This window comes from Sminthopsis crassicaudata, chromosome 5, assembly GCF_048593235.1.
Source record: "Sminthopsis crassicaudata isolate SCR6 chromosome 5, ASM4859323v1, whole genome shotgun sequence".
NCBI classification, from domain to species: domain Eukaryota; kingdom Metazoa; phylum Chordata; class Mammalia; order Dasyuromorphia; family Dasyuridae; genus Sminthopsis; species Sminthopsis crassicaudata.
Window position 1 is genome coordinate 265,780,847 of NC_133621.1, and position 129,262 is coordinate 265,910,108.

A 129,262-nucleotide genomic window follows, 5' to 3' on the forward strand; every position below is an offset into this window, starting at 1 on the left:
ATTGTATAATCTTGTTGCTGTGAATAAGGATTCAGTTCACTCTCCAGACCTCTCTAAAATCATTCTACTTGTTGTTTCTTACAGAACAATAATATTCCATAACATTCCTATACCATAATTTATTCAGCCATTTTCCAATTGATGGCCATCCACTCAGTTTCCAGTTTCTTGCCATTACAAAAAAGAGCTGCCAGGGGGCAGAGCCAAGATGGTGGAGAAGGCACACGTGACTTTCTAAGTTCCTCTTATCTCCTCATGAACAATTATTAAATTCAGCCTCAAAAATAGTGCTTGACTGGTAAAATCCACGAAGATTAGAAGTACAACAACATACTATTCGAAGATAATCTGGAAGACCGCCAGGACAGGTTTGTCTTGAGTGGCCAGAGCAGATCAGCACTATCAAGGAAATAGGAGAGACTAGCATCTGGAATGTACCAGGGGTGGGGGTGACCTCTGTGGCTAGAAGAGTTATAGAAATGACTGCCACAGGCTGACTGCTCTGCCTTGATTACAAAGCAGTAGACCGGCAGAAAAATTAAAGCCAAAGGTAGAGGATAATGTAAAAATGCCAGAACCCAACAAGATCTGGCTATACCCAACCAAAACCATAAGTGACTCTGCACAGATCACAGCACAGCTGTGTAGCGACAATCTGCTCTAGTGGACAGTCACTAATGTGCATGGGGGAAGGGGGGGGTGCAGCCCGCAGACTCTAATATGCACAGTGGGGGGCTTGGTCTGGGGCAATAGAATATCTGCAGTGCAGCTGTGCTTCCCTGGGCAGAGACACTTCTGGTGCTATGCAGGAATTTGTTGGGCAACTGCTTATACACACAGCCAGTGTTGGCTTGGGGTAGTGACACTTTCACTACCTAGTCTCTAGCCCCAGGGCAGTCACTAAACCGCACCACAGGGTTCTTTGCAGGGCACTTCTGCAGCTCAGCCATGCAGACCCGAGTCACTTCCGGTGGGGAACTCTTTCCCAGAGAACTCCCCTACCTCACCACTCTTTGTAACAGCCATTTGGCAGGACAGCTACCATCCATACACTTATCCCTGTTCTGCAGAGAAAGCTGGTAACCTCCTGGCCCTGAAGGCAGACCCTACAGGCTTTTAAAAAATAAGTAAAAAAATCAAAAGATTTATCCATAGCTTCTGTACAGAAAGAGAGCAGGTTTTCAATCCCGAGGAGACTGATAGCAGACAGTTTCCAGACAATTGTTGGTCCCCAACACAAAGGCTCTCCTAGAAGAGACTATTAAAAATCTTAAAAGAGAGCTAGAAGAAAAATGGGTAAGTAAAGAGAAGTTATGCAAAAGAGTAACTTCCTGAAAGGCAAATTGGAAAAGATAAAAAACTCCCAGGAAGTGCAGAATGTCAAATGAGTTTACTTACAGGGCAAATAAAATACAATTTAGTTTATACAATAAAAAAAATTAGATTGACATCTTAGACAAATACATACAGTGTCTCATGTAAAACCATATATTGTCAGCAAAAAGTTATTTGGTTGCTTTACATTTACATTTGCATTGTGGATGAAAAAAAAAAACATAATAAATATCACAAAAGGATGATTACTCTCATCTTAGTCTTAAGGTTATCTTTGGAAGTTTGTTTTGTCTTGCTCCAGAAATACATTTCAGATGGGTAAAAATCAAAATGTTTCAGGGTTCACTGGAATTGTAAACGGTGCTCTATTTACTTTTTTAATATTAGGGAAAAAATAGAATTTACTGAGTGTTTTCTCTCGCATGAACAATTTTTTCCTTGTCTGATTTATATATCTGTGCAATATCTGGTACTAAGGAATCATCCGGATTTGGATCACAAAGTAGTGAACATATGGACCACAAAAGTTTTGATAGAGCTGGTATCTACTATGACCTCAGGATTTCAAGACAAATACTTCTATTGCTATTTATATTGGTGGCTTCAAAGAATAGTCTGTTGGGAAAATGTGCAGTGAGAAAGAAGACTCCACCTTGATATGCGCTGTCAGGAGGTCCCATAGTAGTTGCTTGCCAATAGAACAGGTCATCTCCTGCAGGTCCTGCTGAGCACTGGGCAGGAGGCGCACGTTGTAGATCATCTAATTGCTTCTGTATCCGCTTTTCCGCCAAAGGTCGGGGTGGGGGGTGGGTGGACTTGGTTCTCCTCCTGCCTCAGGCCGCCACTGGCGAGGGCAGCGGCAGAGGGCAGCGTGCGGTTGCAATCACCCCAAACACGTGAGGAGCGCACGCACTCTCCCCACCCCCACATGTCTAGCAATGGTTCTTCTGGGGATGTACTGGGACTTCCCCGCGGCTCCTGATAAGGAATCTTCTTAACGTCTTTTTTTACCCTCAAGATGTAACTGCCCCATGGGACAACATTTGGAAAGAGGCAACAGATGGGAGTACAAAAAAAGGTTCACTTTAGGAAGAATCCTGTAAATTGTTGCCCCGAGCTTCAGTTTTTCCATCTGTAAAATCGGTGTACTAATAACTCCTACTCGACAAGGTTGTTTCATGTATTTAGAGATTATGAGTATTTATAACGACGGCATCTATTAAAAACTTTTATGAATAAGTATTTTATTTGGGATATTGTAGGCAACAGTTTGATCTGTGATGAGATTCATATTCCAGTGTTTATATTGGTGGAGGTCTCTAGGACGTTTGGAAGTCCGTAGAATTGGGATGTTTTGTTGTCTGTTAATCCATGAAAGATGTGGATTTCTAATCTAATTCTAGCTGGCCATGTGTTGTTAGGTATTCTGTGGGTGTTAAATTTTTACTGCAAATAATGTGTCTAGCTATTTGCACCATTTTCTTGCTTGTTGCTGCTATACTTTGTCATTTAGAATTTTTTCCTTAACAATTCACCTTTTTGCCAGTAATTGTCATTGCTCATAGTTTTTCCTTTTGGAATTTGAGAGTATAAATCTAATTGGCCTCTTTGTTCAAATCACTGTGATAGTAAGCACACATCTACAATAGAAAGAGATTCAGAGTTAAAAAAGATTTTGTCACTCAGTCCAACTTCCTCATTCCACAACTGAGAAATTAAGTCCCAAATAGGTTAAATTACTTAGCCAGGGTAGAACAGGTGGCAAATGGCAAAGCCAAGATTTGAAGCCAGGTCCTCTGACTTGAAATACAGCATTCTTTCCACTGTGTCCAACTGCTTCTAATTCTATCAGATCTCTTAATTTTATTTTAGTAAATTTTAGTCATTTTGCTGTTTTTGTTTTTGTTTTTTGTTTTTTGTTTTTTTGTTTGTGTTAAGGTTACCAGCATATCATAGAACTTCATCCCTTCAGATATGACTCTTAGGAAATCGTGTATTTACTGTGGATATGATGACATATGTATGTTGTTTTAGGTCCCTAGAGAACAGTGAAAGAAGTAAAAATGCCTTTGGATTGGAAAACATTATGGAGAGTTAACCCAGATGACTTGATTTGTCAAGAAGAATTAGCAGAAGATTTACTGGTGTCTCTCTCTAAGGTATTTTAAAAAATATATTAAAATATTCAAGGTTAAAGTAAAATACTCTAAAAAGTCTTGGACTTTTGAATTGTTAGAAATGGAAAGATCTTTTTAGTATTATATTTGGTTGACTTAAGTTTTGTACAGAAAATAATTCCCATTAACTGATAATAAAACATACCTTCTTCCTCAGGGAAGAAGTGAGGGAGTACTAGCACCAGAATATTATGTGCTCAATCAAAAACTACTATTTTATTGTGTATTTTTGCTTTAAAAGTTTCAATTAATTTGTTTAAAAAAAAAAAGGAATAATGAATAATGGTGGCTACTTTGTTTACATAGGTTGAAGTAAAAGACCTAAAAGATGAAAATCAAAAAAATGTGGTCCATCTTTTCCGAATCACTCAATCTTTAATGAAGGTTTGTATCAAGCAGAATTTCCATCTCATAGCTTATATTTAGGGCCCATCCCATAGGGTTGTTGAGAAGATCAAATAAGATCATATATGTAAAGCATATTGTAATAATTCAAATGGTTTATAAATGTCAGTTATTATTGTGGCATAATTACCTTAATTTACAAGATTACTTTAATTAGGAAGTCATTATCATGTAATGCCTTATGTTGTCTTTCAGAGCTTTGCTGAAGGAAGATTAATTTGACAGTTGTGAAGTGGCTATAATACAGTAACAAGAGACTAATATGATGAACACTTCTGTGGAGAAGGGGGTTTAGTTTTATTTTGACTCCTCTCTAAAGTGTACATTTGGATCTTTTGTATTTGGTTTATACAGTCTTCAAGTGGATTGGATTTCTCTCTCTCTCAATCTCTCCATCTCTCTCTCACACGCCCACACCCACACACCCACCTACATCTTCACCCATGTGTACATACATACACACACACACTCACACAGCCCTTTTCAAAAGACTGAGGAATTTAATGAGAATTGCTTCTAGGATAATTTCCATTGCAATACAATTTGCTCACAAACTCATAACTTCTATGAATAGATAATTAATTTCTAATACAAATTCTAAATATACTTCTACAAAGGGGAAAGAATTACATTATAAATCCTTAACTCCCAGGAATCAAGTTTATACAGTGATGCATGATTTAACAACCCCAATCAACAAACAAGAAGAAAGGAGAAATATAAAAAATTTTCTAATTTGACTTTAAAATGCTTCCCAATCAAACTGCTGCTCTCTATGTCACCAGTTTTCTTATGCTATACTTTCCTCTATATGGTTAAGTCAGCACTACTGGAATTCTTGCTACTATTCCCATGTCCTTTCAGTGACTGTTCTCCATATCTGGAATATTCACCATCCCCCATTTCCTTCCCCTCCCCTCTACTTCTGCTTATTGGATACCTCTGGCTTCTTTTGAGACCCAGTTCAAACTTCTCTTCTACAAAAGGTCTTTCCTTTGCTCTGAGATTACCTTCCATTTATCATGTTCAAATAGACAAACAGATTGACAGATCAATTAATAGGTCTACCTACCTATAGTTGCTGTAAATTGTTGGCTTGGCTGTTTCTTGAAATGCCAGCTTCCTGAAAGCAGGGACTATTTTTGCTATTTTTTATATCTTTAACCTTTAATTCAGTGCATTTTAAATAGTAATTGATAAATAGGTGTTTGTGGATTTACTGAGAATATTGGAGTGTGCAGAAGAGGGAAGAGTTATACTTTACTGTAGAGACTTAGCTATAGTCTTCTGACCACCTGCCAAAGAGAAAGCTGATGAAATTTCTGCCCAGGCCCTTGGCCCCAGGCCTAGCAAAAAGAAAAAAGTATTCAAATATGGCCTATTGTGACATATATACATATATATATATATTTTTCTCTATAATCTCCTTTCATTTTAGTAAATAAGGTCTGTCAAAAATATTCAATGCTGTTGTAAGAGTGCATGTAAACTGTTTTTCAGCTCTCTCTAATATTTGGAGGCAAATTCATGCAAAATTTCAATAGAAATTTACTTCCTCTATGTCATCATATTTTGCCCTGATAAAAGCTTAGGAAAAGCCTGCATGGTTCTTCTCAACTTCAGCCTGCCTGAAAAATTTTCTTTTTGCTCAGATTCTTCTTTTGTTATGTAAGTTCCTCAGATGTCAGAAAGGCAGAAATAGCTGTGAAATATTAATATATCCTGATATATGTATCCAGATCAGGATGAGAGGACTCTGACAGGAATCAGATCATCTGTTCAAAGACTATTGCAATGACCTGGTTGGAAATGCTGAGGCTTGTAGAAGATGTAGTAGTTTGAGAAGGAAAAGGAGTATGATGAATCTGAGCAATATCACAAAGGAATTATCTCTGCAGCTTAGTAGTTACTTATCATTTATGGGGGTAGAGTAAAATGTCAAAGATGATCCTTCTAAGATGGATAACAAATCATGTTGCATCCCTTTGCATGTATAGATGAAAGCCCAAGAAGTGGAATTAACTTTAGAAGAAGTGGGAAAAGCTGGAGAAGAACAAGCCAAATTTGGTGAGTACCTGGGACAAAAGTTTAAAATGAATAAGGAGGCTTTGAATAATGAGGGAGGGATTTCCCAGATTCCACAAAGAAACAGCTCTAATTAAGCTGACCCTAATTAGGTCAGAAAATGTGCATATGCAATTTGACTGAGCTTTGTGGTTGAGTACCTACTATGTTGCTAACTCATATTAGCAACTTTTCCCATACTTTTCATCTGATTGAAAAAAAAAATCTGTATTTTTCTGATAACAGAGAAATAGACTTTAAAATTTATTTCTTAGATGATTCAAACCAGTTCCAGTTGTTCAGTGGTGAAGAGAGCCATCTACACCTAGAGAGAGGACTGTGGAAACTGAGTGTAGACCACAACATAGCATTTTTATTCTTTCTGATGTTGTTTGCTTTCTTTTTGTTTTCTTTCTCAGGTTTTTTTTTTCTTCTTGATCCGATTTTTCTTGTGCAGCAAGATAACTATAAATATATCTACAATATATTGGATTTAATATATATTTTAACATATTTAACATGTATTGAACTACCTGCCATCTAGGGGAGAGGATGGGGAAAGGAGGGGAAATTTGGAACAGAAAGTTTTGCAAGGATCAATGTTGAAAAATTACCCCTGCATATGTTTTGTAAATAAAAAGCTTTAATTTTAAAAAAATGTACTTCTTAGTAAATTCAGTGAAGTCAAATGAATGTTCTGGTTTCTTTCAACAGAAAATCAGTTAAAAACTAAAGTTATGAAACTGGAAAGTGAGCTTGAGGTATGTCTGCCATGCAATTATGTTAGTCACATCTTTATCAGTAATATGAAATCTGTTATTCTTGATTGGGAAATTTCATAAATCTCATTGTATTCATATTTAGCAAAATAAGTTTCTTTTGAGAGAGCAACCTTCATTGTCAGTCAAAATTGTGTTAGCACCTACAGACAGATGAGTAAGATTAAGCACAAATATAATACCTGTATTGATTGATTCTAGAATACTGAGAATCATTCTTTTTAGCCTGTAATTGGGTTTGACTTATCTTGATTTTTTAAATTTCTTTTTTGAAGCTGATACATATTGTAAAGCATACAAATTTGCCATTATTACTTCTTTATTCATGGAACTAATTTGATTTTTTCTTGCAGTTTGAAAAATAGTAGCCTTTAAGCAAAGTCTTTATTTAGAGCCTTTAGAAAAGTGCTAATTCCAATAGACTTGTGATGGAAAGTGCTATCCACATCCAGAGGGAGAACCATGGAGACTGAATATGGATCAACGCATAGAATTCTCCCCTTTTGTTGTTGTGACTGTTGTTTATTTGCTTGATTTTTTTTCTCTTGTTTTTTTTCTACTTTTGGTGTGATTTTTTTTTATGCAACATGACAAATACAGAAATAATGTTCAGAAGTATTGCATATGCTTAACATATATTGGATTGCTTACTGTTTGGGGGAGGAGGTAAGGGGAGAAAAGGGAGAACACTTTGGAACACAAGATTTTGCAAAAGTATATGTTGAAAACTATCTTTGCATGTATTTGGAAAAATAAAATACTACTAAAGAAAATTATTAAAAGTCTGCTAAATCAATATGAGTTTAAGTATAGTCACTAAAATAGGTTAAAATTTTAAATTACTCTTTTTCTTAATTTCTATCATTACAGGTTTTGAAATTCTTTGATTAATCAAATAAAATCTGATTTGCCATTATATTTGACTACTCATTCTCTGAAATTATATTTAGATAAATACATTTTTATTTTGTTTTAAGATGGCACAGCAATCTGCAGGAGGTCGGGATAAATGGTTTCTACGAGATGAAATTCATCAGCTAGAAAAACAACTGGAGCAAGAGCACAGAGAATTAGAGGATTTGGAAAAAGAGATGGAAAAAGAGAAAAAAGTCAATGAACAAGTAAGGAGCCTTCCATTCCTATTCTTTGTTTCTCTGAAGTTTGGCTTTCCTTGGCATTTAAGTATGATATTTTGATGATTCCCTTGAGAGACAAGGGTACGTGCAAAGAAAACTGATCGTTATTTTAAAAATAAGTATATTGGGTGGTCTTGGCATTGGGAAGACCTGAGTCTTCCTGCTTCAGAACCTGGCTATGTAATGCCACAGTCTCCTTGAACTGCCCTTCTTCAGTTATTCTGCCCCAAACCTCAGGCTATCATATCACCCTTCTTAATCATCAGAATAATTGATGAGGATAAAATATCTTATATTTAGAATATCAGATAATAGTCTATCTTGCCTCCGTTTCTCTGGCATTACATTTTGGCGGCTTCCCACCCAGATATTACAAAATAAAAGCAAGATAGAGATTAGAGAGTATTTAATAATTTATTTAAAAGGGAGAGATTTACTGCGACCAAATGGATCTATGATTTGGTCCCAGGGCTGAATGAGACTATTGTCTCCAAGAATTCAGCATCAAATGTGAGGTATATAGATTCTTTATAGAATGACAGAAATAATGATATAATGGGGAGCAGATGTGAATGACATAATGGGGAGGGACCAGAGATGAGAAAGTTATCTGATATTCTAATAGTTTGGGATAGGGAGCAGCATCTGAAATTCTAAAATATAAGACCTTTTATCAATTATTCTGATCATCAAGAAGGAAGGGTGGTATGATAACTGAGAATAACTGAGATAGGGCTGTTCAAGTAGACTGTGGCATTACAGCTAGCCATGGGACTCTCAAGCAAGTTTATTAACTCATTGCTTTATTATCTTCATTGGTAAGATGGAGAGCCTCATGTCCCCTGGGATTTTATAAGGATACAATGAGACCATATTTGTAAAGCACTTTATTTACTATGTAAGTGACTAAAGGGTATGTGGTTTTACTGATGACCATTAACCATGCAATTTACTATTGTAAAGGAGAACTCACTTGTAGTATTATATTTGCTTAAGGTGTTGTTGAGCTTTGTGCTTCCCTCTTATACTGTGATTTGTCTAGATCCTAGACCCGTCTGTGTTTTACCATTCTTTTGGAGAGTTGAAATCACATGATTGATTACAAAAATATTCCTCTTCCCTACCCTATAACATCTTGGTCATGACATATACACCACTAACCATAGTGACTCATGACTTTTGTCCTTTCCAGATGTTTTCACTTAGTAGCTAATTCATGGATTCCAGTTGGGCTAGCAGCACATTGGCATGAGTACCTGGGATCTGGTCTCTGGTCAGAGAGAAAGAAAAAAAGAAGTGTTGAGTAGGAATATTTTCTTATTCTCTAGAGTCTATAATGGAGGCTTCTAGAGAATGAGAAAATAAGATTCACTGTTGTTATAATCATAACAATTTTCTCATTTAGTTGATATAATACTGTAAGGGAAGACATGTCATTGAAAAAATAATATCCTTTTAAGTAATGCTATTTCCTTAATAATTATTCAGAGTAAAAGTATTTGAGATTTAGCAGATAACAGTAGTTCTTAAACTAAAAAAAAAAAAATTAAACTAAAAAAACTAACCATGTCAGTTATTTATTTTAATTTCCCTAGCAAAAAAAAAATAGATAGATAGATAGATTTCCCCCTGTCTTTCCAGTTCTTATGCTTGTTGATCTAATTCCTAAGTAGTTTCCAAAAGGTTCAGTTCAATATTCATATTTCAGATAGAATTTCATTATAGAATAAGTCACAATGTAAGAATTGACTTTTATAATGGAGGATTTTATTTCAGTTTAATAAGGCATTACTACTATAATTTTCATAATGAAATTGCTTCTATTAATTTTTGTTTTATAAGTGCTTTTCTTTTTAATTTTTCTAGTTGGCTCTTCGTAATGAAGAGGCAGAAAATGAAAACAGCAAATTAAGGAAAAAGGTTGGTAAAATAAATAAATGGAAAAGTGTTGTATATTTAGTTAGTGATCCTACAAAGCTAATAGTTAGGTGTACCTCAGTGAACTCATATTGTTTTCAAAACATGCATTCTAAGCACCTGTTCTTTTCAAACTTAATATGTTTTTTAATTTGAACTTTTGTCAAAGACTTAGAAATAAGGTGAGAAATGGAGATATTAAGTAACTATCAACACTCAGTAATAAATGAATAAGTCATGCTTACAGATTGACTATTATATGGTAATTTCTATGATAACAGGCTAAACATATGACCAAACTTATGTTGTTATTAACTCATTTTATCTACTCAGTTAAAAGTTACAGTTGCTTAAAGTCTCCCAAATTTTGGAAATATTTTAATCTTTGTTTAGTATTTGTTTAATCTGTCTTTAAGGTAGATGGTCACATTTTACTTTTTTTCTTTATTAACTAATAATATTTCATTTCTTGTTATTAGAGTAGCACATTTAATGTTTTATTTATCTTTTTTTCTTTTAGTTTAAACATTGATTTCTTTTTTCCATTAATTTTTTATCATACTCTTTTGGAGAATAAACATCTGAAAAAAAAAGTGAGGAGTTAAGGATTTAGAAAATATGGGAATTTAAAGAAAAGCAATTGGGACATTATTTAGATAATAATTTTATTGTAAGGAATTTTAATAAGTGTTGGGGAATTTTGGTTTATATATAGAATGAACAGCTTCGTCAAGATATCATTGACTATAGGAAACAAATAGATTCACAAAAGGAAACACTTATGTCCAGAAGAAGAGAAGATAGTGATTATCAATTACAATTGTCTAAAAAAAATTTTGAACTTGTGCAGTATCTGGATGAAATTCAGGTAAAAAAAAATGTTATTTGGCTTTTTTAAAAGTAAATTTCAAGGTATATTCCTGATTTTTTTTATAATGAATTTGATTTGGCCTTTATATTCTTGAACTTTCAGTAATTTGAGACCTGCAGGTAAGAATTGTTTATAATTTATTTTTTCTCCTACACAGTGGTATGGAGGAACCTGTCAGATTGGTTTTACACTCATTTTTAAAAAGCTCACTTTAAAAACAGGAATTAAGTCAATTCATAAATGTTATATTTCATTTACCCCCTTTGCCTGCCTTATTTAGGTTTACTTTAAGACTTGTACTATTAGGGCCACCCCAATGAATTTTAAATTTTTTCTTTTATTGTTAAATGTCCATCTACATTCAAACTATATGCCTGTATAGAGTTCTTTTCTCTAGTGATTATTCAAAAGGCCCAAAGTTTATTAATACAGTTCCACTATAAGATTTAAAATTCCTTTACTGTGTTCCCAAATTGGTATCCATTACTCGTTCTGTGATTTTTATCTTTAAAAGAATTTAACAGAAGTGAATAAGAAAATTGAAATTCAAAATCAAGAAATGAGAAAGAACCTGGAAGAATCAGTGCAGGAAATGGAGAAGATGACTGATAAATATAATAGAATGAAAATCATTGTTCAACAGACTGATGATCTAATGGATCAGTTAAATAAAGAAAGGCTTCGGGTAAGAATTATGTTTAACTGATATTTTCTTTCCACATAATGGTAGGAAAGAAGCTGTATAATTTTGACATTTAATGACAGTTGATATTTTCAATCCAACCATTCTGGAGAGCAATTTGGAACTATGCCCAAAAAGTTATCAAACTGTGCATACCCTTTGATCCAGCATTGCTGCTATTGGGCTTATATCCCAAAGAAATACTAAAGAGGGGAAAGAGACCTGTATGTGCCAAAATGTTTGTGGCAGCTCTTTTCGTAGTGGCCAGAAACTGGAAGATGAATGGATGTCCATCAATTGGAGAATGGTTGGATAAATTATGGTATATGAAGGTTATGGAATATTATTGCTCTGTAAGAAATGACCAGCAGGATGAATTCAGAAAGGTTTGGAGAGACTTACATGAACTGATGCTGAGTGAAATGAGCAGAACCAGAAGATCACTATACACTTCAACAACAATACTGTATGAGGATGTATTCTGATGGAAATGGATATCTTCAACATAAAGAAGATCCAACTCACTTCCAGTTGATCAATGATGGACAGAAACAACTACACCCAGAGAAGGAACATTGGGAAGTGAATGTAAATTGTTAGCACTGCTGTCTTTATCTACCCAGGTTACTTATACCTTCGGAATCTAATACTTATCGTGCAACAAGAAAATAGGATTTACACACATATATTGTATCTAGGTTATACTGTGGCACATGTAAAATGTATGGGATTGCCTGTCATCTAGGGGAGGGAGTAGAGGGAGGGAGGGGAAAATTTGGAAAAATGAATATAAGGGATAATGTTATAAAAAAATTACTCATGCATATATACTGTCAAAAATTATAATTATAAAATTTAAAAAATAATAATAAAAATAATTTACCATAAAAAAAAAAAGACTTTATGGTCTATGACCCTATATAGAGATGTGTTGATAAATGTTTAGCAATCAGAACTCAAGAAAACAATAAATATATGCATATATATCCATGATACACTTTTAAGTCTAATCTGCATTTTTACATGTTCCCCATCACTTTCATAAATCTATGTAACAAAACAATAATCTAATACCTAATTTGTAAAAAAAAAAAAAAAAAAAAAAAGTTGATTTTTCTGAAATTTGCTACATGAAACCAGATATTTTATCAATTTCCCTTAATTATAGACAGAAACAAATAGATGACCAGAGCACCATCAGAAAATATTCTTTGGTCAAACTATTGAGGAAATGGAATTAATTTTAAAAATAAATATATCATATATTCTTATAAACAGTGATGAGTATGTATAAATATATAGTTGTTTCAGAGGTATTATGAACAGGGTAAGGGTTGAGACCCTTGGTTATTTTTTTGGTATAGGAAAGTCCCAGATGAGAATTCTCTCACAAATGCAAATTGGCATCTTCTCTACTTAGAATTTTAAAAGAGTTACCAAGAACACTGAGAAGTTGTGACTCACTCAGACTGCTGTGCCAACATAAGAAAATAATAGTACATCTAAATCTATCACATCTACTTTATACATTTGGAATAAAATACTATTTCAAAATTTGTTTAAATGGTAATTTTCAGGTACAAGAACTTACAGAACTTCTAAAAGCAAAAGATAAAGAAGACGATCCCATTATGGCTGCTGTTGATGCAAAAGTTGAAGAGTGGAAGGTAGTTCTTCAAAATAGTTGTTCAGTTTCCTTATGTCTAATTATAGGTAGTGTTCCTCAAATTTTCCAGTTTTTATAAAAATACTTATATTATCTATTTAAATTGCATAAAAATATGTGAGTATACCTACATTCAATTATGCACGTATACATATAGTAGTGTATTAAAAGACAGGTCAATTCTCTGAGAGCCTCCACAGCTGTGAATCATAACATCTGAAGGAGTTGCAGAGCAACCTTTGCTGACACAGGTGTTTCAGACTGGGAATGAGATAAATTAGAGGCAGAGGGAAGAGGAGAGAGGTTAGACAATGCAACAGCCTAGCCTCTCAGAGAGATCAGAGAACAGCAACTGCCTCTCAGTTGCTGAAGAAGAGATCCATTCTGCAGGTCTGGGTTGGATCTCCAGCAGCCACTGTCAGGTGGCTCCTGTATATTCCAACAGCTCCTGTATATTCTAACAGTTGTGTGTGTGTGTGTGTGTGTGTGTGTGTGTGTGTGTGTACGTGTGTATTTGTGGGTTTTATCCTTCATGGAAGCTCTTTTTCAGTGCCACCTCATGGCATGACCTGATTCTGATACCTCCATTCCAGTAGTCCTCTGGTATGTGTTGACATCCTAGAAAGCCTTCAGGTTTAATAGACAATCTTCTATTGGAGATTCAAAAATCATGGAATGTAGTATCTTCATTTGAACATTGGGGCAGACCTCCCAGGTCATCTCACCTTCATTTTACAGATAAATAAGCTGAGAATTAGATTACACAGGTGATAATAAGTGGCAAAATTGGGATGTAACTAAGTGCTTCTGGTTCAGAGCTAGGGCTCTTTTCGCTATTTAAGCAAGGAAGAAGTCATGAAGAATTTTTTTCTTTGAGAAGACTTGGGAAGTGACGAGCTCTGAACATTACAAAAACAAAAACAAAATCCTTAAACTAACTGTACCTTAACAGACAGAAAACAACTGAACACAAATATCTGTCATTTCAGAATCAGCTATCTATGTACAGTTCATCGTTGACTGGTTGAACCAGGAGTTAAAATCAATTCCAGGTTACAAGAAAGGATAAATTGAAGAGGCTATTGTGTGTAATTATAACTGGTTTGATTGGCAGCTAGATGGTACACTGGATAGAATGTTGGGGTCACAAACTTTCTTCTTCCTGAGTGCAAATCTAACTTCAGATATTTTGGGCAAATCACTTAACCCTGTTTGCCTCAGTTTTCTGTCTATAAAATGAGAAAGAAATGGCTAACCAATCCTGTATTTTTGCTAAGAATACCCCAAATGGAGTCACAAAGGGTCAGACACATTAAAATAACGAAAAAAACAAATATGGAAATAAGTTTAGGGGTAGCTAGGTGGTACTGTGAATAGAGCACTTAGCCTGAACTTAGGAATACCCAACTTCCAGAGTTCAAATCTGTCCTCAGATATTTAATAGCTTCTGTGTGACAAGTCACTTAGCCACATTTGCCTTGATTAGTCATCCTTAAAATAATGGAAAAGGAAAAGGCAAACCATTCCAGTATCTTGCCAAAAAAATTCCAAATAGGGTTACAAAGATTTTTTTTTACCATGGATATAACTGAATAATAACAATAACAAACTAATTGAACTATAACCCAGTGGGAATTAGAATTTTTAAAAGAGGAATTATAATTATTATATCTTAGTGATGTAATATTGCTGCATGATAGAGAGTAAAATAAGCAAGGGTGTACTATTCCAGAGTTGAACAAATTCTGTATTCTTTTTGCAGAGAATTTTGGCTTCTAAAAATGATGAAATAATTGAATATCAACAAATAATGTGTAATTTGAGAGAAAAACTTAGGAATGTCCAACTTGATGCTGACAAAAATGTTATTGCTTTACAACAGGTAATCTCCAAAGTTCTATTTTCCCCTGATATTTTCAGAAACTTGATTTTGCCATGTTTTGATTTATTTTAATAGTTTGTCTTTTAACTATAATAAAAGTATAATATTTACGGATCTGGTGAAATTGCCAGGTTTCAAATTAGCAAAAACTTTTTATATATTTTAATCCCATGGCATTATGTTGTTAACATTTTAACTGTGGCTAATGTCTTTTCATGAGAGACTAACAGTTTGCACTCTAATAGATTAATTTAAAAAATGAATTTCCAAATAGAATTCAGTTGTTAGTTAAATTTTCATCATTTGTGTCATCTTGACATTGTATAAATGAAAGCAATAGCGATTAGAGTATAAGAGGATAATAAAGTATTACTACTTGAAAGAAATACCCCTTTTAGAAGAGGGATTAAAAAGGGAAAAATGAATTCTTCAGGACATCATAACAAAGAATTACAGAAAGTTAAAGAAGGATTTTGTGATCAAATTAGACCATGGAGTGACAAATTTGCTTTATTTTTTATTGATATAAAATAAAGTATCAGTGAGAAAGAGATAACCTTGATTTTGTTTTGAATAGATGAAAAAGATGAAGAGTTTAAAAGAAGCCAGAAAAAGTTAAGATACTGTATTCAAGATATTTTCAATCAATTAGCTCATTAATTATTCTATGACGATTCTTACCTTTGCCAGGCAATGTTGAGTAAACAAAGAAAAATAAGACTTCATTGCTGACTTCTAAGGAACTTATAATTTATTCTGGAAGCTGATTTATTCATGTTTAGTAATAAGAGAACAAAGCCATATATACAGATAGTACAGAATTATTGATTTTAAAATATTTCTTTCAGGGCATACAAGAAAGAGATGGTCAAATTAAAATGCTTACTGAACAAATAGAACGGTACACAAAAGAAATGAAAACAAATACACTGATTTTTGAAGACCTGAGAAATGAACTCAAGAGCAGAGGTAGCTAATCATTATTATAATTCTTGATGGACTATGTTACAAACATATGTCAGTACTTACTAAGCCTCAACAAATTTATGATTTGGGCCTTCTCTATTTGAAAAACATTTGAATTTTTTCTAATTATGAATTACTTAATGCAAAAATGTCATTAGTTAAACAAATGTATAGTTAACATTTTAAGATACCTTTTTTTTTTCAATCTATTCCTTCTCTTTTGGATCTTGTCTGTCATCCTTTGCACCAAATCAACAGCAATAAACCACCATTTAAATTAACAATTTTTTTGTGGTTGAATAGGGAAAAAACCTTAATTTTGGAAAGCATCCTTGCAATTAGTTTTCAAAGGCAGTTTGATTTGTCATTTTGAATAAGTCTTTACTGTACTATGCATATATAGATCCTCATAACTTCTCATTTGGTCAATAAGCATTAAGTGCTTACCATGTATCAGTGAGGATCAGTGAGGTGGTGCTGTGTATAAGAGCACTGGGGTAGAATCAGAAAGATTCCTCTTCATGTGTTCAAATCTGGTCTCAGAGATTTGAGTGGATGCCCTTGGGAAAATCATTCAACCCTATTTGCCTCAGTTTCTCATCTATAAAATGAGTTGGAGGAGGAAATAGTAAACAACTCCTGTGTCTTTGTTAAGAAAATCGTGAAATGAAGTCACAAAGAGTTGAATACAACTGAAACATCCCAACAATAAATAAGCCAGTGATTGTGTTAGGGATACAAAGAAGAGGCAAAATCATTCCCTGCCCTCAAGGAGCTTATATTCTAATAAGAAAGAAATCCACAGAAGGCATAAGAGGGAATATAACTAAACCACTCATATAGCATGCCAGTTAATATCATATATCCAACAAGACAAATCATTAACAAATTAAAGGTTGACTATTTGTATTTTTACCCATTAGATTCTTCAATTGCATCTCAGTTGAATCATTTTGTAGAAATGCAAACAAAACTTGAAAATTTAGAACAAAAAAATAAAGATGCTGAGAGGACAGCAGAGCTGGCGGAAGCTGATGCCAGAAAGAAGGACAAAGAGCTTATTGAGACTCTGGAGCATCTAAAAGAATATGAAATGGTATGAACTTTATGTTAGAGAAGAAAGGATGTAGACATAATCTTTTTAGTTGACTTTTTATCATCTTTTTATTGTCAACATGTTTTATTCAAATGATTTTTATTGGAAACTTACAGTATAACTTTTTAAGATTTTTTTAATTGCTTTTTTTCTTTGATATTGTGATTACAGTCTTCTGAAAACTCCCTAAGACATCACCATTTCTGACCCATTGAGTATATCTACATATTTTTGGAATATAACTATTTTAACTGCATATTTAATTTTTAGCTTTCAGCCATATTTAATCTAAAATCAGCATATGTAAAGCCAGTAATATTTACTTAAAGTCCTTGCCAATTTTACCAATATGTATTTTTACTGTAACTGGTATTATGCCTAAAGTCATGTTAAAAATGATTTTTGGAAATAATTTGTTATTTAGCACAGGACTTCTTACACTTTTTCCATTCTTGATCTCTTTTTGCTTCAGAAAATTTCATGTGACTTTGGATATGTAGTATATAAAATAAGCAAGAAATTAAACATGTACTGATAATGAATCATAATTTCATAACCTCTACATTCAGATATGAGATCCCATTTAAGTTTAAGAAGCTGGGATTTAGTGAATAAATATAGACTTTGTTATTGCTTTTTCTGTTTTGGAGTTTTAAGTATACTTTGGGGGCATCTCAATAGTGTCTGTAGCAATGGATTCTCCTGAAATATTTTCTGGCCCATTTCTTTTTTTTTTTTTCCTAACAAGTGTTTCATCAATATTATCTCTACATTGTTTTGCTTCTAGAATTCTCTTAACAAAGCCAAGGCTTTTAAATCTCTTTCTTTTTTTATCATCATTAGGAAACACATAAAAGCATAATACAAAATCAGGGAATTAATGCTACAAACTGCTGCTGTGCTTTTGCAGACATTTTAAACAAAAAATATATTATGTATTTTAAAATTAGGTCAGGAATTCCCATTTAAAACTAATTGTATTCTTCTTTTCATTCTAAAGAAACAGTATGGTCTAAAAGAGGCTGTGGCTGAAATAAAGACTTATAAGTCTCAAGTTAAAATAAGGGACCTAGATATTGAAGCATTAACTACAGAAATGAACAAACTTGAGTTAAAGATGAATGATTTCCTTGATGAAAATGAAGATCTTAGGGAACGCCTGGGTAAGAAAAATGTCTAAAACTTTCTATGGAGTTTAACTTTTTATGAAACATTTTGTAAAGTAAAATATTTTCATTATAAAGCATTTAGAACAGTGCCTGGATATGGGAAGCCCTACATAAATGGAATTAATAACAATACATTTTGGGGCAGCTAGGTAGTGCAGTGGATAGAGTACCAGCCTTGAATTCAGGAGGACCTGAGTTCAAATGTGGTCTCAAGACATTTAACACTTCCTAGCTGTGTGACCCTGGGCAAGTCACTTAACCCCAGCCTCAAGAAAAAAAAAAAAATAATACATTTCTACATGAGAAACTAAAAAGTAGATGTAAATTCATTTATTCACTAACTTACTATTGGAAGCCTTGGCAGTGTTTACACCACTCCATGGTTAAATTGGTTGGCAAAATACTATTGTGTGGTACGGAAATGGTGAGGGGTCACCATTTGATAAAAAAAAAAGCTGGAGAGATCTCTAGAATAAAGCAAAGTTTATTGTACGTTCTCCCCAGAATCCGGTGGGGGTCCCACTCTTGGAACAGACAATAGAAGAAAGGAAGCGCCTTCTGGGCAGGATTAACACCTTATAAACCCTAATACAAATACCACCTCCCACCACTGACCCTCATCCTCATTGGCTGAGAGTCTTACATTATAATCGAGAGATCTACCCCAGAAGTTGAACTTGACCAATAAGTACATAGTTGCCCATATTTGGCTGAAATAGGGAGAAAATGATGTTAAGGGAGGATAACAGGAAGGGAATATGCCCTTGATTCAATCTTCAGAGTCTTTCAGGCCTACTGAAACACTGGTAGATGAAGTCTTACTCGATTTTCACAACTGTCTTGAAAGATCTCATCTCATCTCATTCACTATTGACTCACATAGATTTATGACATTAACAAAATTTTAAAAAACTTTTTCAAAAAACATTCCTATTTACATATTTGGTTCATTACAAGAAATACAATTTTATTTATGTCATCTTAAATAAATGTCACAATTTTATCATATTTATCTGGCATCAATGAGGAATTAGGTGTTTAAATACTTTTCTAGAGAATTAGGAAGAAAATATTGCATTGTAAAAGGTCTTTACAAGATGCTGGAAGGAACTTAATAATCTTGTTGGGGATTTCCAGGGTTAGGGTGCGTGAGACAAGGCACGAGTGAAGTAAAAGAATTTACTCAATTTCTAAAATAAAAAGTAAAAGTTTATTTTAAATCACCGAGAGATCTCAGTGGACAAAAACTCCAAGATGGGATTAGAGTATTCTGCCAGTTTGGTACAGGTTGAGTACTTAGTTTTATGATCAGAGTTAGGACTTGAGGGCTTTTGAGACAATAGAGAAGTTTTGGGTTTGAATAGGCTTCAGTAAAGTTATGGAAAGTTTGGTGATAGTTCAAATCTATAGAAAGCTGAAGTGGTGGTACTTAACATTAATTCAGTTCTTTTGAAAGTTAAATAGGAGTACTTAGCTTTAGTTCAGCTCTATAGAAAACTTGGGTAGTATCAGCTGAACTCTATAGAAAGGTTAATTAGTGGTACTTAACAGAGGTGGGATTGACTTCTAGGTGGAGATAGGGTTAAGGTCAAGGTAACTGACTTCTGATTTCTCCATTCAATCTCACATAACTCCTGTCTGAACTGGAGACTCCTAATGTGCATGTCAACTTGATGGCACAGTACAAAGTTTATTGGATTTGTTGTGAGGAAGAATTTAGTTCAGATTTTACCTTAGACACTTACTAGGCTTGGGACAAGTCACTTAACCTGTGTAAGCCTGATTTTATTCTTCTGTAAAATGGTGATAATAGTCCCTTTTTAAAAGAGGGGTTATAAGCTTAAAATATGAAAAAAAAAGTAAAGTGCTTTGTAAACCTTAAAGTAATATTGTAAATGCTCATTTTAGTCATACATCCTGGACAAATGGCCATCCATTCTCTACTACAGACAACTGTAGCCCATTCCACTTTTGTGGACCACTCCAATTGTTAAGATTGTTTATCTCTGAAATTTGTCCCTCTGCATCTTATGCCCATCATTGTTAGTTTTATCCCCTAGGACCAGTTAAAGCAATTCTAATTTTATAATATCTATAAACATAAATATATGAAAATGGCTATAATGTGCTATTCTCCCTGAATTATTTTCTTCTTGCTAACATCTTCACTTTCTGTAATCAATCCTTTAAAAATAGCTAATAAATGTTTATTGAATTGATTGGTTTTGATCCTCCTGGACATATACCTCCTGTAGTTGCAGTGAAGCTTTATCAGCTTCCTAAATGTGACTGGCCCTGGACCTGAAGAAAGAAATCAAGAAATGGTCTAGAATACAGTAGAATTACTGTCACTAACCTTGATCTGGATATTTTGCTTCTGTTAAAACTACTAAAGCTACTAAAACTTCTATTTTAAAAATATGAAATGTCTAGCCATGTCCCCTCCCAATCCCATATTTTTACAATTCATTTTCTGGTATTCTATGTAATCTTTTAAGAAGTGGTTAACAGCTTAAATATCTTTTGGTATTGTGTTAGCAATCACTATCAACTTTCAGTTAACTTTAAATTTGCAGATTTCATAAGTACATCATATCAATCTTTATTCAAGTCTTTGATAAAGTTGTTGAAAGCACCCAGGCTAAAGATGAATCTCTGCAATATTCACTAAGTATAAACTCAATGTACTAAATATTATTATTTAGAGCTGCCTATTCAAAGAGCTCTGAATTTACCTGTTAGCCTTGTAAACGTTTTAGCTTAAGTACCCTCTTTCCTTGAGTTGCATAACTAGAAAGAATCTCATTTTTTTTTTGCTTTTTTATATCTCTTTCGCTCCCTCCCTCCCATATCCTTCCTTTTATTATATTACTTAATGTAATTGGAGAGCCCTAGATGTGTAATCTGAGGTCTTCGATTTAGGGTCCTTTACTATACACTATTTAGGTGACCTATCAGCATATTAATGAAAAAACTGAAGCCTTTCTTTGTTTTCATCTTTCAGTTAATGAAATTAAAAGAGGTAAAGAAGTAGTAGCTAAATGGAAAGAGAATACAAGTTTTCCTTAGAATTAGTAGATTTGGTTTCATATATCCAAAAGAAGATAAGAAACATAATTTTATGAAATACTTGACCAACTCAACTTAGTTGATACAGTTGACTACAATCCTCTGTGGAGATAACTCACTTATTTCTCAAAATTCCTTGTTTTAAAAAGCCAACAACAAAGAAATAGAGAAAATATTTAAAGAAGTTAGATGATTTGTTTCCCTGTTATCTCTTATCTTTTGACCTGACCATTTTCATTTTTAATTAGATGTTCCCTTAATGACACTCTTTACTTCAGTTCCTTGTAAAAGTTATTACTTTGTAGCCTATCCACTCGCAGCATGTGCCTCCATATTGTCTTCTGTGTGACACTTATTTTTAATTCTTTGGAGACTGTTTATGGCCACATAATAACAATAGTAGAATACTAATATTGAAAAAAAATTGTAGCTTGTTTATGAGAACAGTTTTGGGCCATTAATAAAGATTTACAATTTCTCAAAGATAATTCAGCCTATTCTTCTATTTAATTCTTCACTCAGCTTGTGCTACTTGGCCCAGATACGTGCGGAGGAATGACAAGTTAGACTGATAAAATAATGGGGATTCTTTTCCCATGAAGAGTATAGGATGTTGATATGAAGTAATCTCTTATTGAGAGGCAAATTAAACCCACCAGAACATAGCAATGAAGATAGAACTAATTTGAAAAATGTTGTGAAGTAGTATATGCACTTTCCTTGACAGGAAAGACTTCCAGATAGTTTTTATACTCTTAAATCTTAGCTGAGTTGGGATATTTATTTTCAGGGCATGAAATAGAATAAAAGTGGCCAATTAGAAAAGACATATGGAAATACTCTTAGAAGTGGCCAGACCTTCAGTATAAAAGTTAAGGAAAAGTCAGAAAAACTAAATAAATTCCACAGAAAGCTCAGCACATTGCAACAGTTTGCTGTTTGGGTGTTTGGCCACAGAGAACTTGCGATAATCTGGTATCTGTGCCAATAGATGAGTGTCCATGTTAATGAAATCACCCCGGTATTTAATAGGGTTGTAATATAGTTTACTGCAGCCGCTCAGGGTTGTTCACTGTGATAAACCTGAATTCTTACTCTGGAACATCTGTCCACTATAGTGGCCTCCTTTTGTTTATAGGCTGTTAGTGACTTCCATTTTGGGGGAAAGATCCAGATCTGCCATTCTACATTTCACTCTCATCTATATTCCTGATTTATTTACTGTAAATATGTTTTCAGCAGAAGATAAGTAAGCTGTCAACTCTATAAAAAATCGCAGCACCATAAAGCTCACAGATTTAGAGTTACAATGAACCTTAGGGGTTCATCCAGTCCAGAGCATTTTATAAATGAAACATTAAGTCCTAGAATGGCTTGCCCAATGTCACATGTAGGAATATTAGAGCCAAGATTGAAATGCAAAACATTTTTTTAAAAACTTTGGTTTTCTGATAACTTTTATTTTGGGGGTTAGGAATGGGAATGGTAAGGAATAATATTTGTTTAAAGATTTTTGTAATAGAAGCTTTGGAAATATAGATAATAAAGAAAACCAAAATTTTCTATAATAAGAGTTATGGTTAAATTTTATGTTTATGTAGTGGAATATTGTATAGTTAAAACTAACACATATAATGAATATAAAAAAATATGGAAAGAATTATTGAATACTCCAAAACCAAAAAAAAAATCTAATAAGAGAATGTTAGTTATGCTATGTAAGAGAATGAATAAATAGGAATTAACAGACATACAAAGAATGTTAATGCCTATTTAGAGGGAGTGACTGAAGAAGTTTTAGGGCACTTTACATGATAAAATTGATTTAATTTAGTGTGAATATTTGCAATGCAAAGTTTGTCTATTTATATTTAATATTAAATTTGATTGCTTTTTAAAACAGGAGGTTACACTACATAGAATTCCCAATCCCTCTAATTTTGTCCGCCTGCATTTTGGATTTCCTTCACAGGCTAATTGTAGACTATTTCAAAGTCCGATTCTTTTTGTACAGCAAAACAACTGTTTGGACATGTATACATATATTGTATTTAATAACTTAACACATATAATGAATATAAAGAAATATGGAAAGAATTGTTGAATACTGCAATATATTTAACATGTATTGGTCAACCTGCCATCTGGGGGGGCAAGGGAAGGAGGAGAAAAATTAGAACAAAAGGTTTGGCAATTGTCAATGTTGTAAAATTACCCATGCATATATCTGGTAAATAAAAACTATTAAAATAAAAATAAAATAAAATAAGAGGTTACATCTTGTTCAATTATGCACAATTTTATGTATTTTAGTAGGATTCCCACTTAATGTTCACAAAACTTTAAAAACTTGAGGCACTTAAGAGAATTTTTTTCAGCTTTTGCAAAATTTCATTTCCTTATGATTTTAGACATGAGACATTATTGTAACAGTTAATTTTCTTATTTCTATATCAATTCATAATTTTTATTCTTTATTTTAGGTCTTGATCCAAAGACAATGATTGATTTAACTGAGTTCAGAAAGAGCAAAAATCTAAAACAGCAACAGTATAAAGCTGAAAACCAAATTCTTTTAAAAGAGGCAAGTGTTATATTTAGAAAATTCTTTTCTTGGTTGATATAAAGTACAATATTAACAGTTTGTATTTTACAGATTGAAAGTCTGGAAGAAGAAAGATTTGAACTGAAACAGAAGATTCAAAAAATGGCTCAAGATAAAGAAAAGAAATCTGGAACTTTAGGTATAGTCATTCCATATTTTTTGAAGCAGGACAGTGCATTGATATGGGACTGAAAATTTCTTCATGTGAGAAAATATTTTTTTCCTTAATGGTTTGTTCAGAATCTATTAGAACCAATAAAAATATGGCATAATTATTCATCATTTATATTATTAGTGTAGCTATAGTTCTGAAATGGAATCACAATAATTTTCTGTTTCTTCATCTGTAAAATGGGAAGTTTGAACTCAGGGACTTCTACAATACATTTAAAGCTCTAAATTTTCAATCTTATTATCCTATTACTATCCTATTACCATCCCAGCCCATACCTATACCTAAGATCAAGTCTTTTAGATATTATCATTTCTCCCAGGGCTTCCCTGGTACCTTTAAGAAGATATCTAAGTTCTTTGCCAATATCTCTGTGTTGGGTTTCTATCAAATGATGGATTCTTTTCCCCCAAATGTAGGGATGAGTAATTTCTGCACGCCAGTTCCTCTTAAGCACTAACATTAACTTCCATGTAGAAATATTTACTTCAAATGATATAATTACAAACATATAGACTTACTCTTCCAACCCACAGGAGACATAATCTTCCTATCCCCATGAACCACCTCATTGTCTGGGGAGGAGAAAGATTCATAGCTTCTCTCAGTTCTTAGAGAAATTAAAGTATTGAAGTAAAATCTAATATCCTTTAGCTGTAGTTAAAAAAGGAGTAACAATAATGATTTCAAACAAAACAAAAGCAAAAATATATCTAGTTAAAAGAGATAATAAGGAACTATGTTTTGCTAAAAGGTACCACAGACAATAAAGTAATATCAAATAATTTTGTGGCAAATTTCTCTTGAGTAAGGCCTCATTTCTCAAATAAATAGAGAACTAAATCAAATCCATAAAAGTAAGAGCCAATCCCCAGTTGATAAATGGTCAAAGGATATGAATGGGAAGTTTTCAGAAGAATAAATCAAAACTATCTATATTCATATGAGAAAATGCTTTAAATCACTATTAATTAGAGAAGTCATGTAAAACAATTCTGAGAGAAAACTTCACACCTGTCAGAAATGACAAGTGCTGGCAGAGATGAGGGAAAATAGATACACTAATAAGCTGGTAGAGTTGTGAACTGGTTCAGCCATTCTGGAGAATAATTTGGAACTATGCCCAAAGAGCTATAAAACTGTGCATGCCCTTTGACCACTATTAGTACCACTATTAGCTCTATATCTCAAAGTGATCAAAGAAGAAGGGAAACAAACCTTCAGGAAAAAAGATGGGGTGGGTTTGTGATGCCAAAGAATTAGATGCTTATTAATTAGGGAATGACTGAACAAGTAGTGTAGTGTTATTGTACTATAAGAAATGGCATGGGGAGGTAGTTTCAGAAATGCATGGTAAGATATTTATGAGTTGATCCAAAGTGAAATGAGAAGAACTAGGAGAATAATAACAGCAATTTTGTAATGATAATCGGTGTAAAAGATTTGGCTAGTTTGGTCAATACAATAATCCAAGACAATTCCAAAGGACTCATAATGAAAAAAAAAAATGCTATCCACCTCCAAAGAGAACTGATGAGCTCTGAATGCAAATTGAAATGTAATCTTCTCACTTTAATTCTTAATTTTTGCTGTTTATGTTTTTGGTTTTTTGTAGTATAACTAATATGAACAGATGTTTTTTCATGATTTCAAATGTATCATTGATATATTCCTTGCTTTCTCAGTGAGTGGGGGAGAGAGGGAAAATTTAGAACTCAAAATTTAAAAAGAAAAGAATGTTAAAATTTTTTTAAAATAATGAATTTGTTAAAAACCCATCCTAATATGTGGACATGAAGTCACAGATCATTTGGTATTTGCACAGGAATGGAGCAGTATCTATACAATTTATGGTATGGAAACATAAAACCATTATGAGGAATTTTATAATTAAGATTTCTACTTTTTCTTTGCTTTAAATTTTTTAATGCATTTGGTATGAACAGCTGATGACCTACACCTGACTAACATCTTTAATCAGGAACTGAGAATGGAAGAAAGAAAATATGTGGACTCTGGAAACATTGATGAATTTAAGTTAAAGGTAAGTTCCTGGAAATGACAAGTAAAATTTGTAATAGATTCTGCAGAAGAAGAAAAGAAAAATAATGGCTGAGATTTTTCCCTTCCTTTGATTTGGTATTTTGAATATTTACCCTGTATTTTCTATAGTTGTTAATTTTTAGTGAAAAAGTACATACTTGGTGATCAAGACATGAATGAATCATTGTTTACTCTGAATCCAGATTAGAAGCCCAAATAAAATAGAATCAGTATATAAGAGAGCACCATGCAGTGTTTAGATCAGAAGATTCCTGAAAGAAGCATGATCTTAGGAAAATTATCAAGAAAAATTTCTTAGATGTTTCAAAGTGGAGTGTAAGCAGGCATCCTTTTTCCCATTTATTGAATGATTCTTCACCTACACAGGCTAAATATCCCAGTAAAATCAGATGGTTTTACAATTAGATATGCTGCCATCTACAAGAAATTTAGAATCTTTGAACTGGAATCAAGAGTCAGGAAAACCCAAATGACTATTTGCATTCCTTTTCTGATCACTAAAGCAAGCTTCCACAAATCATCAGGCCCTAGAGAAAAATAGTCACATTACAGTGTTAAGAAGTTACTTAAACTTAGTGAAGTTTAAGGATTCTCCTGCTAGACAGAGGCTAACATTTAGCCAGAAATCCTCAATTTCGTGGAAAAGGCACAAATAGTAAAACCAGAAGTTGAACAACTTCCTATTTCAAAAAAATTTTCTGTTAATAAAAGTGATTTGAAAGATGATGTTATCAAAAGAACGTTATCCCATTCCAAAAAAGATTCTGAAAAGTAATCTTACCACAAAGTCTTGGCATAGTATAGCCCCAGAAAAATTCACCTAGGTCCTATTGAAAACCTTATAGAACAGCTATAAAAGGAACTTGTATTTCTTAGGTCTAAGGTAAGTTTCCTTCCACCAAATGCTCCAAGGAGTGGTTTAGGAAGTTTTTTCACCCTCAGATTTAACCAAATTCTATCTGAATATATTTTTTAGAACATTAAGTACATAAAAATCTAAAAATAAGAAAATCCAGCAAATTTCTTTAGGACACATTGTTTTTAAAAAAGTATTATTAACAGATGTGTATTATAAAAAAGCAACATAAATTCAGTATAACTCAGTTACTTATCTGTTCATCAAATGTTCCCTTCGAATGACCTGATGTTCCAGAATTTGTTGATTTAAGGAAGCACAAAGTAGAGATGGCGAATTAGAACTTCAGAGATAAATGAGCCAGGCAGAGTAACTAGTGTCCAAATATGACAATTGAAAAGAGAAATTGATTGGACTTATTTACATAAATATTCCCCACTGTACTTCTTGGAGAATGGAGAGAGAGAGAGAGAGAGAGAGAGAGAGAGAGAGAGAGAGAGAGAGAGAGAGAGAGAGAGAGTGTGTGTGTGTGTGTGTGTGTGTGTGTGTGTGTGTGTGATGTGTGTCTGGGCAAGGGTAGACAAGAATAGAGAAATGAATACTTTTCTATTTTATTTTTTAAATAACTTGTTTATGGACCACAATGCTTAAACTGGTGAGCCTTGGTGAAATGACATATCAAATATTGTCAGTCTAAAAAATACAAATCACATTTTTGTTAATTCATTTCTTTCCCCACTAATAGAATGAATATCTTTCAAAGGAACTAAATGAAAAGGAGAAAGATTTGGAAAGGAATAGAATAGTAATAGCCAAGTTCCAAAACAAAGGTGAGTTATTTTTGAATAAGATATTTTACTTCTATTTTGTTTTAGAGCAGCTTTCTCATACTTGATTAGAATCATAAGAGAATAAATGAATAAATAAAAAAACAAAAATCATTAAGTAAAAGCTTATTTTCTGCTAGGCATTGTGAATGAGTTCCCACCTCAAATTGCTTTTCTTCTTTGGGGAATGTTGGTCAGGACAGGATGACTTGATCTGAAAAGTGATAGAATTGGTGCATGAACAATAAGATTATTTGTGAACATATCCTTCCTAGAGACTCTGATAATAGGAGTGATTTGATTGTTATTCTCTATGCAAGAAGTGGGAAATGGGAAGTCAGTGAATAATCTGGGTAAAGATGAGAAAGGAGAACTCAGTGGTTTCACTTCTCCCAGGCATGATATCTGGCAATTCCATTTGAAGAATGAGTCCAGATTAATCTGGATGCTGTAACACGTTCTGTTAGGGAGAGCATTGACTCTGAGGACAGAGACTGGGTTTAATTCCTGCTTCCTAGGTGAGCTTGGTTATTTCAGCTCTCTGGGCCTGTTCCCCTATCTATAAAATGAGAGCTTTGGGCTAATTATCTTCCTAAATTCCCCTCTATTTCTGGATCTCAGATTTAAGCTGTTTCCACCTTGTAACTGGACAGGTTAGAGTCCAACTTTAAGTATTTCATAAAGTCTCATTTTTTTAGTCATTCATTACCTTACCATCTCGCCTACAAGGTTTATGCTACTCAAATTCTTTCTGTTGCATCTAAAGCTGTTTGTTTTCAGTAAATGAGCATTAAGTACCTATCATGTGCCAAGTCCTGGAGTGCAGAGGCAAAGAGTGGCTCTTGCTTTTAAGAAAAACAGTTCCATGGGAGAGTCAGTGTGCAATCAGCTGTGTACAAACCAAGTATATATAAAGTGAACTGGAGATAATCAAGACAGAGATAACCCTGGAATTAAGGACTGTCAGGAAAATCTCCAAATTTAAACTTCATCTTCTAGCACTAAGAAGCCTTTCCTGATCCTTTTTAATTTAGGGCTTTTCCTCTATTCATTTTTTTCCTATTCATTCTATATTAGTGTTTTTATACCAACTTGTTTGTTATCTCTCCAATTAGATTGTGAACTCCTAGAGGGAAGAGCCTGTCTTCAACCACAGTTTTTGTTCTCAGCTCTCAACACAGTGCCTGGCACATAGTGGTTGCTCATAAATGTTTATGGATGAACTCCCTTAATTTTCTTTTTAAACTGTGAGATAGCTAAATAGATTCAGACGTAGAGTACTCTAGATAGGATCCCTATTTAATCAGAGTAAATGTTAATCTATTTTTTAAAATTTGTGTTTTATTATAATCTTTCCACTAAAATGGTAACCTTCTGTTAGCAGTTTGTATGTTTCTATATGAAATAGTCCTAATAAGTCCCCAGTTGGTAAGAACCTTAAAAGTAATCTGATTAAACCAGTGCTTGAAGTAGGAATACCTTTTATAGTTTGTCAGTCTTGTTAATTAATAAAGTTTGCTGAAGGTACAATAAATCTTTCTTTATTAAAATAGAACAATGTATATTTAATTTCAGTAAAAGATCTTGTAGAAGAAAAAGCACAGCTTGAAGAAGGTTTGAAAGAAATACTGCAGACAATCAAGGAAATGCAGATAGAGCCTGGTATTAAAGGAGAAACATCTCTGATCATGACTAGTGTTGAAAAATTAGTTGATGTAAGGTTTCTTCATAAGAATGGGTTTATTTTAGTTCCTTTAAGACTATTGCTGTTGGAAACATTTATCCTTTTGTATCTTATTGGTATTGGGAAAATAGACAGAAAATATGAAAACTATCAACAAGCATGTGACAATCTGGCATATATTTATTTCAGCATTTCAAGGGAGAGCAGCAATTCTCCGAATTAGTGATATATTTATCTGTGAAAGGGTTTGTCGGTATCCCAGTCATAAGATTTCTCAGTCCCTTCAGTTTCTCAGTCTCTATTTTGTTGTTACCCACGGATTAGTGATCAGGCCAATGACAGGAAAGAACTGCTTCGAGGTTGCAGGATTTGAAGGTCAGAGTTTAGAATTTCAGTTCCTGAGCCTCATCTCTGTCCATCTATCACTCACACTTAATCTCAATCTTTTCCCCTATTGTCACTCATAGATCTTTGGCCCCATTTCTCTTGCCCCTCTTGTTTTCTGGCTTCAGCTATTTCTGTAGTAAACTCTGGGCACATGGTCTCTTTTAGTGACTGCTATGGACTTCCTATGCCCTGATGTCCCCTTACTGTCAGCCTCCACAACCTTATCACTTGCTCACTTCACCCTTCCACTGCTTAAGATGGGTGATGACTTGCAGGAAATAGGCATGTAGTCAAAGTGATTTCACTTGCTGTAGTTTAGCTGTAGGCAGCCTTGTTTGCACCTCCTGGCTATGTCCTCATCCTCCTCCTTCCTCCTTGTCAATACTCGATCTCAGCCACTGTAGCTATTGTTCCATATCTTTTTTCCTCCCAACTCCAGCTACATTCTCCTTCTTCCAACCATGAAAAGAGACACTTTTGTTCCATGTGAGAGGATTCAGTCTCCACAAATAGGTTCTCTTGTCTGACTGTCCCCATTTCTTCTCTTCTTGACATCTCCACCATCTTTATCTTTGTTTGTTGTGTCAGTAGACAGTCCACAAGCATTTGTTAAGTACAGACTGTGTACCACATATTGTGCTAAGTGCTGAAGTCCAATACAAAGAATGGCAATCCCTGCTCTGAAGGAGCTTATGTTGTGGGGAGAAGGGAATCCATAAAAGAAGCTGAAATTAGGGGACAGAGATTTAGAAGAAAGAATGTCACCAGTTCCAAGTCATGATCGGGAGTCTTCAGCTTGGGGAGAAATGTCACATAACTGGTGTAGGAGGTAGTTGTATTCTATATTTCATACACCTTAGGTGGGCATGGGTATGTATATGTATGAGTGTGCACATGTTCATGTTATACAACTGTATGTGTGTTTTATAATTGAAGTCAGTATTCAGTGTTGGATTATTGAACAACATTCCCATAATTTCCTGTCATAGAACCTTGTTTTACTTTTAATATTGTTTCATATGAGATAATGTGTATGTGTATCTATGTGTACACATAATCTCACACACACACACACACACACACACACACACACACACACTACACTTTTACAACTCGGACATTTCAGTGTCAATGACAGTACAGAATTCTTATGTAATTGAATATGTCTAACCTAGTGAAGAGCATATTCCAGTAGAGTGAGTATAAGATATAGACAGACAGTTTAATTAATTATTCAATTATAACATGTTATATATATTAGAGTTCCAAAGGAAAATATTCTCTGTAATTCTAAGAAAAATATTATTATACCAAGATTCTATCAATATTTAATATGTATCTTCTCATTTAAAATGCTTTCTTACTGTATTAGGCTCTAGATTCAAAGAATGCTGTGGGAGTTTTTGATATAAATCTACATTTGAAAGCCCAAGTTGACCAACTTATAGGACGAAATAAAGAATTAAGAGATGAGCTTAAAAAAACTCGAAAAGAGGCTACAGATTACTCTCAACATTTGGCAAAAGCAAATTTAAAGGTATGTAATTTGTTAAATAAACAGTAAATAGGAAGGTATAAATAGTGTTAATAAAGTTTAATTAGCATGAAAAATATATGCTTTTAATTTTTAAAAACAGCCACAGTTGGGTACTTAGTGTGGTAATTTATTTTTTTAAAAAGTTGTTACTTCTTATTCTTACTAAGAAATCAGAAAGCATTTATATAAATTGAAATGTGTCTGTGAATATGAAAAAGAAAAAAAGTGAGTTCATGTCTTCCCCTAAGTAGAAACTAAAGTATGGTTTATATACTTTACATTCTCTATTTGCATTCTTTTTTTCTCTGATAGGCAAGAGAGTACAAAGTGAAGTGTAGCATTATAGATGTAAAGCCTGATTTTTATCTGGATAAAATATTTTTATTAATAAAATTCTCAAATTTTATCTGGTTTGTTTTTAGATGGAAAATCTTGAAAAAGAAATTTGTCTTTTACATAAAGCAAAAGGATCAAATGTTGTATTCAGAGGAATTGCTCTACCAGATGGAATGACACCATGTAGTGCAAATATAATTAATTCTCAAAATGAATACTTGATACATATCTTACAGGTAGTTGAGTTTTTTATGACTAAATGACATGATTTCTATTGTTTCTTATTTTAATCTTAGTGCATCATTTGGGAAATTTTTAACTTCTTTCCACAGGGATATTAGCAAATTTTAATATACTTTACCAAGAAGATGCAGTTCATCTGACTCAGGCATATTCAGTCTAACTTGACCTTTGAGTTAGCCTTAGGAGAGGGATGATAGATCGCAGGATAACAAATAATTGCTGCAAAGGCACAGTAGGAACCAGAAGAGAAAGAGCTTGGTGACCAGAGAATATCTCTGAATTCTCTTCTTGCCAGACTCAGCCACTAGGAAGAGTTTTTGAAATAAAAATTCTTGACTCTTCCCATCAAAAAGGTGAGATGAAATATCGTTGAACTTCAATTTCTCTGCAGCTTACTGTGATCATTTTGATGATACCATTCTTCCCTAAAATGGAATAAGATAAAATTGAGCAGCATGGGAAGAGAAGAGAGAGAAACTTTCCATTATTTTCTTTAAGGGGTCTATTTAAAAAGCCAAAGAAAAAATAATCTTCTCCACTTTCTGTTGCTGTTCCCTTTCACCAATTTATATTATGAAGAATTAGACTTTCTTCATTTATAATTAAGTATAACAACTTACAAAAACTGTTATATTAAGTATAGTAACTGTTATATACGTCTTCTTGTCATTTAATCAAAAAATAATTTATTTTATGAATTTCCAGTTTTTAGTGAGTGAAATGTGATTCTACATACATTTTTATTTGAGCCTTACAACAGTTTTGCAGAGCTATGCTTTCAGACATAAATGTAATCAGAATAAGGGAGAGAGAGAGAGAAATTCAGACCTTTCTTGGTTACTTAGGCTGATGATTATGTGTTATTCTGATTTTGCCATTCTTATTTCCAATACAATTTTTAGGAATTAGAAAATAAAGAACAAATGTTTAAAAAATTAGAAGATTCACTTGAAGAATATAATAGAAAATTCTCAGTCATTCGGCATCAGCAAGGCCTGTTATACAAAGAGTATCTAAGGTACAATTGGAGAACTTCATAGGAGAGAGAGGATCTGACAAAAATTGTTAAATTGGAATTAATAAAATGTCATGTTCACCATTTAAAATATGAACTTAGTGTTTATGTGTTACTGCATACGTTTTTTGTATATAAATTTTTTCACTTTTGTTTACTTCTAGCATGGGTAAAGTATTATTATTGTAATTAAAATGTGTTATTCATAGTGAAATTAAATAAAATTGATTCTTAAGGTAGATAACTAGCTTTGACATATTTCTATGATCTACAAAATTTTTTCTACAAAGATATGCACATGCACACACACATGTATATACATAAACCCATTCATATGCACATACATACACACATATAATAGTGACTGCCATAAGGAAATTAGTATCTTTTTTCATTTTGTAGGAAAATAGTCAGTTTTCTTCCTTGCTGTCTATGACAGCCATTTTAAAAAACTTTTTTTTTCCTTCCTAATTATTTTCTGGTCCTTGTGGGTATAGAATTTATTCAGTAGATAAATACATTAAGATGGATTCAAATTTTTGAAAGGCTTGTTATATAAGGTGAAGAGTATAAATCTAGCAATCTTTTCTCATCTTAGATAACATGTAATCTTTAAATATTTTCTTTTCTTTCTTTCTTTTTTTTTTTTGCTCAGGCAATTAGAGTCACACAGGGAGTAAGTGTTGAGTGTCTGAGGCCAAATTGGAACTCAGGTCCTGACTTCAGGACTGGTTCTCTATCAACTGCACCACCTAGCTACCTCTAAAACTTTTGAAGTATGATGATTCATTGGTCATACTAAAAGTAATTTAATAAAATAATTTTCCTGTATTGTATGTCATAGGACTAATAGTATACTAGATATAGCTTTTAATAAGAATCATATTGGAGTGATCATGTGCCTTACCACTTAGATACCTCTGTGTTCTTTTTCCAAAATTAAAAAAAAAACCATAAATATCATCTATATCCTCAAATATTGCTTCATCAAACTAAACAGTTTAATGGAATACATTAGATTTTAATCTGCTTTTTTTAGTGAAAAGAAAATCTGGCAAGCAGAATCTGAAAAACTGAGAGAAGAAAAGAAAAAACTTGAGGATCAAGTTGAACAAGATGCTATAAAAATAAAAGAATATAATGTAAGGATCACACCATGCAGTAATAACTGGAACAGTGCTAATCGAGGAGGTCTTTATGGATGGCTTAGGGCAATAAATAACTGAAATGTTCCCTCCTTTTTGTTTCTCAGAACTTACTTAGTGCTCTCCAGGTGGATGCTGATGAGAAAAAAAAACTTCTTTCTAAAAATAGTAGGAAAATCAGTGTCTTGCAAGTTAATGAGAAGTCCCTGATAAGGAAATATACAACTTTATTGGAAATGGAGCGGCATTTAAGAAAAGAAAACAATAAACAGAAAAATGAATTGATAGACATGGAAGCTGCAGTTGGAGACAGAATTGGCCATTTGCACAGATTCAAGGTAAGCTTGCTCTTAGATAACTTTTTCAAAATATTTAAGGTCTAGATTTTGGAATTTCTTGAATTTGTATTAGATTTACAAGAAAGAAACAAAAATAATAATGAAATTAAGGGAAAATTAAAGTTTTTAACATCTTCATTAAAAAGTGATTTGTGAAAATATCATATTTTTTTTTTTTTTTTTTTTTTTTGTGGAGGCTGGGGTTAAGTGACTTGCCCAGGGTCACACAGCTAGGAAGTGTTAAGTGTCTGAGGCCAGATTTGAACTCTGGTCCTCCTGAATTCAAGGCTGGTGCTCTATCCACTGTGTTACCTAGCTGCCCCCAAGAGTATCATTCTTAAACAAAGATTTTATTATGATCCTATTTGAGAAAAAGAATTTTTTTTTTATCCCATTTACTGTATTAAAGGGATTTGAGATTCAAGAGGGGTTATTGCTTTCCTTTTTTTTTTTTTTTTTTTTTTTTTTGTGCTTGACTGTTCAAAGTCTCATACATTATTCTTTTTATAATCTAGAAATTTGCAAGTATAACGTGATTTTGGCAAGGAGTAGGATGGTTATAAAAGCTTTCATGTTTTTTATGATTTTTATAGTACTGATTTAATTTTAGTTTATGATTATGATTTTAAGTATTTCAAAAGAATTGAAATTTTGCCTTTTCTCTCCAATCCGGATTAATCCAGAAGTATGGTTTTTGAGGGCATGTGAAAAAGAATGGAAGTATTTTTTAAAAAGAAGACAATAAAAAGTGAAATATTCTGGAGAGATTTGTACCACTTCAGAAATAGAGGAATGTAATTCAAAAATGGAAAAATAGAAAAAGAAGAACTAAAACTTTTTTGGTCATTCTGAATTCCTTCTTCCCTAACACTTTTAGACCTCTTTGACTGGTTATTGCCATAAATTTTTATTCTCACATAGATCATCACTTTAAAAAAACCTTTTCTCTGATATATTTCTTTTACCCTCGTTCAATGCTATTAGTCCTGCTTGCTGGTATTTGGAATAAAGGAGAATTAGTCATATTTTTGTCATATGCTGATCATTAAGAAACTAATAATGATGATTTATAATAAATAGACTTATTTTGGGTACGCAGTGAACTGAATCATTTTTAGATTATGACTTCTATATTGAACAACATGTATTGTAATACTAAAAAAGAATTTATTTTTGGTTTAAGAAGATACTTTGCCTGTGGTATAAAACTGGTCCATATTCAATTCTTAGTATAAACAGGGTGGAGAGTGGACTGCAGCTATGGATTCCCAGGATTGTACAGAGCTGTGTATGTAGCTTCTCTTGTGTGTGTGTTCAGCTATTATAAAACAACTTGACTTCTTTATTTCTGTAAAATGTCCCTGTGTAATTTTTCAGTATGCTTCTGACAAGGGCATTTGTTGATTTGGACTGATATCCTTTTTCTCAAAATAATGTAATCTAACAGTTTATTGCAATAAGAAAGATTTTTTAAAATACTAAAATGTAGGGGTAGGTGGGTGGCACAGTGGATATAGCACCAGCCTTGAAGTCAGAAGGACCTGACTTCAAAGCTGGTCTCAAACATTAACACTTCCTAGCTATATGATGCTGAGCAAGTTAAACTTAACCCCAATTGCCTCATGGATGGATAGATGGATGGATGGATAGATGGAAGGAAGGAAGGAAGGAAGGAAGGAAGGAAGGAAGGAAGGAAGGAAGGAAGGAAGGAAGGAAGGAAGGAAGGGAGGGAGGGAGGGAGGAAGGAAGGAAGGAAGGAAGGAAGGAAGAAAAGAAAGAAACACTAAAATTTGTTTTGCCAGAGAATTGTTTTTATAAAAGAAGTTCATTTAAATAAGAATTCTTATATATTTTGAAAATCATTCTAATCAACTTTGATTAATCACTGCATAATGTTATTCTTTTAGAAAGTGAAAATCATCACTGACACATTGTTGGTGGAATTGTGAATACATTCAGCCATTCTGGAGAGCAATTTGGAACTATGCTCAAAAAGTTATCAAACTGTGCATACCCTTTGATCCAGCAGTGTTACTACTGGGCTTGTATCCCAAAGAAATCCTAAAGAAGGGAAAGGGACCTATATATGCAAGAATGTTTGTGGTAGCCCTCTTTGTAGTGGCCAGAAACTGGAAACTGAGTGGATGCCCATCAATTGGAGAATGGCTGAATAAATTGTGGTATATGAATGTTATGGAATATTATTGTTCTGTAAGAAATGACCAGGAGGTGATTTCAGAAGAGCCTGGAGAGACTTACATGAACTGATGCTGAGTGAAATGAGCAAGACCCGAAGATCATTATAGGACTTCCAGCCAAGATGGTGGAGAGCAGGCACACAGCTGCTTAAGCTCCATGTTTTCTCTCAGAATTTATTTCATGATAAGCCTCAGAATTAATGCTTGACCAGAAAAAAACCCACAAATAATTACCAACAGAAGACATTCTTGAAATTCACAAAAAAAGATCTGTTTTTGCTTGGGGGTGGTAAGAACAGATGGGGCACAGGCTGAGGGCAAGCAGCAAGAGCAAGGCAGCTCATACTGAGAAGACCCAAGGGGGGAGGGGCACGATCTCTGCCATTTCTGCAGAATGACCTTTACCACAGTGTGGATATTCTGTCTTGGCAGCAAGCCAGGATCAGAAGAGAAGCTGTAAACACAGGAGGTAAAGAATAAAACCCGAAAAGCTAGTGACTTGGCCACCCCCACCACACCTGGAGTGACTCAGTGTGTTCTTAGAACTTCAGAGTCTCAGAGTGCAGACACAGCACAGCCATTGCTGTCCTGTAGTGCATTGCTGCTGTCTCCCACAGTCTGTAGGTAACACCATCCAGCTTCATTCCCTCCCCCCAAGAGCAGATCATTTATTTTCCTTATTAATTTGTTTTCTTTAGTTCTTCACTGACAAAATGAACAAAAAATTTAAAAGGGCTCTAATCATTGATAGCTTCTATATGGATAGAGAGCAGACTTTAAACCCTGAGGAGACTAAAAACAGACTGTCTCCAGAGGAATCCCCAAAGGGGGTTATGATCTGCTCCTCAATACACAGAAATGTCATAGAAGAAATCAAAAAGGCTCTCACAAGAGAGCTAGAAGAAAAATTGGAAAAGGAACGGGAAGTTTGGCAAGAGAGTCTAGATAAGTCATCCCACACATTTAAAGATAGAGTAGATAAAGAAATCAAATCTTTGAAAAACAAAATTAGTGAATTGGAAAAGGTAAACAACTCTAAGGAAAATAGAATTAGTGAGTTGGAAAAAGAAAATAGCTCTCTAAAAAAATAAAATTGGCGAAATGGAAAAAAATTACATAGAACAAAAAAAATCACTTAAACAATTGAACAATTACAAAAAGATATAAAAAAAGTGAGTGAAGAAAATACATCATTGAAAATCAGAATTGAACAAATAGAAGTGAATGACTCGAGGAGACACCAAGAATTAGTCAAGCAAAACCAGAAAAATGAAACAACAGAAAAGAATATCAAGTACCTGCTTGGGGAAGACCTGGAAAATAGATTCAGGAGAAACACTCTGAGAATAATTGGACTCCCTGAAAAATATGAGGAAAAAAAGAGCCTGGACACTATTTTCCAGGAAATTATCAAAGAGAACTGCCCAGACATTTTAGAAACAGAGGGTAAAATAGACATTGAAAAAAAATTTATCGATCACCTACTGAAAGGGACCCTAAAATCAAAACGCCAAGAAATATAGTGGCAAAGTTCAAGAACCATCAGATGAAGGAAAAAATATTGCAAGCTGTTAGAAAAAATCAAATCAGATATGGAGGAGCCACAATAAGGATTACCCAGGAGGTAGCAGCATCGAAGGGCCTGGAATATGATATTCCGAAAGGCTAAGGAACTTGGTATGCAGCCAACAATAACTTACCCAGCAAAATGAGCATCTTTTTCCAGGGAAGAAGATGGACATTTAATAAAATAAATGAATTCCATCTATTCTTGATGAAAAAACTGGATCTAAACAAAAAGTTTGATCTCCAAATACAGAACTCAAGAAATTTCTAAAAAGGTAAAAAGAAATCTTGAGAACTATATTTCTGCCATAAAGATATATTAAGAACACATGTATAATTTGTTCTAGAAACTAGAGATAGAAAGGAAATTATATCATAAAAAAGGGTAAAGTGGTAGAATGACATCTCACTAAGAGGCAAAGGTAACCTATTATATCTGAGAGAAAGAATGGAGGGGGATGAACATAGTGTGTATGATATTCTTATTAGAATTGGCTTAAAGAGAAAAATATAGACATATTCAATTTATGATGAAACTCCTTCCACTTCATTGAAAAGTGGGAGAGGAAAAGTGAAAAAGGAAGGAGTAAGCTAAGGGGAAGGGAATACAGAAATTGTGAGGAAAAGGGGTAAAATAGGGGGAGGAACTCTAATGTGGGGGAGGGATACTAAAAAGGGAGGACTATGAAAAGCAAGTGGTGCTGACAAGTTTAATACTGGAGAGGGGGTGAAGGGGGAAGGAAAGGAGAAAAGCATAAGCAGGGGTTAACAGGCTGGCAAGCAATATAGAATTAGTCATTCTAACCATAAATGTGAATGGGGTAAACTCCCCCATAAAGAGAAAGCAGTTAGCAGACTGGATTAAAAGCCAGAATCCTACAAAATGTTGTTTACAGGAAACACACCTGAAACAGAGTGATACATACAGAGTAAAGGTAAAAGGTTAGAGCAGAATCGACTATGCTTCAGGTAAAGCCAAAAAAGCAGGGATAGCCATCCTCATCTCAGATCAAACAAAAGCAAAAATTGATCTAATTAAAAGAGATAAGGAAGGGCATTATATCCTGCTAAAGGGTAGCATAGATAATGAAGCAATATCAATATTAAACATATATGCACCAAGTGGTGCAGCATCTAAATTCTTAAAAGAGAAATTAAGAGAGCTGCAAGAAGAAATAAACAGCAAAACTATAATAGTGGGAGATCTTAACCTTGCACTCTCAGAATAGATAAATCAAACCACAAAATAAGAAGTCAAAGAGGTAAATAGAAAACTAAAAAGTTAGATATGATAGATCTTTGGAGAAAACTAAATGGAGACAGAAAGGAGTACACTTTCTTCTCAGCAGTTCATGGAACCTATACAAAAATTGACCATGTATTAGGACATAAAAGCCTCAAAATCAAAGGCAGTAAGGCAGAAATAGTAAATGCATCCTTTTCAGACCACAATGCAATGAAAATTACATTCAATAAAAAGCCAGGGGAAAATAGACCAAAAAATAATTGGAAAGTAAATAATCTCATAATAAAGAATGAGAATGATTGGGTGAAACAGCAAATCATAGACATAATAACTTCACCCAAGAAAATGACAATAATAAGTCATCATATCAAAATGTGTGGGATACAGCCAAAGCAGGAGTAATAAGGGAAATTTTTATATCTCTAGAGGCTTACTTGCATAAAATAGAGAGAAAAAGAAGGTCAACGAATTGGGCTTATAACTAAAAATGCTAGAAAAGGAACAAATTAAAAACCCCCAGACAAACAAGAAACTTGAAATTCTAAAAATAAAAGAGATTAATAAAATTGAAAGCAAAAAAAAATCTATTGAATTAATTAATAAAACTAAGAGTTGGTTCTATGAAAAAACCAACAAAATAGACAGACCCTTAGTAAATCTTATTTAAAAAAGGAAAGAGGAAAAGCAAATTGTTAGTCTTAAAAAATGAAAAGGGAGAACTGGCCACTAATGAAGAGGAAATTAGAACAATAATTAGGAGTTACTTTGCCCAAACTTATTCCCATAAATTCAATATAGCTTGCCCAGATTAACAGAGGAAGAAGTAAATAGTCTAAATAGTCCCATTTCAGAAAAAGAAATAGAACAAGCTATTAACCAACTCCCTAAGAAAAAATCCCCAGGACCAGATGGATTTACATGTGAATTCTACCAAACATTTAAAGAACAACTAACTCCAATGCTATGTAAACTATTTGAAAAAATAGGGATTGAAGGAGTCCTACCAAATTCCTTTTATGACATAGACATGGTACTGATATCTAAACCACATAGATTGAAAACAGAGAAAGAAAATTATAGACCAATCTCCTAATGAATATTGATGCTAAAATCTTAAATAAAATATTACCAAAAAGACTATAGAAAAATCATCCCCAGGATAATACACTATGACCAAGTGGGATTTATACCAGGAATGTAGGGCTGGTTCAATATTAGGAAAACTATTAGCATAATCGACTATATCAATAACTAAATTAACAAAAATCATATGATCATCTCAATAGATGCAGAAAAAGCATTTGACAAAATCCATTCCTGCTAAAAACACTTGAGAGTATAGGAATAAATGGACTATTCCTCAAAATCAGGAGCATATATTTAAAACCGTCAGTAAACATTATGTATAATGGCGATAAGCTGGAACCTTTCCCAGTAAGATCAGGAGTGAAACAAGATTGCCCACTATCACCATTACTATTCAATATTGTATTAGAAACACTAGCTTCGGTAATGAGTCAAGAAAGAGATTAAAGGAATTAGAGTAGGTAATGAGGAAACCAAACTATCACTCTTTGAAGATGATATGATGGTACACTTAGAAAACTCCAAAGATTCTGCTAAAAAGATATTAGAAATAATTCATAATTTTAGCAAAGTTGCAGGATACAAAAATAAATCCACTTAAATCCTCAGCATTACCAACAAAATCCAGCAGCAAGAGATACAAAGAGAAATCCCATTCAAAATAACTGTTGAGAGTATAAAATATTTGGGAATCTCTCTATCAAAGGAAAGTCAGGAAATATATGAGCAAAATTACAAAATACTTGCCACAAAAATAAAGTCAGATTTAAATAATTGGAAAAATATTAAGTGTTTTTGTATAGGCCAAGCGAATATAATTGACAATACTCCCTAAACTATTTATTTATCTATTTATTTATTTAGTGATATACCAATCAGACTCCCAAGAAACTATTTTAATGACCTAGAAAAAATAACAAAAGGTTGAGAATTTCAAGGGAATTAATAAAAAAAAAAAATCATATAAAGGTGACCTAGTTGTACCTGATCTAAAACTATATTATAAAGTAGCAGTCACCAAAACCATTTGGTATTGGCTAAGTTAATCAGTGGAATAGGTTAGGTTCACAGAACAAGATAGTGAATAAATATAGCAATCTAGTGTTTGACAAACCCAAAGATCCCAACTTTTGGGATAAGAATTCATTATTTGACAAAAACTGCTGGGAAAACTGGAAATTAGTATGGCAGAAACTAGGCATTAACCCATACTTAACACAACATACTAAGATAAGATCAAAATGGGTCCACGATTTAGGCATAAAGAATGCTATCATAAATAAATTAGAGGAACATAGGATAGTTTACCTCTCAGACTTGTGGAGGAGGAAGGAATTTGTGACCAAAGGAGAACTAGAGATCATTATTGTTCACAAAATATAAAATTTTGATTATATCAAATTAAAAAGCTTTTGTACAAACAAAACTAATGCAAACAATATTAGAAGACTGGGAAAACACTTTTACAGTTAAAGGTTCTGATAAAGGTCTCATCTCCAAAATATACAGAGAATTGACTCTTAATTTATAAGAAATCAAGCCATTCTCCAATTGATAAATGGTATATAAAAGGATATGAACAATTTTCAGATGATGAAATTGAAACTATTTCCACTCATATGAAAGAGTGTTCTAAATCACTATTGACCAGAGAAATGCAGATTAAGACAACTCTGAGGTACCACTACACGCTTGTCAAATTGGCTAAGATGACAGGAAAAAATAATGATGAATGTTGGAGAGGATATGGGAAAACTGGGACACTGATGCATTGTTGGTGGAATTGTGAAAGAAAGAATCCAACCATTCTGGAGAGCAATCTGGAATTATGCCCAAAAAGTTATCAAACTGTGCATACCCTTTTATCCAGCAGTGCTACTACTGGGCTTGTATCTCAAAGAAATCCTAAAGAAGGGAAAGGGACCTATATATGCAAGAATGTTTGTGGTAGCCCTCTTTGTAGTGGCCAGAAACTGGAAACTGAGTGGATGCCCATCAATTGGAGAATGGTTGGATAAATTATGGTACATGAATGTTATGGAATATTATTGTTCTATAAGAAATGACCAACAGGAGGAATACAGAGAGGTTTAGAGAGACTTACATGAATGATGTGAGTGAAAAAAGCAGAACCAGGAGATCATTATGCACTTCAACAACAATACTGTATGAGGATGTATTCTGATGGAAGTGGATATCTTCAACAAAGAGAAGATCTAACTGAGATTCAATTGATCAGTGATAGACAGAATGAGCTACACCCAGAGAAGAAACACTGGGAACTGAATGTAAACTGTTAGCACTACTGTCTTTCTACGCAGGTTACTTATACCTTCTGAATCCAATTCTTCCTTTGTAACAACAAAAAAAATTTCGATTCTGCGAATCTGTGATTCTGCACACATATATTGTATCTAGGACATACTATAACATATTTAATATGTATTGGAATGCCTGCCATCTAGGGGAGGGGATGGAGGGAAGGAGGGAAAACTCGGAACAGAAGGGAGTGCAAGGGATAATGTAAAAAATTACCCATGCATATGTATTGTCAAAAAAAATTACAATTGTAAAATTATTTTAAAAATAAATATATAAAAAAGAAGAATATCATTGTATACTTCAACAACAATATTATATGATGATCAATTCTGAAGGACATGGCCTTCTTCAACAATGAGATGAACCCAGTCAGTTTTAAGAGAGTAGTAATGAACTGAACCAGCTACACCCAGGGAAAGAACTCTGGGAAACGACTATGAACCACTACATAGAATTCCCCCCCTCTATTTTTGTCTGCCTGCATTTTTTATTTCCTTCACAGGCTAATTGTACACTATTTCCAAGTCCAATTCTTTTTGTACAGCAAAATAACTGTTTGGGCATGTATACATATATTGTATTTAACTTATACTTTAACATATTTAACATGTATTGGAAGAGTTGGGGGGGAGGGGAAAAGTTGGAACAAAAGGTTTTGCAATTGTCAATGCTGAAAAGTTACTTATGCATATATCTTGTAAATAAAAACCTATAATAAAAAAATGAAAATCATATCTACCTTTAAAAGGAGCAGTTTTGAAATATAACATTGTTACTCTATTTACATAGGAAACAACCACTTTCAGAATTGCAGCTCTCCAAAAACTCCTAGACAATTGTGTTCCTCTCTCAGAACTTGAATTGGCCAATAAGCAATACAATGAACTGACTGCAAAGTATAGGGACATGCTTCAAAAAGATAATATGCTTGTCCAGCGAATGAGCAGTTTGCAGTTGTTGGAGGTGAGATGGATATAGTTCTTGATTCTTGAAAACTACAATCACTTTTTTCTATAAGTATTTTCTATTCTTGGAAATCTCTGAAATTTTATTTCCTGTTCTCAAGGGAATTTGTAAGGGAAATCAGCAAGTCCAAGCTCATCAGGTTCAGCAAGTAGAGGAGAAAGGCAAAATATACAAAGAACCACAACATGAAACATATGATCAGGGCCATAAGAGGGGCTCAGAGAAGTAGGTATAGGAATTTAAAGGGAATGAGCATGCCCTGCTGAGAAGGGAAAAGAAAGTTGTGTGAAGGAGAGGATACTTAAACTAATATTTGTAATAAATGACAATTATATTAAAACAATCATACTGAACTGTACTTTTAAGTATTCAAAGGTACTTCTCTTTTACTTAGTGTGAAAATAAATCCCTGAAAGAACAGATAGATGTCTTAAGTAAGGAACTGGAGATCACCAAGGAAAAATTTCATACTATGGAACAAGCATGGGAACAAGCCATAAAATTAGGTAAGTCTTTGCTCGTGGAATGAATGTGATACCATGCTTGCTATGTTGTTTAGTCATCTTTTGGAATGTCAATTTAAAACAAAGTATTCTTACACAAGTAAAATAGTAATTTGTATTGAAAGTCTAATTTCTTAGATTATGCAGGATGTAGTGGTGTCTTTTAAAGCAAATGGACTATATTAATCTTGATGGTAAGGAAGTCCTCAACAGGATGATTTATTTAAACTATATGCTGGAAAAATTTTATAATGAAATATTTGCCTGCCATTTTGTAGTTTTTTTTGGTATGTATTAACCTGACACAAGTTATTTGTTAGGATTGTGAAAGGGTCATAGTTACATACAAGTAACAAATATTAGGTGCCTATATTGGTCATGAACTTGCTGTTTACATTCTCTCCGAGTTTATTTTTCAAACTTCTTTCTGTCATTTTTAAAAATCTTTGGCAGTTACAATGTTATTGTTAGTAGCTAAAACCTAGCATCATGGTGTTTCTGTCAAGAGTACTGACCTAAGAATCTCCTTCCATCTGTGAGCCTTTCCTGGTTGCCTGAGTTGATGATGCCCTCTTTCTCCACAAATTACCTTGGGTAATTAATTATGTTAGCTCATATTTGTGTCCTTGGCCCACTAAGCCAGCTACAAGCTCTTTTATTATAGGTATGGTTTTGGTTCATCCTTCATGCAGCTTCATGGATCATTATTAGCAAATGAAACATTGGGGTCATTAACAAATATGGCATATCAAGGAGAACATTCATTTTCCCCACTCATATGCAGGGCCAAAGTGAGTGGATTATGGAACATTCAGCTTTATTCTTTTTCCTTTCCTTTACATCATTGTCATCATAATGGTGATGATTTTCCTGGTTCTCCTTACTTTCTTTTTTTTGAAGCATTTTTCTGGCTTCTCAGGCTTCTCTGATTCTACACGTTGATTGTCTCCATTTTTGGTCTAGATTTATGATTTCTTTTGTATCATGGGGAGCACCTATTGAGGAAAGTCCCTCTGCCTATCGCTACTGGCCCCCTTTCTGTCCCTCTCAGTCTTAAGGTCTTGTAAAGCATTGAGAGGCTTCCAGGTCACACAATTAGACTGTATCAGAGAGAGGACTGAATCTGATAATTGCTGACTTATTGACCAGCTGGTATCCACCATGCAGCATTGTTTCTTCTGTTGTGTCTTACAGAGTAGAAATATTCCATTACAATAATGTGCCACTGTTTGTTTGCTTCAGTCAATGGGCATGTGCTCTGGGAAAATACACACACAATTATCAGGGCAACATGGAGCAAGGGGCACCTTGTATAAGATTTACAATAGGATCTGGACAAGATTCATTCAGGATGAGAAGACATGATGGAACTACAAGCTATACCAGAAGAAAGAATTCCCATAAAATAGTCTGAAAATATAAGTCAGTTCTTGAGATCCTGTTCAGGCTAATACCAACACACTCCTGCTTATGAACATAGAAAACTGTGTCTCCTCATTTATAAAATTAGTTTCATAACTGAGAAATATTCACTTATGATGAAATATTATAGATTTTAGATTTTAATATAAAATATTTAACTGACTCTATGGCATTGGCAAAATATTTCATAGATTGGATCTTTAGTAATAAGGTCTTAAAATTAAAGAAATTCCTTGAGACCAATATGGACTTCATCATAAGTTCACCATATTTATCTTGTCTTACTTCTTTTAATCTTGTCTTACTTCTTTCATATTCAGATATTTCACATTTTGTCTTAATTTTAAAACAACCTTATTTAGTTTGATTAAATTATTTTTCACCACAGGAAGTGATTCGACCCTGGATGAAACTCAAAAAGGTATAACGAACAGTGAAATTGTTTCCATTTCTAAAAAGATTACAATGTTGGAAATGAAGGAACTGAATGAAAGGCAACGTGCAGAACACTCTCAAAAAATGTATGAGCACTTACAGGCTTCATTAAAGCAAGTAGAAGAACGTAATTTTGAATTGGAAACCAAGTTTTCTGAGGTTAGATTTTCTTATCCTTTAGAGTTGGAATTGTAAGCCTAGCTCTTTATGTAACTGACATTACTTGATTAATCCAGTCTTTAGATTGTCTCAGAAATACCAGTTTAAGATAATACTGTCATTTTTAGGTAATGAAAATGTTTGAAATTTAAAATTAATGAGTAATCCCAAAATAACATTGTAGTTATAGCATGTCTTTGTAGTTGTGTCACTATTCAAAGACCATGTGATTAAAGTAGATACACAGAAAGATAGTAATAGCACATTATTTTTAATCATGATGCTATGTGTTTAGAATTAGTGTTTTAAAAAATCTATGCTGATGGGACAGCTAGATGGTGTAGTAGTTATAGCAATAGTCCTGGTCAAGAGGACCTGAGTTCAAATCTGCCCTCAGAACACTTCTAGCTGTGTGAACTGAGGCAAGTCACTTTATCCTAACTGCCTCAGCAAAAAAAGAAGAAGAAAAAAATCTATGCTGATAAATGTCTGTTTTTTTTTTTCAAATTTTAACCATATTTCTGTAAGTGACCAATTTAAAAATAAATTATTTTCATAGCATGTCTATCTCACTTATCTATCATTTTTAATTTGTGAAACAACTATTAAGAATCGTACTCCTTCCTTTCAGCTATTGAAGTAAAGATTTAATGAGGGCAGTTTGGATCTAGTTTCATAAAGTGTGAGGTTGAGGTTGGTTAGTCCAGGCACTTAGCATAGAAAAAATTTATTTATAAATATGTACACAGCTTAATTATCATTATTATCATGCTGTTAGTATTGAGTTAAAATGCAGTGTCCCTCAAAAATATCCAACAATAATGAAATTTCTTTTATTGGAACTTTAATTTTTTCCCTAAGATTTGCTCTAAATTATATGTATTAATATTTACGTATTGAAATTGAATGACATTTAAATTAGTTTTGAAAATTACTTACTTTTAAAGTAATTTATTTTTTAGAAAGTATTCTCAGATTTTTATCTTAAATCAAGTTTTTTGGCCTAACTTGGAAATAGTTACATACAATTAGATAAGGCATGTGCATTTATTTATATCTCTCTATCAAACATACATACAAGACTCAGAAACACCACATACTCATGAACTTTTCCACATTTCATGCAATATTTTAAAAAAGAAAAGATTCTGACACACTATTGAAGAATAGTGTCAGTTATTGTTATTTTATTTTGCAGCATTATATTTCTGTTATTTTTTTTATTTTTATCCTTGTTTCTATTTCACTATTTTACCACTGTGAGTGCTGTTTTTTGTAGTTCTTTTTACTTTATTTTTATAATTCATATAAGTTTAGTTCTTTTATGCTTTTCTTTATTCATCACATTGTCATTACTTAGAGTGTAGTAATATTATTCCATTATCAGCATGCAGTAAAATTTCTTTAACAGACCTTCTGTTTATAGGAATTTTATTAAAATTCAAGTTCTTTTTTCATTGAAAAAAGTGGTGTTATAATATTTGAGGAACAAGCCTGGCACATTGAGTATAAAGACTGGTTTTGGAAACAGAATTTTATCAATTCCATCTGTGTGGTCACTACTTGAGAGACCTGAGCCACATCATTTCACTTTTCCTTTGCTTCAAGTTCTTTATCTGTAATCTCAGGAGATTGGGATTTATATGGCCTCTGAGGCTTTTTCCTATTCTGGCTCTAGGGCCCTGTGGTATATGGGGGGAAGGAGAGTATTTTTGTCATGGACTTCTTTTGATATTTATGCAAAAGAACTAGAAGCAAAATTGATGCCTTTAGGTAGTTTGTGTTTACTTAGAAAAAGAGAGAAACAAATCCAAAGAGACAGAGAGGCAGGTATAGAAACACACATACACACACACACACACACACACACACACACACACACACACACGAGAGAGAGACAGAGAGACAGAGAGAGAGAGAGAGAGAGAGAGAGAGAGAGAGAGAGAGAGAGAGAGAGAGAGAGAGAGAGAGAGAGAGAGAGAGAGAGAGAGAGAGAGAGAGAGAGAGAGAGAGAGAGAGAAATAAGAGAGTGAATGTTTGTATGTTTGAATTGTCAAAAGCCATTGTTTGCCCTAAAAGATATCCAGCAAAATGTAGTTAGATGTATGTTATAACTATATATACAATTAGAAAATGAACTTCACTTATTCCCTTCTGAATCTTTTGCTGGCACACCTAGAAGAACCATAAGAAAGAATTAAAGGAGAGGGTGTCCCATTCACGTTGACTATTTCACAAAAAAGAACTGGAAGGTAGTTGAGATGTGTGCTCTGTAAAGGTCACTGAAATTTTTCAAAAACATTTTAATACTGGACATCTAAATGTGATTAAATTTAATAAGGAGGAAAAAGGAGAAAGATGCATAAATATTCCAAGAGCAACATTTTAGCTGTCCTTTTTTTTTTTTTTAAGCTTACTAAAATCAACTTGGCTGCCCAACAACTGGAACAAACGTTAAGAGATGAACTAGCCGAGAGTGTGAGTAAGCAAGTGAGTGATGCTGATAGGAAGCGGATTCTAGAGTTAGAAAAGAGTGAAATGGAATTGAAGGTGGAGGTGTCCAAGTAAGTACTTTATAATCATCTACATGTTTTGGTTTTTATTTGTGAAAGTATGATAAATCTAATCCAATAATTTCTTTTAATGAAAAAAGCATTAAGTGATTTTGGAACATAAAAATCTACTATTGCTTAGGACTCATTTTGAAAGATCCAATTATTTTACATTTTTATAAATACTTGCACCTGTTAATCTTTGTTTTTTGTTTTTTTTTTACATTTAAGTATAAGAATATAATTAAAACTTTAAATATCCAGAAAGTCATATGGAAACCTTAATGCATCAGCTACATTTTTGCATATAGGGTAGAAAAGTTTCCTTAAACATTCTTAATAGAATGTTCAGTAATTAAATTTCTATAGGACATATGTTTAAAGAATTCAATCTTTCAGTTCCTAATGCAATTAATTTTTCACTGAGGATAATTTTAAAACTGAGCCTAATCTTTAGGGTTTCTACAAAGTAGTGGAATGAATGTAACTCCTTTACATCCCTCTCAACCCTAAAAATATACATTATACAGATACATTTTAACAGTCTTTTTAGAACTTATCAAAATTAAGTCTTTTCAAAATACATTAAAGAATTTAAAAAGAAAGGAGGCCCAATACTGAATCTTGTAGCTATTCTGTGAGATTATGGACAAAATGAAGTGTGGTAGAGACCGTCTTCTTTTACACAATAGTAAAAAACAAAACAAAACAAAACAAAAAAAAAACATAATTATTAGGAGATATCCTAGATAAATATATTATATCCAACAACCACAAATGCATATCTGAGCCTTTGGTTTCCTAATGAAAATGTAATCTCTTTAGAGCCTTTGTAATACTATTGTATAAGTGTCTTAATTTACTTCTATTTGTAATTGTATTGTTTTTTAATATGTCATTTTGTAGAAATGTTTTAAATTAGCATAGTGATAGATGATTTTCAAATTCTCTTTTTTATTTATTGCCCTTTGCGTTTTTAAACATTGCAATCATTTCTCAGATTTTCTCTTATTGAACCTTCAGAATTAAACAAAACAGTTAAGACAAACTAAATGATGAAGCCATCATTCTTCTAAAATGAGGGAATGTATGTTTCATTCTCTATTCTCTGAAACTAATATGATTGTTTGCAATTAATCAACTTTCAAGTGCCTTTTATTCATATTTTCATTTATATTATTGTAGATACTGGGAATATCCTTCTCTTGGTTCTTCTTCACTTTGTATCACTTAATTTCATTCTTCTTATTTTTCTCTGAATTGCTTACATTTATCCTGTCATTTGCTACAACAAATATTTGCTACACTATTTGTTTAGCTATAACTTAACTGATGGGCACTCTGTTTTTCTGGCTTTTAAAAAATTAATAATGAATGCATGCTGCTTTGAATATTTTTGATTCATATGGAGCTCTTCTGTCTTTCTTTGACACACCCTGGGGTGTGTGTGTGTGTGTGTGTCTGTGTGTGTGTCTGTGTGTGTGTATATGTCTGATTGCAAGGTGTCTTAGTTAAGTGTTAAAAGCTTAGTATAAATAAATTGCTGTGATATTTTTGATAAGGTGTTTCTTAAATATTTTTAGTCTCTATTCATTAATGATATTGGGTGTTCATTTATCCTTTCTTGCTTTAGGTATTAAGACTATATTTCTGTCATTAGAGAAGCACATTATAGTGTATCATATCTCAGTTTTTGAGAATAATATAACTATTGTGATTTTTATTGAAGTTTGATAGAATTCACCTATAATTCCATCTGGACCAGTGGTTTAGTTTAGTTTAGTTTTGTTTTTGCCATTGATAGTTCCTTAGATAGCTAGTTCAGTTTCCTTTTCAGACTGGATTATTTAAAATCTCTCTTCAGTAGTCTGCTAATTTGTATATTTTATATTTTTCACATAATTCTATATCTTTTGAAATCACAATTTTCTTGACATATAATGATATCTAATATAAGTTTTGATGATTCTTTCTTGAATTATCAAGTTTGTTCATTTGTCAAAGAACCACTTTTTTTTTTGGTGTTCTTTTTAATCAAGGGTTTTGTTTTTGTTTTTGTTTTTGTTTTAAGATTTCTTTCATGCTTATTTTGTGTTTATTTCTTTTCCTTTTAATGTTTTAAATTATATGTTTAGTTTATTAATCTAAGATGCTTTATGTGTTTCCAGAAAAATAATTTTTACTTTGAGAACTTATTTAGCTGGTTCTCAGAACTTTTACTTAGTTGTCTTGTGAACATTATAGTAATTTTTAGTATGATTTCTTCTTTAACTTGTTTTTTTTTTAGGATTTCATTATTGCATCTCTTTCTTTTGCTTGTGCTTTTTATATTATTACTATTTGTTTCTGTTATGTTCTTTATAGGGTGTATTTCTGCTTTCTTAAGAAAAAAAAAAAACAACACAGCATTTATTTACAGTTTTTTCTGTTCCCTAATAACAAATATATCTTTGCAAATGTACTATGTTGTATTAAGATATATGTGTGTGTGTGCATATGCATTATTAAGTGGTTCCATTCAGAAGATAATAAAAATCTTTTAATTCCGAATTACTCCACAATTTCTTCTGTTTTAAAAAAATGATTATTTCTCTCTTGTGTTAGATTTAAACTCTGAAAAAGGAATATTAAAGCTTCTTATTAGTGAATTACTATCTATTTGTTTTTAAAATTCAGTTAACTTTTTTCTTCATGAATTTAATTTGCCATTTAGCACTAACATCTTTAATCTTGATATTGTTTCATTGTGACTTTTATGTGTCATTAAATTTTTTCATTTGTTCATATTGTGAAGTTTTGTTTTTGCTTTGCTTGCTAGGATAGTCACAATTCCTGCTTTTATAGTATTAATTGGGCGCATAATAGCTTTTGTTCTAGCCTCTCCTTTTGATTCTAAATATTATTTTGCTTTATAGATGTGTTTATTATAAGGAATAATTTGTAGAATTTTGTTTTATTATCCATTTTTTCTTTTTGTTGAGTTATTTTAAATTAAAGTTATAGGAGTTAGGATAGTTTTCTTCTATTTATGTACTTAGTATTGTTTATTTAAAAAATTTGCTTCCTCTCTGACATCAATACTTTGTTTTTATAATTAATTTTGTTTAAGCTACTTTGATGTAGTGTTATTCCCACAGACTTCTCTCTTCCTCTTTTTCTGCTCTTATTCACCAGCATTTTTTCCTGGCTGGAGGTTTTTTCTTAAATATTGATTTATTTTTCTTTTCATTGTTACCTATTCCCCCCTCTTTGTTTTCCTTCCCCTCCCTTCATTTTCTTATCGTAATTCATTTAAAGTTAATGTCAAATGCTTTCTCTTCTTATCCTTAACTTCTTTAGTTTATTGTTTTGTTTTTTTTTCTATTTTTTTTTCTTTGTTTTGTCTGTTCATTGATTTTCTTCCCTTTCTGAACTGATATTTTATATACTGATTTGGGGTCTTTATTCTTATTTCTTCCTCTTTGATCTCTTTTTGTCCTCATAAAGTTAAATCTTCTGAAGTTCTAGGCTTGAATTCTTTCTAATCAGTTTTCTATTTTATCACTCCAAGAAATTTTGCCTCGTATGTTTCTTTTTTTCTCTTTGTGCCTCACTTTTAGAAGTTTCAATTCGTGGGGGAATATAATGTGCATGAGGCAGTGACCCATAGTAGAAAATACTATTTTCTCTAATTATGCAGTCAGTTCTGTGCCTCATTGACTTTGCCTGATGATTTATGGGTACATCCATGTCTCCTCCCCTCTAACCCTATTCCAGCTGCCTTTGGGGGCTCTCTTATTCTTTTTCCTAAAGGGGGATATTGTCATGGGAGTCACAATACCTTCAGAGAAGATTATATCCTTGTAAACTACTTTTTCTAATACTCAGTTTATTGTAGGTTCATTGTCTCCTTTTGCACATCTATCTTTACCCTTGTGAGACTAAGACTTCTAGGATTTTCCCAGTTCTGATTTCTTGTATTGGCTTTACCATTCTCCTTGAGAGACTGTAGATGTCATTATTTCATTTCTGTTTATCCAGAAATTATTAAGGGGATGTATCTCATTTCTCTGTGTCTCTATTTCCCTTTTTTTTCCCCACACATATATCTTTCCCCTTTGCAGTTCTGTCTCACAAAATTCAAAGATTTCATCTCTGTGGGAGTTGTTTGGTTGTATGCTTCATTTCTGTTCCTCTCTTTTCACTTATTTTTCCCTTTTCATACTACTTGTATTTTTATTTCCTTGTCTTTAAAAATTTTGACAATCCCTCTTTTTTCTTCCTTAGAGCAGTTTTTTCTGTCTCTTACATTTTAAAAATGATCTCTAAACATGTGTTAATTTATTTCTATAGCTATTCCTTCCTTAGTAATTGTACTTACTTTCTTGTGCTTCTGTTGTTTGGGCTGTTTGCAAGTGGCATGTTTTGCTTGTGTCTTTTAAATTTTCTTTTACAGGAATTTTTCAAATGCCTCTCTTTGGTTGATGTATTTTTTAGAAAATTTGTGATTAGGCTTATATTTACACTACTTTTGCTTTTCAAAGTATATTATTCCCTTCTTTTTTTACTCTTTCTAATGGATGAGGGGAAATCTTGTATTATTCAAATTTAATTTCCCATGTATAAGAAGGTGTTATCCTATTTGGTTATAGAATTTGTCATTGGAGTAGTTAAATTTACTCCATGTCTCTGAGGTAGATGTATACAGATTTCTTTACTTGAGATCATCTATAGATTCCTGTGTTTCTTTGTTGTCTATATTTGCAAATTAGTTGGTTTTTTTTTATAATATATTTCTATGACATTCAGATATTTTTGATTTCTTGAGTTCTTCTGAGAAACCTCTAATCTATAAATTGACTACAGTTTTTACTCAGCTGTCATTGCATTAGATGTCATTGGCTTTGGCTGTGATAGACATTGAATCTTTTAAAAACATTACCTTCCCTTGCTTCTTTTTCCATATTTTCAGCCACTTGAATATTTTCGCATTCCAATTATGTTCATCTTTCTTTGGCCTTTTTAAAAAAACTTACCAAGATAATTTATTTTTTTCCCTCAGTCTGCTAATAAATTTTTAAAATTTCTTCATTGAGAAATGTAAATTCGGATATGTATATGTATATATATACACATATATTCATAATTTGTTATGGATTTCATTTGAAGAATAATTATTTTTGAACAATTCTAACATTTCTTGTTGTCTATTCTTTTGTAGTAATAACAAAAATATTTTATAAGAAATCAATTCATTTTCCTTTGTTGTATAATTATTTGTTAGGAAAGTTTTAAACTCTAGTTTTTAGCTCCTTTGTCATTTTTTTAGCTCATTTGTCAATTTGTATTCGCATTTTTATTGTTTTTTCCTTTTTATTTTTCATTCTTTTTTTCCCTTATATTCTGTTACTCATTTGCAGGCATCTGTCTTTGCTTATGGGTGAAACCTTGAGACTCCACTGCTATACTTCCTCAGCTTTCTCCCCACTGGCATATGTCAACCTTCTTGGAGTTAGTCCTTGCTATCTGTGTAACTTGTGGAAAAATAGGGCCAACTACAGCTGGGTTGCAGTCCCCTTTCCTTTAGGCTTGATAGAGCTACTTACCTCCTCAGCATCCTGTCTCAGTTCTTCTGTTGGCTTGCCTTTCCTTTTCAGGCTGGCATTATTAGGGTTTGTGACTTTTTACAGGGCCATGGAAACTATATTCTGGACTTAGTCTGCTGCAGCTTTTGGAGTCCTTAAATAAGGACCCTTTAGACAGAAGCCCAAGTTCCATTATTCTTGATTTATTATGAGAAGCAAGCAGAGGACTTGAACTGGTTAGGTTTTTACAATAGAAGGGATTCTAAAATGTGCACAGACCCAGGCCCAGGAAGGCCAGTATTTAGGTTTAGTCTTTGATATGTACTGTATTTATGGCCCTGGAGAAGTCATATTCTTACACAGTTTTCAGGTAACTCTCTAAACAGAGTTGCAGAGAAAGTGTTGATCTATACTATTAGAAAAATTTCTTCATCCAAGACTTTTCTATATAAATGAAATCCCAAGTCTAGTCCCTGTACCTTTCTGTTGGAGATTGGAGAAAGCATCTGATCTGCCACCTAGTTGATAATCTTTGTCCTAATATTACAATATGCACTTTTATTCAAAACATTGAATATCAGATATAGTCTGTTTATGTTAAGTAGAAAACCTATAAACCAATCTTAAAGAATAGAAACTCAGCATTGTAATTAATTTTCAGAAAAAAATTCATAATTTTGTATTTAGAAAATTATTATATGCCTAAATAGTATTACCATGTGATTGTTTGACTTACTAGACTTAAGGAGATTGCTGATATTGCCAAAACTCAAGTTGAAGCTCTGAGTTCACATCATCAGTCCAGAGAAAAGGAAGTGGAATCTCTGAGAATGCAGGTGTTGGACTACCAGGTGAGACTATACCAGTTCTTCACAAGAGGTATGAATTTACTAATTTTTAAAAATCCAGTTGGACACAGTTCATAAATCATTTACAATGATTTAGAAACTTCAAGGCTATTCACCCTTTGATGGAAGTCTGGTAAAAACTGCAATTGAACCTCTCTGTGGAATAGAAAAGGGGGAAGGGAGCAAAAGGGAGTTGGGGAAAAAATAGGTGTGTGTTTGTATGGATCTAGTATAGGCCCATGGGCTGATTATGAAAAAAGATAATGCTGAACAAAAGTACATAAATACCTTAAGGAAAGCTATAGTTCTATTTGGGTTTTTTTGGTTTGTTTTTACATTTGACATTTCTTTAAAAACAAAACCAAAAGCCCTAAATATTTTTACATATTCTACTCTATTTTTTATTAGAATCATATCATTCTCATAAAATAGGGGCCAGGGGTATAAGTATTGAAAAGAATTAATTTGGTATCCCCAAATGAAATGGCTGCTTATTGAAGCCAGGATTAGAATCAAAGTGTTCTGATTGAGAATTCTTTCATCAGATGATTCAAACTTAAGATAGAATGGTCTTTGTAGGTTATTATAGCATATGCTATACTTGAATTTGTCGCATTATAACATATCCATAAATAGCACTTTTATATGAAAATAGCTAACTCTTTGAGTGAAAATTTAACTGACAGATATGTTATGTTACCAAACTATGTGACAAGGAAGATAAGCAAGACACGGTTCTTGTCTCTGAGCATTTTACCGTTATCTTAAGGGAGTAGAAACATGTATTAGTAGCAACTCTTCAATGCTGATGCAGTATGATGAGGGTTTACACGTGTTTTAGAGTTCGAGGAAGAGCAGCTCATTTCAAGAAAGTCTTCTTGGAATTGGTCAAAGTTGAGCTGGGAAAGGAAGCAAAGGTATGATTCCATCTTCTTTCTTACCCTCCTAAATTCTTTTGTCACTAGGCACAGTCTGATGAAAAAGCCCTCATTGCCAAGTTGCATCAGCATATTGTTGCATTACAAATGAGTGAAGTCACTTCTGTTGGCAAGTTGGAATCAGTGACTTCCCAGCTACAGAAGATGGAGACCTACAAATTGCGTCTTGAGCAAAAGCTTGATGAGAAGGAGCAGAGCCTGTACTTTGCCCGCCTGGAAGGGAGAAACAGAGCAAAGCATCTGCGCAGCATCATTCAGGCCTTGCGACGACAGTTCAGTGGGGCCTTGCCCTTGGCCCAGCAGGAGAAATTTTCCAAAACAATGATTCAGCTCCAGAATGACAAACTGCAAGTCATGCAAGAAGTCAGGACTTGTCAGGAGGAGCGGAGAACTATGGAAAACAAAACGCTGGAGCTGGAATTAAAGTTGAAAGGCCTCGAGGAGCTAATAAGCACCTTAAAGGATGCCAGGGGGGCCCAGAAGGTAGGGTGTTCTTGGTCTTAGATGTTAAAGTTAAAAGTGCATGTGGAATTTCTGTAAGATTCTGCTTCCATGAGTCATTTGCAGGCTTGAGGATGTAAGAACAAACAGGTGGAACAGGGTGAGGAGCCTAGCCTGTATTTTCCTGGGAATAGAGAACTCCCAAATGAGTTCCTCTACTTGCAGGCTTACAGACTTGCTTAGAGTATGGAGAGACTCACCAACTTTCTGAGTCTGGGTCACACACCTAGGATATGAGAGCTGAAAGAACAAGATTTAGATGTTGCCTCTTGACACTCAGGTCACCTCATCTCTCAGGGCTTAGTTTCCTCATTTATAAAATGGGTGTGTACACAAGAACCTTTAATGCCCTTTTCTAAATCTGATCCTGTGATATGTGCAAGGCCCAAATAAAAGTCAGGCATCACTATGCCACCTGGGTACCTCCAGATGGCAGCTGGGATAAAATTTTCCTTTTTGGTGTTTTTTGGCATAAACCAAGACAACAATTCTACTTGACTCCTGGATTTATTTATTTATTTGTTTGTTTGTTTGTTTGTTTGTTTATTTATTTATTTGTTTGTTTGTTTTTATTTATTTATTTATTTATTTATTTTAGTAGATTTCAGTAAGGCTTTCAGGTACTAGGTGACCTCTGAGCTTCACTTTTTTGAAGATTTTCTATTCAAGTTAATTGTGGAAACAAGAATGAAGGGGAAGTGGCAAATGTGATCAAGAGAGTAAACATCTTCTACACTTTAGACTCATTCATATATAAATAATTTTAGTCCTAATTTTCAAATTCCTTATCATTCCTTGTACTAGATCTCAAATGAATTTTCTTCATATATTTAAAAGACTGGTTTCTTTTATATATATATATATATGTATATATATATATATATAAAATTAGTAAACTCATATTTCTTTAGAAATACCTTAGAATTCATGGGTTTTTATTATTTGAACTAGTATTTCTTCTAATTAATAGGAATTAATGAAGTTTTATTGTTGTTGCTTGGGACCTAAGTCCAATTATTGAGAATTGCCTATTCAAATTTGGGACTCTCTTTCCAATAGCGAGACACACAATTTGTCTAAGTGAGTGTCAATTGGGTAGATAAATCATTCTAGCTAAAGTATAATGATTACAGATATTTTATATCCTCTAACTGGAAAACTTTGGAATATGACTAGATAAGTTTGCAGTGCATAACTTTATTATGGAAAGCTTCATATATGATCTAAGCAATTGAAGTAATTAAAGTGAATAATATTTATGTTTATAATACTCCTATGCATTCCTAATACAATACACACACATATATAAATATATATACACACTCCTTTTTTGTCTTGTTTAGGTAATTGGTTGGCATATGAAAATAGAAGAACTTCATCTTCAAGAACTCAAACTCAATAGAGAATTAGTGAAAGATAAAGAAGAAATAAAATATTTGAAAAATGTAATTTCTGAATATGAACACACAATTAGCAATCTAGAAGAAGAGATTGTACAACAAAGCAAAGTGAGTATATTTGGATGTAAATACAAGGATCCATTTTTGTTTTTCTGATAGCATCTCTAAAAGTCTGAACTACTGCCTAAGTGAATGCTATAAGTCTGTGTAGAGTCCCCATTGTTACTGTCAAACAGCATAAATTTAGTTCTTACTATTTAAATCATTTTTAAATGGATGATTTTTTTTTCTTTTTTGCTGAGGCAATTGGGGTTAAGTGACTTGCCTAAAGTTACACAGCTAGGAAGCGTTAAGTGTCTGATTTGAACCCAGGTCCTCCTAACTTCAGGGCTGGTGCTCTATCCACTGTGCCACCTAGTTGCCCCTCGAAGATTCTTATAATAGTAAAGATAGAAAGTATGACACAAAATAGTAATATTAAGTTGAACACCTTAGCTTGTAGAGGGCCAGGAGGTAAAAATCTCTTCTAGGTCTTGAATCTTACTGTAACTTGGGTCACCAAAACTCCCTTTTCTTATTGAAATAGCAGAGACTGCTTGTCAATATAATAAATTAATAATCTAGCAACTGAAGCAAAATACAAATATTAGTTTTTGGATTAAAGGCAAATCTTTGAATTTAGGACTGGAAAAAAAGCCCACAATAGAGACCAAAGGAATTTGGGAGACAATGGTATGATAAACTTTACCCTGATGTGTATCTCAGCTATTTGCATCTCTAATTTACCAAGATCCAGGTCTTAATCATTTACATCTCAGTAGATCTTGATTGTTAGGGAAAACTATAGGAACTTCAAAGAATGTACTTTGTATCAAGTATATGAGCTTTGAGATATATATAATCAATAAACTTTGAAAAGTTCATATTTGAGAGTCTTTCCACCTGGTCCAGGTAAAATTCACACTCTTAATTCACTACAGGAGCTAGACTCCAACATTAATTCATCCTATATCTTTAGCTATTCCATTTACACATTTGGAAATGTTTTCCAGTTTCTGCTTTGTTATTGAAGTAAACTGTTTTTCCATAGATTCACGAAGAACAGCAGATGACCTGGGATCAAAGAGAGGTTGAGTTAGAACGTCAGCTGGATATATTTAATAATCAACAAAATGAAATCTTGAATGTAGCACAAAAGGTATATGGTGATTAACAGTAAATTGTGAATAGTACAAAAATTTCTTTGAAAAATTATCTTTTGATATTTAAAAGAGAGATAGCATTTAAATTATGCTTCTGATACGCTTGAGAAAAATGAGCATTTTTTTTAATATTAGAACTGTTTTTTGCAAATTTGTATTTTGCAACAGTTTGAAGAGGCTACAGGATCAATACCAGACCCTAGGTTGCCTCTTTCAAGTCAACTTGAGATAGCTTTGAGAAAAATCAAGGAAAATGTTCGAATAATCATGGAGACACAAGCAACTTGTAAATTATTGGAGGAGGTAATTAATTTGCCTTAAAAGTATTAGGCATTAATGTGTAGGTCCTATGTTAATATATGTCCATGAAAGTGAAGCTTGCAATTTATTGTTAAACCTGTAAGTAATTTAAAAACATATTCCTGCCACTGCTTTCAAATCCTTTCCCTAACATAACTGATATGAATCACTAAGAAAAAAAAAAAAAAAACAGAATTGATTTATTTGAGTTTTTCTTCCTGACCTCTTTTGCTTTTGTTCTTTGGGCATATTGATGAGCAATGACCCATAATGTGGCAGCTGAAAAGCATGAAGAAGTTGTCTACAAATATCTGATTCTTCACTATTTAATTGAGTATTGTTCCTAAATTTTCATTCTATGTTACTTTCTTGCATGAATCTCATGAATCTGTTCTCTATTATGTATACTTTGTAAAATGTCACTTGTTAATGAGGACTTAGAAATTGGTTTAATTCTTTTGACATAATTCTTTGACATAAGTTTTTCCCACATGTTCTGCTTTCCTTCTAATTTTGGCTGTGTTGCTTTTGTTTGTGCAAAAAAACTTTTAGTAATATATAATAAAAATGATCTATTTTACTTCCCATGATCATATCATTCTTTATGTCTGGATCATGAACTCATTTCAACCTTATCTTGGTATAGGGTATTATTTGTGGGTCAGTGCCTAGTTTCTGCCATACCAATTTCCACTTTTCCCAGCAGTTTTTGTCAAATAGTGAATTCTTATCCCAAAAACTGGTGTCTTTGGGTTTGTCAAAGACTAAATTACTCTAGTCCTTGACTGTTTTGTTCAGTGAATCTAACCTATTTCACTGAAAAACAGCTCTATTTCTTAGCCAGTACCAAATGGCTTTAATGTGACCACTGTTTTATAATATTGGTATAGCAAGGCCACCTTCATTTGGTTTTCTTTTCATGAAATCCCTTGAAATTCTTAACCTCTTCTTCCAGATGAATTTTGTTATTATTTGTTTCTAGGTCAGTAAAATAGTTTCTTGGGAGTTTGATTGGTATACCACTAAATAAACATATTAAGTAGTATTGTCATCTTTATTGTATTCACTTGACCTATCCAAGAGCACTTGATATTTTTCTAGTTGTTTAAATCTGACTTCATTTGCATGGAAAATTAGTTTAAAAAGTTAGTTTTGCTCACATAGTTCCCAAATATTTTATCCTATTAACAGTTATTTTAAATGGAATTTCTCTTTGTATCTCTTGTTAGATTTTGTTAATGATGAACACAAATGCTGATGATTTATGTGGATTTATTTTGCATCTTGCAACTTTGCTAAAGTTCTGGATTATTTTTAATAGTTTTTTAGTTGATTCTCTAGAGGGTTCTCTAAGTGTACCATCATATCATCAGCAAAGAGTGATAATTTGGTTTTCTCATTATCTATTCTAGTCCCTTTACTCTCTTTTTCTTCTCTTATTGCCAAAGTGAGCATTTCTAATACAATAGTAGGCAACTTTGTTTCACCCCTGATCTTATTGGGTAGGGTTCCAGTTTATCCCCATTACATATGATGCTTGCTGATGGTTTTAAATAGATGCTACTGACATATTTTAAGGAAAAGTCATTTATTCCTACACTCTCTTTTGTTTTTAATAAGAATGGGTGCCATGATCCTATCTATCTCTTCTTTGGTGATATAGTCTTCCCTTATTGTAGATCTGATAGGTGCATTTTTCCATGCTCCCCTTGTTTACTTATGATATTACCCTTTATATGTAAATCATTTACCCATTTTGATGGGTAAGATGTTAGTGTATGCCCAATTTCTGCCAAAGTGTTTTCCCAGCAATTTTTGGCAAGTGGAGAATTCTTTCCTTCAACTCTTAGATCTTTGAGTCTGTAAAACATAAGATTATGATGGTCATTTACTACTGTGTTTAATGTATCTGATCTATTCCATTGACTTACCACTATTTCTCAGCCAGTACTAGATTATTTTGATAATTACCACTTTGTAATATAGCTTGAAATCTAGTAATTCTACGCCATTTTCTTTCTTTTTTTCCCCTTGGTATTCTTTTTTTTTACAGCTGAACTATTATTTTTTAGATCTATAAAGTAATTGTTTGATAGTTTGATTGGCATATCAATGAATAAGTATATTAATTTATGTAGAATTGATATTTTTATTTATTATCTTGAACAATGTCTACTCATGAACAATGAATATTTCTCAAGTTGTTCAGATCTATGTGTGAAAACTTATTTTGCAATTGTGTTCATGTAGTCCTTAGGTTTCTTCTGGCAGGTAGACTCCCAATTATTCTCTGTGATTATTTTTAAAGGAATTTCTCTTTTTGTCTCCTCCTGCTGAGATTTGTAACATATAAGTAGAATTGATTTTTGTGGTTTAATTCGCATTCTATAACTTCTGTGCAGTTCATTGTTTCAATTAGTTTTTAGTGTATTATTTAGGGTTCTCTTAGAATAAATATTGTTTTGTATCTTTGTCTATTTTTATTCATTTTTGTGTCTTATTGTTTATAACTGGCATTTTTAGTAAAATACTGAATAACAGTGATGATAATGGACATCATTAGTTCTCTTCTTACCTGATTGGAAAATTTCCATTCCTATTAGTTCCCATTGATCTAATGCTTATTTTTTATTTTAGACTTATATTACTTGAAAGCCTTCATTTAGTCCTACAGATTTTTAGTGTTTATAATAGGAATGGGTGTTTTTTATCAGAAGTTTTTTCGGCATCTGTGGAGGTAATCATATGATTTTTGTTGTTTTTGTTATTGACATGGTTAATGATGCTTATTATAGTTTTACTAATGTTGAACCAGCTCTGGTATAAATCCCATTCAAACAAAGTATATGAGCTCTCTATTATATTACTCTTATCTACTTGCTAGTATCTTATTTAAAATTTTCAATAAAGAAATTGGTTTGCAGTTTTCTTACGCTGTTTCTTAAGCTCCCTGGTTTTAGTATCAAAATCATGTTTGTGTCATGAAAAGAATTAGGTAAAACTCCTTTTCATATATTTAAAAAAATAGTATATGTGGCATTGGGATAAATTGTTCCTTAAACATTTGCTAGACTTCACTTATAAATCCATTTGGTCTTGGAGATTTTTCCTTAGTTTACATATCACTTTAATTTTAACTATTCTATTTCCTCTTCTGTTAATCTAAGCAATTTTTATTTTTGTAAATATTCATTAATTTCATTTAGATTGTTAGTTTTGCTGGCATATAAATTGAGCAACATAACTCCTAATAATTGCTTTTATTTCATTTTGGTAAATTCACCCTTTTTATTTTTGATATTGGTATTTTGGTATTTTGGTTTTTTTTTTTTTTCTTAATAAAAATTATCCACTAGTTTATGTAGTTGTTTGGTATTTTATAAAACTAGCTCCTACTTTTATTTTTTATATTTAATTTATTACATTCAATTTTTTAAGCTTTCAGTTTATTATTTTTCCCTTTGATTTTTCAGGATTTCCATTTAGGTTTTTAATTGAGATTTTTAATTTGTTGTTTGTTGTTTTTGCTTTTGTTTTTATTTTTAGTTTAGTTGAATGGACAGTTCATTGATCGGCTCTTACTCTCTTTTACCAATATAAACATTGAGAGGTATAAACTTTCTCCTAAATTGATTTGGCTGTATCCATAAATTTTGTTATGTTGTTTCACTGTTATAATTTTCTCTAATGTAATTGATATTTTTTATTATTTGTTCTTTGATGCATTCATTTTTTAGAATTAAATTATTTAGTTTCCAATTAATTTTTGCTTTAAGGTTCCAAGGCTCTTTATTGAATATAACTTTAATGGCATTATGCCTTGAAAAGGGTAGATTTAATATTTCTGCTTTTTTACATTTATTTGTGAGGCTTTTATGCTCCAAAAATGGTCAGTTTTCTTAAAATGTTAAAATACAATGGATGAAAAGATATACTCCTTTCTATTTCCAGTTAGCTTTCTCCATAGGTCTATCATATTTAACTTCTCTAAGATTCTATTCATCTCCTTAATTTCTTTATTTATATTATGATTACATTTACCTAATTTAGAGTAGAAAGTTTAAGCCCCTCTATTAGTATATTTTACTCTCTATTTCAACACATTTAACTTTTTTTTTAAGAATTTGAATTCTTTGCCATTTGGTGCCTGTTTAATGCTGTTATTACTTCTTTGTCTTTAGTACTTTCAGTGAGAAGTAGTTTTCCTGCTGATGTCTCTTAATTAGGTTTTTTTTCTGAGATCATTATTGATATTCCTGCCTTTTTTGCTTCAGCTGAAGTTTAATAGATTTTCTTCAGCCCCTTATTTTAACTCTGTGTATCTCTCTCTCTGTTCTTAGGTGTGTTTCATGTCAACAACATATTGTTGAATTCTGGTTTGCAATCTCTTATGCTCTTTACTTTTGTTTTATGAATTAATTCATCACATTCACATTTGCCATCATTAACTTTGCATTTCCTTCTATCTTGTTTTCTCCTGTTTATTATTCTCTTTACCCTGTTCCTTCTCTAAATTCTGTTGTGCTTTGCCTTCTTTTTTATCTACCTTCCCTTGTATCATCCCCCTACTTTTTCTCTTGTCTTTTTCTTTTCCTATTTCCCTGTTAGATATGGTAGATTATTACACCCAATTAAATATGTTTCTATATCTTTCTCTATTTCAACTAATTTAGATGAAAGTTAGATTCAAACATCGCTAGCCTCTTCCTACCTCACATAATTTTTCCCATTAATATAAAAACTCTTTCTTACATGCCTCTATTATTCTTCATTCCTTCTTTCAGTGCATTCCCTTTTCTTTTTTTATGATCATCTGAAGCTAATTGACTCATTCCCATGTCACCTGCTTACGTAGAATCCTTGACTTAATATTACTTAAGTTATTGGGAATTAAATGTATCACCTTTTAATATAACTTTTTAACTTTTTTTAACTTTATTGAATCTGGTAGGATTTCTCTTTTACATTTACTTTTTTATGTTTTTTTTTTTTTTTTTTTTTTTTTAGTCTTGTGTTTGAAAGTCAAAACTTCTACTTAGTTCTGGTCTTTAGGAAATCTTGAATGTGCTCTGTTTTATTAAATGCCTGTTTTTTCCTTCAAAGGATTATATCCAGTTTTGCTGGGTAAGATATTCTTGGTTGTAATCCCAGCTCCTTTATCTTAGAGAATTCTTAACATATTACAAACCTTCCATTTCTTTAATATGGCAGTTGGTAAATCTTGTGTGACTGTGGTTCTATACTATTTGAATGGTTCCTTTCTGGATACTTGTAGTATTTTCTCTATGATTGGCAGCTCTGGAATATGGTTGTAATATTCTTGGGAGTTTTCATCCTGGGATCTCTTTCAAGAGGTGATTGGTGGATTCTTTCCACTTATATTTTACATACGGGTTCTAGGACAATGGGGAAGTTTTTTTTTTTATAACTTCTTGCAGTAGGATGTCTAGGATCTTCTTTTAAAATCATAGTTTTCAGATAATCCAATAATTCTTAAAGTAACTTTCCTCAGTCTGTTTTCCAGATTTTCCAGACAAATAGCTTATCCTATTGAGATATTTTACATTTGATTTTACATTTTCATTATTTTGACTTCCTTTTATTGTTTCTGAATGACTGAGACTTTTTAAATCATTTGTCCAATTCTGTTTTTAAGGTGTTTTTTTCAATCTTTTTTTGTGAATTGTTTTTTCATCTTTTTCCCTTACTCTCCTTTCTTTTCCCTTTTTTCCTACCACTTTAATTAATGTTGAAAAATATTTCTTGATCTTGATCTGCCCTAGGAAAACTTTTCAGTAGCTTACCAATAGCTTTTTATGGTGAGGGTTTTTGTTGTTATTGTAGTAATTGTTGTTATGTACTTCTTTTTTCCAGCCTGTTACTTGAAGTTGAACTTTTATGTTAAAATTGGTGCTTCTAAGATTGGGATAAAAGAAAGGAGCTTCAGCATTTTTTCTCACTGCTATTTTCATAGCTAGTTCTGGGGGTTTGAAAATGTTCAGTTCTGCCAAGCTGTTGTGATCTGGAGAAATGTGTGGTCAGTGGCAGTGTTCTGATCTCTTTTGTTGTTGTTGAGGCAATTGGGGTTAAGTGACTTGCCCATGGTCACACAGCTAGAAAGTGTTAAGTGTCTGAGACCAGCTTTGAACTTAGTTCCTCCTGACTAATGCTCTATCTACTGTACCACCTAGCTGCCTCTTCTGATCTTTTTTTAGCATAAAAAATACTGTTTTTCCGGGCCCCTGCTCTCTTGAGATCAGAAATGATAATGCTCCTCTGGTCCCCTCTTCCTTTGTAACTACCTATCTCCACTTATCTCTGAGTTAATGGGCATAGGCAATGGAGGTGCCAAACAGTATTTGATTGTCGTCCAGAGCTAGGTCAGGGCTCCTCTGTGGTCCCTTTCAGGTTCCCTTACCATCTCTGCCTTGAGAGCTCCCAAATATGCTGCTGCCACTGTTAATAATCTACCTGGGCTCTTGGTGAACTTCCTTTTCATATCACAAATACCTCTTTCCAGTCTCCTTTCCAGTCTTTTGCCTGGAAGAATGTCTTAGTTTGACCTTTTGTTGGTTCTACCATTATAGAGTTCAATTTGAGGCATTTTTTAAAAAGTTGTTTACAGTGGAATGCTGGGAGAGCTCAGCTGAGTGCTTTCTTTGTTTTTCTTGTGTGGATTGTTGTTCCTTGAATGGTGTTCTTGAGCTTAGTGTCACCAATACAGAATAGCACTTGTAGAAGTCAGTAGTAAGGCATTGCACTCTTGTTTGAAAAGTTTTCTTATCAGTGGCAAATACCACGAGTGAATATATGTCTAGCTTGATTTCAGTGATTTATCAAGCAAACATTTCTTTTATGGCATCTTTAGTCTTTTTTATATCTATGTGTAAAATTACTTTAATTATGTATGTGTAGGAGAAACTTTAAAAAGAGTTTTGAATGGGTCATTTATTCTGTGAAGTCAAAATCTTAAAATTAATAAACAATTAAATACCACAGGAGCTTATATTCTTGACATATTGTGTGATCATGAAGATCATATAATCTTTTAACAGGATGTCTTTTAGTTTCTTCTATTTTTGTTTTTACTAAAATCAAGGATACTATTTAGACAAATCCAGATCATAGTCCTAAAGATTTTATACAAATGAAAAAGCTGGCATGTGGATTACTAGTATTTTGTTTTCTTTAGGAAAAGTTCCATATGTGTTGCCATTATTTTTTGATTTCTCTTTGGAAAATGTTCTTAGTGCCATTAAAATTATTTCAGCTCCAACACAGATTTTTTTTACTATTTATTTCATCTAGCAGCTCCTCCAAACTTCATCATTCATGTAGGATATGAACCAGTCAACTGGCATTGATTAAGCTCCTTCTATGTACCAGACATGGTAGTAAGCATGAGGGATACAATTAAAACACTCTCTGTTCTCAAGAGTACATAACAATTTAATGGGAAAGACCACAATTTAACGGTAAAGATGCCCTAGAAATAGGAATTCACAAATAAGATGTATAGGGAAGAATTGATGGGGTATGGGTCATCTAGAGGAAGGGCATTAAGATTAAGGATTGGAAATGGCTTTTTGCAGAAAGAAAGGCTTTGATTGAGACCTGAAAGTAACATAGTGGGTGCAGTTCTGAGCCTAGAATCAGGAACACTCATCTTCATGAGTTCAAATCCATTTTCAGGATTCACCCTAGGCAGGTCTTTCAACTTTTGGTTACTTCAGTTTTTCATTGTAAAATAATCTGAAGAAGGAAGTGGCAAACTAATCCAATATTTCTGCCCAGGAAAACTCAATTGGAATTGAGAGGCAGACACATCTGAAAAACAACTTAAAAAACAAACCACCATCACCTCACAGTAATGTTGTTAGGATCAAATGAGACATTGTTTTTAAAGCCCTCAGCACAGTGCTCAGACATTGGAAGGCGCTATGTAAATGTCATTTCTCTTCTACCTTTTCTCAGTTGAATTCTACCTATCCTTGAAGGTAGAATTGAAGAAGGAGACAATGGCAGGCATGGGAGACAACTTGGAATAATGTTCAAGTTGGGTGACAGAATATTGTGTAGTAGGAATACTCAAAACTGGTGTCCCTGCATCAAAGTGATAAGACTGATTTTTTTTTGAATGCCAGAATTTAGTGGACTATATTCTTTCAAAGTAGTCAACTTGGGAGGTTGATTTAGCTCATCATACTGTGTTGCTACTGCCCAAACCATTTTTAGAACTCCTTTTTTTGTAATTGCCTTCATAATTATGAAGAAATACAAGAAAACTAATGTCATTGCTTTGTTTTCATACTTCATTTAGATCAAATTTAACATTTTCCCATTTCATCACCCAGCTTATTATCATTTTCTTCATGAGATAATTGGGGGTGAGTTGTCCAGGTTCACACAGCTAGGAAATATTCAGTGTCTGAGGATGGATTTGATCTTGGGTCCTCTTGACTTCATGGCCGGTGCTATGTCCACTGTGGTATCGAGCTGCCCTGATCACCCATCTTATTTGTCATACATGCTTTTCAATAGTTTTGGAATTTATTCAAAAATCAAACTTTCAAAGAATCAAAATTTGCTATTATTGAAGATAGTCAAAAAAAATGCTGTAGATTAAGTGTTTCAATCCTATCTAAGGGGATTATGCATTGAGAAAACATTGAATTAGAGGTATATTTTGCAGTTTATTGAATCAATTTTATTTCCTCATATTCACATATAGAAACATCACTCTGAGGTTACATGATTATTGCAAATGATAATGTTGTTACTTTGAAAATGCTGGATCTTTCATTTTTATTTCTTGTCCTTTGCCTTTTAGCCCTTAGCACAGTTCTCAGTACATAGGAAGTACTTAATAAATGTTCATTCATTCATTCATTCATCTGTATGTGTTCCTAGCCATCATGATAAGGATTGGCTAGATATCATATTCTTCTTGACAGTATTTGCTGCTTTCTGGAGTTGTATATCTCTTAATCTTCCACCATTCTGCTTGATAATTTGTTAGAAATAACTTTATAGAAATACTCTATGTTGCCCTTTGCCATGGTAAGAATATGTAAATATTTCATGGTCAATATCGTCTTTTGACATTACTGACTTCCTACTTTGGTCACTCATGCAAGAGTTAAAATTTCTAGGAAAATTATAAACAATTCCATGTCTTGTGTCTACTTCCATTTTTGAGTCCAGAGATATTAGGTTGAGTTGGAATATGGTATTCTCTTTCATCTTTAATCCTTTTTCTAATCTATTTGTCTTAGCATATGCTTAATATGTTTATGATCTAACAGCACATATAACTGGATCTAATGTAACTTCAATCTAATCTGTTTTTCCTTTCTGCTTAAATATAGTCATTTTTTTTTATATAGTTAATCATTCCTTTTTATATCTAGTACTGAAGTTCTGTTTTGAACTGAATAAAAAATTGTGTTAAATCATTTTAAAGAGGAAAACATGGTCTTTTTAAATGATATGTTATTGAGTGACAATTTTTTATATTACAGAAACTGAAGGAGAAAGAGTCTGCCTTACGGGACTCTGAACAAAATGTTCTGTCAAGAGACAGAATAATCAATGAACTTAGACTCCGCCTGCCTGCAACAGCAGAAAGAGAGCGGCTCATGGCTGAGCTCAGTAGAAAGGAAGAGGATCCAGAGAGCCATCATGTATTGAAAGTTGCTCACCAGGCCATTGCCAACATGCAAGCAAGATTAAATCAAAAGGAGGAGGTTTTAAAGAAATATCAGGATCTGCTAGAAAAAACCAGAGAGGTACCTGAGTTATAACACAGAGTGATTTTCATAAAAGGCCTTTTCATGATCTTGTCTGTAACAAGATTACTAAATTCCATTTTACTGTTGAAGAGGGAAAGAGTTTACTTTGTAATTTCAAAATGTCTAGTTTAGAAGGGTTTTAATCTCTTCTTGAGTTGCCAGTTTCTTGAGTTGTAAATCTTTTGAGAGATAAGCTTGTGTATTATATCTACTATTTTATTCCTTGTGCTTAAGAGAAGGTGCTTAATGTTTGTTTAATAAAACTGCTGGTGCTGAAAAATTCATCACCTGGTGGCCAGCTTTCTGGTTTTGAACTTCATTTACATTTAAAATCTTGTGCCTGGGTCCAATTTAAAGAGGACTTACCTAGCCTAGCCACATATATTTCGGGGTCAGACCCCTTACACAAAAAGCAGAGGAGCAGTATGTTAGTAAGTTTCAATTTTTAATGATTATAAAATATTTACATTACTTTCAATTGGGGTTATGTGATACTACAGTATTCAGAGGTAAAAGAACTCTCATTTGATGTTTATACAGGAGCAAAGAGAAATTATCAAGAAGCATCAGGAAGATGTTTTCATTCTTCATCAAAAATTAGACCTGCAAGCTGACAGTTCACTTAGCAAATTCAAACAAACAGCTATGGTAAGATCTTTATCTGTTTTTTTTTTTTTTTTTTTTTTTGTTTTTTTTTTGTTTTTTTTATTCAATGATTTTTCTTTAAATGTTTATATAAATTTAAAAATTGTATTCATTCCTTCTGTTATAATAAAGACAATATATATACATATATGTAAATAAAGTCCTATAATTAAGCTTACTCATTCAGATACGGATATTCAGTGGATCAGAGTTCACCTCGGCATGTCATTATGTATAAAAAAGGCCAGACATCAATTAGCTTGTACAATAGATAGTAGTCTTGTTCCCTAAAAACAGTTTTAAAAATTGATTCCATTTCAACCTTTAGTATTTTTAGTCTTGACCTGAATTTTAATTCATGTAAGGAACTCCCAGGAAGAAGCTTCCATCTACCAAAAAGCATAAGTCAATGCCTGCTCTGCAACTTATATGTTTTGAAGGTGGTGAGATAAAAGCTTGAATTCAGATCTTCCTGACACACCACATTTCTCTCTGCCCCCATGCCAGGCAGTCTCTCTATTTCAACAACTTGAGAAAATAGAAAAAAAAAAAAAAGAAAAAGAAAATCTGACTGGGACAAGCATCTCTAAACAGGCTATGCTTATTCAGAAAGTATAAAATCATGATTCATCCAAAAACATTAGAACTCTTTTAACAATATTTTGACCTGAAACCACAAAATTTAAGTCTGCCCCCCCCCAAATGAAAATTGTAAGAACTAAAAGTAGTAAGCAAGTCCCACCCTTCTATGGTTCCAATGGGACAATTGTGACCCAAAGAGAGTAATTAACTTGCTCAGGTAGTAAGCAAGAAAGTGAAAGAGCAGACTGCAAACTCTTGTCATCTTCTTCCTATTGTAGGGTTCACAGAGTAGATTGAAAAGTGCATTAGACTGCCATTTCTCAGAGAATGACAGTTCTCTTTGGGTATGGTCAGATTTCATTTTCACACTCCTAAGTTTCTTGGCTTTGAGCTTGTTCAGGAGATAAAAGACAAGACTGGGCCAGAAGTCAGGAAAGCCATAGTTCTATTTCATCCTCACATACTAGATATGTGACCTTGGCCTTACCTTCTATGTGCCTCAGTTTCCTCAATGTAAAATAGGTACAGCAATTGCACTTAACTCACTAGGTATTTGTGGAGATCAAATAAAGAGATTATTTTTTTTAAAGCCCTTATCTCAGTGCCCTCTACATAGTAGGCTCATCATCATTATTATTACTATTGTTGATATTAACATCATTATTATTTTAAAAGTAACTTTATAGTACATTAGAAACATTTCAGAGTATAGTAAACTTTAATTTTTGAAACATTTATTTTTTTTTACTTTATAAAATAAAAACATAATTTATCTCTTATTTTTCTTTCACAAGTATGAAAAAGACCTTGAAATTATTGGCATTTGAAATGTGATTTTAAAAATTTAAACTATAAGTAAACGACTTCCTTAAACTAAAAATCTATAGGCAAGGGCATGTTGATTGTGTAAACCTTCCCCTCTTCCATAACTCTTTTCTGTACAGTGAAAAGGCAAATGTACATTGAAGAAATTGTATCTCTTTGCATGCATCTTTCCTGTTTTCTCTTAAATATTTACTTTTTTCTATTTATATATCATCACATTAATATAGTATGTGTATGTGTGTATATATATATATATATATATATATATATATATATATATATATATATATATATATATATATATATATATATATATATATGTTTGCATACCCACAAAAATGTGTGCTCTGATCTGTGCTCTTAATCTCTCCATTTCTCTGTCTACAAAAGGATTAACATATTTCATCATGAATCATGAGTCCTTTGATCAGTTAAATGATTCTTTCAAAGTTGTTTCATCTTTACAATTCTTCATTTTGCTCACTTCATTTTGTATCAGTTCATACAACTTTTCCACAACTCTCTAAAATTTTTCGTTTCTTACATTATAGTAGTATTCCAGCCTATTTATAGACTATAATATGTTCAGCTATTCCCTAATTAATGTGCACTTCCTCAGTTTCCAATTCTTTGCCACCATGAAAAGAGCTGGTATAAATATTTTTGTATAAATGAGATCGTTATTCTTCTTTTTAAAAAATCTTTTTGAGGTCATTATAGATTCCAGTAGTGATATTGCTGAATCAAAAGGTATGAAGTGTTTAATACTTTTGGGGGGCATGATTTCAAATTATTTTGTCGATTGGCTGGACTAGTTCAAATTTCCACCAAGAGTACCAGAAAGTACCTGTTTTCCCCACAGCCCCTCCAGCTTTTGTCATTTTTCTTTTTTGATATCTTAGCCAACTGGACATGTGTAAGGTGATTGCCTCAGAATTATTTTAATTTGCATTTCTCTTTTTAGTGATTTAGAACATTTTTTCTTATGACTATTGATAGTTTATATTCTGCTAACTGTTTATAGCTTTGACTATTTATCAATGGGAAATAGCTCTTATTCTTAAAAATTCAACACAATTCTCGGTATATTATCTTTAATTTCTAATCATTCTAATTGTCTGATACAAAAAAAACCCATACAAATATCATGAGAAACTAGCTTTCATTGACCCTGAAATTAGGAAAATAATTTAGTAGCTGGATCTTCATATAAGTGTCAAGTGGTATTGCTAATTTAAAACAGTGTCTTCAACTGTGCTTTGATAAATGACACAGAACTGTTATTGACACTGATCTTTCTCATATTGGCCTTTCTTTAAAATTAATGATTGGTATTAAGTTTAAAATCTAATTCCATATCATTTGTTTTCATGCTTGTCCATCCTTGTTGACATCCATCTACTGACCTCCAGGTAACTCTCCTTGCTTCTCCCACTCATCAATAATAAAGACCCTTATAACAAATAAGTACCATTTAGTCAGCTATAAATAAATTGCCAGTATCTAAATACATTCCATTTCATATTCATTCTGTTGGGAAGCATGAAGTTTGCTTCAGTCTCAGTGTTTTGAACTCATGATAGATATGTTCAGTGCATGTATCGAACAGTGTTCACCAGGTTTTTCTTATTTTTGGCCCATTATGAAGGTATTCACAATTTTCTCTAAATTTTTCTCATTCAGCATTAATATTAGATAACAGTGGAACTAATTTCTCACTTCTTCTATATGCATTTTTTATATTGAGGACAAATTAGTTATATGTCTGCACGTGGAAACTGAGAAAAAAAAAGCTTAGGGTATAGTTGAATGCTCTAAAAGTATAAGAGGAAGAAAGAGTCTATGGTCAATCTGATGGACTGACAGCTATCTAGGAGTATACTCAATCCTTTCATAAACATAATATGCAAAGATCATCTTAAAACTAAAATGTAGCATTCTCCTCTTTTGATGAGAATTTAGTATTGAGTAACCCTGCTCACACCAATGCATAGTGAAGCTGTAATTTTGTAAATTTGATAATGCATGATAAAAATTCACATTGTTGTGCTTGAATAATTTGGGAAATAAAATTAAAATGTGGTTATTGTAGTATTGTAGTTAAACATGAAAATAACTATCACTATCCATATTTTATAGGAGTTAATGAAACAACCTTCTGTACCAATTGCTACCAGCAAGCATTTTACACGTCTGGCAGAAATGGAACAAACTCTTGCAGAACAGGATAATTGTATTTCTTCACTTTTGATTAAGATGAAGAAAATGACACATGAAATAGACAAACAAAAACAAATTACTTTAACCAAAGTCAAAGAATTTGAAAATACCAGAACCCGGTAAATGTGCTAAACCAGTTGTGATTACTGTTGGAATGTGCATCATGACAGGCATTAGGAGGCCTAACGTTAAGTCCTGCCTTGGCCTAATATTGAGCAGTCGATCTTTCTGAAAATCTTTCTGATTTTTATTAATGGTCCTTGTTTTCTGTCATACATATTTACCCCCTTCCCCTCTCACAGAGAATCATCTATTAAAACAAAGATTTAAAAATTTTTTTTTAAAATCAGTAAAGCCCATATAGATAAAATCTAATATTATATGCAATTCATCCTACTACAGATAGGCTAATTATGTTTATGTTGTACTTGAAAGCTGTCTGACCTTAGACAGCTCCATGTAACCAGAAGGTAGAGATTGGTGAATTATACTTGTCCTACCTACTTCAGAAGCTTATTGTGAGATTGTGTATATGAAAGCACCCTTAAAAACTAAAAGATATATAATTTTAAGAGACTATTGTTATTTTTGCTATCAATATTGCTAATAATGGAATATTGTGCTTTCAAAACAGTATAATAGAGATTTTGAAGGGATACTTTAAGAATATGGATTTTAAAAACATCTAACCCCAAAGAAATGTATAGTTTTTCAAAATAAATTGATATTAAACTAATCCAATCTTCAAGATTATAATTGAGATAATTTATTCCACTTTGATTATCAAACAGTGATTTTAAGGAAAATTTTTCTCCCCAACAGCAATAGAACTTAATATGTGATCTTTTAGCATAAAAATTTTATTTTTGAGCCACGCATATATTTTGTAAATAAAAAGCTATAATAAAAAAAGAGCTAGATAGTATTTTAATTCATCAAATGTATCTGAATATGGCCACTTTGGATGTATTTCAATTGTTGTGTAAAATATAGCAGGTATATAGAAAATAGTAAAGTATTTGGATTAATTCTTATGCATTAAGTCTGGTAGGTAAAATAAATGTTTTATAACATTTCTTCTAATTCTTCTAATTTCCATTTAAAATACCTCACTCAAATTCTACCAATCTTCACATTTACATTAGCAACAAATACATTTAGATATGGTGTATGTTGTAACATATTTGACTTTTGATATTTGTTTGTTGAATTTGTTGTGTACATAATCAAAATAAATCACACTAAAGTTACTTTCCTCTCCCTCCATACCTATACTCCCATAAATCAGGTTTTTAAATTTTGTATAAGTGTCTAAATAATTGTCTCTTTCATTAGCTAGGGCTACTTGTGCATACTAGAATTAGACACATTCAAAAGATTAATTATCATCTTTTCATTTATATAATAAGAAACCAAAGCATAGTATTGTTCCCAACCACCTAGATATACTGCTTCTATTGACAGATATATTACTTATATTCAGTTGCAATAGCCACTTATAAAATTTAGTAATAGAGTCTTTGGAAACTTAAAATTTTAGTAATTTTTATTATTTGGCAATAACATAATGTTTTCTCATTGTAATTAATAAATGCTATCATAATGTGGTAAAAGTTAATATTTTGTCATGGGAGCAAAATTGGCATTCAACTGAATTTAATTGTTGAAGGACATGACAATATTGATGACTAATATGGTCTCTATTTATCATAGATTGTGATTTGAGTAATAGAATTGCATAGTCTCAAAGCTTTGCAGAGTGAGCACATGAATTTGGAGAAGCAGAGCCCCCTCACTTAGCATCCTTGTTGAAGAAGCATTTCCTGGGACAGAATATTGTTCTTTTCTAGTTTTGAAAGCTCGTACTTCTAGGTGTCTCTTTTTGCATTTGTGACATATTGAAAGAGGCTATTTTGTCCACTTAAGGAACACATATCCCAGAAAACAACCAACCTAGCAAAATCAAGGTAATTTAAATGCATTTTTGTTGGGTTGTCCTAGCCTTGAAGAAAATCATGCAGAGGTTGTGAAAAAACTGCAAGCTGAGATAGAAGACTTAAAATATTCTATGTCCCAGACCGAGAGAGAGTTGCAGCACTTTAAATCTGAAGTACAGGTTCAGAAAGAAGCCAACACAAGAGCTCCAACAGCCACCATGAAAAATTTAGTAGAGCGGCTCAAGAGCCAATTAGCCTTGAAAGAAAAACAGCAAAAAGTAAGTATTCAACAACAGTTATTAATGCAAGAGAGTATGTAGCATATTGTTGTGATTTATAGGCAGGTATGTGGCATAGTTGATAGAGAACCAGCCCTTAAGTCAGGAAGTCCTGAGTTCAAATTTGACCTCAAATACTTAATACTTCTTGGCTGTGTGACCCAGGATAAGTCATTTAACCCCAGTTGCCTCAGCCAAAAAAAAAAAAAAAATGCATTATATATTTTAGCATTTCATTTCAGTTAAAAAGAGATTGTTGATTTCCTGTTAATTGCTAAACTCTGGAAGATATGACCTTTACTAAATTACATTTAACCCTATGAAAACCTGTTTTGCCCAGTGTATATATACTTTAAATGTATTCTGTAAACTAAGAGAAGATACAGGTAATCTAAAATCACTGTGCAGCTTCCCTTAATGACTTGAGGCTCTGGGCAAAGAGACTTTGAGACTTCATTCCCCTTTCTGGCCTCTCACCAGGTTTTCTTAGTATTCCACTCTCTTTGTCCTTATCCTCCCTGTCTGATCACTCCTCCTAAATCTGTTTTGCTGCATCTTCACCCAGGTCATTCTTGTTCAATGGATGGGGATTCTCCAAGACTTTATTCTAGGCCCTCTTCTCTTCTCTCTCTGTGCTTAGTGATCTCATCAGTTCTCATGGAATGTTATCCTCTCTAATTTTATCTAATCTTAATCTCTTACCTCCATTCTCTCATTCCAACCTCCTATTAGAGTTCTTGAACTGGATATTATATAGATATGTTAAATATAGATATGTTCAAAATGGAACTCATTTTCTCTCCCCCAGGCCCCTTTCTTCCTCATACTTTAAGTAACACAGAGTCATAACTTGGATGTCATTCTCAATTCTCTCAACTACCATATTCAGTTTTTTCCCCAAAATCCTGCTTTTGTAGTATCTCTAAAATACATATCCTTTTCTCCTCCACCATCCTGGGCTAAGGTTCCCGTCACCTCACACCTAGACCACTGCAGTAGTCTCCTGGCTTCTCTATCTGCCACAGGTCTCTCCCTACTCCAGTACATCCTCTTTTAGCTGTCAAAAGGATCTTTGTGAAGCACAAGCCTGACCATGTCACTCTACTATTCAGTAAATTCTAGTGGCTCCCTGATAGTTCTGCAATCATATTCTCAAATATATCAAATATCAAATTCTCTTTTGACTTTTAAATTTCTTAATAACCAACTTTTTTTAATATTTCCAATATTCTTTTACTTTAATTCCTTTGTCATATTCTACAGTCCATCCAGGTACATGAGCCTTTGCTATTTCTCACCTATTTCTTGACTTTTTCATCTTTTCATTGGCTTTTCGCAAGCTTTGATTCTCTCTCCCTTTTTATGTCTATATCCTTCCTTTCTAACTTCCTTCAAGATTTAAATTCCATCTTCTGCAAGAAGCTCTTCCTGAACTCTCTTAATTTAGTGCCATTTCTTTAAGATCATCTCCAAATTATCCTTGTAACTTATTTTTTCCATATGAGATTTCTTGTCTTCCTCATTAGACTATGAACTTATTGAGTATTTTTATTTTTGCCTGCCTTTTGGTCCACAAAATTTAGCCCACATCCTGATACAAATAAGCCCATGATAAATGCTTGTCAATTTGACTTTAACATTGTCTCCATATCTTGAAGAACTTCCAGATATGATTGTTGAACCACTGTTAGGGCTCTTTGAAAAATCCTAGAAAATGAAAAAGGTGCCACAGGACTGGAGGACCTAGAGGAACAAATGTCCTTCCTTTCATAGATCTCTAATTCAAATGATCATAGATTTGGAACTAGAATGAACTTTAGAGGGCATTTAGTCTAACTTTTTTCCTAGATGATAAAACTGAGGTTCAAAGAGATAAAATGTTATATATAGGAAGTGACAAAGCCACAATTTGAATCCAGGTTGTCTGACTCCAAATGCCATGAGATAATCCCATAGCTTCTCATTCAGTCATGATTAGTCAGCTTATGTTCAGTTCTTTAGTTCACCTGATTACAGAATGCTTGGGCTTTTTAGCTCTTCATTTGGTTGGAAACTCAATTGTAAATCCTTTAGCTTCTTTCTACACATATTAGGACAATCTCTTTAATATCTTATCCTTCCCTCCTAAAAAATAAAGTTCTTTCAAAGTGTTTTGTCTTTTCTTTCAGCTTCTCCATAACTTTTTTGTAGAATTCTCTCTATAAATTTCTTTTCCAAAGATTTTCTCATTTAAAAAAAACAAAAAACCCTTAAGACTATTCTTGTAAGAAAGTGGGCCATTTCTCCCACTTTTTTTTTTCCCCACATATTCTTCATCTAGTCCTATGAATCAGGAGAAATGCACAGCCATGGACGCCACAAGGAGAATTGCTTCAAGCCATTATTCTAGCACCATGCTTAGCTTTCAGCACACTTTCTGCAGTATCAAATTTAAGTTTTTAAAGTTATGAAACTATCTGAGCTCCTAAAGAAACAGACTTAGTCTCCCAGGTTTATATACTGAAAAAATGGTTTACATGTGTATCAAATAAGAATGGAAATAGATAAGCCATCAATTAAGATTTTATAATTTAAAAGGAATACTTTTAGAAAGTATGGAGCACTTCAATATGTACCAGTGGAGATCATCAGTGTTCTTCTCAGTCAACTCAGAGGCATCAAAATGCTGAAATAAATATATACATGAATATGTATTTATATATGTTTCATTAAAATCTTTTTCTCTTCAGTAATATTAGAAATTCATTTTGTGTGTATGTTTTATTTAGCAATTTTTCATAACAAATCCTTATTTTTCTGAAATGCTTTTTATGGATTTGAATATCCTTAGGCCCTTAGTCAAGCCCTTTTGGAGCTCCGAACAGAGATGACAGCTGCTGCTGAAAAACACATCATTCTTTCTACATCCAAGAAAAAGGAAAATCTCAATGTTCAAGAGATTGTTGGCCATCACACTAGAGATCTTCAAGTGAGTATCAGTAACTAAGGACATTTTTTTTAAAATTAAGAATTCTCCTGAAAGACAAGTTTATTTAATTATATAGACGAGTTAACCCAGTGAATGGAGTACAATATATTCAATTGACTGCATGTTTTATGTGATAAGTTAAATTGTACAGGACATAAAGTGTAAGAGGATGGTCAAATTATTGAAAAATGGAAAGAGATAATTTTCATATTTCACCTAGGGCTCACAAAATACTTTATCCCAGCTCTGTATGAAAATATGTTTAAAAAATTGCCTTCAGAAGCCTTTCAATGACTGAGTTCTACAAACCTGAAGCCTATTCCTGAGTGCCAACTCTAAGAAGCTAGCTTCTATGATAGAGAGATTGGAAATTCTTAAGTGGCAGAAAGTTGCATATCTGAGTTTAGGAGTAGCCCTTCTCATTTTCTTCAGATGGTGAGACAAGAGGAGCAAGTTCAGATCCTGTGCTTCATCTCACCCTGATACCTAAAGCTTTCTAAAACTATAATACTTCCTTTTATCTTTGGTCTGAATTCTCCAAAGAAAGGAGATGCTTCCTATCATACCCTTTAAAACTTCATCTACACTCACATGATGTTATAAATGCACATATTTTGATTTGTGAATAACAAATTATTCTTTTTCTGCTGATTGGCTTTTCTATGGATGACTGCTCACTAAAGAATTTCCTGAACTTTCTCTACAGAAGTCAGGTTATGTGTGTAATTATGGTTCCAGATGGTAACTAGCTGTAGAAGACTGCATTTTTTGAACAAGACATGATAGGAAAAATGTAGAGCAATTTGATAGAAATTAGTTTTAGACCAACTAGTGTATGTCAAGGGTAGCACAATAAGTGGGTAAACAACCTGAAAGTAACAGGTTATGTCATTTTAAAAACAGGACAGAAAAAAGTACCCTTCACCCCATAACTAAAAGGGTAAGAAGAAACAGAGATGATCAGAAAAGGCAAAATAGACCATTTTAGTTGCACATAATTAAACTTTTGCTTGAGTGAAATTAATGAAAAAGAATAAAAAGAAACTTAAATGAGGAAAATCTTTGCACAAAAGATCACTGCTATAAGTTCAGTATCAAAACTCTAGTGTAAATTGACAGAAATATATGAGATATAATTCAATATATGAAGTGATTTTCAAAAGAAGATTTGCAAAGTATAAATGATCCAAAGAAACACATTTAAAATCAATCATAGAAAGACATTGTAAAAGAAAACAACTGAAGTGTCATCCTGAAATTATTGGGCAGCAGTGACAGAAAATTGAAAGTCATGTCACACAAAGGCTTTAAAAAGACTGGAAGTGTTTTTAGGAGAATGATGACTTGGTTCAGCCATTTTAGATATTGGCTTAAAATTATGTAAGAAAAGAGTTAAACTGTTTGCACTTTTGATTTAGTTATCAATTTCCCTGCTAATTTGTTAATCCAAGGAGGTCAGAGAAATCAGCACCCATTTTCTAATAGAATATTAAATGAGAGTTCTCTGTAGATTAACAAAGAAAGACCTGGAAAGAAAACATATGATCCATAATTGGGGAATAACAAAAACAAAAACAAAAAACCCCACCAAAAAAAAAAATTGTAGCATATAAATGTAATTGATTATTATCACGTGATAAGAAATGATGAATATAAGGAATTTAGGTATATGGAACATTAATATGCTTTGCTGCAGTGAAATAATTATATATATATATATATATATATATATATATATATATATAGGCTACAATAGTGTGAAATAAGAATATCACAGTGAAACAAAAGCCTTAATGATGGAAAGGATTGTGATGCTTCTGGGGAATAGATGGCGAAATATTTTCCCAGAACAAAAACCTAAAAGGCAAAGTGTTGTATATATTATTAGATACAATTATTATCAGGTAGGTACCTTTGCTCAATTTTCTTTTGTTACTTGAAAAGCTTCATTATGGGATGTATGTGATTAAGTGATTTTGCCAGAAAGAGTGACTTAAAAATAGTTTATCAGTCTTATTTTGTAAAAACAAAAGAAAACATGACTTGTAAACAAAATATTTCCTTTTTTCTTTCTTTTCCCTCCAAAGATTCATATAGAAGATTTAAATGAAAATCTTCTGAAATGTAAAGAAGCTCTTAAAACAAGTAAAAGCAGAGAGGACTCTCTGAATAAACAGCTAGATGTCTTAAATAATGAAATGCAAAAAAAAGAGAAAGCTTATCATAAAATACTTGGAGAAAAAGAAGAATTAGAAAAAGAAAATGAAAAAGTAAAAAAGCTAATTAAAACCTTTGGATTGCAGGTAAAGAATTTTCATGTATACAATATTTTAGTTCTTGATTTAACATTTATGTTTTCAATAGAACAATTTTTGTATGTAAAATTTTTTTTCAACTTATCATTAATGAACCTCTACCTATATAATCAAAACTGGTTATCAAATCAGTTTGGCTAAAATTACTATCCTTTATTAAATGGCTTTCAGAGTAGTAGCATAATATGCCTTTTTCTTACTGAGGTGTTGGAGTCAAATATCACTGAATACAAGAGTGTGGCCATAAATACCTATGGCCAGCAGTCTGTGTTTATTAATCTGAAATGCCAGTCTTAAATATACCCATTTAGACTAATGTTACAACATTAGCTACCTTCAGATGACATCATATAACTTCCAGGATTAATGCATATTCCATTCTCTGATATTTTAATATCCACCCCAACTATCTATACTAAGATAATTATGAACACAGAATTGTAAATAGCTTCATCAACATCAACATAATTGTAAACAGTTGCAATGTTTTATTTTGTTTTTAATCAGTATCAAGGTATTTGTTGAAACAGAATAGTAAATAGCAGAAAGTATCATACTAATACATTTATCTCAAGTATGTCTTTAATTCATTGTTCAGGGATAAATGGTATAGTGTTAGGTTCTTACTAAGTGCTAAGTCGGTACTTAACAATTCTCTAGTTCCAGCCTTTAGGAGAGTTTTACCCCTTCGAACTTTGGGGAGGAGCTTGCATGTTTAAGAGGAGCAAGTTCATTGGTAGAAGTAATCTTCCCACAAGCCCTTGCGTTATCCCACACCCATTCTCTGGGAGGATAAAAGAAGGTGGCACTCCAGAGAGAGTGAGAGTCTGGTCTGGACAAGACTTGAGGCGGCTCTCTGGAGAAAAGGAGAGTCTTGTCTGGGCCAGACTTAAGGCGGCTCTCTGGAGGAAGAAGAAGTCTCTCCTCTAGACCAGAGAGCGATCTGCAGTTTCTGGAGACAACAGTACATTACAAATTGGCGCCCAATGTGGGGCGAAGACTTTTGTCACAGTTTTTAAAAGTTCACTAATCTCCTCCAAAATTATAATCAATCCTTGGCTTTTCATAACCTTGATGATGCTCTCTAAACATTTTCCTTGAACAGAAGGAGTTTGCCTCATTTCACTATAAGAGATTGCTGGTTTAGCCCTTAACAAGTTAAGTTCCTTATTTATCTATTAGAACAAAGTTTCCTTGTTACTCACGGTTCTGGGTCAGAGAGACTGAGATCTGGATCGGAGGCTATTCCACTGGAATCAGGATCGTGTCTGTCCCTGTTCGGGCGCCAAATTGCCATGGTCTGTCTAGCTCCTCTGAAGGACTCAGAATAAGTCCTTGTCAGGATAAGCAAAAATCCTTGCCCCACGTTGGGCGCCAATATGTAACGTGCTGTAGTCTCCAGAAACTGCCGATCGCCCTCTGGTCTAGAGGAGAGACTTCTTCCTCCGGAGAGCTACCTTAAGTCTGGCCCAGACAAGACTCTCTCTCTCTCTGAAGTGCCGCCCTCTTTTATCCTCCCAGAGAATGGGCGTGGGATAATGCAAGGGCTTCTGGGAAAAATTACTTCAACCAATGAATTTGCTCCTCCCCAGGAGTTCACAAGTAAAATTCCCAGTAAAGGCCGGAACTAGAGAATTGTTAAGTACTGGCTTAACATTTAGTAAGAACCGAATATCTCATTATCTTATTAGCACTTAGTAAGAACCTAACAGTATAGTATAGATGTTTCTCACCATTGATACACAGGAGTCAGAATAGAGATAGTCAAATCCTTTACCAGAGACATAGATGTGTGACTGTTGGCAAATCAGAACCTTTCCGAGTCTCTATTGTCTCACCTAGAAATGGGTCTTATAATAATTAATACCAATAGAATCCACCCATAGAATAGAGTTGTAGTAAGCATTGTTAGTAAGATAAAACATGCATGATAGAAGCAGCAGTACAGAAGTTCTGGAGATAAGGACCCTCTTCTCAAGACATTTTTCCTTTTCATTTTTATGTTCCCAAGTACAATACCACAGTTGATAATCCCACAGTGAGTGATGAGTAAATGATGCTCAGGGAACAGGATTACCTGGATACTGTAAGACCAGGCAGGCAGTTGCACTCACTCAAATGCCCTAGTTGTCATGACTTCCTGTTCATCTCTTTTTAGAATGTAAAATGTCATAGGGTGGATTGGTATGATAGGCCCAGGACAACCTCGTTTTATTTGGTTAGTGACTTTATCAAGTTGCACAGATGTCTCCCCTGAAGTCCTGATCTGAGGCCTAATAATATGAGAAGATAGAGGAGGGCTATTATGCTGGTGGAACCTAAGCTTCAGGGGGTCTGACATAAAGACTTTTTAATGGAGGTCTAACAATATGCTTTATATCTGTTGCCTGAGGACCAGCCTTGCGAAATTTCAAATGACTTGTCTTCAGGTCACCTGCAGGATGATGACATGTTCAGCTTCAGATTGTCTTAAAGACAATCTGCTGTGAAGTGATAGGGGGCTCTTTTCTGGGTGGAGCAGGACGCACCCCTACTGGCAGAATCTCAATGCCTTGAAATGTTGAAGAAATGTGTTTCAGTGACTAGATTTAAGTAGAATTTGTATCCTTTGTGATTGAACCATGGGGATATTCATTAACAACAATAATAGGAACTGGCACTTGTATAGGATTTTTTCAAGGGGCTTTATATATATTCCCTTGCTGGGATATCAAGCAACCATGTGGAACAGGTATAACCAGTATGATATTCCCCACTTAGAAAAGAGAAAACAGACTCAATTGAGTCAGCTACACAGCCCAATGGCCATTGCAGAGTATGGAATCAGGAAGACCTGATTCTGAATGTGGCCATGTCACCTGAAACAAGTCATTCAGCTTCACTGCTGGGCTCTCAGTTCTGTATTCTGTAAAGGTGGAATGGTGTAACACTTACCTCTCAGGATTGTTGTGAGAATCAAGTTAGACAACTCATAAAATGCTTTACAAAACTTAAAATTATACATATGCAAGATACCATTATTGTCATTATTATTTTTTATTGCTAAGATGATTTTGCTTGTAGTGACCTTTGTGACTTTGTGTATATCAGGCCATTTTCCTTAAGTCTGTCCAAATCCAGTTTTTAGGTTTTTTAATTTAAAAAGTCCACTCACATTCTGGTATAATTGATCTTTCTCTAGGACTTAAAGATCACATAGATTCTGTTCTCCTGGATTAGGTGAAAAATTTCCTGGACTTTTGGAGTCTGCATAGCAAACACTGTGTCTAGTGTTATGGCATTCAAATAAAATAACATATACTCTCTTTAAGTATAGAAACTTTTCCCATTATGTATTTTTGTAATGCTGGGTCTTTTATTTAATGTACAAAGTATTGTTTCTAGCAATGATCTAATTTGGTAATTCCATAAAATTTTTTGTGTAGTCTGGAAGAAGTGGCAAGACAATTCCTGAATTAGAAAAAATTGTAGGTTTAATGAAAAAAGTTGTGGACAAAGTCCAGAAAGAAAATGAATATTTGAAACAAGCATCAGGAATAATGACAAGTGAGAAAATGTCTGCTCTTGAGCTTGAAAATAAAAATTTGAAGGTAAGTTATATTTTTAATAGTAATTTGTTCTGTTGTGATAAACTTTAAAAATACATTACAAAAGTTATAATTATACTGCAATACTTTATTCTGAATAAAGCATGTTGTTTTTTTTTAATTTATCAGTCATTTATATGAATAATATGAGACTCTTGTAGAAAATCCTAGATAAGTGTGAATGTTAAGTAAGAATGGTTAACAAGGGTGAGTATAAAATTGGGTTGGCTGGGACAAGAACATGGGACTGAATAGGTAGATCCATGTAGAATTCATACTTGGTATAGCATGAGAGAAGAGGTAATCTCTAAAACATATGGTATTGAGCTTATAAGAACTTTATTCATGTTCATTTATTCCTTTTTTTTTTTTTTTTTTTTTTTTTTTGATGTGCACTTTTAAAATTTAGAGTGAGTTAGAAAAGCTGAAGCTTCATCTTGGACATCAACTAAGCTTGCAATATGAATTTAATGCTAAAGGTCCAGAGAATGTCATGATTGAAATTGACAGTCTTCGTAAAGAACTTAAAAAAGTATGCATAATTTTATTTATTATAACTCTGTCAGTAAGCTTTTTATGACAATTAGAAATCTTTTTAATTCTTAAACAAAAAGAAGTACATATTCAGTGAAATACCCTGTTAAAAACAGGAAAGGCAGGGTTTTTTGTTTTTTTTTATTTTTTTATTAGTTTTTATAATTATAACATTTTTTGACAGTACATATTCATAGGTAATTTTTTACAACATTATCCCTTATACTCCCTTCTGTTCTGAATTTTTCCCCTCCTTCTCTCCACCCCCTCCCCTAGATGGCAGGCATTCCCAAACATATTAAATATGTTATAGTATATCCTAGGCACAATATATATGTGCAGAACCGAATTTTGTTGTTGTTGTTGTTGTTGTTGCAAAGGAAGAATTGGATTCAGAAGGTAAAAATAATCTGGGGAGAAAAACAAAAAATGCTAACAGTTTACACTCATTTCTCAAGGTTCCTTTTCTGGATGTAGCTGATTCTTTCCATCATTGATCAATTTACCCAACCATTCTCAAATTGATGGGCATCCGTTCATTTTCCAGTTTCTAGCCACTGCAAAAAGGGCTGCCACAAACATTTTGGCACATACAAGTCAGGAAAGGCAGTTTTTACAGTCCACGCCCAACGTCATGATATAATGGGAGTTTTTACTTAATTTCTGTACCTCTTAACTCAAGAGTTCTTAGCTAATTTTGTCATGATGACCCCATTAGCAAAGACCATGGACATCTTCTCATAACAGTATTATTAAATACATAAACTAAAATAAAATACATATTTTTACAAAGAAAACTTTTTATACTGAAATAGTTAACAATTTTTTTTAAGTAGCTAGACCCAAATTAAGAATCTTAATTGCCTGAGAGACAATAGTGATGCATTTCATATCTATCCTTTTCTGGTATTTCTACATTGCCTATATTACTCCTGCTCCTAATTTTCAGAAACTATAGTTATCTAAGTCTTCAAAAAATGTTTAAATCTCAATAGAATCCTGCACTTCCTTTTCCATTACAGAAGGTTATAATAGTGAGGAACAGGGATGAATCTCCACTCTCATGGACTACAATTAGATTATGAGATAGGTTTTTTTTTCCCATTCCTTTTCCCATTGTAGAAATTATTTTGTGATGAGCCCAGTGGGTAAAGTCCACCAGGATTTTCCTGAAAGATTCATTGTGCTAATCGGTACTATACAATGAAATGTTGATGATAACATATAATATATTAAAAGCATTTATTAAGTACCTGGTTGTTAAGTTAAGGTTTATGGAATTTGCTCCTGTAGAATGGCTCATTCCCACAATAAGACTTGTATGAATATGAAAATGTTTAATAATAATTATGAAAATTATGAAATTTATTATGAAATTTGAATTATGAAAAAGGAAAACAGTAATTGAGAGAATAGCCCTTACAACAATATCACTTAATACATAATATATAATAATATAATATACATAATGTAACTAACATCATACAAAGTGATACGTAGACAAAGGAAGAAGAGAAGAAAAAAATACATCACCAATTGGGGAAACAACACCATTGCAGATCTGTGGCTGGAGAATTCTGGGATATAGCCCTGCAAGTCCTGACCAGGAGAGTCCCAGACAGAGCATCCTCTCCATGGCTGAGATTCCAATTTGTGCATTAGCCTAATGTGACTTAATAATCCAAGGAACAAAGAAGGCTACATGCCAACAAGGATAACTTTACATTCTTGAGCAAGTCTAAAAGGAGGGCCAGCCCTGCCAGAGCCTGTCAAGGGTGAGAAAATTGTTCCTGGAGTGGCTAGCTCCAGTACCCAGATAACAAGTCCTTGGTAGATTTGGCCAAAAACCATCCAGGATGATGTTCTGTAAATTATGTTTATTCCCTGTGGTGTTCTTGTTAATTTTCTGGGGTTCTCTGGAGCAGCCTTTGGTTTTAGTTCAATAATCACCACGAGAATAGTTAGGTGTTAAAGTCCAAATTCTTTATTGCCTCCTTACCTGGGGCCCTGATAGCTTTCTTGAGGCCCTTCAGATGGGCCTTGGTCTCAGTTGGGGAAGCAGGAGGACAGGCCAGACACCATGAGGCTGATGAAGATGGAATGAATCTCTCTCTCCTTGGCTCTAAGAGCTTGAGCTCCCACCTCTAGTCCTTTTATCTTCTCCAAGTCTATATCCAAGCCTCTTGGTCCCCCAGGAGAGCCACCAGGAGCTTGACTGAAGATGGAATGATCCTGGCTGAGTTTGTCCCAACTTATATATATATGCTCTATTTTAATTACATCATCATGAGTGTGAATTTGTAGAACTATATTAAGTACATGTACTATACATATATAGTATATAGTGGATATATATGTATATACATATATATATAGTAACTATATATGTACATAACTATATATGTACTACATAACTCTATAATATAACTATATTATGTACATGTACTGAACTAGAGAATTATTAAAAACCATGCTAAACTAGATAACCATTGTCTTATCAATTCCACTGAGTTAGCAGTGTAAGAATCCTTGTTTCAAGTTCAGAGTTCTGGCCCATAACAGTTCCCAAGGCTAACAGCTGAGAAATAGGGGTGAATAATAGTTCAATGTATTATAACTACCCCATGGACATGGAAGGATACTGAGGGCCAAGGCCTACAGAATATGTTTCTTATACCTATATCTTTTGCTGGTATGTTTAGAGACTTTTGAAATGTTGACTATATGGTATAAAATGATACAGCAAACATTTATTAGGCACCTGCTATGTTCAGAATCCTTTATGGAGACAGGAGAGATATGAAGTTTAAATAAATTATTATCCCTGCTCTCTGGAAGAGGGATACACAGATAATGATATCACATGATATTTTTTGCAATGCCATATAAGAAGGAAGACTTCCAAAGTGAAATAGTCATTAATACCCTAAAGGACTGAAGGATAGCATTCATAAAGGATTTTAGAGGACAGATATACGTTGAATAAATTTAGCATTTCAAAAGAAGGACAGAGGTAAGCCTTCTAGGCACATGGTACAACTGGAGTGAGGCAGAATGAAGGTGAAGAATGAACCATGCACCCTTTCTTCGGCCTTTGAGTATTCCTAGTTTCCTGCAGAATTCAGATTAAATTGTCTCTAGCTTAAAATCTTTCTTAATCTAAATATGTAGTGCCTCTCCCCCACAATTACCCTGTTTATCTTGGGCATATCTGGTATATACTTATTTATGCACAGTCAGAGGTACTCATGTTGTGTTCATTTATAGAACATAAGCTCCACAGGGCAGGAATTGTTTCCTCATTTTATCATTATATTCCTCACACTTATCCCCATGCCTTGTTTGGAATCATGGAATCATAATTTCAGTTTCGATCATTTAACAAAACTCCTTTATTCATAATTGAGAAAACTGAGTCTGAGAGAGGTGACATGATTTCCTCAGAGTTATATGGCTAGTGACTGAAATCAGATTGACTTCTAAACCCAGTGCTTTTCTCTATCACCCTTGCCTCTTCAGGTGGTCCCTAGAGTCAAGAGGATCGAACTTTGCTGTAAATTATTTGGAGTAAGAATATAAGAGCTATAGTACATTTAAATCTGTGCTATATTTCATTAGGCTCTCCTCTCTGAAACACTAGTAGCAATTAATGAAGTCAGTCTTTTTTGCTTTTTTTAAACTTTCTAGCCATAAATTGTTCCTTGCACCAGACAAATGGATATAATTATCTAATTATCTCTAAGATTGACCCAAAGCAGATGGAGTTTTTTGGAATCGTGATGCTCCACATAGATGAATATCTGTTCTAAGAGAAAAATCTCAATGCTAGGGATTTTTTTTCTGCTAAAGTATTAAATTAAAAATTGCACAAATATCAAAAACACTTATTACTCATCACATTTTTAATAGAAAAAATGATTTGCTTTCCTCCATTTTGTACCTAAGTTACCCCCAAGTCAGTCTCCTTTATTTTCACAAGTCTTCTAAATATCTCAAGCTTTGAACTAACATTTACGGGGACCCTCATATGTTAAGCTCCTAAATGTTTATCTGAAATAACATCATTTCCCATTTTGCTCTAGAAAATTAGTTGATTTTTTTAAATACCACAAGGGAAAATATAAAAACACTAGAGATTTCACATGCCAGAAAAGCAGTTCTGTAGAGATAATCAAATAATCCTATTTTTTTGAATGTTTAGTAGCTAAATATACTATGTTAAGTGTTCAATCAACATGGCTTTTGGTTATGATTAGGTCACAAATGTAGAAATATGGGAGTTCAGTTAGAAAAGACAACTTTTGCCCTTCTAAATTATCAACCTTGTGACCACTCTTACAGAATTTGTTACTCCTAATATCTCATTAGTCACTTCTCTGATAGAAGGTAGAAACTTCTGAGATGTTACGGATGGAAAAAAATGACTTGGAGATATCATTCGAGAAGCTAACAGCTGAGCTGGAAAAGATGAGAAAGAGAATGCATATGATTGAAAGCAGAAATCTACAGCTGGGCCGTGCTGAAAGGCAGAGTTTGAAATCAGTCATTGACACAAGGTAAGAGAAGGTTTCAGAAGACTGGCTTGCCTCCTTCATTATTTTTAAAGATGTGAATCTGTTCCATCAAGTAGCTACAGAGATGACATGGTTTGGATCCTCTGAACAACAGGGATTTGATATCCCTGTTAGATATTGACTTGTTTGTTTCTGCTGTTGCCAATGGGGCTAGTCAGATTTCTTACAAAAAAGTTTACAGGATTTATTTAAAATATCAAATGGAAATTGAATTTTATTCATTACCTCATTCTACTATGGTCATTGTCATGAAATTCAAGTTTTCAAAAAAAAATCATGAGACCCTTACTACTGTTTCTATTTATTTTTCTGATGTTTCTTCATTCAACAAACATTTTACAGCTTTCAGGTATGGGATATTCTGCTAGGTCTTGTGGGAGATAGAAAATGAAAAATGATGTTTCCTGTCAGTGATTTGTGATTTTCCTGCATAGTAGGGTAAGATGTGATAAAGATAAAACAAGCACAATTAAAGGGTTTGAGCACTTAATGGAGGAAGAATAAGGGAGCCTCAGACAAAGGATATTAAATCTTGAAGTATGGATAGGATTCCAACAGGTTGATATGATGAGAAAAGATTTCAGAGCTGAGAGGGCATCAAGAGAAAAACTGTTGAGATGGGGAATGTGGAACATGTTCAGGGAATAGTTAGAACAGCCCTGTGGCTGGACATTGTGGCTCACATGCCCAGAATTCTATCAGCTTAGAATGGCATTCACGTACATATGAGCTCTTCTCTCCTTTTGCCTTGTTGGGCCTTCTGGTTTTTTAGCCCCTCTCCTCTACAAAGGTGCCAGGAGAACCTCCTTGCAGCAAACTTAGAAATATAATCAGGACCAAGAAAATCAGGCAAGGAATTCTCACTATCAGGAAAGGACTTTAGATTATTTTTACAATCTTACCATTTATTTTTTCTACTCTGCTTATTGAACTGTTCCTCACTAAAAATCTAGAAATACTAGAAATATGTAAATATTTTCTTTGGTTAATCTATATTTTAATGTTATGCCTCCTTGCAACTGCTACCTTTTCACAGTATAATGCTCTCCATATAATAAACCTTCTTTTATTAATTATACCCTAAGACTGAGACTCTTAAAAACTTCCCTGAAAATATCTGCTTAGAGCAGATCCTTAAGGGAGAACTGCAACATATAAGATAGAATTCTGTGCCCTTATCCATGATATTTGTTTTTTTAAGAAAAAAAAAAGAAAAAACATCCAACTCTGTTGCTTCAATGTAATGTCATATCTATGAATCTTGCAATAAATTCAGAGGGTCACTGATCTTAAGCAGCTCCTAAGGGAAGCAACAAAGAGAGCAGCAAACCAAAAAATATAATCAAGACCTAGAAGATCAGGCAATGAAGGACTTTATAGAGTACTATGAGTACTTTATGAGGGTTAGTCTGGGAAACTGACCCCTGAGGTTGGGGCTGCTGTCAGAGGAAGTCTGGATGATCAGATATTTAGATGGCACTGGGATTTCATGCACACTGCTATACATGCTATATAGACATTCACCAACTGCCCCAGGCCTTTCATTTTTGGAATCACCAAAGGCTGCCTATCTGTACTCTTATCATTCTCTTTAAAAGGCTATTTTCTTTTCCAGTAATATAGTGATGCCTTTTATTTCACTTTTCATACATAAATCCTGTTTTTAGCCACTATCCATTTCTGTGTCATTCGCAAATTTGATTCAAATAAGGAAAATGCTTCCATGGGGGTAGGATAGGGAGCCCTTCCTTGGTCAGCCAGACTCAGATAGACATGTGAACACACCACCAGGCCAAAGATCAAAGGGGATGAAAATGTGAAGAAATTACAAGGTTGTATGTACATGTGTATATGTAGGAAAGTTGTAGAGCTGAAACAATGCATGTGCCAGTTGAAGAAGCTTCTATTGCTTAGGATTGAATATCAAATACCCAGACTAATTTCTACAAGGCTACTGGTCACATTCCCTAATCCTGAATTTCCATCCAGTATACTGTTCCTATATTGTCTAGTTGCCAGAAATCTTTTGCTTCTTCTTTGCAACTTACTCTGACTTGCACCAGTTGTGGCTCCATGACATACTTTATAAAGATAATGGATCCTAAATCCACAAGACATTTTGGCAGCTGGGTAGTATGTATATAAAATACTGAGTTCCTATCTGGCCTTGGACACTTACTACCTGTGTGAGCTTGGACAAGTTATTTAAAATCCTGTTTGCCTGTTTGTTTTCATGAAATGGAAAACCACTCCAGTATTTTTGCCAACTTCCAAATGGGGTCCTGAGGAGTCAGGATGACTGAAAACAACTGAACAACAGCCTTTTGCTACTAGATCCTATTCATAGTCCTGCATACTCTATATCCCTATTTACATCTAAAATTATTTTAAGTGTTAGAATGGCACTCTAATGGCACATTAAGTATTACAAGAACTCATGCATATGTTTTTCTATCCCTGTTTTTCCTATATCATGCTTCTTGTGTTCCAGGTTAACCACTGATGTAGAGAAGACAAAGACCAAATTAGTTCATCAAGCAGGAACTAGTCAAGAGCAAATTGAAGGGGAAGATATTGTTTCTGGTAAAGAAGGTATGCTGAATATATTACTGCTGAGTATTAGACTAGTTTTAGTTTACTTTTACAAAGGCATTCCGAGTTCTGCTCCATTGTTTTCCCTCTCTAAAGCCATGAGCCAGTCATGGGCCCTTCTCCTTGTTAATTCTAAGATCAAATTGCCCCACTTTAGTATTAGGCTCTTGACACGATTTGGTGTATTGTGTGTCCATTGGTTTATGGATATATGGTGTATGAGGATGTTGTACTGACTCCTTTCTAGGATTGTGGCTCCTAAAAACATGTACTTCATTGTACCTATTCTGTTGTATTTGTAAGTCATTTACTCCCTCTTACATTCTTTAGTTAGACATGTCAGACATGGTCTTGTCAGCCTTTGAACCTCTCATTGCTTTATTTTCAGACATATAAGAATTTTGAAGCAACACATATTCACATGTTTCATCTCAGGTTCTTTGGTCCCTGTGAGATTAAATTTGCCTTCTTATTTTAGGTCCTCTATTTCATTTTGCTTACTACTTTGTTCTTGTGAACTTTTGAAAAAGTCATGAGTTAATATTTCTGTGGTTTTAGACTCAACATTTCACTAAAAATTTGTGTCAAATTATGATTAAGATCCCTCGACTTGAACAATTTGTCATATCCTGAGGGATATTCCGTGGAATCTGCTTTTGTCTATTACTAGTTTGTTTTGGTTTTGTTTTTCCCAGTCCCACAAGGGACAAAATACATTTTCTCTTCCATTTTCTGATAGCAATTCTTATCCTGCATTTTCAATAAAGCATAAAAACTATTGTCAGATTGAGGTGAGAATTTCATTTATTACCTAGTTACTTCTGGTTTTCTCTAGCATTTTTCCCCTTTTATTCTTAAAATGTTTACTCACAATCCCCTTTTTTGTTACATTAGTCCTTTCTGATTATGCCTTCGTGTCCAAAAAACCATCCTTTGTGACAAATATTTGAGAGAGAAAAAAACAGTTCAGCAAGACCATGTTAACCTTGTGTGACAATAGGGGCAATATTCCATATCCAGAGCCTTGGCTCTCTTCAATGAAGTCTTCAGAAATAGTCATAGCCATTCCAATCATCAGCTTCCACTGATTTTATCTTGTTCTCCAACAGCCCATATACTGTCACTTCTCTTTTCATCTCCCCAAAAGAGGATCAGTATCAAAACACTGATTCTTATAAAGTATTCAAACAGTTGTAACCCTAACGTGTTATCCAGCTTTTCCTTTTCCTTTCCTCCTCTTCAAATTTCTCTAAAATATTTTTCCCCAGGTCCTTTTTCCTCAATGTATTATTTTATCAATCAAAAACAAGATGGCTAAAGACAGTTCATAATGTAAAATAGCTTTATAATATATAAAATGGAGCTAATAAATCCTACCTTTCTAATGGTGGGGTTTATTTGTAAACTGAGATGCAGCATATATACCTATTATAATGATCACTTCATTAACAGCAGTGACAACTTAAAGGTGTGAAGACCAAGTTAGCACCCTGGATATCTTAGAATCATCTGGAGTCAGGATAAGCAAAAGTCCTCGTCTTTATTCTTAATCTTTAGGGATAGAAATGAACTGTATGGACCCAGGATCTCTACAACCTCCTTCTTCCTCGTGTACTGCCAAAGTAACTCTGGCTTGTCTTACTCCACCCCTTAATCCTTCCCACAATTCCCACAATACACCAAAAGATTGAACTAGCATAGAATAATGGGAAGAGCCATTTTCCAAGCTTATGCTAATAGAGTATTGTCCAATTGGTAATTAGCCTTAAGTGCTTGGTTGTCCAACCTCAGTGCATCAGCTCAGAGTTTCAGCTCTTTACATATAATGATATAAAATAAGAAAGTGGAGCATACTGGAAAAATATAGTTTGAGGTTTAGGATCCTCCTATTAGACCTTAAGGTTTTTGTAATTATCCAATGCCTATCAAATTGTTCTGAAGAGAATAAGCACCTATTAGTTGCTTGAATTGTAAAAAGAAATAAAAGAGATTAAAGGTTTGTAGACTACACAGCTATCTCATGCTTAGTTATCACAAATATATTTTTTCAAGTTATGTGGGAATATGGGGAGTACAGCATGACATTAAATAGAAATTTGTGCTTTAACAGAGTAAGCAATTACATTCATCTTCCTAAATTCAAATTTAGCCCCAAACACTTACTAGTTGTGTCACCCTGACCATCCTGTTTGCCTCAGTTTTCTTTAAAATGTGCTGGAGAAGGAAGTGTCAGTGATTCCAGTATCTTTCCTCCAAAATCTCCAACTGGTGTCATGAAGAATTGGACTACTGACATGATTAAATAACAAACAATATGAGCCAAACACTAAGTGTGGATGTTCCACATACACAAAAAGTCCTTGCACCCTAATGGAGGAAACATGCCAACAATTATGATATATAAAGAATAGGAGAAGAGGGGATTTCTATGAAAATATTGTGACAGCAGAACTGACCAGGTCTAGCAAAAGACTGGATATATAGAGTAACCCTAAGGGGACAATGGAAGATGACACTGAGATTGAGAGCACAGGCAAATAGAATAAGGAAAGGAGCCTCACTTGTAACTCAAGATCATATCAGAAAGATAAAGATGAGATAACTGTTATCATAGAACCTCCATCCAAGCCTCTTTAAACAATTAAACCAATTAAAATACCAATTAAAATGAGAGTGAATAAAAGTAGGGATTTTGCTTAATCAAAATACAAAGGAGCCTAGAAATTGCCAGTACTCAAAACAACAATATTTTCTTATTTGCTAACATCATAAATAGGCCAAAAGAACACTAAAGATTTTTTTTATAATATTATCCCTTGTATTCATTTTTCCAAATTATCCCCCCCTCCCTCTACTCCCTCCCCCCGATGACAGGCAATCCCATACATTTTACATGTTTTACAATATAGTCTAGATACAATACATGTGTGTGAATATCATTTTCTTGTTGCACAATAAACTTTAGATTCCGAAGGTACATGTAACCTGGGCAGACAGATATTAGTGCTAACAATTTACATTCACTTCCCAGTGTTTCTTCTCTGGGTGTAGCTACCTCTGTCCATCATTGATCAACTGGAAGTGAGTTGGATCTTCTTTATGTTGAAGATTTCCACTTCCATCAGAATACATCCTCATACAGTATTGTTGTTGAAGTGTACAGTGATCTTCTGGTTCTGCTCATTTCACTCAGCAACAGTTGATTTAAGTCTCTCCAGGCCTCTCTGTATTCCTCCTGCTGGTCATTTCTTACAGAGCAATAATATTCCATAACCTTCATATACCATAATTTACCCAACCATTCTCCAATTGATGGACATGCATTCATCTTCCAGTTTCTGGCCACTATGAAAAGGGCTGCCACAAACTTTTTGGCACATACAGGTCCCTTTCCCTTCTTTAGTATTTCCTTGGGATATAAGCCCAGTAGTAGTATGGCTGGGTCAAAGGGTATGCACATTTTGATAACTTTTTGGGCATAATTCCAGATTGCTCTCCAGAATGGCTGGATTCTTTCACAACTCCACCAGCAATGCATTAGTGTCCCAGTTTCCCCACATCCCCTCCAACATTTGTCATTATTTGTTCCTGTCATCTTAGCCAATCTGACAGGTGTGTAGTGGTATCTCAGAGTTGTCTTAATTTGCATTTCTCTGATCAATAGTGATTTGGAACACTCTTTCATGTGAGTGGATATAGTTTCAATTTCTTCCTCTGAAAATTGTCTGTTCATATCCTTTGACCATTTATCAATTGGAGAATGGTTCGGTTTCTTATAAATTAGGGTCAGTTCTCTATATATTTTGGAAATGAGACCTTTGTCAGAACTTTTTTTTTTTAATTTTTAATTTTAATTTTAAATTTAATTTTTATTTAATTTAAATTTAATTTAATTTAAAATTTAATTTTAAAATTTTTTAAAATTTTTTAAAAATATTTTCCCAATTTGTTACTTCCCTTCTAATCTTGTTTGCATTAATATTATTTGTACAGAAACTTTTTAGTTTGATGTAATCAAAATCTTCTATTTTGTGATCAATAATGATCTCTAGTTCTCCTCTGGTCATAAATTCCTTCCTCCTCCACAAGTCTGAGAGGTAGATTATCCTCTGTTCCTCTAATCTATTTATGATCTCCCTCTTTATGCCTAAATCATGGACCCATTTTGATCTTATCTTGGTATATGGTGTTAAGTGTGGATCCATATCTAATTTCTGCCATACTAATTTCCAGTTTTCCCAACAGTTTTTTCCGAATAATGAATTTTTATCCCTAATGTTGGTATCTTTGGGTTTGTCAAAGATTAGGTTGCTATATATGTACCCTTTTTTGTCCTTTGTATCTAATCTGTTCCACTGATCTACCGGTCTATTTCTTAGCCAATACCAAATGGTTTTGGTGACTGCTGCTATATAATATAGCTTTAGATCAGGTACACTTAGACCACCTTCCTCTGAGGTTTTTTTTCATTAGTTCCCTTGCAATTCTCGACCTTTTATTCTTCCATATGAATTTTGTTGTTATTTTTTCTAGGTCATTGAAATAGTTTCTTGGGAGTCTGATTGGTATAGCACTAAATAAATAGATTAGTTTGGGGAGTATTGTCATCTTATATTTGCTCGGCCTATCCAAGAGCACTGAATGTCTTTCCAATTATTTAAATCTGATTTTATTTTTGTGACAAGTGTTTTGTAATTTTTCTCATATAATTCCTGACTTTTCTTTGGTAGATGGATTCCCAAATACTTTATACTCTCAACATTTGTTTGGAATGGAATTTCTCTTTGTATCTCTTGCTGTTGCATTTTGTTAGTGATATATAAAAATGCTGAGGATTTATGTGGATTTATTTTGTATCCTGCCACTTTGCTGAAATTTTGAATTATTTCTAGTAGCTTTTTAGCAGAGTCTTTGGGGTTCTCTAAGTATACCATCATGTCATCTGCAAAAAGTGATAGTTTAATTTCCTCATTTCCTACTCTAATTCCTTGAATCTCTTTCTCGGCTCTTATTGCCGAGGCTAGCGTTTCTAGTACTATATTGAATAGTAATGGTGATAGTGGGCAACCTTGTTTCACTCCTGATCTTACTGGGAAAGGTTGCAGTTTATTTCTATTGCATATTATGCTTACTGAAGGTCTTAAATATATGCTCCTGATTATTCTAAGGAATAGTCCATTTATTCCTATACTCTCAAGAGTTTTTAGTAGGAATGGATGTTGGATTTTGTCAAATGCTTTTTCTGCATCTATTGAGATGATCATGTGGTTCTTATTAATTTGATTATTAATATGGTCAATTATATTAATAGTTTTCCTAATATTAAACCAGCCCTGCATTCCTGGAATAAATCCTACTTGATCATAGTGTATTATCCTGGAGATGATTTTCTGAAGTCTTTTTGCTAATATCTTATTTAAGATTTTAGCATCAATATTCATTAAGGAGATTGGTCTATAATTTTCTTTCTCAGTTTTCGATCTACCTGGTTTAGGTATCAGTACCATGTCTGTGTCATAAAAGGAGTTTGGTAGGACTCCATCCCCTATTTTTTCAAATAATTTATATAGCATTGGGGCTAATTGTTCTTTAAATGTTTGGTAGAATTCACATGTGAATCCATCTGGCCCTGGGGATTTTTTCCTGGGGAGTTGATTAATAGCTTGAAGAACACTAAAGATTAAAAAAAAAAGTTACACTTGGTCCTGTAATAATGGTGCCAAAAGAACAAGTTAGATTGATCCAAGGCTGGGAATAAAAATTAATAATAAAGAAGATATTTGGTATTGTATTTTAAAAGATTGTTGTAGAAAAGAATATCAAAGGCTTGGAGACATTTCTTAGGGTGACTAATATGTGACTACATACTACTAATGTGGCATTTCTTAGTATGTAATTTAACTAAATGAATGAAAATCAGAACTGCTCAATTTTTGTTTTCTCTTTTCTCTTTCAAGGACAATGAACATTTGGATCCGCCATCAATTCAAAATTTAAGTTGTGACTCTACCACTAAGAATTTTATAACTATGTGTAGTATGCAACTCACCCAGTAAATCTCAGAGGTCTCTCAAAGTGTAAAGAAAAGGTTTATTTGATTCTCATGAGAAGCAGGCAGTCACTCTCACCATAAGGAGAGGTGAAAGTGAGGGCTCAGAGCACAGAGAAGACTGTCTTATTTCCCTGAGGCAATACTGACCCACCCCACTGGCTCAACCTCAGTGACTGAGAATGTGACCTTACATTCTAAGAGGGAAAACTACGGCTAATGGGGAAGCAACCCATAGATTCAAATTTAAGCAAAAACATTCCTTTTACTGACCCTGAAATATGTACTTTCATTGTATGAGAAATAAAGATTGCATCAGTCTGCTCCAAATTCTGTTAGACCCCATCCCACAGCTTGGTTTATTTATAATTTGTCCTTTGAAGAAATATCATATTTTCCATTAAGTCCCTCCTTTTTATTTTGATGAGATTTCTTTATATTTTTGTAAAATTAATTGTTAAGGCAATTCTGAAGTACTTGAGTTATTATTGAATAAAGCAGGGTAAGCAGATGGGTAGTAAAATGATTCCACTCAAAGCCATCAAAGCAAACCAGAGATTTTATTTCCAATTCCCATTAAACCAGGATCACCTTTGGTGTTAAAGAAAGTTCCAAGTTAGTACTGAAACATGCATCAGTTTCCTAATACCCTTGGTAACTTCTTTCATTATTTGTCCATTATCATCAGTTTTGATACAACAGCTCATTAAAGATTCTGTTTCCCATATACTCCTCCCTCCTCAACTAATAAGTTTTCTAACACTAGTCTTTGTTGTAAAATTGCTTATCTAGTCTAGGTGGCTTGATCAGCTAAAAGGGTTCTGTAGCCCCAACTCCCATCTTAGGCTAGGCTCAGGTTGGTGAACCATAAGTTTGGATAATTCTTTCAGGTGGCCAGATATCTCCCCAGCCATTTGTATCCCCAATTAGTGTAGTGGAGGTATTCAGACTTTGCTTTTCCCTTTCCAGGATATCATACAATTGAACACTCAAATGACTTTTTCCTGAGTCTGGAAGAAAAAATAATTTGGGTTTAATCAGATCAACATAACTTCCTGTCCAATTTACTGGGAAATGTATATAGTCTGTTAGTCAACATATCCAATAATGACCCTTTAGAGCTGGAGCATCTTCACAGAACAACCTTTCTCATAAGCTGTTGGGTTATAGTGTTAAGTCTCTGGGGCCTAGTGGTAGTCCTACCATAAAAGTGGAATTATACTACCATAACTGGTAGTTATACTACCATAACTACTATAACACTACTATAACCATAACTCTTCCTTCCATATACAATTATAAGTGTTTTGTTTGTCTTGTCCCTTTACCAATTGTCCAATAATTAGACCTATTACTGATGCTCCAAAAAGCCTTTGAACATTTTTCATTTCTTTTTCTCATTTTCCCACTTCCATTTTAATTTAGGTTTTTTTTTTTTTTTTGTTGTTTGTTGTTGTTGTTGTTGTTTTTTGTTCTAGGCTGAGTACTATTCTGACTTGAGCAATAACACAGATTATCTTCCCATTTCACCTTTAATACAATCTCCAATTTGGATAACCTTAAACTGGCAACTTTGGTTGGAACGTGGTCGATAGAATCCTGGCACTTTTTGACAATTCTGACACACAATTCCCTCTGAACTCCACCTCCCAATATATTTGGTACAATCAATAGCACAATTAGGGAGTCCCTCCTCTTCACAATGAGGTGTTAGAGTAAAAGTCCATATTTGCTTACTCCAATTCTATACCTTGTCCAGTCTGATACAGACAGTAGACTCCCTTCTGCTGAATTGCAAGTGGCCAAGAATGTTCCTTTTGCTTGGACCAGAAACCAGTTCCATTATATATTACAAATCTATGGCTGAAGAGCCAGGTTGGACTCAGAGGAATTGGCACCCAAGGCAGTTACTGGTTCAGTTGTTGAGGCCCTCCACAAATCCACCATTAGAAAGGTTGAAGGTCGAGGTTATGGTCTTTATCAATAGTTCAAAGCTATTCTATTGGGTCAGACAAAAGATATAAAGAGTAAAAAGGCTAAGGAAACACCCGTGGTGTAGCACTGGAATTAACTTCTGGAGGAAAGACAGGAGGAATATGGTCTCTTCACAAGTAGAGAGACTAAGCACAAAATCAGCAACGTGAGGGCTACAGTGATTGAACGCCCACCATCCTGGGAATTTCCAACCACTATAATTCATGAGTCAGGAGGGTGATCAATAGTATGTCTTCTTAACATTCTATGATTCTGGGCTATCAGCGTGGAAAACCAAAATAAATGATAGAACAGCAGAGTATGTAGGTCTTCTCAAAAAGTACAATTCATAAGGTCTACACAAACTAGAACTAAGATTTATATGCTGTAAGTATTGATCTAATGCTGGTAGCCTATAAAGTTGCTGCAAGATTATATATGAATAACATTGCTTCCTTTTTCAAATGATAGACTGGTCATCTTAAATTTGATTTTGAGGCTTATTTAAACTGTTAAAACAAATGTCTACATATAGCAGTTAATTTTTGATTCTAACAAAATGTTAATTCTTATCCCTTATGTTTCTCACTTTTCTGATAAGTAATAATATCAAAGTATATATTTCCTTACACTGCAAGATCAATGAGAATAGAGATTATTTCATTCTTTATATTTGTATCCTAATCCACAGTGCTTAACAGTGAGTGCTTAATAAATCTCTGTTCACTCTTAATGGTCACTGTGAGAAAACAGAATAATTTAACCAAATTTCCCATGAAGCCAAAGACTATAAAAAGATTTTGTAAAACACATGGGTTTAAATTCCAACTCCCATCATTTATTATTGCTCACCTGATATTGCTTCGAAAATTTATAACCCATTCTAGGCCTCAATTGCATCTTTAAGGAAATTATGGAATTAGATTGGATTATCTATGAGTCTACTCACACTGCCGCTACTATGATTCAAGCAATTACTACACTGGTCGTTTTTATGGCACAGCCCCCTTTGGCCACCTGAAAAAAATCTAAGGACCCCTTCTCAGAATGCATAAAATAACAATTACAAAGAAACCAAGTTATATTGGAAATAGTCAAGATGTTTTTAGAGCTATGTTGATGGACCCCCAATTTTAGTGTGATTAAACATATTTGTGCATAAGACTGGGAATAACAGGTGATAAAAAATGTAATTTTGAATCAGAATACAATATGCATGTCTAAAAATGTTGCTCAAATTGGATCACCTTGTTTGAAATGAGGTGGGAGGAAAGTGAGATCATCTTAGAGAAAAAAAGTTTGTGACAGTTTAGAGGAATCCAGCTCACTAAGAAGAAGTGATAAACTTCAGGAAAGGTATATCTACTATCAGGATACTCTGACCCTAAGGCAAGTTTGAGATAAATTCTATTCATAACTTCTATTAACTCTTTCCTAGTATCATTCCCTAAGTTTCTCATGCCACAAAATTCTCTTTAACACCTATGTTTGATGAATTCAAATATCTGGGTTTATGACAATAAGATAATCTTTAATACATGTACACAATTTATACTGATAAATATAAAGGCACACTATAACTTAGTGTCTCTAGAATGAGACAACAAAGGTACAATTCAGACCATAAATATAATTCCAATCTTTGTATCCCTTAATGATGGTAATCCCTACATGAGGTTTGAGGTAATTTCTGAATTAAGTATTTAATTTGAACACAGGATGATAGATTTTGAGTTATATATATCCTATAGATATATCCTATATCTTAGACTTAGTTTTTTAGGGTAAACAATAAACCTTATGCATGTAGATATGGAGGCAGAATGGGGACATATCTGTTAATAATTATATAAGTAAAGCACCTTAAAGAAAAGGAAGTAGTCGTCTGATTTCTCCCTCCTGTTTCTGCTCTCTTTATTTCATACTATAGGGTTATGAGCAGCTCTGAACATATTTCATCATCAGATGATGGTGATTGACTTTTCTAGCAAACATCTAATGTATATAATAGATATAAGATTAGACTAAACAAAGGTGGCTCAATTTCTAAGGAGAAATCTACCCCAAATTTGCTTAATTTCCCAAAATGAAATGCATAAAGTCAGGAAATCATAATTCTTCCAACCTACAAACAACACTGATTTTCATCCATATAAAGCCCAAGATGATCTGAATGAACCATGTTGATTAAAAATAAAAGGCACCCAACATGGTTATATCTCATATTAACAGAATGCATCCATAACTCATTGAACATTTTTTAATATCAATTTCTGAGAACATTGAGTAGGGGAAGAAAAAAAAAAAAGCACTACTAAGAGAAACTTTAGATTCTCCAAAAGTCATGGTAAAATAAGTTTTTCAAAGGTGTCCAATATTGCTGAAACATCAAAAACAAAACTAGAGAAGAGGCTATTCCAATAGCAGGCTATAACCACACTTGACTATTAAGATAATTTCTTTGAGGGTAACAGTCATTGTTTCCATCAGCTTTCATGGACTAAAACGCCAAAAGATGATTTCATAAAGAGATGACAGAGCTTCATAAACTCAAGTAAAAAAAAACAAAACAGTGAATTAGGTTTTGAGGAAAAATATAACAAAGTCCAGTGTTCTCATTATTTATGGATCTATTTAACATATTTGTAGTTTATGACTAAGCTGTAAATAAGAATCCAGGTTAAGAGTTGTATTATCACTAATATACTTGAACCAGATTAATTATTGTTCCCTCTGAGCTGAAGGGTTTTATACCTTTACCCAGAGTTTTCCCACTGATTCTAACCGTGGACATCTTGCCCTTGCTTTTGTTTTAATTGAACCAGGTATATACCAGTGGTTAAATCCGTTACCATGGGAAGAATCACACAAGCAAGTTGTAATATCATACAAGCAAATAGTAACATAATATTAATAAACAAAATACTATAAAGATTTCCATGAGTCCCAGAAGGAAGGTGTAAAAAATAACTATTCACAATCACACACTTCCTTCAGCAGCCAAGAAATAGTCCAAAAGCAATCTTTGTCCCTCACTTCATGTGTCAGGGAATCCAATGATTCCTGCAGGTTTTGAAGTCCTGCATCAGTCTTGAGATTTATTTCTGATGTTCATAAATACACAAAGGGTTAACTGCCAGGCTCTTTCAGTGGTGGGCACAGTCATCGATGGAACTACCCCATGCCTTCTGGATCTTCCCTTTTGCCTCAAGGATCTTACCCCCTCCCCCCATGGACAAGTCATTGACACCCATCAGACTCCTCCATCTGTAGAGATACAAGCAAATACTCTTCCCCAAGCAGTTAACCTGTCCGGTCCCCTCCATTCGCCACTTTATGGGTTCCTCCACATCACCTGTCGATCATCTAAAGATAGTGGAGCTGCTCTCACTGAACACTGCTCTTCTGGTGGGTTAGGAAATGCATTGTCAAAGACAGTGCATCACCATCAAAAAAAAAATAAAGTTAAATTTAAAAGTTCTCTAGGGTTATCTGTGGCTCCCCCTCTTATTTTTGGAGGAGCATTTTGATTCTGGATTCTGTTGTTGGAAGTCAAAATCTGAGTAGATATCACCAAATTGTATTTCAGGAGTGTGTATCAGTAGGCCTGAATTTTTTCATTGATTAAGGAACACTGTTCCACCCACACAGATGTATTGATTTTACATTTAATGGGAACAGGTGAGAGTGCTGGCAGGTCTTCTACAGCAGCCCTGCTTAAAAAGCCAAAGTATTGTTGTAAAATGTTTTTTCCCATTAGATTGATAGGGATTTCTTTTTTGCACTAAAAAAGGAACAAAATCTCCTGCTCCATCCCCAAATCTCCACCCCAAAGGGGCAGCTGCTATTGATTCTTCTATGCCAGACATATACTTAATTCTCTTTCTGACCAACAGACAATAGTACTTACAATACTCTCTTTTTGCCCAAATGGCAATGTCCTGCAGATCTAGAGCAGTAACAAGCAAAATAAATCAGTAAAATGCTAAAAAAGACTTATCTGCCCCAGATGCTATACTCTCAAGGCTATGGTTTTCTCATATTTTCTTGTCTGGCTGCCCAAGTTAAAATCTTTCCTAGTTTTAAAACTTGTGGGATTCCTTAAAACCAATTTTGCTCCATTATATTAACTTCCATATCTCTGGCTCCAAACTCTCCTTCTTACAAAGCCACAGATACATGCACTCCAGAAGTCATTAATCTACTTCCAAGTTACCAACAAATTTTGCTTCTCTGCTAACCTAACTAAGCCTATTTCATACTTCCCTCAGAAGGGAGGTTTTTTTCTTAGTATTTGCCTCATTTCGGTTGAAAAATGAAAGTGACTAAATTAGCCCTTACGGATTCTTCCCACTTGTCTATTTATATACTTACCCTTCCGGGTCAAGGGGACTTCTCCACTGGACTCAGCCATCTGCTTCAGTCCAGCTGATTTGTATAGGACCTCACCTAGCACCCCATGTTTGGGCGCCAAATGTTGTGTCCTGCTTTCTAGAGCCCCCAAGTTGGGGTGTTTAAAATATTGAGTCTTGCTTTCTATCCACACTAGAATAATTAAAATATCCCTTCCTAGTGGAGAAGTGATGAAGCAGAACTCCTGAGGATGGTGGAAAAATGGAGTCCCTTTATTTCAAGTCCCTTTATATAATGTAACAAAAATAACACTGTGTACTTGGGACCACATAAACAACTTGCTATTATACATGGTTTCCCACGTATCACTCTTCCACCTGGTATCATACTACTTCAGTTTCAACACAGGTTGTCACAATGTCAACACAGGACTTCTCCAGAAGGCTGAGAGCCCTTAGGGGAGATGAGGAGCCAAACCAGACATTGTTAGCAGGTTCCCTCTGGGCTGAAGAGTCTTATACCTTATTCAGAGTTTCCCCACTGAATGGTTCCCCTCTACAATTATTTAAAACTTTTTTTATATGTACTTGGGAAATTCTGAACTAAAAATAATCTAAAAAATAAATAAAAATAAAAATACAAATTATTGTTTTAAATTCTTTTCTCCGAAGTTTTTACTGTACATTTTATCTCTTGCTTCATTTTTTCTAGGTACTCTTATGTAAAAATGTTTTCTTTGAATAAAGATTCATACAAAGGTATGTTATAACATAACTTTCTCCTAGGCAAGATATTTTACAAATCTATCAACAATAGTCCTTTATATTGATACTTGTCATCTGCAATGTATTTATTTCTCCAGTCTTGGCTCCTATTCTATTCCAGTACTAGTCTTCACCCTTTTCTTGGAAAATTAATTAATGAGGTGGGCTTATTTGCTTAAGGCACTTGCATCCCTCCACCTCCCAGGGATAATTTCCCTTGGATCTTTGAGATTCAGAAAGCTAGATGATGAGGAACCAAAGTTTAGGACAAAGTTAAAAACCCAGACCCTGAGCCCCTAAGTGCTATCAGTCATTTCCTAAAACTACATTGTAACTGTCTAATCTAGGGGAGTGCCCTGCTGTGAATACTGAGTCTGGTTATCTCAAGTGAAATAACATATGTAAATTGCTTTGCAAAATTCAAAATATTAATTGATGCTAACTTTGCTAAGTTAATAGTGCTGGGGGTTGAGGTCCCTTTAAGATTCCTTTCTGATTCCCCAACCTCCATGGCTGACCTTTGATTCACAAATCCTGGTCAAAAAGCACCCTTTTGAATTCCAATGATATCTGGGCTTTCCCAGCCCCAACTAGATCTGAGCTGGCTTGAGTTTTCCCAGCCCTCCACAATCTGCTCAAGTTTCCCAACCCCCAGAATTTCTTCCTTATCTGAAAACCCATTGAATTCTATTCAATGCTGACCCTGGCTGAAAATCCCCCAGGAAACTGGGACTCCACCTACCTTCAAGATTATAAAAAGAGAAACCCTTTGAAGCCACTCTTTGCAGGAGCCCCCCCCAAACATGGGATCCTTCTATCCATGTAAGGGTTCCTGTCTGCCTGGCGACAACCTCTGGCCCTGGCATCTTTCTACCTTTACCCTTACCCTAAATAAACCTTTTATATCAATCTAGGTTTTCAGGCCTGTAAATTCCTTTACAAGGGACTCTGTTGTCACTGGACTATCCTTGCGCTGACCCAAAAGGGGTTCCACCTTTTCTAACTCTCATAAATAGTACTAGCACTACTACTATAAGAACTTCTGAGTAGTCTTTGGTCCTTCTGAGAGGCTGGCATTGACTTTGCTAGTTAATCTCTTTCCAGTTACTAATTGGGCTTCTTGTGGACTTAAATATTTTTGAGTCAGAAGAAATCACTTTAATTTCTCATTGGATTTCCTGATTACTTTTCAATCTGGTGTGATAAAAATATTTTTCTTGTGTTATAGTGGTATGATATAATAAGTCATTTATTTTGCCTGAATTTAAAAAAAGAACTATTTTAAACTTCCCCCCCCTTTTCTCATTTCCAAATACCTTTCTCCCTCTCTCTATTAATCCCTTTTTACAGAAATAAAATGGATTCTGTTTTCCTTCTTAAGATGCCTTTTTCTATCTTCCCTAGCCCCCATGAATTTCTGCAACCCACATTTACTTTCTTTTCATGATAGCCACTCAAATCTTTCTCACTCCAATCTAGAACTATTTTTTCCTATAATCTTTAGTCTCTGAAAATGTTCTAAATTATCATTTAATAATTTAATCCAGGAAGGACCAGAAACTGACTTGCTTGCATTTTCTGCTTTAAAATAATTATCTTTCTGCATCACCCCTCTCAAACCAAAAATATTTAATTTGTGTTCTAAAATTAATATATCTATTAAGTATAAGAGTACATAAGAGTAAATAGTCACTATAAAATATGAGAAAATAAAGTAATTAATTAAATTTAATGAGAGCAATAGAACAGCAATTTTTAATATCTTTGCACTCATTACTGCATATCAGTAACTTAGTGCTTTTTATTCTGAATTCTGTTTGTTATAGCTACTTTAAAAAATACCAAAATATCACATAATGATGGAAAAAAGGAGAAAACAATTTCTAAAACTATAGATCTGTTCTTTTATATCTAGAAGTTCTAAACCTCATAAAACAGAGAATCTGACATTCAACTTTTTGTTTGTTTACTTTTTTTTTTTTAAGCTAATACTAGGGCAAATATTCTGAAACACTTTGCTGTTGTTTTTTTGGGGGGAGATCAAACCAAAAATTAAAGCTCAATCCAATTTTTTTTTTTTACCATAATATTGTAATGAACTGAAAGTCAATTGGGATTTCTTTCTATCTCATTATTAGAAAAATAAGTCACAAGAAAAAATGCTGATCAATGTCAGAAATTACACTGCTTGTTTATTCAGTCATAATATCAGAACCAGTGACACTTTGTTTCTTAGCTTGTTAATGTTATTGACTATACCCCAGAGTAAAAGACTATAAGAAAGAGACTTTTCCAGGCAGTGAATGTAGAGACTAGATAGATATTTTCATTTGAGGATAGGTAAAACCATTCTGGTCCAAGCTGGCTCTGTCCCTGCACAGATAGTTTAACCTAAGAATGTACTTTATTTAGCTTTAGCTTAAAATATAGAAACTACAATTTTATACCCCAGTCTCAAGAAAGTGGAACTTGATGACAAATTCCTTTGGCCATGGAATCCTTTCAAAGCAAACAATATGTACTTTAACAGAATTACTAAGCTGTAAATTGGTAGCTTATGTCAGCCATTCTTTCATGTGCCTGATGCCTTGCCTTGATAGGATGAGAAGAATAATGGGAGAAGACAAGCAGGTATTCTCCCCCCCAGTCCTTCTAGGCAGACAGTATATACTAACTTTCTAACCAAAGCCCTGAGGAACATTGTAGGAGGGCTTAGCCTATGTGTCTCCGTGCCTTTCTCCTCTTCCTTTCAGAAGAGGACAGCATGCTTAGCTTGCATATTTTCTTTGTTCTGCTCTTTCTCCTTGACTTTTCCTTCTTCAGCAACAGCCACGACCTCCCTCTGTCCTTCACCTTCCCTCTTTCCCTGTCCCTCCCTCCCCTGGAGTTCTGGTGAATTTTCAGCCCAGTGCAGTTGTGATGGGAGCATGCTTTCTTACTTCATGTTTCTTATGTAACACACCATCAACACCCAATATGTAAAACTAGCTGACTCTCTCTTTTCCACTCAACCATTATTTCCCTTCTTTTGGGTTTATTTTCTCTATTTTATCCTCATGGTTTAGTCTCTGCTAGGACTTGTGTCTCTTCAGTCCAAGAGGGCATAGGTAAGCGATCTATTTATAATTGATCCCTTACTTCTATGAAAAAAGCATCTAGGGCTGAATTTTAAAGATTTTACATCAACAAAAATTAATTAAATTTATATCTTTTTATATTAAGCCAAAACGTCCCCAAAATAGTTGATTTGTATCTAATATTGTACATGAGCTATTTTGAGGTATATGTGAAAATGGTAGAGAAGGGCGAGAAGTGATAAAAGATTTATTGAAATATACTAATAATAACCGCCTATGATACTGAAAGTATAAGGTTTAATGTGGAGGATCCTAAAGTTTCAAAGTTCATTCAAATATTACATGTGAATTAAAAATAATATTAGCCGATAGTGCCTTACTATTAAAAATTACTTGCACATATACAAATCTGAGTTGGCCTTTTCACTTCATGCAGTAGCTATATTTTACTTGTTTCTCTTCTCAAACCTAAAAGAACTTTTTAAAAAGCTTTTTTATTTTTCCTTAGCATTTCTACCTATGTCTATCTTCCTGATGCTGGTCTTGCAGGTTTATGACACTCTTTTACATTTATCTTCAGTCCACTAATAATAAGCCATACCAAACTAATCTTAATTTATTTACTGGGATGGTTGATGGCCAAATAGTATGGTAAGTAGTACATTTAGATTTTAGCAAGGGGTCTTTCAAAGTTGTAAAGTATGGGCTAGCTTCCTGGAGGGCTTCAGGGTCAGCCAGAATCAGGATAAATTAAAATCCTTGGTATTTAGGGGGAGAAGTGAAGGAGGCAGACAAACTGTCACGAGGCTTGCCAAAGATCTCTCCTGGATTTTGGACTCCCGAGTCCAGACTCTCTCCTCCTCATCCTGCCACCAAGTGACTCTGGCACCTCTCTTTCTGCCCTCCAATCCTTACCTCTGAGTATTTCAATTTATTTATTTATTTATTCATTCATTCATTCATTTGTTTATTCATTTATTCATTCATCCATTTATTTATTTACTTGCTTACTTATTTATTTATTTGTTGAGGCTAGGGTTAAGTGACTTGCCCAGGGTCACACAGCTAGGAAGTGTTTAAGTGTCTGAGACCAGATTTAAACTCCTGAATTCAAGGCTGGTGCTCTATCCACTGGGTCACCTAGCTGCCCCTCCTCTGATTATTTTAACATCAAACATTCAACAAGCACCCAACAGTGAGAAGAGCCATTATCCAAACATATGCTAATAGAGTCATTGTCTCACATCAAATAGGGAATTAGCCTTAAGTGCTCTCTTGTCTGATTCAAGCATACCTTTTCAGCCCTCTACACAAAGTCTCTTGTGATTTTGCTATTCTTTTGTCATTGCCTTTTCAATTCAATGTTAACTGTATTTTATTACTTCTTCCACTTCTGAAGTTAGAGTGCCTAGATTCAAATTCTGGCTCTTATTCTTATAATCTGTGTGATATTAGGCTAATCACTTACCTTCTCTTGGCTTCTCTAAAAATAACTTCTACTAAAAGGAAAGTTTTGACTATTTAGTCTTTAAAGTCCCCTCCGACCCAATCTATGATCCTATGCAAATTACTATATGATGGAAAGAGAGAAAAAGGATTCTTCTAGGCTTGCAGCATATTAATAAGAATATTGAAGAAGAATAAAATGATACATTTGGCCTACTAAAGCAAAAGAAAACAATCATTCACCTTATTCACCAAACCTGGCTCTGAAAAACTTCTGACTTTTGTCAAAAGGTTGAAGATCTGCCATTAATGGAGTTATTAAAATAAGGCACCCCAGGTTCTGAAGGGATATTCTTGTGGATAATAGTTATGTAAAGTTGAATTAGTGATATTATATTGCAGGAAAGCACACAAGATCACTATTTGAGAAAACAAATTTATAATTAAGTTAGGCAATAAGCTAAGGCAAAAGGACATTAAATTCTAATTTATGCTCAAGTTATTTCATTCCAAGCACAGACTAGAACAAGAAATGAATTTAGGAGAAATTACTTTTATAATAATATATTTGTATACATTGCCTTCTGATACCCAAAAGACAAGTTCAAAGACGATTGCTGAATATACAAACAGTAGAGAGAAAAAATAATGTTTATAGCATAGAATATCAATTGCCAAGAATTCTGAAATCATGGTAAGAAATTTGGCCTTTAAAAAAAAAAAAAGACTATGGGAATAGGAGGGAGTCACAGGAAAGGTTAGGAGAATAAGAATGACTGATAAAAAGAAGAAAATTATAAGCAAGTAAAAATAATTACTTTTAAGCACAGTACTTAAAAGAATTTTTTGGAAGGTCCAAACCTACTTTAAGATATGAAGCATAAAATGTTGTCTGTACAATTTAATTTGCCCATAAAATTTTTGTTTGGTATATCAAATTTAAAAATAAGCTTCACTCGGACAATTATTAGAAATTTGTGAGGAGTCTTCTCGCTCAATTTACAATGTTAAATTGAGGAAAGTTTTAAAAAATAATTTCATTTTCTGAATTATCAATAAGTAGTTTTACTGCTTCATTTTCTATCATTTTTACATGTTGGAGTCCAGCTACAGTGAATACCTAGATTGTGAATCTGAACTGAATATCCATGAGTCCAGATAGAAAGATTTGCTTTGCAATTTTATTTAGTAATCTGAGGACCAGCATTTATATACTCTTTAAGCTAGTGTTGCATTGACACCAGCTACCTCCAAATGGTGCTATATTCACTCCAGGTTTAATGCTAACACATTTCATTTTGACCTTGACTAACAGCAACAAGTTATCACAAAAGGGTCTAAAATAACAGTAATTATTAATAACAAGGTATTTGTCAAAACAGAGTCATAAATAGCAGTAACTATCAACCACAATGTATTTGTCAAAACAGAGTTGTAAATAGCATAGTTGTGCTGCCTTGCTCCTGTCACATGCATTCTCTATCAAGATTATCCTAAATTTCTCTAGAGTATGTCTTTTATTCATTAAGGGAGGTGATAAGCCAAGGCTTTGAATTGTTTGCCCTTACAGAGAGTGGGTCTCAAGTAATATCTGAACAGGACTCTTCCTATACATGGACTGTAAATACCTCTAAAAATTCAATGTTTGTCTCTGAGATTCATTTCTTTAAATTTCAAGACTGTTTAGGTCTTCATTTAGTCTGAGTACTTCCAAGTGTATTTTGTAGCAGATGGAAGAAACTAAAGCAAGTAAAAATGGAAAAGAATTTAATATATGCCACACAAAATCCTTATCACTATGTTGTCTGAGGAATATGTTCAGAAGAAACTTATACCAAATCCTTGGACTCTACATCTAAAAACCGTTTGCATTCTGCAACATCTGAAAGTCCTAAGAACTCATTTTCCAGAGCTATAATACATCAGTTACATCCTCCATCAATTATACTTATGCTTCTGAATATATCATATCTAATGCTACCATTCATTCAGCTTCTCCTGTGAAGTCCAGTTAGGACTAAAACGTAATTGCTAAACTCTAGACCCAAAGTCAACAAGCAGGCCCAGTGAATAGAAAGCAATGCATCCTATCTATGGATTCATCCAATGAGGAAGATAATGCTTCTCAAGGAACAAGTGGCATGATTTTTCCAGAGATACTCTGGTCTTGGTCTTATTTATAAAGTTATTATCACCTTTTAGTTTTCCCTTTCAAAGCTGGCTTGAGGATTTTCCTCTTAGCTACTATTATCTTTTCTACAAGGGATGGGGTTTTATTTTTTCTAGTGCTGAGAAGAATGGAAATTCCTGTTTTCCTCTTGTTCCCTATCCTGTCTCTAAAGCAAGCCCTTGTATGGTTTTTACTATTAGTAATAGGGAGGAAAAAGACAAAGTGAAAATTAAAATTTTACTTCAAGCATCTCACAATAAAAGCTGTTTTCAGGCTCTCCTAGAAGATAAATAGAGCGAAATGGAGAGCCATTTTAGGACTCTAATCTTGCTTTTATATTTCACTAACGTGCTTAAAATCTCTCTATACCTCTTATTCTTGGGGGGGGGGGTGGAATTCCTGCTTCTTCTTCTTTTTTTTTTTTTTTTTTTTTAGGATCCTACCTACTTAAAACCTATGTGGAAAGATAATTTCATAAAAAGGAGATCATGTCCAGTCTTTGGATATACATTGAGATTTTACCACACTTTAAAAGAAAACCTAAAAGTTAGCCTCTCTCTCAAGTGTCTTCCTTAGAAACAAAGATGCCCTGGGGTTATAATCTGATTTTGTCTTATTCTTACATCTTGCACTATTTGCTTATCTTCAGCATGTCAGAAAAGTTACTGAACTAATGGCATTGAATTTTACATAAAATCTTCATATTACATAGTTTGTAGAAATCATTTGCTGTAATGAAGGACCTTGGGGAAAAAAGTGAGCATACTATCTTAAGAATCACAACCCAAAATATCACGATCCACATTTTAAAAATTCCTGTTGTGTAGAATTGGAAAGGTACTCCCACTCCCATTCCAATGAAATTGTGGATAAACTGAATTCCTTATTTATTCTAAGTCATTTACTGGTCACTCTCTCTCCACTAATTCTTTTCCATTCAACTTCTCCATTCAACCCTTAATCATAATATATATACAATGAAAATCCAAATAACATTTGTATTCTGTAGTTGATTGACAGAACCCTGTCTATTTTCTCCTGAGAAGATATACAAGTGCACAAATATAATGATCTGGTGATTTATATCATAAAGCTATCTTTAAGCCTACAGTCAAAAATCTTGTTTAAGTTTTGTTTGAAATGTTCCTTAGGATTAACTATAACATGTTTTAGAAAATATTTGTAGAGTTTATAGAATAATCTATGTTGGTATTACTAAGGAATGGGTGTTGCTTAAGGGAATTTATAAATGATTACTAACAAATTTCCCACACAATAGTCAATGGGAGAAAGATAGTTGATCCAAAGAATAAGATGAAATTTTCTCTTTTAAATTAGGAAATCTTGTAAGTTTTATTAAGACTTAGTACAGTTAATTGCTGCCTTAAGACTGTGTATGGGACTCAGAGGCATTGAAGAGATTGCAAAAACCCTTCAATTAATCAGAGTGCTAAAAAAACTGAAGAGAACTAATTTAAGGGACATCTTAAGTGATTTCAGTGGCTGAAATAGTAAAAGGCTATTATCACCTAAATGTCAAGCTCTTTTGAGGAGACTGAAAAGATTCAAGATAAATTTAAAAGGAAAATTATAGGAAGCTGAACAAGAATCAGAATAGAATATAGTTTGATAACTTGTATTTCAGTTGCCATAGATACTATTACAAAAGTTTGCTTTATAAAAATTATCTATTTAAATATTTTCAATTATGAGCTATTTTCATATTAAGTGAAGTTTTTTTAAAATTTGAAATATTCACTTGTAGGCTACTACAGTATAACACCACATCAATCAAGATATCTACTGCTATTTGAAGGGCCCTAATTTTAGTACCATTACTTTAAAAAGTGCGAGAAAAAGGACAATAAGTCTCAAATGTTGAAAGGGCAAACATTTATAAAATGATGCCAGATTACACAACTATACCACAAGATATTCTAGCATTCTAAAATTCTAAAAAAAAAAAAATAGCAGGCTTCTCTAATTACTCAAAATTCAATACAAAATTAAGCTAATTCTGTTACTGGTTGACATAGCAAGAAACATTAATGGAAAAGTGCCATTTATATCTAGAGAAAAAACTATGGAGGATGAATGTGGATTGAAATATTATTTTTAATTTTTGTTTTTTTCTTTATTGTGGTTTTTCCCATTTGTTTTCACTTTTCTTTTACAATATGACTAATACAGAAATATGTTCAAAATATGTTCAATATGATCATATATGTATAACTTACATCAGATTCCTTAATGTCTTGGAAAGGGAAGAAAAACATTTGCAACTTAAAATTTTACAAAAGTAAATGTTGAAAACTATCTTCACATATAATTGGAAAAAAGAAAATTCTATTAAGTGGAAAAAAAGAAAAAATACATATTAAACAAGAGTTTCCATTTACCATACCTGAACTTCAGTTATAGTCCTCTGTCACAGAAACATTCTCTCGATGTTCTAATATTTGCTCATAGTTATCACATAACCCTAGTTTTAGTAGCATATACATGCCCCATTCTCCTTAACTGAGATGGCCTAGTGGACAGACTACTGTACCAGGAGTCAGGAATATCCAAGTTCAAAACAGGTTCCAGACTCTTACTAGCTATGTGACCCTGGGCAAGTCATTCAATCTCTTTTTTGCCTCCACTTCCTCTACAACAAAATGGGGAATAATAGTAACATTTCTCTACTGTCACTGTGAGAATCAAATAAAATAATGTTTGTGAAGCACTTAACTGTATTTGACATATAGTAGATATTTTAGGAATGCTTATTCCCTTACTTGATCATGTTTATTTTTTTTTCATTTTACTCAATTTATATTGACCTTTCAATACCTTTTTTTGGTACAGGATGAAATGACTTTACTATCCTCCTCCCAAATTTCAGATCAGAAGAAGTAAATTCAAGTTCTGACTAGTTCCATTTAATGACTGTTTCTTTTTAGTTGAGCAAGTCATAGTCTTTTGGAATTCAAAACTAAAATGGGGCTAACACATTTAACATCTTCCATTATCAGAGGGCTACTGAGAAGATTATGTGAATGAACATTATATGCTTCACTAGGAAAAAAACCTGGGCTTTGGCACCAGCTTATGAGGGTTTAACTCTCCTTCTCTGGTCCTTACTACAAAGAAAACAAGAAAACCAGGCCAATCTTAGGAAACATAGAGAACAGAGAAATTATAGCAATGATGAGCTCTGTCTTCCTTGATCAGTGCTGGGTGTTACACTTTAGGAAGGTTACTGATAAGCTGGAGAACAAGTCCTGAGGAGACTGACTGCCCAGTATGATTCATACCATATTAGAATAAATTTGGTTAGCTTGGAGAAGATAAAAGTGGTGTCAGGTAATGAGATGGTTTGGGACAGCAAAATTCAAGTAATTAGAGAGCTCTCCCTCCTATAAAGGAAAAAATTGACTTACTGTTCAGTTTCAGAGGAGAGAACTAGGACTAATGAGGGGGAAAGTATACGGCAGTGGAATTACAAAGAGGCAAATTTAGAATGAGGTACGGAAAAACTTCCTAAAAATTAGAGCTATTAAAAGGGGGTTAAGCACCATATACCAAGATAAGATCAAAATGGGTCCATGATTTAGGCATAAAGAATGAGATCATAAATAGATTAGAGGAACAGAGAATAGTCTACCTCTCAGACCTGTGGAGGAGGAAGGAATTTATGACCAGAGGAGAACTAGAGATCATTATTGATCACAAAATAGAAGATTTTGATTACATCAAACTAAAAAGTTTCTGTACAAACAATACTAATGCAAACAAGATTAGAAGGGAAGTAAATTGGGAAAACATTTTTAAGAGGAAAGGTTCTGACAAAGGTCTCATTTCAAAAATATATAGAGAACTGACCCTGATTTATAGGAAACCAAACCATTCTCCAATTGATAAATGGTCAAGGGATATGAACAGACAATTCTCAGAGATGAAATTGAAACTATTTCCACTCATATGAAAGAGTGTTCCAAATCACTACTGATCAGAGAAATGCAAATTAAGACAACTCTGAGATACCACTACACACCTGTCAGATTGGCTAAAATGACAGGAACAAATAATGATGAATGTTGGAGGGGATGTGGGAAAACTGGGACACTGATACATTGTTGGTGGAGTTGTGAAAGAATCCAGCCATTCTGGAGAGCAATTTGGAACTATGCCCAAAAAGTTGTCAAACTGTGCATACCCTTTGACCCAGCATTGCTGTTATTGGGATTATATCCCAAAGAAATACTAAAGAGCGGAAAGGGACCTATATGTGCCAAAATGTTTGTGGCAGCTCTTTTTGTTGTAGCTAGAAACTGGAAGTTCAATGGATGTCCATCAATTGGAGAATGGTTGGGTAAATTGTGGTATATGAAGGTTATGGAATATTATTGCTCTGTAAGAAATGACCAGCAGGAGGAATACAGAGAGGCCTGGAGAGACTTAAATTAACTGATGCTGAGTGAAATGAGCAGAACCAGAAGATCGCTGTACACTTCAACAACAATACTGTATATGAGGATGTATTCTGATGGAAGTGGAAATCTTCAACATAAAGAAGATCCAACTCACTTCCAGTTGATCAATGATGGACAGAAATAACTATACCCAGAGAAGGAACACTGGGAAGCGAATGTAAATTGTTAGTACTACTGTCTATCTACCCAGGTTACTTATACCTTCAGAAGCTAATAATTAATGTGCAACAAGAAAATGGTATTTACACACATATATTGTATCTAGGTTATATTGTAACACATGTAAAATGTATGGGATTACCTGCCATCGGGGGGAGGAAGGGGATAATTTGGAAAAATGAATTAAAAAAAAAAAAAGGGGGGGGGTTAAGCTATGCCTAAAAGATAGATTTCTCTCGTCTTAAAGCATAAGATGGATTATGACCACTTCCTTATTTTATAAGGGAGCTTCTTGTTTAGGTATAGGTTAAACTATGGCCACTAAGGTCCATTCATACTCTTAATATCCATCAGAACCTGCATGGCCTGAGATTTTTCCTCTCTGGGCATCAGTTTCATTATTTGATACATGTCAAAAAGCAATATAAAGTTAGCAGTGCTTTAAAATGAATTTTTACTTTATTAATCAAGTACAAATATATACATCTATCTAATTGAAAAAATTATTAAATATGCAATGCAAAAGGCATTTAGTTGATATAGGGTACAGTTTAACATTTATGGATTAACAAAGCATTGTTACCATAGGTTGGGACCCACTGATTAGATGACTTTTAAAAACCTATGACCTGTAGCATCTCAACAAAAGCATGGAGTATAACATTTCATTATGGTCAAAGGGAATTACATGGGATCCCAAAGTGAAAAATAGTCATGGGTATAAATTTTTAACTAAATTTCAAAAACTTTCAAAATTATTGTGATTTTTAATTTCCACAAACTATTTTGATTCTCCCTCCGGTCCTTAGTTTTATCCTTTTAGCTAATACTCCAGAGATTCAAATACATTTACATTTTTACCATAGTCTAAAACCAATGTTAAATATTTAAAATTTCCCCATTTCTTCTTAAATTTCAAATTAATCTTTGTTTTTGAAATGCCATTAATTTCTCTTAGACTTCTAATACTAATAGCTATCATTTATATAGTGCTTTAATATTGGAAAAACTCTACAAATATTATCTCATTTGAGCCTCACAATAACTCTAGGAGGTATTATCTCATATTACAGATGAGGAAACAGTAGTGGAGGGATTAAATGATTTGCTAGGTCTAGTGAGTAGAATTTGAGCTCAGGTGTTCCTGACTCCACATCTAGCATTCATTCTTTTATGTCACCTGCTTCTAAATAGTATAAATTCTACTTGTGAGATGATGGAGGCAACGATTTAGATTTGAACCTTTCTTTCTCTATACTTATCCATAGTCATCAGAGACAACTTGAACTTTCCAGTTTTAGGAAGGAACTTTCAAACACAAAGGATGATTTGGTAAAATGATTTGTGATTAGTGTAATCATCCAAAACATTCGAAACACAAAAGTTTTGAAAAATCAACCAATTCGGGGACTTCCGGCCAAGATGGCGGCGTGGAGTCAGATAGCTGCTTGAGCTCCTCATTTTCTCTCAGAACTTACTTCATGACAAGCCTCAGACTTAATGCTTGACCCAGAAAGAAATCCACAAATAATCACCAAGAGAAGACATCCTTGAAAGTCGCCAGAAAAGGTCTGTGTTTGCTCGGGGGAGGGTCGAACAGACTGGGTGCAGACTGAGGGCAGGCAAGCCAGAGCGAGACAGGCAGCTCACACAGTTCAGACCAGAGGGGGAGGGGTACAATCTCTGCCGTTTCTGCAAAAAGATTTTTTCCCCAGTGTGGATACTCCATCTTGGCAGTAAGCCAGGAGCAGTGGAGACGGTGTAAACACCAGAGGTGAAGATTAAAACCCCAGAAAGCCAGCGTCTCTCGGAACCCGGCCACCCCCAACCCCCACCTGGACTGATTCAGTGCGTTCTCAGAGCCTCAGAGCGCAGACTCAGTACAGTCATTGCTGTTCTGTTAGTGGCTCTCTGCTGCCCTACCCCCAGTCTGTAGAGGAAGCCCATTAATACCATCCAGCCCCATCCCCCACAAAACAGACTAATTGTTTCTCTTGTCAGTTTGTTTTCTTCGATTCCTACTCTGACAAAATGAACAAAAAATTCAAAAGGGCTCTAACCATTGACAGCTTCTGTGTGGAGAGGGAGCAGACTTCAAATGCTGAGGAGACTAGGAACAGACTGTCCCCAGATGTATGCCCTGGGAGGGATATAAGCTGCTCCTCAATACAAAAGAATCTCATAGAGGAAATCAAAAAGGCTCTCACAAGAGAGCTGGAAGAGAAATGGGAAAAGGAAAGGGAAGCTTGGCAAGACAGCCTGGAGAAGTCATCCCATGGATTCAAAGACAGAGTGGATAAAGAAATCAAATTATTGAGAAACAGGATTAGTGAGCTGGAAAAAGAAAACAGCTCTAAAAAATAAAATGGATAAAATGGAAAAAAATTCCATAGAAGATAAAAACTCAATTGGACAATTACAAAGAGATATAAAAAAAGTGAGTGAAGAAAATACATCATTGAAAATTAGACTGGAACAAGTAGAAATGAATGACTCAAGGAGAAACCAAGAGGTAGTCAAACAAAACCAGAGAAATGAAACAATTGAAAAGAATGTCAAGTACCTTACTAGAAAGACAACAGACCTGGAAAACAGATCCAGGAGAGACAATTTGAGAATAATCGGACTCCCTGAAAAATGTGAGGAAAAAAAGAGCTTGGACACCATTTTCGAGGAAATTATCAAAGAGAACTGCCCAGACATTCTGGAAACAGAGGGTAAAATAGACATTGAAAAAATTCATCAATCACCTAATGAAAGGGACCCTAAAATCAAAACGCCAAGAAATATAGTGGCCAAGTTCAAGAACCATCAGACAAAGGAAAAGATATTGGAAGCTGCTAGAAAAAACCAATTCAGATATGGAGGATCCACAATAAGGATAACCCAGGATCTAGCAGCGTCCACATTAAAAGAACGCAGGGCCTGGAACATGATATTCCGAAAGGCTAAGGAACTTGGTATGCAGCCAAGAATAACTTATCCAGCAAGAATGAGCATCGTTTTCCAGGGAAGAAGATGGACATTTAACGAAATAAATGAATTCCATCTATTTTTGATGAAAAAATCAGACCTACATAAAAGGTTTGATCTTCAAACACAGAACTCAAGAGATTTCTAAAAAGGTAAAAAGAAATCTTGAGAACTATACTTCTGCCAAAAAATTATGTAAAGAACATATGAACAATTTGTCTTAGAAACTAGAGGTGGAAAGGAAATTATATCATGAAAAAGTGTAAAGTGGTGGTACTACATCTCATGAAGAGGCAAAGGTAACCTATTATATCTGAGAGAAAGAAAGGAGGGAGATGAACATAGTGTGTATCAATAGATATATTCGATTTATGGTGAAACTTCTTCCACTTCATTGAAAAGTGAAAGGGAAGGAGTAAGCTAAGGGGAAGGGAATACAGAAATTTCGAGGAAAAGGGGTAAAATAAGGGGAGGATCTTTAAGGTGGGGGAGGGATCCTAAAAAGGGAGGGCTGTGAAAAGCAAGTGGTGTTCACCAGTTTAATACTGGGTAGGGGGGTAAGAGGGAAGGAAAGGGGAAAAGCATAAGGAGGGGTTAATAGGATGGCAAGCAATATAGAATTAGTCCTTCTAACCATAAATGTGAATGGGGCAAACTGCCTCATAAAGAGGAAGCAGTTAGCAGACTGGATTAAAAGTCAGAATCCTACTATATGTTGTTTACAGGAAACACACCTGAAACTGGTTGAGACATTCAAACTAAAAGTAAATGGGTGGAGCAGAATCTATTATGCTTCAGGCAAAACCAAAAAAGCAGGAGTAGCCATCCTCATCTCAGATCAAGCAAAAACAAAAATTGATCTAATTAAAAGAGATAAGGAAGGGCATTATATCCTGCTAAAGGGCAGCATCAATAATGAAGCAGTATCAATATTAAACATATATGCACCAAGTGGTGCAGCATCTAAATTCTTAAAAGAGAAATTAAGAGAGCTGCAAGAGGAAATAGATAGCAAAACTATAATAGTGGGAGATCTCAAACTTGCACTCTCAGAATTAGATAAATCAAACCACAAAATAAATAAGAAAGAAGTCAAAGAGGTAAATTGAATACTAGAAAAGTTTGATATGATAGATCTTTGGCGAAAGCTAAATGGAGACAGAAAGGAATATACTTTCTTCTCAGCAGTTCATGGAACCTATACAAAAATTGATCATATACTAGGGCATAAAAACCTCAAAATCAAATGCAGTAAGGCAGAAATAGTAAATGCATCCTTTTCAGACCATAATGCAACCAAAACTATATTTAATAAAAAGCCAGGGGAAAATAGACCAAAAAATAATTGGAAACTAAATAATCTCATGCTAGAGAATGATTGGGTAAAACAGCAAATCATAGACATAATTAATAACTTCACCCAAGAAAATGACAATAATGAGACATCATACCAAAATGTGTGGGATACAGCCAAAGCAGTAATAAGGGGAAGTTTTATATCTTTACAGGCCTACTTGCATAAAATAGAGAAAGAGAGGGCCAATGAATTGGGCTTACAACTAAAATTGCTAGAAAAGGAACAAATTAAAAACCCCCAGACAAACACAAAACTTGAAATTCAAAAAATAAAAGGTGAGATTAATAAAATTGAAAGTAAAAAAACTATTGAATTAATTAATAAAACTAAGAGTTGGTTTTATGAAAAAACCAACAAAACAGACAAACCCTTAGTAAACCTGATTAAAAAAAGGAAAGAGAAAAAGCAAATTGTTAGTCTTGAAAATGAAAAGGGTGAACTCACCACTAATGAAGAGGAAATTAGAACAATAGTTAGGAGCTACTTTGCTCAACTTTATGCTGATAAATTCGATAACTTAAATGAAATGGAAGAATACCTTCAAAAATATAGCTTACCCAGATTAACAGAGGAAGAAGTAAGTAGTCTAAATAGTCCCATCTCAGAAAAAGAAATAGACCAAGCTATTAACCAACTTCCTAAGAAAAAGTCCACAGGACCAGATGGATTTACAGGTGAATTTTACCAAACATTTAAAGAACAACTAACTCCAATGCTATGTAAACTATTTGAAAAAATAGGGATTGAAGGAGTCCTACCAAATTCCTTCTATGACACAGACATGGTACTGATACCTAAACCAGGTAGATTGAAAACTGAGAAAGAAAACTATAGACCAATTTCCTTAATGAATATAGATGCTAAAATCTTAAATAAGATATTAGCAAATAGACTTCAGAAAATCATCCCCAGGATAATACACTATGACCAAGTGGGATTTATACCAGGAATGCAGAGCTGGTTTAATATTAGGAAAACTATTAGTATAATTGCCCATATTAATAATCAAATTAATAAAAACCATATGATCATCTCAATACATGCAGAAAAAGCATTTGATAAAATCCAACATCCATTCCTACTAAAAACACTTGAGAGTATAGGAATAAATAGACTAATCCATAAAATAATAAGGAGCATATATTTAAAACCTTCCGTAAACATCATTTGTAATGGTGATAAACTAGAACCTTTCCCTGTAAGATAAGGAGTGAAACAAGGTTGCCCACTATCACCATTACTATTCAATATAGTACTAGAAACTCTAGCCTCGGCAATAAGAGCCGAGAAAGAGATTCAAGGAATTAGAGTAGGAAATGAGGAAATCAAATTATCACTTTTCGCAGATGACATGATAGTATACTTAGAGAACCCCAAAGACTCTGCCAAAAAGCTATTCGAAATAATTCAGAATTTTAGCAAAGTTGCAGGATACAAAATAAATCCACATAAATCCCAGGCATTTTTATACATTACCAACACAATCCAACAGCAAGAGATACAAAGAGAAATTCCATTCAAAATAACAGTTGATAGTATAAAATATTTGGGAATATATCTACCAAAGGAGAGTCAGGAATTATATGAGCAAAATTACAAATCACTTGCCACAAAAATAAAGTCAGATTTAAATAATTGGAAAGACATTCAGTGCTCTTGGATAGGCCGAGCGAATATTATCAAGATGACAATACTCCCCAAACTAATCTATTTATTTAGTGCTATACCAATCAGACTCCCAAGAAACTATTTTAATGACCTAGAAAAAATAAGAACAAAATTCATATAGAAGAATAAAAGGTCGAGAATTGCAAGGGAACTAATGAAAAAAAAAGTCAGAAGAAGGTGGTCTAAGTGTACCTGATCTAAAGCTATATTACATAGCAGCAGTCACCAAAACCATTTGGTATTGGCTAAGAAATAGACTAGTTGATCAGTGGCATAGGTTAGGTTCACAGGGCAAGATAGTGAATAAAAAGAGCTATCTAGTGTTTGACAAACCCAAAGATCCCAAATTTTGGGATAAGAATTCATTATTTGACAAAAACTGCTGGGAAAACTGGAAATTAGTATGGCAGAAACTAGGCATGGACCCACATTTAACACCACATACTAAGATTAGATCAAAATGGGTCCAAGATTTAGGCATAAAGAACGAAATCATAAATAAATTGGAGGAACAGGGGATGGTTTACCTCTCAGACTTGTGGAGGAGGAAGGAGTTTGTGTCCAAGGGAGAACTAGAGACCATTATTGATCACAAAAATAGAAAATTTTGATTACACCAAATTAAAAAGTTTCTGCACAAACAAAACTAATGCAAACAAGATTAGAAGGGAAGTAAATTGGGAAAACATTTTTACAGTTAAAGGTTTTGATAAAGGCCTCATCTCCAAAATATACAGAGAATTGACTTTAATTTATAAGAAATCAAGCCATTCTCCAATTGATAAATGGTCAAGGGATATGAACAGACAATTTTCAGATGATGAAATTAAAACTATTTCCACTCATATGAAAGAGTGTTCCAAATCACTATTGATCAGAGAAATGCAAATTAAGACAACTCTGAGATATCATTACACACCTGTCAGATTGGCTAAGATGACAGGAACAAATAATGATGAATGTTGGAGGGGCTGTGGGAAAACTGGGACACTGATGCATTGTTGGTGGAGTTGTGAAAAAATCTAACCATTCTGGAGAGCAATCTGGAATTATGCCCAAAAAGTTATCAAACTGTGCATACCCTTTGACCCAGCCATACTACTACTGGGCTTATTTCCCAAGGAAATACTAAAGAAGGGAAAGGGACCTGTATGTGCCAAAATGTTTGTGGCAGCCCTTTTCATAGTGGCTAGAAGCTGGAAGATGAATGGATGTCCATCAATTGGAGAATGGTTGGGTAAATTATGGTATATGAATGTTATGGAATATTATTGTTCTGTAAGAAATGACCAACAGGAGAAATACAGAGAGGCTTGGAGAGACTTACATCAACTGATGCTAAGTGAAACGAGCAGAACCAGAAGATCATTATACACTTCAACAATGATACTGTACGAGGATATATGGTGATGGAAGTGGATATCTTCAACATAGAGAAGAGCTAATCCAATTCCAATTGATTAATGATGGACAGAATCAGCTACATCCAGAAAAGGAACACTGGGAAATGAGTGTAAACTGTTATTTTTACCTTCTTAATCCAATTCTTTCTGTGCAACAAAAAATTCGGTTCTACACACATATATTGTTTCTAGAATATACTGTAATATATTTAACATGTATAAGACTGCCTGCCATCTGGGGGAGGGGGTTGGGGGAGGAAGGGAAAAAATCTGAATAGAAGTAAGTGCAAGGGATAATGTTGTAAAAAATTACCCATGCATATATACTGTAAAAAAAAAAAAGTTATAATTATAAAATAAAATAAAAATTAAAATATAAAAAAAAAAAAAAAAAAGAAAAAGAAAAATCAACCAATTCATCTGCACACATCTGAGTTCTAGGCATGACAAAAGTTTCCACTGACCTCACAGTACAGAGCTCTTGGATTTAATTATCACAACCTTATAATTTCATGTTACTGGATTTGGTTTTCATCACTATGCCTCTTCCTTCTCACAGGTATGTTTTTCTACTTCCTTCTTAATGCCTTCCCTTGACTTCCAACATTTTTAATGTGAGGCCTTTTGCCTATTCCTTTGGAAATATCAGTACAGGCTATGAACAAGACATCCATCTCTCTGCTTTGGTCATCTTCTCTTTCTGTCCCCCATGCTTGGAGTATTCTGCTTCCTCTTCTCCAACTAACTTCCTCTGCAACTACTGACCTCTCTGACTTCCTTTAAGTCACAACTAAAACCCCATCTCCTACAGAAGTCTTCTGCTTCATTCCAGCGCCATGCTCTATATTTCTTATTCATTTTTTACATAGGTTAGTTTTTAAATTTCCTTGCATGTTGTTGCCTCCATTAGATCGTGTACTCTTCAAGGGAAGGATTGTCTCATCCCTTTTTGTCCCCCAGAGCTTAGCAGAATGTCTGGCACAAGTAGGCCCTTAAAAATGTTTGTTGCTTAAGACACAGAAGACTAATTGTTAGAATGTGTCAGTGCAATATCAAAAAGTAATTTGAAAGTTGAATAGGTTTGCTGAGAATCCAATAGAAAAATGTTGGAGAGGGTTAGATGTTAACAAAATATAATTACATACTCAAAGTTATTTACTTAACTTCTCTCATAAATTAAAATATAAATTTTAAATAAAAAAATCACTAGCAACCACAAATTTTTAAAAATAAGAATATATTGAAGTCTATTTCAAGTACTAAAGGCTTTGCAGAAGAATTAGATAAGCCAGTTTATACCCTCTTTTAGTTGGCATTTTTAAGGAAAGGTCTCCAAAGCAAAAGCATGTTGCCACTGGAGCAAAACAGAAGCAGGGCTATAAGAATATTAAGGCAGTTCACTTAGTGCCTCTAAATAGTGGGGGTTGGAAACCACAATTCCAGACTCAATACACTAAGGACTGACTAAAAGCTCCAAAGAGGAAATGTCAAGAGGTAGAGACTGGTAGGAACTTGAACCTAGTATCTTGAGCCTGACAATCTTCAGGACATGATAAAAGGACAGGCCATAATGTTCCAGTACTTCTAGGTCTACACTCTAGGATAGCTAAAATATCTCAGAGTTATAGAAACTTGGCAAACCTGGGTTTACAGTCATACTTGATTCAGAAGTCAGTTTGATTAATTTCCCATCCCTGGGTTGGAAGGCAATGGACATCCAACCAAAGATAAACACTTCAAGGAACAGACAGACAAATCTCTGATCATGGTTGGGAGACAAGAGATTCTGGAAATCAAGAGGAAAGGATATGACTAAGAAGCAGGCAATATGTTTGCCAAAGAAACAAAGCAAGGTTGTATGGCAAAAAGAACCCTGATTTTGGAATCAAAACACTAAAAGATGAATCCTGATTTTGCTACTTAGGGCAAGTTACATCCCCTCTAACATATTTGCCCGTCAGTTTCCTTACCTATAAAATAAAAGGGAAGGACGAAGATCATTTTTGAAGTCCCTCTCAAATCTGAATCCTATGAATATGTCTATGTTCTTTGTTAGCAAAAACACATAAATGCACAAGCTGCCATGTTATATCCTCTTTTATAAGTGCAGAATATGAAATACCTGAGGGGGTGAAAAATACTCTGATACTTAGTGGAAAAGTGTCATTAACAATTAAAAAAAAATCAAGCCTATCAGAGACAATAAAAACAATAAGAAAATATCATATCCAAATAATTGCTTTTATTTCATCTTCATTTTGGTGCATTTACCCTTTTCATTTTGATTTTTTCTTTTTAAATCAAATTACCTAGTAGTTTATGTAGTTGTTGTTTTTTAAAACTAGCCCCTAGTTTTACTTTTTATATTTAATTTATTATGTTCAATTTTTTCAACTTTTAATTAATTACTTTTCCCTTTGATTTTTCAGATTTCCATTTAGGTTTTTAATTGAGATTTTTAATTTGTTGATTATTGATTTTGATTTTGTTTTTATTTTTAATTTAGTTGAATGCACACTTCATTGATTTGTACTTATTCTCTTTTACTGATATATATATTTAGAGAGATAAACTTTCCCCTAAGTACTAATTTGGCTGTATCTATAAATTTTGATATGCTATTTCACTGTTGTAATTTTCTTTACTGTAATTGACGAATTTTTTAATGATTTGTCCTTTGACACATTAATTCTTTAGAATTAGATTATTTAGTTTCCAAGTAATTGTTACTTTAAGCTTCCAAGGTTCTTTATTGAATATATTTTTAGTGGTACCATGGTTTGAAAAGAGTGGATTTAATATTTCTTCTTTTCTGCATTTATTTGTGAGTTTTTTTGCTCCAATAAATGGTCAGTTTTGTTAAGATGCTACATATAGTGGTGCATACTTTTTTTATTTCCGTTTAGCTTTCTCCATACTTCTATCCCATTTAACTTCTCTAAGATTCTATTCATCTCCTTAATTTCCTTATTTATATGTGGGAAAACAGGGACACTGATACATTATTGGTGGAATTGTGAATACATCCAGCCATTCTGGAGAGCAATTTGGATCTATGCTCAAAAAGTTATCAAACTATGCATACCCTTTGATCCAGGAGTGTTATTGCTGGATTAATATCCCAAAGAGATTTTTAAAGAAGGGAAAGGGGCCTATATGTGCAAGAATGTTTGTGGCAGCCCTCTTTGTAGTGGCCAGAAACTGGAAACTGAACAGATGCCCATCAATTGGAGAATGGCTGAATAAATTGTTGTATATGACTATTATGGAATATTATTGTCCTGTAAGAAATGATCAGTAGGATGATTTCAGAAAGGCCTGGAGAGACTTATATGAACTGATGCTGAGTGAAATAAGCAGGACCAGAAGATCATTATATACTTCAACAGCAATACTATATGATGATCAATTCTGATAGACATGGCCACCAATAGAGTAGTAATGAATTGAACCAGCTACACCCAGCGAAAGAACTCTGGGAGATGATTATGAACCACCACATAGAATTCCCAATCCCTCTATTTTTGTCTGCCTGCATTTTTTATTTCCTTCACAAGCTAATTGTACAATATTTCAAAGTCCGGTTCTTTTTGTACAGCAAAATAATTGTTTGGACATGTATACATATATTATATTTAATTTATACTTTAACATATGTAACATGTATTGGTCAACCTGCCATATGGGGGAAGGGGTGGGGGGAAAGAGGGGAAAAGTTGGAATAAAAGGTTTTGCAATTGTCAATGCTGAAAAATTACCCATGCATATATTTTGTAAATAAAAAAGCTATAATAAAAAAAATTCTTTATTTATATTATGATTAGATCTACCTAACTTAGAGTAGAAAGTCAAGCCCCCCCCCCCCCACATTAGTATATTTTACTCTTTACTTCAAGACACAACTTTTCTTTTAAGAATTTAAATGCTATGCCATTTGGTGTATATGTGTTTAGTACTGATATTGCTTTTTTGTCTTCAGTACTTTCAGCAAGAAGTAGTTTCCCTGCCTATGTATTTTAATTAAGTATTTTTTTCTGAGATCATTATTGATACTCCTGCATTTTTTACTTTAGCTGAAATTTAATAGATTTTTCTTCAGCCTCTTATTCTAACTCTATATATCTCTCTCTGTTCTATGTGTGTTTCATGTGAACAATATATTGTTGCATTCTGGTTTGAAATCTATTATGCTGCTTACTTGTTTTATGAATTAATTCATATTATTCACATTCACAGTTACAATCATTAACTTTGCATTTCCTACTATCCTGTTTTGTCCTGTTTATTGTTTTTACCCTGTTCCTTCTCTAAAATCTGGTGTGCTTTGTCTTCTTTTTATCTACCTTCCCTTGTATAATTGATGAGGTTTAGATTTAGGGAACCAAAATGAAATTAGGGTTTTTGGGAGTCAGGAAGTTAAATGATAAGGTCTAGTGGCAGGTTTGGGGTTTAGGGAACCAAATGGAGAGGTTTGGCTCCCCTGCAATCAATCCTTTGGGATTCGGTGCAAGAATATGGAGTTTTGGGGACTCCCTTCTGGCAGTGTGGAGTTTCTCTGTAAAAGAATTTACAGAACCGAAAACCTAGATTGATAAAAGAGGTTTATTATGGGGATTGGAAGTAAGTTATACTAATCAGACTCCCAAGAAACTATTTTAATGACCTAGAAAAAATAACAACAAAATTCATATGGAAGAACAAAAGGTCAAGAATTTCAAGGGATATAATGAAAAAAAAAAAATCAAATGAAGAGGGACTAGCTGTACCTGATCTAAAGCTATATTATATAGCAGCAGTTACCAAAACCATTTGGTATTGGCTAAGAAATAGACTAGTTGATCAGTGGAATAGGTTAGGTTCACAGGGCAAGATAGTGAATAAATATAGCAATCTAGTGTTTGACAAACCCAAA

General features: G+C 33.7%; 2 protein-coding genes across 2 annotated transcripts; one reads left to right on the forward strand and one right to left on the reverse strand.

Moving 5' to 3' along the window:
* Positions 1–1,736: 1,736 nt before the first annotated feature.
* LOC141543981 (ubiquitin-conjugating enzyme E2 D1-like) lies at positions 1,737–2,515 on the reverse strand. The gene is given in 2 exon segments (XM_074269631.1): positions 1,737–2,163; positions 2,406–2,515. Coding segments are annotated over 2 exon segments (537 nt in total).
* An 883-nt stretch (positions 2,516–3,398) lies between these two features.
* On the forward strand, positions 3,399–98,866 carry LOC141543982 (centrosomal protein of 290 kDa-like). Its single transcript, XM_074269632.1, has 44 exons — positions 3,399–3,494; positions 3,819–3,896; positions 5,915–5,984; positions 6,696–6,742; positions 7,738–7,881; positions 9,763–9,816; positions 10,386–10,406; positions 10,529–10,681; positions 11,199–11,369; positions 12,944–13,033; positions 14,795–14,914; positions 15,763–15,886; positions 16,804–16,976; positions 17,977–18,139; positions 23,698–23,798; positions 23,871–23,958; positions 25,938–26,035; positions 27,657–27,741; positions 29,314–29,453; positions 31,182–31,346; positions 31,769–31,918; positions 32,828–32,943; positions 33,980–34,082; positions 34,193–34,423; positions 43,631–43,804; positions 44,202–44,317; positions 46,125–46,326; positions 48,739–48,890; positions 55,182–55,293; positions 56,256–56,711; positions 58,073–58,237; positions 59,220–59,327; positions 59,500–59,634; positions 69,153–69,419; positions 69,963–70,070; positions 73,614–73,813; positions 75,696–75,909; positions 78,740–78,877; positions 80,965–81,180; positions 84,618–84,782; positions 85,189–85,311; positions 89,697–89,869; positions 92,379–92,479; positions 98,437–98,866. Exons 1-44 carry the CDS (start codon positions 3,399–3,401, stop codon positions 98,442–98,444), a joined length of 6,114 nt encoding a protein of 2,037 aa, XP_074125733.1. The 3' UTR covers positions 98,445–98,866.
* Positions 98,867–129,262: the final 30,396 nt, after the last annotated feature.

Bases quoted from the DNA above. Each gene is read 5' to 3' on its own strand.
- LOC141543982 (XM_074269632.1), top strand. From the start codon at position 3,399: ATGCCTTTGGATTGGAAAACATTATGGAGAGTTAACCCAGATGACTTG. The intron at 43,805-44,201 runs GTGAGATGGATA...TCTTTTACTTAG, and splicing joins GCAGTTTGCAGTTGTTGGAG to TGTGAAAATAAATCCCTGAA. The intron at 73,814-75,695 runs GTAAATGTGCTA...GGGTTGTCCTAG, and splicing joins TTTGAAAATACCAGAACCCG to CCTTGAAGAAAATCATGCAG.